At 29.6% G+C, this 144,179-nt stretch overlaps 6 protein-coding genes and 1 long non-coding RNA gene across 7 annotated transcripts in view; 5 read left to right on the top strand and 2 right to left on the bottom strand.

The window, feature by feature from the left end:
- LOC111633974 (endoplasmin-like) overlaps nucleotides 1–5,280 on the top strand; it is a 36,958-nt gene extending 31,678 nt beyond the window's left edge. Inside the window, exons 15-17 of the mRNA XM_023378633.1 lie at nucleotides 3,756–3,911; nucleotides 4,726–4,785; nucleotides 4,869–5,280. Of these exons, the coding sequence (XP_023234401.1) occupies nucleotides 3,756–3,911; nucleotides 4,726–4,785; nucleotides 4,869–4,898 (246 nt within the window). The 3' untranslated portion in view covers nucleotides 4,899–5,280. The remainder of the gene's footprint in view (nucleotides 1–3,755; nucleotides 3,912–4,725; nucleotides 4,786–4,868) is intronic.
- A 7,533-nt stretch (nucleotides 5,281–12,813) lies between these two features.
- On the top strand, nucleotides 12,814–13,368 carry LOC111633983. The gene is made up of 2 exons (XR_002758129.1): nucleotides 12,814–12,873; nucleotides 12,957–13,368. It is a non-coding gene; the product is annotated as an uncharacterized LOC111633983 (long non-coding RNA).
- Nucleotides 13,369–35,338: 21,970 nt separating this feature from the next.
- LOC111633978 (glutathione S-transferase 1-like) lies at nucleotides 35,339–36,400 on the top strand. The gene is made up of 5 exons (XM_023378643.1): nucleotides 35,339–35,536; nucleotides 35,604–35,662; nucleotides 35,731–35,872; nucleotides 35,938–36,102; nucleotides 36,177–36,400. The coding sequence occupies exons 1-5, from the start codon at nucleotides 35,396–35,398 to the stop codon at nucleotides 36,321–36,323; spliced, it is 654 nt and encodes a 217-aa protein (XP_023234411.1). The 5' UTR covers nucleotides 35,339–35,395; the 3' UTR covers nucleotides 36,324–36,400.
- A 16,577-nt stretch (nucleotides 36,401–52,977) lies between these two features.
- On the top strand, nucleotides 52,978–99,846 carry LOC111633973 (A disintegrin and metalloproteinase with thrombospondin motifs 9-like). Its single transcript, XM_023378631.1, has 51 exons — nucleotides 52,978–53,327; nucleotides 54,560–54,864; nucleotides 60,759–60,891; nucleotides 71,161–71,333; nucleotides 72,167–72,250; nucleotides 72,381–72,505; nucleotides 72,621–72,661; nucleotides 73,185–73,290; nucleotides 73,428–73,577; nucleotides 74,133–74,388; nucleotides 74,458–74,603; nucleotides 74,685–74,748; nucleotides 75,088–75,205; nucleotides 75,838–75,974; nucleotides 76,299–76,416; nucleotides 77,046–77,138; nucleotides 79,340–79,506; nucleotides 79,714–79,840; nucleotides 81,935–82,061; nucleotides 82,151–82,358; nucleotides 82,469–82,633; nucleotides 84,780–84,944; nucleotides 85,052–85,357; nucleotides 85,429–85,599; nucleotides 86,815–87,042; nucleotides 87,108–87,269; nucleotides 87,352–87,534; nucleotides 87,608–87,778; nucleotides 88,708–88,920; nucleotides 89,005–89,140; nucleotides 89,214–89,397; nucleotides 89,565–89,701; nucleotides 89,778–89,974; nucleotides 90,061–90,154; nucleotides 90,358–90,484; nucleotides 90,574–90,781; nucleotides 90,892–91,056; nucleotides 93,181–93,345; nucleotides 93,453–93,758; nucleotides 93,830–94,000; nucleotides 95,216–95,443; nucleotides 95,509–95,670; nucleotides 95,753–95,935; nucleotides 96,009–96,179; nucleotides 97,109–97,321; nucleotides 97,406–97,541; nucleotides 97,615–97,798; nucleotides 97,966–98,102; nucleotides 98,179–98,375; nucleotides 98,462–98,562; nucleotides 98,638–99,846. The coding sequence occupies exons 1-50, from the start codon at nucleotides 53,213–53,215 to the stop codon at nucleotides 98,555–98,557; spliced, it is 8,154 nt and encodes a 2,717-aa protein (XP_023234399.1). The 5' UTR covers nucleotides 52,978–53,212; the 3' UTR covers nucleotides 98,558–98,562; nucleotides 98,638–99,846.
- A 761-nt stretch (nucleotides 99,847–100,607) lies between these two features.
- Nucleotides 100,608–110,624, bottom strand: LOC111633968 (caveolin-1-like). The gene is made up of 4 exons (XM_023378627.1): nucleotides 110,401–110,624; nucleotides 105,355–105,665; nucleotides 102,427–102,669; nucleotides 100,608–100,708 (listed from the first exon to the last, which is right to left on the bottom strand). The coding sequence occupies exons 2-4, from the start codon at nucleotides 105,661–105,663 to the stop codon at nucleotides 100,610–100,612; spliced, it is 651 nt and encodes a 216-aa protein (XP_023234395.1). The 5' UTR covers nucleotides 105,664–105,665; nucleotides 110,401–110,624; the 3' UTR covers nucleotides 100,608–100,609.
- Nucleotides 110,625–122,519: 11,895 nt separating this feature from the next.
- Nucleotides 122,520–124,436, bottom strand: LOC111633972 (tigger transposable element-derived protein 1-like). Its single transcript, XM_023378630.1, has 2 exons — nucleotides 123,305–124,436; nucleotides 122,520–123,229 (listed from the first exon to the last, which is right to left on the bottom strand). Exons 1-2 carry the CDS (start codon nucleotides 124,434–124,436, stop codon nucleotides 122,520–122,522), a joined length of 1,842 nt encoding a protein of 613 aa, XP_023234398.1.
- Nucleotides 124,437–131,169: 6,733 nt separating this feature from the next.
- Nucleotides 131,170–144,179, top strand: part of LOC111633981 (ubiquitin-conjugating enzyme E2 N) — a 19,595-nt gene continuing 6,585 nt past the window's right edge. The window contains exon 1 of the mRNA XM_023378650.1: nucleotides 131,170–131,276. Within this exon, the coding sequence (XP_023234418.1) occupies nucleotides 131,247–131,276 (30 nt within the window). The 5' untranslated portion in view covers nucleotides 131,170–131,246. The remainder of the gene's footprint in view (nucleotides 131,277–144,179) is intronic.

Genomic DNA, 144,179 nt, shown 5'->3' with positions numbered 1-144,179 from the left:
CTATTATGTTCTGTCAGAATTGCCTAGACATAATACAATGTTTGCTTCTCTACTTGTAATTTTTTACCTATCTGCACCAAATTTTTTTATAATAATACTCTGAGACCCTGAGGAAAATATAGACTTTTGTGAAATCTGAATGTCCTACTCATCTCCTATTTGATCTCCTCCATACTTCGTGATAAACATAACAATGATATTAAAATTTGGTTATTTTAGCATATGGTTTTCATTTTAATGTTTAGCCTTCTCAGTGGGCAATGCTAGACATATCTGCTAGTTTCTAATAAAAACAAGTAATTATATTTTTATTATTAGAATTCATAAAGTTTTAAAATATCATTAGTTTTGAGTATTTTAAATTTATAATTTGATTCCTAAAATTTCATGGAATATTCTCATTTAGTTAGTTTAAATCCAGATACAGTTCACTATTCCATGAAAAGTTGTGTTCATAAAAGTACAAAATGAATAATGCACAGTGGAACCTCGGTATACGACCTTAATCCATTCCTGATGTTTGGACTTATACCGAATAGGACGTATATTGAACCAACCTTTCCCATAAGAAGTAATATAAAAATGATTAATCCGTTCTCATGTAAAAAAAAATGGCTGACTTTAAACACCTCACTTTCCTGGCTAGTTCCTGCTTGATTTTTCATGAGATCAGCATGTATCTTTTTAGCTTTCTTGCAACTAATTGCTTTTGATACTCTGTCTCTAGCACACTGTTTTTCAGTTATCCAAAGCAAAAGCAATTTCTTGACATGATCTAATGTCTTTGATCTCTGTTTAGAAATTGGTTTAACCCCTTTCGCAACGTTAGCAGATTCAATAATGTCTTTATTTTTCACAATTGTCTATCGTCGTTCTCAGAATACGGTATGCAGTTAAAATCTCGAACACACATGCCACCTTCATATTTCTCAACAATCTCTTTTATCAGTTCCATTGTGATTCTAGTAATTTTTTTTAGTTTTCTGTTGCTTTTCATTTGCCTTTTTGCAATTCATGATTAATAAAAACAATAAAATTTTACTTACAAATTAAAATCATAAGAAATTTAACAAAGTTATAAACTGTGGCACCGCGAGCATCTAGTCTGGTCAAGTACACCGATAGTGCTACTTGTTCATAGATGGTGCGTATAATTGAATTAAGTTGTATACCGAGCAAAATTTTTTTCATCCAAACAGGACTTATTCTAAAGCAGACGTATACCAAGATACCACTGTATTTCCAAATGAAACTGTCAACACTCAGTGTTGAACTGTTCTTAGTAGTACAGAATCCAGAACAGTTCTAATCTGGAACTACCCACATCTACTAAAAAACATTATCATTAAATGAATTTATGAATTTACCTTATATTTCTAATTCAGATATACTTGCTGCCACATTGCAGATTCCACTCATATAAAATAGGCTGATTTATTCTGATGATTAGTTTACTGTAAAATGTTTAATGGGCTGATTATTATTCATATATAATAATAACTTCCCATTGTAAATACTTATAACCATTCTCTAATTTACATTATGTCTTTTCATTTATCTTTATTTATTTATTTATTATTGTATTACCTGGAAACTGTGAAAATATTATTAAGTGTGAATATACAAAATTTAAACAAATGTATGTAAAAAAAAGTGTGCTTCCTTAGGTCACTAATTGCTTAAGTAGTTTCTACTGTGTAATCTTTTATTATAGTCCATTTGCTTTTATGGTCTTATTGTTTTATTCTTTTACAATACAATAAAGTACATACAACAACACAATATAAATATTAAAAAAAATATATAAAAGTATGTTATCATGTATAACTATTTTATTTACGTTTATAGTTATGTTTTTTATATTGATTCACTATTGTTCCTTTTTGCATTTTTAATATGAGCAGTTGTGGGTGAGATATTGTCATTGAGACATGGCCAATTGTAAATTAAAGGAATTTATTTTTAAACAATTGGCTTTAAGATTTGTACACCATGAGTTCTTATAAATGAGATTCATTGATTGCATTTTCTATTTGGATTGTTTCACTGTAGTTTATAATCAGGACAAGTGTATCAAATAGATGTAGTGGTTTTTATACTTTCTAAATGCTTCTTCATTCAAAAAAATGCAATAGTTATAGCCTAAATGTTACAATATGGTGATTACATTACTTTAGTGTTTTTATAAAATGAGAATTTACGGAACAAACATTTTGTAATTAATAATTAAATTATTAAGTATGACTCATTTTATTCAAAACTGCAGGAAAAAATGGTTTTAAATTTCATTCTGGATGTAATAAAATATTCCAGTTAAGATATGGAAAGTAGACATATACATCTCTTTTCACATCTTTTGTGAGAGTCCAATTCTGCAAGATTCAAGAGGACAAATACACCTTTTGAAGTTTATTATTGATTAAATTGAAAATGCCCTTTATGTATTGTTAAATATCTGTAAATTTATATTATATAAATTGTTTATTTTTTTATTATATACAGTAGAATGAACATGTATAGTTGTTCATTTTATTTAAATAACAATGTAAGTTTTTTCTAAACTAATGTTTTGTTAGTTTTGATTTTACAATAAAATCATAGTAATTTTGCTGCCTCCTATAACAAGATTTAAATCCTTATTTCAATGAAATGATGAATGACATAAAAATATTAATTTTACATTTTAAAACATAATCACATAAAATTGCAGCATTGCAAATTAAATGGCTTTGCTCCAAATTTATTGATTAATTATGTGTCATTGCTTTCTTGACAAATGAATGAATTCATGCTTGGTGTTTGATGCAAAAAATAAAAATGACATTTGGTTGTCAACTTTCGATACCTTAGAGTTTATTGACCTCCTGAATTATCCCTTTGGGAATCAATATCAACTGCTTTGGGGAACTTTCTACTGATGAATTATTAAGTAGCTCATAAATGTTCACAAAATTTGTACATTAAAGTAAAATAATTTTCTGTAAAAATCGCGAAATTCAATTGTAATTACTTTTCTTCACAAAGAAAATAATTTCAGTATTGATTAACAAAATATTCAATATAAATATGAATAATAAACATGAATTAGTATTAATTAGTTTGTGCATAATGAGTTTAGTTTTTAACATTTCTACAATTTACATATTTTGATAATTCAACACACTTTTTTAAAACATTTTTTCTTCTTCCATTTATTAACTGTTAATCAATAGTAAGAAAACAAATATATACTTTCCAAGAAATTTTGATACGAACAAGAACAGTTGAGCTGGTTTTTCAAAATACATAAATTAATTCTTGATAAATAAGTTGACTAAATAGCATGTTGAAACATTAATATGCATGTATATTAACAAGGTTATTAACAAATAGAAAAAATACACTAATCTGTCTTTATTTCAATATACTGTTGATAGATTCTTATTAAAATCACTAATTTATTTTATAAATTATTCATATTACTACTACTATTTCTAATTATTATAAAAATAGATTCTAACAAAATTGTTATTACTGCTATGCTAAGCTAAAATGTTTTATTAGTTTTTAATTAAAAGAAAAATTAAAAAGATTTACATAAAGTATAAATCATTTCCTAAACTATACTGAAATTACATAGTATGTTATTTAACTCAACACACTATGTAATTTTTCAAAATAATAATGTTCAAACAAAGCAAAGATCTTTAAAAATCGAACAATGTTTAAAAATTTATTTAAAATTTACATTAAACTATGTGTACGTACATTTACAGGCAGATAAGAGTGATCAGACAGCTCATCAGATGGCCAATATTATGTTTGAGACTGCTACATTAAGATCTGGTTACATGCTTCAGGATACCTCATCTTTTGCTGAAAGAGTAGAAACATTGTTAAAAAAGACACTTGGAGTACCAGAAGACTTGCAGGTAATTTTTCTTAAGCAATTATTTGCTCTATCTTAAATTAAAAAGTAATCGAATTTATCACATTACAAAAAGATTGTTATAAAAAGATTGTTTTTACTAAGATAACATAATAAAGAATGGAATCAATTTGCACTTCTTTTTGAAAATTTCTTAGCTGAATTTATATATATTTTTGAGACTACTAATAAGTAATTCTCAAACCCGATAAATTTGTGCCAAACAACTACTGGATTCCATCAGGCTATTTAACTGCATTAACCGAGGATGATTATATCATTAAATATACCTGGAAGAGGAGATCATACTGGAGTTTTGGGTAGTGTAACTCGCAACACAGCCTCATGGTAAGTGTGAGTTGCGGGTTTAACTCTTGCTCTAGGCCAATTTTTTTCTTCCAGAATATTCTAAAAATTATTTAATTTAATTATAATTATTAAATTTAATAAGAGATGGCACCTAACACCTCCCTCTAGAACAAATTATTTAGAAATTAATTAAATTTAAACGCAGATAAATAGCCTGGTGGAATCTGGTAGTTGTTTGGTGTGACTACTAACAGATGCACATTGTAATAATGTAAACAAGCAGATTCTTCTGCATTATTTATTATTTAATATTTTATGTATTCAGCAAATAAATTCAAAACGAACCCTTCAAATATAAAAGTTGACTAATAAAATAAAATTTCACTTGTAATTACACAGGCAGTTTTTTAAAATAAGTGTTGATTTTTCTTATTTCTAAATTATGAAAATGTTAATTTTTTTTATATATACTGAAAATTTTATTTAAAATTTTTCACAAACTTATTTAGGTTGAAGAACCTTCAGAAGAACCAGAAGATGAAGAAGACCAAAAAGAGGAAGATACAGAAGTAAGAAGAAAACTTTTTTTTTCTCTCCTCTTGTTATTGCTTTAATGCATTATTTAAAACAAAAATTTTCTTATTTTTTGTAGGAAGAGTCATCGGAACACGATGAATTATGAAAATCGAACATCATATAATTCCATAATTTTTGTATTTAATCATCAACATTCTTCAGTCAAGTGTTAAAACATCTGTTGACTAGATGTCATTTCAAGTTCCAGTTTGAATGTTTAGTGTTCAGGGCAGTTATTCTGTGAATGGCTTCCATAGAAATTCAAAATGTGAACTCTAATTATTTTTCTTTAGTACATTCAACCAATACATTTCCATGAACTGTTGAATTGACTTTTGTACAAATCTTTTCAGTATAATACTGTATTTTTTGTTTACTTAACTACCAAAAATTAGACAAAGGTACATTTTTATGTCTACTTCATTAACTGCACAATTTTTTTGTACATTGGTATGAAAATTAAAATAAAAAGTGAAAGTTGAAATTCATTTTTATTTGCCTTTTTTTTTTAAATTTTTAAGTATTGGAATGTAATTCAAATATTTAATTTTATATTATCAAAATATTTTGAGTTTAATTTTATATATAATTCATTTTTACATATAGGATAATTTAATAAGAATGCTTTAAAGTATTTTAAGATTCTGTGGATATTACCTTATGGAATTAGAATATTTTGTCATATCACTGATGTATTGTCAAACTACACTAACTTGTAAGTGTCAATTGTCTTGATAAAATCAGCGTTTGAAATATTATCAAATAAGTTTTGAAACAAATTCATATATTTTGAAATTAATAATAATTCAATTATCTAATTTTAACATATTTAAAAAAATATTTTTATCATTATATATTATATACAGGATTCCTACACACCTGGAATATCAGGGAATTTGCTTCCTTGGCTACCTTGTTGATTTTTTGTTGACAATATGCTTGACCAAGTGTCTGCAAGCAGCAAGAAGTAATGTATAATACAACTTCTGCACCCCTTTTCATAATACTTTCAGGACCCAAAGCTTACAAAGTACACAAAATGGTGATAAATGATAGTTTAAATGGTATTATTTTTCATTTTAATAATTTTGATTGTGTAACAAACAATATCTGCTTTTTTTCCAGCTTAATAAATTTCCCAAGCTTTATGAAATATTAATAAGAGATAAATTTAATAAATATATACTTTTGTACATGGATTATATAGAACTTGTTAATGAATAATAATAAATAAATAATTTTTTTTCTTTTAAAACCAATTAACAAACCAAAAATTAATAATAGAATTTTATATATTTTTTATAATTTCCAAATTATTAACTATTAATGAGAAAAAATAACTAATTAAAGCATTGGAGAAGCAAAACATATGTGCATAGTAAGTCAAATGCTGTTTTATTCTGTCAATGTGCCATACTGTGACGGACCTGACGGCCAGGGAATTTGTATGAAGTTGGTCATGGAAATTAAAACAAAAATTTGAGTAGGAACCATGTATATAAAAAATCCTCATTGTCCATAAACTTAGAAAATCATTTACTAAAAATCTTTTAAATTTATGCTGTACTTAATTTAATTTTAAATAATAATTTAAGGAAATTACTGCAACATGTAATTTTAGTTTTATCATAGTTTAATTTAAGGAATCTCAAAGTTACATAGAACTAGATTCTAAATATATTTGTCTTAATAAAAAAATTCAAAAAATAATTGCTGCTGTTATATATTTTAGTTCCTAGTTTAATAGACTTACATAATTTGTCATAAAACTATACAAAACTGAGGTGGCCACCCATGAATCTCCTATAAAACTGTATAAGTTTTAATTTAAACTCCATCTTGGTGGCCACTGGTCATCTCACTTTAGGATATCTTGACCATTTAAGTGATATTTAGCTCCGTTTGTGGTCAACAGAAAAGGAAAAACAACATTAAACAAGATGTTGTATATAGAAAAGTACTTAAAATGGAATTGAATTTTGTTCATGTAGTTTTGGAACAGTTTGCCAAGTTTCCTCCCACAGATGACATTCAAATAAAATATATTATTTGTCTAGTGTAAATACAGACAATTTAAATCAGCAGTGATTGGTCCATGTCACTGTTATGTCACTCACAACACTTTACAAAGAAGAATTTGAAAAGACTGATGTAAAAGTCAGTTTAATTATTAACACATTTTTTTTTTGACACATCTGCATATGTTTCTGTATGACTTCTGTTTAATAATTTTATTTCTGAATTCTGTTTAAATACATCATTTAAATGAAACCTTTTATTCCCATACTAATTGCACCTGCTGGTACTAAAAACTGTTTAGGGTTCATTCAAGTACAGTACTAACGCAAACAGAACTTCTACTATACATCAATATTATATTAAATATTAATACATCAAACTTTCGTACAGAGTAATTAAACTATTACATATTGTAAAGAATGTACAGTATTATGTGAGGTTTTTTTTTGTTTATTTTTATAATCTGTGAAACTTTTAGCAGGATTCATAAGGATACTCTAATTACAGTTCTGTATCAATATTTACAACCCAACCGAGATGACCACCACATTTATGAGGCCTGAAATTGTATACCCCAAAGATGGCCACATGAGATTTTTACTGTATACTACATCATATATCAATACATATCAGAATTTATTGATTTAATGTATAAAATTTATGAAATAAGGCAATTTTGGACATTTTAGGATAAAATTATAAGTAATTTTATACTTATTGAGAAAAGAAATATTTATTTTGTACAGAAAGGAACTCTTGGTCATCGATAGTTGGTCGCGGGTTCGTGCCTCACGTGGAGTTTTCCGGGTTTTCTACACCTAAATAGGGTCACAGAAAATTTTACCGGAAGAAAGGCAGATCAACCACGTGTCCCGCTGCCTTATGTTATCAAACAAACCTTGTACCAAAAAATTTGATAATGAAGACCAATAATCACACTGGTTATTCTTGATCCTTGCTTCTCACTTTATACTTAATTTAGAAACACCCGTTAAGTAAAAATGAATTATTTATAAATAACAAGCAGCAAGGAATATTTAATTATTATATTTTAAAATTCCATTTTGATTTTGTTAATTAATTAGATACGATTGTTTTTGGTGAGTTCTCCTGTAGGACACAGGAAAAAATATTGAGAACCAGCTAAAAATGATATTTAAAAAAAAATTAAATATAAAACAGATTACTTTTCGTTAACCATGTGGCCCAGGCAAATTTGAACTAGAGGGCCCCCATGTACTTGACTTCAGACATTTTTCTTCGAGGGAATTTGGGGCCCCTTTTTGCCCGTAGGATAACGCGCCACTGATAAAAATCATTACAATTTCCATTGACATATCTGAAACGAAAATAAAATCAGGCGTGCAAACTGGTATGACCTGTATCAATTGATCCAGTTATCAGGAAGGAAATCATCATTCATTAGAAATTCATTTGTCACATGCCGTCATCAAACGATTCTTACCTATAGTAACCACAAAAAAATAAAAAAAATTGCCCTAAGATATTACATAATAATGTTACACTATCCAGGAACCAGAATTTAAATACCGGTCAAGATAAATTAACCATTTTTCATGTTAAAAGAGTTCATATTGCCTTGAGATGATCCCTGTGACAACGTATTTCTTATTGATGCTCGCCTGACCTTGTAGTTATTTTTACAGCATTCAATTACAGAATTATAGTAGTACTCGAGAATGTTATCGTTAAAATTTACGAAGTGTAGATTAAATTTTAGTGTGAATTTATGCTTAAAATTTATTATTTTTTATGGAAGATTTCGTCTTTAATCTGGAGGAAATCGATCAGGGGCCGTAAATGAGTTGTACTGTTAAGATGCAGTGAATTTGTCACTCGTAAATTTGTCTTTTCTGCGGTCTTACCACTTCACTTTTGACTGTGGACGAAAATAGGACACCATTTTTAATACTGGAAGCGCTAACATTTGAGATTATTTCCGTATTGCTCGTTTTAAATGTTTATTTATTTAAATATTAAATTCATACATAAACACTGCAAGATTTGTTTCAGTTAAACAAGCTGTAGTTTAGGGCCTCGCATTTTTACGTGTATCATTATTTGGTAGAGGAGAAGGGCCTGTATGTGCTTTAGCTTAAGGGCTATCCATTATGTATTTGTACAGTTTAATGGGTGGAGAAAAGTACATTATTGTACACGGGTATTGTCTACTTGGTCTTTTTTTAATAGTATTAGTGGCGTACGAATTCATTCTTATGCCTACTCGAGTAATTTCTTTAATGTCAAGAATGTACTGTACACGTAAGGGGATAGGGATTTACCAAAAGTAGGCTACGTCATTGTACACAGAAGAGAGGGAGGAGGTCCAAAGTGGCTAAAAAACTGTACGTTTAATTAATGGACGGCTCCTTAGGACCACAGTAAGTCTAAGTTTAGCCCTGACTGTAAATTACTAGTATAAAAATTGAAATGATCCAAGTGATGCCCTTTCTTTCCTTGAATAAAAATAAATTTTAGTTTTTATTAGAAATTATTTCAATTGTGTCAATCATGTTCCTTTTAATATTTCTACATCTCAACAAAATGAAAAACGATGTTCCATTGTGCTCGTACTTCATGTAATAAAATTTATATTACTATAAAAATTTACCGATGAAAAATAAATTATTCTTGTAATTGACGTATTATTATTATTATCGAACCCATTCACAGGATTTAAACGAGAAATCTAGGTCCTAATTAAAATAGGGACATATGTCCCCATTTGTAACAGGATGTAACATAGAAAAAGGCACGAATTATTTTTTAATTTAAAAATAACTGCAGTCGAAATTTTTCTAACATTTTTTACTACCAGAAATAGAATTAAATTTACTAAGGGCTCAAAGATTTGTTAATTTACCCATTAATTACATGTACAGTTTTTGAATCACTTTTGACTCCTTCCTCCTTGCTATGTTCTACTGTATGTACTTTTGGCAGATCCCCACTTTACTTCATGTACTGTATCTCTCCAGAATTTAAGAAATTATTAAAAAGTTCTGCAAATATTTTCCAACCAATAGTTAATTCACACGACTAGTAAGTAAGCTTGTGAGAACAGATTTGTATACAATAATACCACAGAAATTCCAGGTAGACAATGCCTCTATCCTCTTCCTACAAATCGTGTACAATGCTGTACTTTTCGCCATTCTCTTCCTCTTAAACTGTTCCTTAGTAAATTTATGTATTTACTAAGCTCTTATATATATATAAGAGCTTAGTAAATACATAAATTTACTAAGGAACAGTTTAAGAGGAAGAGAATGGCGAAAAGTACAGCATTGTACACGATTTGTAGGAAGAGGATAGAGGCATTGTCTACCTGGAATTTCTGTGGTATTATTGTATACAAATCTGTTCTCACAAGCTTACTTACTAGTCGTGTGAATTAACTATTGGTTGGAAAATATTTGCAGAACTTTTTAATAATTTCTTAAATTCTGGAGAGATACAGTACATGAAGTAAAGTGGGGATCTGCCAAAAGTACATACAGTAGAACATAGCAAGGAGGAAGGAGTCAAAAGTGATTCAAAAACTGTACATGTAATTAATGGATAAATTAACAAATCTTTGAGCCCTTAGTAAATTTAATTCTGTTTCTGGTAGTAAAAAATGTTAGAAAAATTTCNAAATGTTAAATTTTTCTTTTAAATATATCATGTTGCTTTTATTCAATTCAAAATATTATTTATAGCGTCCTCAAGTTTATTATTACTTGCAAATCAGTAACATAAATAATAAAACATTCAATGCATTAACTCATTTGGTGAAAACAACTTTTTTTTTTCTTAAATTTCCTTGGAAATGAATAATATATCGCTTGTTTTGTTTCTCTTGCAATTTTATATTTATAAACAGTAGGGCCCGTGTTACCAGACCAATATTTCTAAGAAATGTCAAAGGGCCCTTAGCATTTCTAAGTGCTAAGAGCGTTGAGTATTTTTTAAAAAGTATTTGCAAGTACTGTATATTTTAATACTAAAGTTTGAAAAAAGTACGTTTTATATTCGAATAAATACAGTGTTATGAAGCGAAGAGGCATGTACAGGTATATGCAGAAGATGGAAATGTTATGTCACCTGTTTGAAAACTAGTTTTAAATGTATTGATAAATTTATTAATAAAGTAAAAAGATAAGAGCAATAAACATAAACAGAAATATATTCCAAGAACTTCGATATATTTTTGAATAATAAATTTGGCCTATAGGAAATTTGCCGGTATTTTATCATATTTTCGTGTTTAAAAAGTTATACAGACACATAATACTTTGTTAAGACAGGAAAGCCCAAATCTGATGATCGTATTGCTTTCATATTACACAGATTACAATGGTATAATACTCTTTCACAAATTGTTGAATTGCTTGCAAACCACACATTTAATTGGCTCATATTTTATTCTGCTAAAATACAGTAGAACCTCCAATTTTTGTGTTGCTATCAGTGGTCGTTGTTTAGAGGTTTCATTGTATTTATATTAATGGTTGGAACCAGATGTTATCCTGAACAAATTTACAACTAAACTAAACTAAACTTTAAAAATTGTCGAACGACGTTGCGTTTATTTGTCCGATAAACTGTTTAAAAACAATTAATTATAAATAGCATTTGAGTAAATACTGCGATTATCTTCTTTTGATGTAAAACAGATATTATACTAATAAATAACGATAAGGTAGACTATTAGTAAAATTAAACTATAAACAGATTACATAGGGTTTCTGAAAACTAGCCCCTCTCACAAGGGTCAGAAAGGCCTTTTGGCCTAAACCTGGCGCTTGTACTAATTATTTATTCTATTGCATTTCTTGTCTGTTAAGAAATAATTAATTTTTTATGAAATTTTAATGTTTTAATATTAATTTTGTTTTAATATATGATATATAAAATGCAAAGGTTGAAAAACTATAGTGATGCCCACTATAATGATTTTGTATAGAGGAAGTAGGTTAATCAAGGGCCCAGGTCCTATTACCTTTGTAAGTAGGATAAATAAGTGAAGAAAAATCAAATAAATCTATGAAAAATATTTGAATGTGACAAACTCATTTATACAAATGTATAATAAAGTCAGATAAGCAATAGAAGTCAAATATATAGATAAGCCCAAAAGTCAGTTAACCAATGTAAAAACTAATTAGCTAAATATTTTATTATTTACAGATTTAAAAAGTCGCTAAAAGTGAGATTATACTTGTTTAATAAACGAATTAAAATGTTTTGACACACTTTCACTAATTGCAGAAACACACAGTTAATTGACTTTTGAGCCAGGCTGTATAATTTAAAACAACTTTACTAAGAAATAAACTCGTTTCAGACTGTATTTCAACTATAATTATTATAAACAACTGTATTAAAAGCTTATTGAGCCTTGAATTAGTCATCAATAATATTCGAAAAAGTAAAGATTTATTGTAAGAATTATATAAATTGCACATTGCATATTGTTTTCTGCATTAATTTATTCTTGTCAAACAAACTATTATTGTCCATGCTAGAAGGTCGTGGTTACTTTTTTCAGTAATTTAAAATAATAATAATAAATTCACATAATACTGTACATTCTTTACAATATGTAATAGTTTNTATTATATTTAATAAGAGATGGCACCTAACACCTCCCTCTAGAACAAATTATTTAGAAATTAATTAAATTTAAACGCAGATAAATAGCCTGGTGGAATCTGGTAGTTGTTTGGTGTGACTACTAACAGATGCACATTGTAATAATGTAAACAAGCAGATTCTTCTGCATTATTTATTATTTAATATTTTATGTATTCAGCAAATAAATTCAAAACGAACCCTTCAAATATAAAAGTTGACTAATAAAATAAAATTTCACTTGTAATTACACAGGCAGTTTTTTAAAATAAGTGTTGATTTTTCTTATTTCTAAATTATGAAAATGTTAATTTTTTTTATATATACTGAAAATTTTATTTAAAATTTTTCACAAACTTATTTAGGTTGAAGAACCTTCAGAAGAACCAGAAGATGAAGAAGACCAAAAAGAGGAAGATACAGAAGTAAGAAGAAAACTTTTTTTTTCTCTCCTCTTGTTATTGCTTTAATGCATTATTTAAAACAAAAATTTTCTTATTTTTTGTAGGAAGAGTCATCGGAACACGATGAATTATGAAAATCGAACATCATATAATTCCATAATTTTTGTATTTAATCATCAACATTCTTCAGTCAAGTGTTAAAACATCTGTTGACTAGATGTCATTTCAAGTTCCAGTTTGAATGTTTAGTGTTCAGGGCAGTTATTCTGTGAATGGCTTCCATAGAAATTCAAAATGTGAACTCTAATTATTTTTCTTTAGTACATTCAACCAATACATTTCCATGAACTGTTGAATTGACTTTTGTACAAATCTTTTCAGTATAATACTGTATTTTTTGTTTACTTAACTACCAAAAATTAGACAAAGGTACATTTTTATGTCTACTTCATTAACTGCACAATTTTTTTGTACATTGGTATGAAAATTAAAATAAAAAGTGAAAGTTGAAATTCATTTTTATTTGCCTTTTTTTTTTAAATTTTTAAGTATTGGAATGTAATTCAAATATTTAATTTTATATTATCAAAATATTTTGAGTTTAATTTTATATATAATTCATTTTTACATATAGGATAATTTAATAAGAATGCTTTAAAGTATTTTAAGATTCTGTGGATATTACCTTATGGAATTAGAATATTTTGTCATATCACTGATGTATTGTCAAACTACACTAACTTGTAAGTGTCAATTGTCTTGATAAAATCAGCGTTTGAAATATTATCAAATAAGTTTTGAAACAAATTCATATATTTTGAAATTAATAATAATTCAATTATCTAATTTTAACATATTTAAAAAAATATTTTTATCATTATATATTATATACAGGATTCCTACACACCTGGAATATCAGGGAATTTGCTTCCTTGGCTACCTTGTTGATTTTTTGTTGACAATATGCTTGACCAAGTGTCTGCAAGCAGCAAGAAGTAATGTATAATACAACTTCTGCACCCCTTTTCATAATATTTTCAGGACCCAAAGCTTACAAAGTACACAAAATGGTGATAAATGATAGTTTAAATGGTATTATTTTTCATTTTAATAATTTTGATTGTGTAACAAACAATATCTGCTTTTTTTCCAGCTTAATAAATTTCCCAAGCTTTATGAAATATTAATAAGAGATAAATTTAATAAATATATACTTTTGTACATGGATTATATAGAACTTGTTAATGAATAATAATAAATAAATAATTTTTTTTCTTTTAAAACCAATTAACAAACCAAAAATTAATAATAGAATTTTATATATTTTTTATAATTTCCAAATTATTAACTATTAATGAGAAAAAATAACTAATTAAAGCATTGGAGAAGCAAAACATATGTGCATAGTAAGTCAAATGCTGTTTTATTCTGTCAATGTGCCATACTGTGACGGACCTGACGGCCAGGGAATTTGTATGAAGTTGGTCATGGAAATTAAAACAAAAATTTGAGTAGGAACCATGTATATAAAAAATCCTCATTGTCCATAAACTTAGAAAATCATTTACTAAAAATCTTTTAAATTTATGCTGTATTTAATTTAATTTTAAATAATAATTTAAGGAAATTACTGCAACATGTAATTTTAGTTTTATCATAGTTTAATTTAAGGAATCTCAAAGTTACATAGAACTAGATTCTAAATATATTTGTCTTAATAAAAAAATTCAAAAAATAATTGCTGCTGTTATATATTTTAGTTCCTAGTTTAATAGACTTACATAATTTGTCATAAAACTATACAAAACTGAGGTGGCCACCCATGAATCTCCTATAAAACTGTATAAGTTTTAATTTAAACTCCATCTTGGTGGCCACTGGTCATCTCACTTTAGGATATCTTGACCATTTAAGTGATATTTAGCTCCGTTTGTGGTCAACAGAAAAGGAAAAACAACATTAAACAAGATGTTGTATATAGAAAAGTACTTAAAATGGAATTGAATTTTGTTCATGTAGTTTTGGAACAGTTTGCCAAGTTTCCTCCCACAGATGACATTCAAATAAAATATATTATTTGTCTAGTGTAAATACAGACAATTTAAATCAGCAGTGATTGGTCCATGTCACTGTTATGTCACTCACAACACTTTACAAAGAAGAATTTGAAAAGACTGATGTAAAAGTCAGTTTAATTATTAACACATTTTTTTTTTGACACATCTGCATATGTTTCTGTATGACTTCTGTTTAATAATTTTATTTCTGAATTCTGTTTAAATACATCATTTAAATGAAACCTTTTATTCCCATACTAATTGCACCTGCTGGTACTAAAAACTGTTTAGGGTTCATTCAAGTACAGTACTAACGCAAACAGAACTTCTACTATACATCAATATTATATTAAATATTAATACATCAAACTTTCGTACAGAGTAATTAAACTATTACATATTGTAAAGAATGTACAGTATTATGTGAGGTTTTTTTTTGTTTATTTTTATAATCTGTGTTAAACTTTTAGCAGGATTCATAAGGATACTCTAATTACAGTTCTGTATCAATATTTACAACCCAACCGAGATGACCACCACATTTATGAGGCCTGAAATTGTATACCCCAAAGATGGCCACATGAGATTTTTACTGTATACTACATCATATATCAATACATATCAGAATTTATTGATTTAATGTATAAAATTTGTGAAATAAGGCAATTTTGGACATTTTAGGATAAAATTATAAGTAATTTTATACTTATTGAGAAAAGAAATATTTATTTTGTACAGAAAGGAACTCTTGGTCATCGATAGTTGGTCGCGGGTTCGTGCCTCACGTGGAGTTTTCCGGGTTTTCTACACCTAAATAGGGTCACAGAAAATTTTACCGGAAGAAAGGCAGATCAACCACGTGTCCCGCTGCCTTATGTTATCAAACAAACCTTGTACCAAAAAATTTGATAATGAAGACCAATAATCACACTGGTTATTCTTGATCCTTGCTTCTCACTTTATACTTAATTTAGAAACACCCGTTAAGTAAAAATGAATTATTTATAAATAACAAGCAGCAAGGAATATTTAATTATTATATTTTAAAATTCCATTTTGATTTTGTTAATTAATTAGATACGATTGTTTTTGGTGAGTTCTCCTGTAGGACACAGGAAAAAATATTGAGAACCAGCTAAAAATGATATTTAAAAAAAAAATTAAATATAAAACAGATTACTTTTCGTTAACCATGTGGCCCAGGCAAATTTGAACTAGAGGGCCCCCATGTACTTGACTTCAGACATTTTTCTTCGAGGGAATTTGGGGCCCCTTTTTGCCCGTAGGATAACGCGCCACTGATAAAAATCATTACAATTTCCATTGACATATCTGAAACGAAAATAAAATCAGGCGTGCAAACTGGTATGACCTGTATCAATTGATCCAGTTATCAGGAAGGAAATCATCATTCATTAGAAATTCATTTGTCACATGCCGTCATCAAACGATTCTTACCTATAGTAACCACAAAAAAATAAAAAAAATTGCCCTAAGATATTACATAATAATGTTACACTATCCAGGAACCAGAATTTAAATACCGGTCAAGATAAATTAACCATTTTTCATGTTAAAAGAGTTCATATTGCCTTGAGATGATCCCTGTGACAACGTATTTCTTATTGATGCTCGCCTGACCTTGTACTTATTTTTACAGCATTCAATTACAGAATTATAGTAGTACTCGAGAATGTTATCGTTAAAATTTACGAAGTGTAGATTAAATTTTAGTGTGAATTTATGCTTAAAATTTATTATTTTTTATGGAAGATTTCGTCTTTAATCTGGAGGAAATCGATCAGGGGCCGTAAATGAGTTGTACTGTTAAGATGCAGTGAATTTGTCACTCGTAAATTTGTCTTTTCTGCGGTCTTACCACTTCACTTTTGACTGTGGACGAAAATAGGACACCATTTTTAATACTGGAAGCGCTAACATTTGAGATTATTTCCGTATTGCTCGTTTTAAATGTTTATTTATTTAAATATTAAATTCATACATAAACACTGCAAGATTTGTTTCAGTTAAACAAGCTGTAGTTTAGGGCCTCGCATTTTTACGTGTATCATTATTTGGTAAAGGAGAAGGGCCTGTATGTGCTTTAGCTTAAGGGCTATCCATTATGTATTTGTACAGTTTAATGGGTGGAGAAAAGTATATTATTGTACACGGGTATTGTCTACTTGGTCTTTTTTTAATAGTATTAGTGGCGTACGAATTCATTCTTATGCCTACTCGAGTAATTTCTTTAATGTCAAGAATGTACTGTACACGTAAGGGGATAGGGATTTACCAAAAGTAGGCTACGTCATTGTACACAGAAGAGAGGGAGGAGGTCCAAAGTGGCTAAAAAACTGTACGTTTAATTAATGGACGGCTCCTTAGGACCACAGTAAGTCTAAGTTTAGCCCTGACTGTAAATTACTAGTATAAAAATTGAAATGATCCAAGTGATGCCCTTTCTTTCCTTGAATAAAAATAAATTTTAGTTTTTATTAGAAATTATTTCAATTGTGTCAATCATGTTCCTTTTAATATTTCTACATCTCAACAAAATGAAAAACGATGTTCCATTGTGCTCGTACTTCATGTAATAAAATTTATATTACTATAAAAATTTACCGATGAAAAATAAATTATTCTTGTAATTGACGTATTATTATTATTATCGAACCCATTCACAGGATTTAAACGAGAAATCTAGGTCCTAATTAAAATAGGGACATATGTCCCCATTTGTAACAGGATGTAACATAGAAAAAGGCACGAATTATTTTTTAATTTAAAAATAACTGCAGTCGAAATTTTTCTAACATTTTTTACTACCAGAAACAGAATTAAATTTACTAAGGGCTCAAAGATTTGTTAATTTATCCATTAATTACATGTACAGTTTTTGAATCACTTTTGACTCCTTCCTCCTTGCTATGTTCTACTGTATGTACTTTTGGCAGATCCCCACTTTACTTCATGTACTGTATCTCTCCAGAATTTAAGAAATTATTAAAAAGTTCTGCAAATATTTTCCAACCAATAGTTAATTCACACGACTAGTAAGTAAGCTTGTGAGAACAGATTTGTATACAATAATACCACAGAAATTCCAGGTAGACAATGCCTCTATCCTCTTCCTACAAATCGTGTACAATGCTGTACTTTTCGCCATTCTCTTCCTCTTAAACTGTTCCTTAGTAAATTTATGTATTTACTAAGCTCTTATATATATATAAGAGCTTAGTAAATACATAAATTTTATTTAATATCATTATATCATTTTTAATCCAGCTGCTCCTCACTGAAAGTAGCTCTGTATATTAATTACAAATTCCTTATCATTAAAAAAAGAAAATTATTTTACAGAAGTTAATCANTGACCAATCCATATATATATATATAATATACACTACTATAAACTAAGTTTTTAATATTTAAATACAAAAAATTGCTGTTAAAAACAGATTAAATAATAATATAAAAATAAGTTTTCCTGACTATCTTTTGTCATTTTTGAACAGATTCTAATTCAAATTTAATTTGATGAACTTAGATTAAAAAACTGATTAATTATATTTATTAATATTAATTTCTTAAAAATTTGCACATTATAATATGACTGAGTGTTAAAACAGTGTATAGGAAGATAGAAAATAAATGGATAATCTATTTTATCTAGACCTTGATATTACTTGCAGTTTTTTTTTTAATTAAAATAATAAATTATTATGGTAGTTATAAATTTTCTGGTTATTAAATTTATAAAATACAATCCTTACATAATTTGATATATATTGTAGAGTGTTTATAAATGTTTATAATTTTAAAGATAAATTTAGTATATAGTTATTAAACTGTTAACTTTAACCTAGTTAATTTTATTTATTTTAATCTGCTAAAATAAATACTATAATTTAAAAGTGATTAACTAAATACTGTTAATTAGATGATGTTTAGAACTTAAGTATAAAATTTTTTATTGATATATTTAACATGTTTATTTTATTAAAAAAAATTAATTTTGATTTTTATTTTTAATTTTTTCTATAAACTTCTAAGCAGACCAGATTTAGACTTGTAGCCTTCCTTAACCTGTAATATATAACAGGTCTTTCCCTTCTATCAAATAATAATGGACAATTTTTGTGAATAGAGTGAAGCCCTAAACTGTAGCTTATTTAGCTTATGTTTAAATCTTTATTTGTTTCTAAGCATCCAATGAATGATTAAAAAAATTAAATTTTCTTATATATTTTTTACTTTAAGAATAAAAAAAAGTTTTTAATTTATAATTTAAATTTTATTGGAATTTATGGTTAATTCTACAGCATTCAAATTGTTATTTAAACATCATTTACACTTAGAAGTAACTTGTATAAGAATGTTGTATTTATAAATGTAACAACACTTTAAATTATTTATCTTATACATTATGAATATTCAATTATGAATATTCAACACATTGGTAATATTTAGTTTATGAAAGAATATAAAAATAAATTATTCTTGCTGCTTTAATTCATAAATAGAAGAAAATTTTGTATAGTTAGTTTTTGTTTTGCTTGTACCTAACATTTTACATATTAACAGGTAGTTCAAGACCATATTTTATACAGTCCACTATTAAGAGCAGTCGTTTGAATTCACTTACAAGTGTTATAAATTTTATACTTGTTACAACTGGAATCCGTATTCTCACCATTATTACGATAAACAATAGCTTTAAAATACTAAAGTTCAAAGCAAATGACAACAATTCCGATATTACTTGATCTTTGCTGATTTGTGAGACAGTTTAATTAATACCTTACAATGCTTCGTCTTCAAGGCCCTTCTCTGCAACAGTTTTAAAGTTTTCCGGGTCCAGTCAGGATAAATCATGACAAAACTTTTTCTTGTTGTACAAAGCTTAAATCTAGTGACTGAATAATGCGGTCCATTATTGGGTTAAATACATTTACTCGAAAGTCAGCTAGAGATCTTAGGAATTTTCTTCATCATCTATGAGCACATCTGCCATATTTTTTTCTTTCTTCTACACCTGCAATGCTGTTTCCAAAGAGTCAGTTTATAATGTTTAATTTTCATTCGTAATCAACTTTGATATCTTGCCATTATATTTATTTATAAATTTTAATTCTGTTCTTGTCTGTTCTTTCAACTTTGTTGCAGGATCGTCTTAACAGTATTATTGGCCCTGGAAAACGTAATGCACTGGGTCCTACCTTCACAACCGGTGGGTGATCGGAAATTAGTGTTAAATTCTGGTCTGTGCATAAATTAGCATTAGGCTCCCGAACAAATGCCCAGCGTGACCATGCGTTAAGATGGCACGCTGGGCAGTTTAGAACTGCATGTAGTAAATATATATATAAATCATTTCAAATATATACAAATGCTGTCATTATTGTTTCAAACTCTAGAAGACTTGAAGTAAAACATTTGCTTCTTGCTTTGTTTTTCTGAATCTTATATCACTGATAAGTATTGACAGTGGAATCAAAACGTCCAAATACAGCTGTTGCTGCATTAGTTTTCCCGACTATCTAGTCTTGCCAATTAGCTTTAATCGTTTCCTAAATGTTTTCCAACAACAACACAACAATTCCTTTATATGATGCTTTCACAAAAGTTGCAAAATTATGAAACGAATTCAAAAAAGAAACTGCAGGCACGCAACGTTTTAATGTTTCAGTTTTCACCAAACTCAAGACATGGACGTAGCATTAATAAGCCACATCAGTAATTTTATTTTGTAAACCATTATACTGACCATGGTAGCTTGCAGCTCAATTTGTACTATCAGATAAACTTTATTGAGATCAATTTTAAGATGCTGCAATGTTTCAGTCAATAGATCAAAAACTATTTTTCCTGTACCATAGTTACTTGGCTTCAGACTTATTTATTATATTCTTAAATATAAAGTATCCTCGAGAAATGATTTTATNCAATTAACAAACCAAAAATTAATAATAGAATTTTATATATTTTTTATAATTTCCAAATTATTAACTATTAATGAGAAAAAATAACTAATTAAAGCATTGGAGAAGCAAAACATATGTGCATAGTAAGTCAAATGCTGTTTTATTCTGTCAATGTGCCATACTGTGACGGACCTGACGGCCAGGGAATTTGTATGAAGTTGGTCATGGAAATTAAAACAAAAATTTGAGTAGGAACCATGTATATAAAAAATCCTCATTGTCCATAAACTTAGAAAATCATTTACTAAAAATCTTTTAAATTTATGCTGTATTTAATTTAATTTTAAATAATAATTTAAGGAAATTACTGCAACATGTAATTTTAGTTTTATCATAGTTTAATTTAAGGAATCTCAAAGTTACATAGAACTAGATTCTAAATATATTTGTCTTAATAAAAAAATTCAAAAAATAATTGCTGCTGTTATATATTTTAGTTCCTAGTTTAATAGACTTACATAATTTGTCATAAAACTATACAAAACTGAGGTGGCCACCCATGAATCTCCTATAAAACTGTATAAGTTTTAATTTAAACTCCATCTTGGTGGCCACTGGTCATCTCACTTTAGGATATCTTGACCATTTAAGTGATATTTAGCTCCGTTTGTGGTCAACAGAAAAGGAAAAACAACATTAAACAAGATGTTGTATATAGAAAAGTACTTAAAATGGAATTGAATTTTGTTCATGTAGTTTTGGAACAGTTTGCCAAGTTTCCTCCCACAGATGACATTCAAATAAAATATATTATTTGTCTAGTGTAAATACAGACAATTTAAATCAGCAGTGATTGGTCCATGTCACTGTTATGTCACTCACAACACTTTACAAAGAAGAATTTGAAAAGACTGATGTAAAAGTCAGTTTAATTATTAACACATTTTTTTTTTGACACATCTGCATATGTTTCTGTATGACTTCTGTTTAATAATTTTATTTCTGAATTCTGTTTAAATACATCATTTAAATGAAACCTTTTATTCCCATACTAATTGCACCTGCTGGTACTAAAAACTGTTTAGGGTTCATTCAAGTACAGTACTAACGCAAACAGAACTTCTACTATACATCAATATTATATTAAATATTAATACATCAAACTTTCGTACAGAGTAATTAAACTATTACATATTGTAAAGAATGTACAGTATTATGTGAGGTTTTTTTTTGTTTATTTTTATAATCTGTGTTAAACTTTTAGCAGGATTCATAAGGATACTCTAATTACAGTTCTGTATCAATATTTACAACCCAACCGAGATGACCACCACATTTATGAGGCCTGAAATTGTATACCCCAAAGATGGCCACATGAGATTTTTACTGTATACTACATCATATATCAATACATATCAGAATTTATTGATTTAATGTATAAAATTTGTGAAATAAGGCAATTTTGGACATTTTAGGATAAAATTATAAGTAATTTTATACTTATTGAGAAAAGAAATATTTATTTTGTACAGAAAGGAACTCTTGGTCATCGATAGTTGGTCGCGGGTTCGTGCCTCACGTGGAGTTTTCCGGGTTTTCTACACCTAAATAGGGTCAGTTTCCCACAGAAAATCTTACCGGAAGAAAGGCAGATCAACCACGTGTCCCGCTGCCTTATGTTATCAAACAAACCTTGTACCAAAAAATTTGATAATGAAGACCAATAATCACACTGGTTATTCTTGATCCTTGCTTCTCACTTTATACTTAATTTAGAAACACCCGTTAAGTAAAAATGAATTATTTATAAATAACAAGCAGCAATGAATATTTAATTATTATATTTTAAAATTCCATTTTGATTTTGTTAATTAATTAGATACGATTGTTTTTGGTGAGTTCTCCTGTAGGACACAGGAAAAAATATTGAGAACCAGCTAAAAATGATATTTAAAAAAAAAATTAAATATAAAACAGATTACTTTTCGTTAACCATGTGGCCCAGGCAAATTTGAACTAGAGGGCCCCCATGTACTTGACTTCAGACATTTTTCTTCGAGGGAATTTGGGGCCCCTTTTTGCCCGTAGGATAACGCGCCACTGATAAAAATCATTACAATTTCCATTGACATATCTGAAACGAAAATAAAATCAGGCGTGCAAACTGGTATGACCTGTATCAATTGATCCAGTTATCAGGAAGGAAATCATCATTCATTAGAAATTCATTTGTCACATGCCGTCATCAAACGATTCTTACCTATAGTAACCACAAAAAAATAAAAAAAATTGCCCTAAGATATTACATAATAATGTTACACTATCCAGGAACCAGAATTTAAATACCGGTCAAGATAAATTAACCATTTTTCATGTTAAAAGAGTTCATATTGCCTTGAGATGATCCCTGTGACAACGTATTTCTTATTGATGCTCGCCTGACCTTGTACTTATTTTTACAGCATTCAATTACAGAATTATAGTAGTACTCGAGAATGTTATCGTTAAAATTTACGAAGTGTAGATTAAATTTTAGTGTGAATTTATGCTTAAAATTTATTATTTTTTATGGAAGATTTCGTCTTTAATCTGGAGGAAATCGATCAGGGGCCGTAAATGAGTTGTACTGTTAAGATGCAGTGAATTTGTCACTCGTAAATTTGTCTTTTCTGCGGTCTTACCACTTCACTTTTGACTGTGGACGAAAATAGGACACCATTTTTAATACTGGAAGCGCTAACATTTGAGATTATTTCCGTATTGCTCGTTTTAAATGTTTATTTATTTAAATATTAAATTCATACATAAACACTGCAAGATTTGTTTCAGTTAAACAAGCTGTAGTTTAGGGCCTCGCATTTTTACGTGTATCATTATTTGGTAAAGGAGAAGGGCCTGTATGTGCTTTAGCTTAAGGGCTATCCATTATGTATTTGTACAGTTTAATGGGTGGAGAAAAGTATATTATTGTACACGGGTATTGTCTACTTGGTCTTTTTTTAATAGTATTAGTGGCGTACGAATTCATTCTTATGCCTACTCGAGTAATTTCTTTAATGTCAAGAATGTACTGTACACGTAAGGGGATAGGGATTTACCAAAAGTAGGCTACGTCATTGTACACAGAAGAGAGGGAGGAGGTCCAAAGTGGCTAAAAAACTGTACGTTTAATTAATGGACGGCTCCTTAGGACCACAGTAAGTCTAAGTTTAGCCCTGACTGTAAATTACTAGTATAAAAATTGAAATGATCCAAGTGATGCCCTTTCTTTCCTTGAATAAAAATAAATTTTAGTTTTTATTAGAAATTATTTCAATTGTGTCAATCATGTTCCTTTTAATATTTCTACATCTCAACAAAATGAAAAACGATGTTCCATTGTGCTCGTACTTCATGTAATAAAATTTATATTACTATAAAAATTTACCGATGAAAAATAAATTATTCTTGTAATTGACGTATTATTATTATTATCGAACCCATTCACAGGATTTAAACGAGAAATCTAGGTCCTAATTAAAATAGGGACATATGTCCCCATTTGTAACAGGATGTAACATAGAAAAAGGCACGAATTATTTTTTAATTTAAAAATAACTGCAGTCGAAATTTTTCTAACATTTTTTACTACCAGAAACAGAATTAAATTTACTAAGGGCTCAAAGATTTGTTAATTTATCCATTAATTACATGTACAGTTTTTGAATCACTTTTGACTCCTTCCTCCTTGCTATGTTCTACTGTATGTACTTTTGGCAGATCCCCACTTTACTTCATGTACTGTATCTCTCCAGAATTTAAGAAATTATTAAAAAGTTCTGCAAATATTTTCCAACCAATAGTTAATTCACACGACTAGTAAGTAAGCTTGTGAGAACAGATTTGTATACAATAATACCACAGAAATTCCAGGTAGACAATGCCTCTATCCTCTTCCTACAAATCGTGTACAATGCTGTACTTTTCGCCATTCTCTTCCTCTTAAACTGTTCCTTAGTAAATTTATGTATTTACTAAGCTCTTATATATATATAAGAGCTTAGTAAATACATAAATTTTATTTAATATCATTATATCATTTTTAATCCAGCTGCTCCTCACTGAAAGTAGCTCTGTATATTAATTACAAATTCCTTATCATTAAAAAAAGAAAATTATTTTACAGAAGTTAATCATACTTTAAAATAATTAAATTGATAGAAGAAAATATTTCTAAATGTGTTTAAAATTTTTAAATGCATAAACATGGATAACAATACACATAAGAAGTCTGTTTTCGTGTCTTATACACATCATAGGAGTACACTTTAAGATATCAATGGCGATGATCTGTGATGTAAACAACTGAAAGTTTATCTTCTTTTGTTTATTAATATTATTTATTTATTATTATTATTATTTTTTATTTAAACACGAGCAAATGTTAAATTTTTCTTTTAAATATATCATGTTGCTTTTATTCAATTCAAAATATTATTTATAGCGTCCTCAAGTTTATTATTACTTGCAAATCAGTAACATAAATAATAAAACATTCAATGCATTAACTCATTTGGTGAAAACAACTTTTTTTTTTTCTTAAATTTCCTTGGAAATGAATAATATATCGCTTGTTTTGTTTCTCTTGCAATTTTATATTTATAAACAGTAGGGCCCGTGTTACCAGACCAATATTTCTAAGAAATGTCAAAGGGCCCTTAGCATTTCTAAGTGCTAAGAGCGTTGAGTATTTTTTAAAAAGTATTTGCAAGTACTGTATATTTTAATACTAAAGTTTGAAAAAAGTACGTTTTATATTCGAATAAATACAGTGTTATGAAGCGAAGAGGCATGTACAGGTATATGCAGAAGATGGAAATGTTATGTCACCTGTTTGAAAACTAGTTTTAAATGTATTGATAAATTTATTAATAAAGTAAAAAGATAAGAGCAATAAACATAAACAGAAATATATTCCAAGAACTTCGATATATTTTTGAATAATAAATTTGGCCTATAGGAAATTTGCCGGTATTTTATCATATTTTCGTGTTTAAAAAGTTATACAGACACATAATACTTTGTTAAGACAGGAAAGCCCAAATCTGATGATCGTATTGCTTTCATATTACACAGATTACAATGGTATAATACTCTTTCACAAATTGTTGAATTGCTTGCAAACCACACATTTAATTGGCTCATATTTTATTCTGCTAAAATACAGTAGAACCTCCAATTTTTGTGTTGCTATCAGTGGTCGTTGTTTAGAGGTTTCATTGTATTTATATTAATGGTTGGAACCAGATGTTATCCTGAACAAATTTACAACTAAACTAAACTAAACTTTAAAAATTGTCGAACGACGTTGCGTTTATTTGTCCGATAAACTGTTTAAAAACAATTAATTATAAATAGCATTTGAGTAAATACTGCGATTATCTTCTTTTGATGTAAAACAGATATTATACTAATAAATAACGATAAGGTAGACTATTAGTAAAATTAAACTATAAACAGATTACATAGGGTTTCTGAAAACTAGCCCCTCTCACAAGGGTCAGAAAGGCCTTTTGGCCTAAACCTGGCGCTTGTACTAATTATTTATTCTATTGCATTTCTTGTCTGTTAAGAAATAATTAATTTTTTATGAAATTTTAATGTTTTAATATTAATTTTGTTTTAATATATGATATATAAAATGCAAAGGTTGAAAAACTATAGTGATGCCCACTATAATGATTTTGTATAGAGGAAGTAGGTTAATCAAGGGCCCAGGTCCTATTACCTTTGTAAGTAGGATAAATAAGTGAAGAAAAATCAAATAAATCTATGAAAAATATTTGAATGTGACAAACTCATTTATACAAATGTATAATAAAGTCAGATAAGCAATAGAAGTCAAATATATAGATAAGCCCAAAAGTCAGTTAACCAATGTAAAAACTAATTAGCTAAATATTTTATTATTTACAGATTTAAAAAGTCGCTAAAAGTGAGATTATACTTGTTTAATAAACGAATTAAAATGTTTTGACACACTTTCACTAATTGCAGAAACACACAGTTAATTGACTTTTGAGCCAGGCTGTATAATTTAAAACAACTTTACTAAGAAATAAACTCGTTTCAGACTGTATTTCAACTATAATTATTATAAACAACTGTATTAAAAGCTTATTGAGCCTTGAATTAGTCATCATTAATATTCGAAAAAGTAAAGATTTATTGTAAGAATTATATAAATTGCACATTGCATATTGTTTTCTGCATTAATTTATTCTTGTCAAACAAACTATTATTGTCCATGCTAGAAGGTCGTGGTTACTTTTTTCAGTAATTTAAAATAATAATAATAAAATACAATTAAACATATTTCATTGTTAAATATCATTTATAAAATTCTAGCTTTCTAAATGCCATTGTTCATTGTTGATATTTAGAAAAATAAACAATAAAAATAATATATAAGTTATTAAAAATATTATATTTCAAGTTAAAAATAACTCATTTAGAGGAAAACACAATGGAAAATAATAATAATAATTATTATTATTATAGAAAATTATAATAGAAAATTTAGTGGGAAATATATAAGCAGATAAAAATATAATCTATACAAGTTTTATGAATAGGTATAATATATTAATAAACAATTTACGATAAGAGAATATGAGAATTTAATTCACATTAAATATTTTCTAAGTAAAAACTGATATAATAATTACATATTATCAAAATTGCAACATTAAAAATGTAGAAAAATAAATAATTAAATAATATAGAAAATGTGTAAGATGTAAAATGTGCCTGTGTTTATTGAAATTTTGTAATATTAATATGTTAAAAAATAATAATAGATATATGAAAAACATTTATTATTACATAAAATATTGTTAATTAAACTTCACATATTACATAACATAACATAACACACCTTTACAATATTTATAAAATAAACTTATAAATGTCAACTAAATACTGTTTATAATTTATTTTTAAATAATAACCATGTTATAGATTACACATTAAGTGAATGTGTGAAAATTTCTATATCTTTCTAAGCTAAATTTATCATGTCATTAATATATTTGGACTTATTTTAATTTTTAAAATTAATTTTTTACATGAAAGAGTATTTGTATTTCATGTGTTTAAATGAAATATAGACTAAGATTTTACTCTATTAAATCTATTCTATTTAGTTCTTAGCTGCCAACAATTCAATAAAGAGTTATTTCTTGTCTTTTACTATTTTATATAGTCTAATTAAAGCCTTATTAGCTTAATATTTGAACATCCTAATGAAAAGAAACATCAATATGACCTACAATTCTAAATGAAAATTTAATATTTAATAAATAATAATATTTCATGTTTTAAATAGTCTGTGCAATAAAAATTTTTGCTAAATAAACATATATTTTTTAGTAATTAGTGTACATATATTGTACAATACATATTACTGGCAATGCAGATTACTGAAATTGAATTTATAATTTTTTTATTTTATATAAATGGTAGATATTTTTAGATAGTTTGCTTGTACCTAACATTTTACATATTAACAGGTAGTTCAAGACCATATTTTATACAGTCCACTATTAAGAGCAGTCGTTTGAATTCACTTACAAGTGTTATAAATTTTATACTTGTTACAACTGGAATCCGTATTCTCACCATTATTACGATAAACAATAGCTTTAAAATACTAAAGTTCAAAGCAAATGACAACAATTCCGATATTACTTGATCTTTGCTGATTTGTGAGACAGTTTAATTAATACCTTACAATGCTTCGTCTTCAAGGCCCTTCTCTGCAACAGTTTTAAAGTTTTCCGGGTCCAGTCAGGATAAATCATGACAAAACTTTTTCTTGTTGTACAAAGCTTAAATCTAGTGACTGAATAATGCGGTCCATTATTGGGTTAAATACATTTACTCGAAAGTCAGCTAGAGATCTTAGGAATTTTCTTCATCATCTATGAGCACATCTGCCATATTTTTTTCTTTCTTCTACACCTGCAATGCTGTTTCCAAAGAGTCAGTTTATAATGTTTAATTTTCATTCGTAATCAACTTTGATATCTTGCCATTATATTTATTTATAAATTTTAATTCTGTTCTTGTCTGTTCTTTCAACTTTGTTGCAGGATCGTCTTAACAGTATTATTGGCCCTGGAAAACGTAATGCACTGGGTCCTACCTTCACAACCGGTGGGTGATCGGAAATTAGTGTTAAATTCTGGTCTGTGCATAAATTAGCATTAGGCTCCCGAACAAATGCCCAGCGTGACCATGCGTTAAGATGGCACGCTGGGCAGTTTAGAACTGCATGTAGTAAATATATATATAAATCATTTCAAATATATACAAATGCTGTCATTATTGTTTCAAACTCTAGAAGACTTGAAGTAAAACATTTGCTTCTTGCTTTGTTTTTCTGAATCTTATATCACTGATAAGTATTGACAGTGGAATCAAAACGTCCAAATACAGCTGTTGCTGCATTAGTTTTCCCGACTATCTAGTCTTGCCAATTAGCTTTAATCGTTTCCTAAATGTTTTCCAACAACAACACAACAATTCCTTTATATGATGCTTTCACAAAAGTTGCAAAATTATGAAACGAATTCAAAAAAGAAACTGCAGGCACGCAACGTTTTAATGTTTCAGTTTTCACCAAACTCAAGACATGGACGTAGCATTAATAAGCCACATCAGTAATTTTATTTTGTAAACCATTATACTGACCATGGTAGCTTGCAGCTCAATTTGTACTATCAGATAAACTTTATTGAGATCAATTTTAAGATGCTGCAATGTTTCAGTCAATAGATCAAAAACTATTTTTCCTGTACCATAGTTACTTGGCTTCAGACTTATTTATTATATTCTTAAATATAAAGTATCCTCGAGAAATGATTTTATTAAAAAATTTTGGAACTTTTATTATATTTTTAAGATAATAAAAAGTCATTAACATTTTTAACATATTGTCTACTGACCAATCCATATATATATATATAATATACACTACTATAAACTAAGTTTTTAATATTTAAATACAAAAAATTGCTGTTAAAAACAGATTAAATAATAATATAAAAATAAGTTTTCCTGACTATCTTTTGTCATTTTTGAACAGATTCTAATTCAAATTTAATTTGATGAACTTAGATTAAAAAACTGATTAATTATATTTATTAATATTAATTTCTTAAAAATTTGCACATTATAATATGACTGAGTGTTAAAACAGTGTATAGGAAGATAGAAAATAAATGGATAATCTATTTTATCTAGACCTTGATATTACTTGCAGTTTTTTTTTTAATTAAAATAATAAATTATTATGGTAGTTATAAATTTTCTGGTTATTAAATTTATAAAATACAATCCTTACATAATTTGATATATATTGTAGAGTGTTTATAAATGTTTATAATTTTAAAGATAAATTTAGTATATAGTTATTAAACTGTTAACTTTAACCTAGTTAATTTTATTTATTTTAATCTGCTAAAATAAATACTATAATTTAAAAGTGATTAACTAAATACTGTTAATTAGATGATGTTTAGAACTTAAGTATAAAATTTTTTATTGATATATTTAACATGTTTATTTTATTAAAAAAAATTAATTTTGATTTTTATTTTTAATTTTTTCTATAAACTTCTAAGCAGACCAGATTTAGACTTGTAGCCTTCCTTAACCTGTAATATATAACAGGTCTTTCCCTTCTATCAAATAATAATGGACAATTTTTGTGAATAGAGTGAAGCCCTAAACTGTAGCTTATTTAGCTTATGTTTAAATCTTTATTTGTTTCTAAGCATCCAATGAATGATTAAAAAAATTAAATTTTCTTATATATTTTTTACTTTAAGAATAAAAAAAAGTTTTTAATTTATAATTTAAATTTTATTGGAATTTATGGTTAATTCTACAGCATTCAAATTGTTATTTAAACATCATTTACACTTAGAAGTAACTTGTATAAGAATGTTGTATTTATAAATGTAACAACACTTTAAATTATTTATCTTATACATTATGAATATTCAATTATGAATATTCAACACATTGGTAATATTTAGTTTATGAAAGAATATAAAAATAAATTATTCTTGCTGCTTTAATTCATAAATAGAAGAAAATTTTGTATAGTTAGTTTTTGTTTTATTTAAATTGTTTAGTCGGCATAGGTCTGTAATTACTTATGCTTATTAATTATTACTACTACTATTATTATTATTAGGCATTTAATTATATATCCTTTATAATATTAAACCAGATTTATAATTTATTATAATATATGTATTTCACTTCTTTCCTTTTTGTCTATAGCATACCTGAAAGAGGCATTAGCTGGTATCCAATTGGCATGTATGTATGTATACATGCTCTATTAAAGACTTGTTTTTACATTCATAGAAATGGATTTCTATCAGAACTCCTAAAAAAGGAAAAAAAATATATTGTCAGTAATTAAGATAAAAAGAAAATTCTCAATTTATATGAATGAGTTGAGAATCCAAGAAATTCAGCATAAAAAGTTCTCAATTTGAATAAGATTCTGATTTTATAATGAAAGTAACATGTGTAGCTTGATCAAAAAGAGTTGTCTGAACATATCTATTTTCATCTTTATGAGTTCAGTCACATTTGTTTCTTTTTAAAATTTTTCAAAAATTTTTTGCATTCTAAAGAGTTGGCAATGAATCATAAAATTTATCTTAAATATCTAAAACAAAATATCACACATATAATCAGCTTTAAGATGTTTATTAATAACTCTGTGGTTTATTTTATTATTAAAACTTGCTTAAAAAATACATATAAAATTTAGTATATAAACCATATGTTTATTCAAAGATCCAGACTAAAAAATTAGTGTATGGTTTATAATTTTTCAAGTATATATTTATTACTTAAATTATTATATCTAAGTAAAATTGACTTTCTAAGTGTAGTTATAAGTCATGATTATAATTATATTGCAATTTCATTTTTATTGTTCTAGAATTATAATTATAAAGTATTTTTAGTGTATGCACTCATTCAATTTTGATTAATATGCAGCATGTATGTTGTATAATTGTAAGAAAATAGTCTAATAATCTACACACCCAAAATTATTCAGCATTAAATCAGACTTATAAACAAGAAATGTATTAAGTAAAATATAGTTAATTTAAAGTGATGTAATTACACAGACAACTTGTTGAAATATTGTAATTGTAATTGAAATATGTAAATGGAATGGGAAAAAATCATAAAAATTTAAATTTAGAAAATTAAACTTGTTTTGGATGAATATTTTTACAAAGATATTTTTAAAAATAATATAAATTTCATAAAAATATAAAAATTAGAACTGTAGAAAGTCAAACATGAAATGAAATTTAATATCCTGATTCCAACAACCTGATTCCAAAATTAATACCTTTTAAATCATTAGCCAATAAATCTTTTTTTCACAATACAAATTTGAAATCTTAATTATTTCATAATCAATTATAATTTCCATTAGCATAATTTAGTGACTAGCAAGAACCTTTTTTTTTTCCATAGTACTGACTAATATGATTCACGTTCATTTATAGTTCCGTTAAAGACCTTCGTACATTTATTAATCGCGGTTTTGACATTGATTTCTATCTAATATCTTTTTAAGCGTGAAATGAATAATAATAAACTGATTTGATAATCTAAATTTCTATGTCATTGTTTAATAATTCGGGGGCAAACGCCGATAACACGAAGCACAATTTTTAAATAGAAATTGGGAAATTTAGCGTTTAATGATAATATTTTCGTATTTACATTTAAGTAAATAAATATTTTTAACTCCGCCTAAGGGCACTAAGAGGGCCTTTAAAGCAAGCCCATTATGGGTTTGGCCAGGCCCACAATGGAGCGGTTTGGTGATGAGGAATGGAACTCAGAAAGACTAGCACTGTAAAATTTCTGGGGTTTTTTGACTCCTTCAAAAGCGATCCTGGGTTCTCCACAGCGGTAGGCTACCACCCTAACCGCTATTGTAAATGAGAGACACATCTCACTATATTGGACGACCAGTTAACGCCTGAGTGGTTCCAATAGCATGGTCCTCCTGCCCATTATGCCGCAACGGTAATAAACTGAATTGAGCGCATGGCACTGTAGAATGGATCCGTTGCTCTCCTGATCTTAACCCCCTCGTATATGCCTACTGGAGGTATGATAAAGAAGAGGAGTTTTGGTAAAGATCATCAACATCCATCATCTGAAGTAATCATTTCGAATAAATGTGCTAGAATTCACGAAGATACTACATTAGACGTACTATATATATTGAAAATGTCATTTATTAAAAATTTATCCGTGTTCTGTAGTTTTATCTGTTCTAAAATTTCTTTTGAATCATATTTTCTCTTAGAAAACTTATTGCCTTCTGTTGAAAATTAACTATGTACCTATTTTTCGCATCGATTAAACGATAAGACCACTATATGAAATTTTCAGGACAACATGAATCAGTCAGTTCATTTTCAAATTAGCTCCCAGTGGCCGAATGGATAAAACCACTGAACACTGCTACAGTACTTTACTTGTTCGCGGATTCGCGCTTCACTAACAGGCTGATCATTGGAGTTTTCCGGGTTCTCTTCACCTGTCTAAATAGGGCCAATTTCCCATAGAAAATTTTCCTGGAAGAAACTCCGCTTAGTAGATCTCATAAGTGTTGAATTGTCTTCTCCATTAATCCAATCATTTTCGAAGTATTTTATATACAGAGTATATCAGAATGACGTTTCAAAAATTTGTGGGATTGTAGAGGATGAAATTTGAACGTTTTGATATAAGGAACCCATAGCCGGAAATGTGGTATAAAGTTTCTACAGCGATAGGAAGTGCTTGACCGCCCTTCACTTTGGTAGCTACCCTTCCGTCCATTGACGTCATGTTATTGTTCTTGACTTCTCCTCTGAGCTTATGTAAAGTCCCTTGTGTACGCAACACCTGTAGGAACAGTTCATGAGCTTACGGAGCACATCTTTACAGCATTTAATATCATCAGAAGGGAGCGTGGCATCTTACAGAGAGTCGGACAAAACATGGTTCGTTGTTGCACATTATCTAACGAAGTTGGTGATCGCCACATTGAACATTTACTCTAAAGTAGTGCAGCCACCGATTCCATGTACAGTTTGATTGTACTCTACTGTTTTGTCAATAAAACTTGCCATAAAGACTATTCAGCTGTTTCATTCAGCATACTGACTGCAAAGTGCAAAGTGCTGAAGAAACTTTATATCACATTTCCGACTATGGGTTCCTTATATCAAAATGTTCAAAATTTCATCCTCTACAATCCCCCATATTTTTAAAACGTCATTCTGATACACCCTGTATATTGTTATAAGATGACAACAGACTTTAAATGTTTATTATCATCATCATCATCATTTTGTATCCACTGTGACAACATATTGCTCTATTAGTCATATCATCCTTAATTTACTTCTGCTATTCCAAATTTGGTGTTTCCTCAATATCCAAAAAGTTTATTCCTATTTTTTTCAACATCGTACATTGGTTTTATGCATTAATGAATTTACCATTATGCAAATAATAAATACAAAAAATATAATAATTTAAAATAATAATTAACATATTATTCGCCAATGTTTCATAGATCAAAATCTAAAAGTGAATATATAAATAATGAATTGAATATGCCTCTAAAGCACAAGAAAAAAAAAGGCCTGTGTTGAAAACGATCGTAAGCAAAAGAATTTACGACTATCCTTAACTTATTTTACGAGATACATTTCACGAACAGAAAGAAAACACGTAAAGTTTACTGTTTTGGTAAAAAAATTTATATTTGAATAGTTAGATATCTATATCCATAAATCAAATTTTAAAAATTATATAATTATATATAAAGATTCTACGTTATTTGCATAATACTATGTAGATGTGTTAGGTGAAGAAACGGCCCGACATATCCGAAACGTAAAAAATTTATGAAGAGTTGCTCCCAGATTCGTTCTCGAGCAGGGCTATCGAGAGATTGTATGAAGGTCCGGGGTAGACAGGCCCTTTAGCCCTTTTTCTTTTTTTTTTTTCTTTGAACAAATGAAAGGGGTAGAGCCATCGAGAGAAGGAACTAGAGAAAAATTCCTTGCTTCCCTCCCGATGGAGTCCCAGGTCTCTATAGCGTTAGAATGATGCCTTTCCTGCCTCGGCCCCTTTTATTACATTTTAAATAATTGTGAATTTATATTACAATTTTAAACTGAAATAGAGAAGACTAAAAAAAGAAGTGTATTAATCTGTAACGAAACTTAAAAGTCATTGTTTATCCACGTCATTTTAGATAAAACAGTATATTTCGGTTTATGAGTTAATCATTTATATCGATATCTCTGATAAGTCTAGACGTGTATCTAAGAGATAATCTTTGATTAGATAGTTCGGTCAAATGTAAATGCGTAACATAAAAAATTCTTCTATAAAAGCTCCAACAGCAGTTAGAATCCCATCACCGTTCTTCTAGAAACAAGAACACGAACAATACAAACAATGACCATCGATATCTACTACGCTCCAGTTAGTGGACCATGCCGCGCTGCCATGATGACAGCAAAGCACATTGGTTTGGAACTGAACGTTAAGAAGATTAACTTAATGGCAGGAGAGACCAGAAAACCTGAATATCTTGCTGTAAGTTTTGCTTTATTTAAGCCATTAAAATTAAGAAAAGTAGGCTTATGTATAATATTCTCTGTAGATGAATCCTCAACATTGCGTGCCAACCATTGACGACAATGGATTTATTTTATGGGAAAGGTTAGTATCATTTTGCAAAGGTCTTCATTTGCATAATTAATGTCTAATATTAAAATTATGTTCATTAGCCGAGCCGTTATGACTTATTTTGTCAACAAATATGCTCCCGAGAGCGATTTATATCCCAAAGATCCTCAGAAAAGAGCTTTAGTGGATAAAATGCTCTATTTCGATATTGGTCTTTTATATAAAACCTTGGCTGAGACTTTGGTAAGTTACAAGCATATAAATTATAAATAATTTTCAGATAATAATTTATGTACGTACTTTTATAGTTTGGACCCCTTTTCCGCGGGGAGAAACTTAATCCCGATAAAGAAAAAGCATTCAGAGATGCTTTAACTCTGTACGATGGATATCTTCAGAAGACTCCTTATGCAGCTGGATCTCATATTACTCTGGCAGATCTGTCATTATTAGCTTCACTCAGCTTTACAATAGTAAGTTTATTTTACAGTTAAAGAATTTTCTAAATAGGAAAAAACATTTTAAAATGTTTATTTTGCCTTTTCAGCTGGCAGATTACGACATTAGCGATTTCCCACACGTAAAAGCCTGGTATGAAAAAGTAAAAGATGAACTCCCTTATTACAAAGAAGTTAATGAAGAACCCATGAATGCTTTCAAGGCTATTTTGGAACAGAAACGGGCTAAAAAATAAATATTTCAATGTCAGTGTGTTTTAAATGATTTTTTGATATTGGTCAATTTTTGTAAAATTGTAAAAAAAACCATTGAATCTGTTAATTTTAAATTAATTTGTTATTTTTAATGATACAAATAAAGAGGTAATTTGCGCATAAATTGTTTATTTTGTGATTTCTTTTTTTAAATTTTACTTTCCTTCTTTATTTTTTATTGTACAGTCAAACCTCTGAACAAAGGGAACATAAATTTTGGAGGTTATTTTTGGTTATTATTTTGGATATTATTTAAAGGAATTTAAATAATAGTGGCACAAATCAAAATAGGATAATTATGCATCGAAGAATAGGCTAAAAAAGCAGATAAACATTTTTTAAATTTAAATAATTCGGATACAATAGAAAAACTATGATATCATCTGCCATAAGAAGCCAATACGTGACTGCTGGAAGCAATTCATAATCATAGATAAACAACTATGAAGACAATTAAATATAATTATAAAAATTGGCCTTCATGCTTCTCTATTTAATTCTTTTGAATATTTTATATACAATAATATATACTAATAATAAAGTATATTCATAAACACTACTGGTTAGGTTAGGAAACACAGAAAATGCTTTATTGTAGTCTTTAACACTTAGTTCTCATGAGGAATATGTATTATGTAATATAATAGTAATGAATAGGTAATTTCACACGTTTCTGACGTATTTTTAAAGTAAATTTATTAAAATACTTTTGTCTTTCATCTGAGTGCTATTTTTTTATGTTATACATTCCTGTAAAGTTTTCATGCTAAGCAGTATAGCAATTTGTCAGGCTGATACAGAACTTTTCAAATATAAATTCAGAATTATTTAAAAAAAAAAAAAAATAGTATTTACAGAATTTGCATTCATTTTTTATCTAGAAGAATCTCTTTAATCTATATCTCTATTATCAAGTGTAATTTAAATAGTAATTTTCGATGATGATTCAAAAATATTTGTTTATATTTGTACTTGTGTCTTCAAAGTATAATACTTTGTACTTGTGTCTTCATGTAATTCTTAGGAAATTCATAATATATTCGTATTATTTCTTATTGTACAGTAAGTAGTATTTTTCCAATTGTAAAATTACAAAATAGAAAAGCTTAGCGCATTTTTTATTTCTCAAATAAATAAGCGAGATTATGGTAATAAATAATATAAATTTCATCCTTGGATTTTAAAATCTTTACAAGAATCCGGTTCCAGATGTATTTTTAATCAATTTACATAATCGTAGGCAGGGAAAAGGTCGACTTTTGCCAGTGTTAATCGTGTTCTTGTGGTTAGAAGTTCAAAATTTCATCCTCTACAATCCCCCATATTTTTAAATTTAAATAATGATATAATACTAATTATTTTAAAAAAGTATTCCCTTATTCTTAGAAATATTATAAACAAAATAACACGAATTAATAATTACATAAAAACTGGAAAAACGTGTAAAGAATTAATTATTTCTATACAACTTTTCTGTATTGAGCTGAATACAGAAAAGTACTGATAAATAGAAAAAAAACATCTTCTTTTTTTCATGCATTTCTATTTATTACAATAAAAATTAACGTTTTAATTTTTAATTAATATAACCTTGACTTACCTATGTACTTTAAAAGACTTCAAAACTTACTTAAAAAATTAATTTTGCTAAAATTTTGTTTTAAAATTTAAGCGATTACATATAAGACCCGGCGGCATATCATATTTTTCCATTAAGGTTGCGTGTTTTACTCTTGTTTAAGGCTATTTCCACTCTTTTTCCTTATGGTTAGCTGTTTGGTTAGACAGGAAGTCAAGTGGAAAGAGTGGCTAGATATTTATATATAAACAAACAGCTAATTTAATATTATTATGGGATTAAAATATCATAATAAAAAATAAAATTAATTAGCCTATTTACTTTGAAACATAATCTGTTCTAAAGTTAAAATCAAAATGGCGATTGATAATTGATATTTTCTCGTGTGAATTAAAAGCTTAAAATTAATATTTACAAACAATTTTCCTATACATTTTCTTATTTAATTTAGTAAACGAGCACTTGAGCTTTCTCTTGTTTCATTTTCAGTTCTGCTTTTATGTAGAAAAGATGGTTGCTAAGCGGAAAGTGTTGCTATTACAGCAAAAATTACCTGTGATTAATTGTGCAGTGGATAAAGGTGAGAACCTTCAAACAACCTTCTGTTAAACTCGTGTTGTCAAATAAACGAAAATACAGTACTATAAATGCGAATTTTATTATCCCTGGCTTTGTATTATCCAGGCACACCTATCTCTATCATTATCCCGTTTAATGGAGTTTTCGCTGTACATCACTAACACATAAACATAACTTGTACTGTACTTAGAGGAATGCTTTGGTTACAATGCTCGAAGCGTTTGAGAAAATTATATTATTATTGTGTCTATGTCGTTTCAACTATTACAGTATAATATCAAATTTGTTATATGATTTTTGGGAGCATTTCGAGTAGAGATGGGCGAATTCTATTCACGAATACTAGTTTTTCTTTATTAATTTGTTAATATATTAAAATAAATAAGAAAAGCTAAATAATAAACATTAAATAAATTAATGTAAGTATTCGGAGTCTTCGAGATATAGTTAATAAAAGCTGGTAACGTTGTTGCTAGACTTTCCAGGCAATATTTGTTTTCATCCCTAATAATTGCTATCATTACCTTTATTAGTCTTCAGATTGGTTCCGAAGATATTAACGAAACTAATGGCCATATCTCCCAAACCAATGGTCTGATTTTCTTGAAAATTTCTATCAATTAATGCATTTGTTTGGGAATAAAACATTAGTATTACATAATTTCGTATAGTGCTCATAATAAATAAACTGTTATATAGACACTATTGTATTAAGTTATTATCTAAATAAAACATGTTTTACATGTATTTTATTACTATTTTACTATCAAAAATCAATTATCTTGAATGTTAAAAGTCATTTACTCGTCTGTGTATTTTATTTAATCGTCTACTCTTGGAGGAAAGTAAGCCATTTGTTTCTGATGTATCAGTTAGATTAAAATGTCATCATGACTGAACAGTGCCATTTCCTCTCAATTATTTACACTTATCTATAAGATATGTTACTTTTTTATCAAAATTTGATAAGCAGGTGATGATTCTAAAAGTCCATTTCAGGCATTTTTTCTCTTTTAATTTCAATATATCATTTAGAGTAGGGGTTCCTAGTATGGTCGCTAGCGATCTCTCAGGGGTCAATAGATTTATCTGGGTGTTATAAATTACTAGGGATCGTTTGAGGGTCAGTGAAGAAATTAATAATATAGTACAATGTTAATTGATATATTTTCAAATTATTGATATATTAAAGTAAAACACAGTTTTATTATTGCAATAATTACAGAATTACCATTATATTTAGTATAGACCTAAGCCTATATATATTTTATAATTTTATTTATAAATTAAAAAATTTAGTATGAAATATTTTATTTGATAACAGATAGCCTTCATGAGAAATTTTAATGGCATTTTAGGCATAAAATTTGAATTTAAAATATAAAAGATCATTGTCTCAAACCGTATCATAGCCCTCTCAGTACCGGTGGAATTCTCTGCATGCAATTTATATTCAATTCATCTTAGATAGTTATTTAAAATATCCAGTTAATAGTTTCAGTTCACACTTTTCACTCCCATCAACAATGTACCCTTTGGCATGTTCTCACATAGGCTCAAATATATGAATGGTGACATGGTAAAAACACTTCAAACTCAAAAATTTTCATCTATAAAAGTGCTGTTCGTATTTCACTAATGCAATTTACTGTATAGATACACTCCACAAGTAGTTAAGTAGTAGTTAATCCTTTGCATTCTGGAAAGCAGCATTGGCATTGACAAAAAGTAGCAGTGTTGGAATTGCTTATACATTTAGAAATGGAGAGCATAGGAACAACCTTTCTGCAAGTTGCTATGTACTGGTGCAAGTTATCTTCTGAGGAAGTCTCTTCCACATCTGTACTATTCTCTCCGTGGATTAATTGTTTAGCAAGGTATAAACGGAGTTGACAATATAATGCGGAGCACGTACTGTTCATTTTTATTGTTTCGCAGCAAAGTGGTAGTACGAGATCATTTGGTCGCAGCACTCCCCGTGTGTTGATTAGAATTCCCTATCACAGTAAAGCAATATATCTCCGGTGTTACCGTTTACAACATCGTTTATCGCAATAGAGGAGCACGCCCATTTATTAAAGAATAAAATAAACTGAAAGCCAGGAAAACATTAAAAGTAGAGAGCCTATGCCTTCTACAATGACACGCATTTATGACATAATTATAAGATCTAAAACACAAAAGTTTATCAAATTAATTATATAATCACATTCCCTAGAGTGATACAAATATAATCTACTTAAAAGTGTAAAGTAATTAATCATATATATTAATTTATTTTACGTCCAGATGAAGAAGCCACTCTACAGCGTGCGAGAACCGCCATTTTTGAAAAAGTTACAGCACTGTCAGATCATCAAAACATGTTTTTTTCCTTCTTTTCAAAATAGATCATACAACAGATCTCAATTTATATGATTCTAAAAAGAATGATAAAAAAAACTAAAAAATTAAATGTTTTCTATTGTGGACTGAAAGACTTTGATGCCTACTGGAGGAGCCTGGTAGAATCCTACTTCTTTAGGAGCTCTATGTTAGGGCCCACGCTCAAATTTACGAGGGCCTCGGTAAAATTTGTTACAAATTAGTCATTCCATTGTTTATTTTGTGTATTATATTTAATAAAGGTTTAAAAAAAAAAATAAATTGAGGATCTCAAAAAGTACATCGCTTGACTTCTGACAGGTCCTGAGTTGTTTAATTTGTAATTTTAAAGTAATTTAGACAAATTTTTTTGTTAGATTTCACACAGAAGAGAGTTGGAAATCTTAAACTTTTTCTTTTTTCCTGTAAAACATTTCAATATATTCTAACAGATTAAGGCTATCATACAAAACTTTCATTCGTGCTTTTTTTTAAACATCGATCTATCTGCACAGAACTGGAGGAAATCATATTAAATCTGTCAGAAACTATTTTCTTTTGTGTGAAAGAAATTTTTTATGGAAGTGATCAAGAAGAAAATTCCGTGAGAACGAAACAGGCATCTTCATATAATTTAAAATGGCTACTTAAAATCTCTTAATTTGCATAGTGAATGATAAAATGTACTCTTAACTTTTAAGTTAAAGTTGCATTCGTTTCGTCAGAGTAGTGTAAACCACTACGTCAATTCGACGTCATTTTACGCTTCCTCATTAAGAATGACGTCAAAATGACGTAAGAGGGTGCACTATTCTAACAAAACGAATGCTGTTTAAACATTTCTGGTGAAATATTTTCCCTTAAAGTTGGCAAATTGGCAAGCTTTAGGTGTTATTTATAGAAATATAATATATAATTTCCATTCGAAATGTGAAAATTTAATTGGAAAAATATATTAAATGTAATTTTCTACAATTGAATGAATATAAAAACTACATATTACATAAAATTAGTTCAATACACGAGGCCCTATCGCAAAGGAAGCCAGTATGACCATTTATTAAGGAAGAAGTTCACTAACGAAGGCCTCAAATACATTTATTAAAAATTATTCACTTAATTTATTATTTAAAAGTATAATGAATCTTTTAAACACTGTTCTTTTGTGTTTTTAATATACTGGAGTCTCAAAAATCTAAGTGAATCTAACCTATCGATCCATGGGAGTCCATAAAAGATTTTCCAAGGGGAAGGGCAAAGCTTGGAAACATAATTGCATCAATACATTTTTATTTAATTATTTAAATTTTACGGTTTTACACAAGTAGATTATAGTATTGCATCAATACAAAAAGACAGACAAAGTGTTCAGTGATGGAGGGTGTAAGGTTTCGTATCTCAATCACTTTTACTATTATAATTTATGGAATTTTTTACTCTATCCCAGGGAAGGGCAAGTGCTTCGTTTGCCTCCCTCTGCAGACGTCCATGTCTCGACCTGTGAGAGCTTAATTTAGTCATAATAAACACATAGACTTTCATCTTAGTCCTCGAAAAATGCACAAAAATCTTTATTATATAAAACTGCTCACAAAAAAACCTCCAAATTACGGCCACATCCAAACAATGGTAATTTTTTTTATAATGTTCCCGTCAGTGACCGTTGTTCGAAGGTTTGACTGTAATTACTTTATATCCTCTTACATAAAAAAAAAATACGATAAACAATCACTAATATTATTTAATTAAATAAAATTAAGAAAAATAAAATACAATTGAATTTCTACCTAAGTTAGTCTATATAAGCTTATTAAAGAATTGATTGAGTAACATATAAGCTAAATTTTTTATGATTCAATTAAATAAAAATGATTTCACTGAATCCACTTTCTTTGATATCACTTAATAACAACCCCTATTTCAACGTTAAGTGGTTATCAAGTACCGCGAAAGTACATGAAAATAGGAGTGTTTTGAAGCTATCTACAAGACTTTATAGAAATAAAACTACTGGATAATATAGTAAAAGAATTAAATATTAAAAATTTACAGCATATTCTACCCTATAATCATGTCTACTAATTAAAATAACAGTAATTTGATCCTCTAAAATTTATTTTTCCGTTTGAATTTCAGCTTTATATTCTTTTTGTTTTTATACCTCTTTTTTAAATTTGTTTACTTAATATGCTTATATATATTTTTTTAAATTTTACTCCAAAATGTGAATTATACGAAAAGTAATTAAATATAATTACAGACTAATAAATATAAGTTTGGCCATGAACTTTGAATGTCCTTAATTGATTTCAAGCATCCTTTGGGAAAGTATAAGGTTTGAGTTTTGTTTTCAGTTCTGTAGAATTGAATAGAAAAAATAGTTTCTTTTAAAATTATTTTCGTGTAAATAATATGATGCTATTTAAAAATATAATTAACGGAATATTAAGAAGACATTCCTAGATAATTAAGCTAAATAAGCTGCAGCTAGGGCCTAGCGTTAACTTAAAACCATATTTTTACACGTATCATAGAAGAGAAGGTTTGTTGTATGTTATAGTTTAGGGCCATATGTCCTGACTGATGGGCTTAGAGGGGCTCGAGGGGGCCTTTCTGAATTTCCGTAGAAGCCAATTGCTAGTAGAAAAACGACACGGTTAAGGTGTCGGCTATTAAATTCGAGAAATGAACTCCCCGAAAAAAATTCTGATTACGGACTTCATATATGATTAAAGCTCAATCTTAGGTCTATTAAAAAGGCCCCACGTTTACATTTTGTACCGGGTCCAGCAAAATACAAAGCAGATTTTGTAAAAAATATGAATAAACGTATGTTAATCCAATTTGGAAAACAAAACTTCCACACATAAATTTTATCATCAGACTAATTAATTATTATTAATTAAACGTAGCAGAGAGTAGGCGCCATTTACGCAAAAGATTTTTAATTAATTGTGTATTTAAAATTAATTATATCATAAATATTAATATAATAAAGTAGTATTAAAAAGTATTTTTATTTATTGAAATTAATAAATAATGATATGAGCAATCTGCCAAGAGCAATCTGCCTTCCGGGAGGATTTTTCTATGAGAAAACATGTGTTCTATCTTGGAAACTGTTCTATTCCCTATTTAGATGTTAGACACGTGAAGAATATTTAGAAAACTCCACGTGACCAGCTATCAAAATCACCATTCAGTAGTGTTATCCACTCGGGCACAGGTGGGTTTTTCATGGAAAATGATTTGGCACCGTAGGCCAGGATCCTGCGGGTCCATTAATATAAATCCATCATTGATCTTCACGAATGGATGGACACTATTAGAGAAGGGAATCGTAAAGAGTCGTAGGAAACGGTAAGAGCTTGTCTATAAAAATCTGTGAAAGTCGGATACGACTGAACAGTTAGAGAAAGAAAGAAGGGGGAGAGACAAAATAGAATTTTGCACGCATCACATAACACTTGTCAATCATCATTTTGAAAACAATATTTGGCAGTATTTCGAAAGTTATCACAATTTCATTCTTATCCTTGATGCGTATCAAGCGTAACTTTTTCTATCAATTTTCATAATGTAATATCAAAAAAATGATTTTGAACAATAAGTATTGTTCAGATCGATTTTCTTTTATTCTGTTCAACATCATTAAACACCATAGATAGATAGATAATAAATTATTATTATTATTATTCCACTTTTACATTTTAAAAATGCATTTAAAATGACGGAAATAAATATAGTCAAACCTCTCAACAACGGCCACTGATAGAAAATTTTTAAAAAAATGACCGCGGTTTAGAGGTGATTATCGTTGAGAAGTGATCGTTATTGCAGGTTTGACCTGTATATTTTATAATTATCGTATAGTAAAAGAAGCAATTTAATAATGTTTTCTCTAATTTAATTAAACTTTATCAAGGTTTAAATATAAATTTCCAAAGAAATGACTTGAAATGAAAGTCTGAAAAGTGAAAAAAAAAATCATTAAGGACATTAATTAAACTTGCTTTTAAAATATAGAATTTATCATCTTGCAATCTGTTATCCTTGTTCTTTGTGTGGAGATGACAATGTGATTTATCATCAATCAGCCACTAGAAGTGTGTGACTTTGATTTTCGCTTGGAGGAGACTTTGCATTTTTTAGTGCTGTCAGATTGTTTTTTGTTGGCATTCGAGATGAAAGAGTATCAAGTAAACAAAGTAATTTCTTACTAGCCCAATTTTTCTTATATTAACAATATGCAAAGATTAATAGATTATATCAGGACCGGATTTGCACGTGACTAAAACAGGCTTCAGCCTGGCGTTATGAGTCTATAACTTACATTTTTACATGTAATCATGGAGGGATTCAGAGCACTCGAGTTTCCCTTAAAGATATTTTTTTAAAATTAAATAAATACAGGAAAAATTTTAATGTGACAAACGCATTTATCTCCTGTACCACTGTGAATGAAGAGTTTATTCTTCATCCACAGTGAATGTGAGGTTATGTTCTAATTCGGGGCCCCCTTTAATATAGGTTCTAGTTACACTACTTCATGTATCACTATTTGATGGAGGAGAAAGGCCTGTAATATGTTATCGGCTAGAGTCCCAACAAGTTTAAGTCCATCTCTAGGAAATTCTTTAAAAATTCATATTAAATATGAATATTTAATGGATCTCCTCTGTTTTCTCTGTGAATGTTTATAAAATAATTTTTACTACTTTTATTTTTATTAAATTAACAAAACGTATAATTATTTGGTTTTGTATAGGAAGAGATTTGATGAATATTCATATTTTATATGGATATTCAGAGAATCTCTTTCGTAATTTTATTTTCTTCTTTCTTTTCTGTAAATATTCATAGAAGGTTAACTTTTTTACTTATTAAATTTCTCTTATATTTACAAAATTTAAATGTTATTAGACTATACAGGGAGGAGATTCTACGAAAATCCACAATTTCAATGGATATTCACGGAATATTCTTGGTATTTTCACTCCACCATTCTTTTCTGTGAAAATTCATACAAAGATTAGGCTACTTTTACTAATAAAAACCTTTCTTACATTCATAAAATGCAAAAATCGACAGACTTTACTAGTCAGAATATTCTATGAATGTCGATATTTTATATGGATATTCACAGAATCTCTTTCGTGTGTTGCGGTTTTCTATATGAATCGTCTACAATAAGAATGTCTGTGATTGCCACGAATAGATCGTTATCACATAACATAGTAGTTTATACGAAATTTACCACGAAAATTAATTATTTTATTCTTAAAGAGGACCACGTACAGTTTATGGGAGGGGTCGCCGAAAATTTCATCACTGCACACGACGGGAGGGAGGGAAATCGAGATGTTGTCTACGTGAACTTTGTCATGGATCTATTCTTATAAGCCTAGTAACTAGTCACGTGAATAAACTATCATTTAAGGTCATTTTTTTTTTAATTTTGTACTACTGTAAACGTAATTAAAAGGGAGAGTTTGCCAAAAAGTACAACATTGTATACAACAGGAAGGGAGGAGGTCAAAAGTGGCTCTAAAACCGTAATTTAATAGATGGCCACAGACATAAGAAAGTTGCAACGTATAAGCAATTAAAAGTTGTGAAATAATGTTAGATAAATTGGTAAAACTGTCGAAATTTTTCTAATGTTATTACTAACAAACAACCATAACTGAAATTATGTTTAAAAATTTAATAAGTCTGAATTAGTTTATATACGCAATTTCGCTTTATAACATCATACTTTTAAAAGTAATAATTCAAAATTTTATGCCGGTAAATTATAGTTTACAAGTAATTTAAATTTATTAACCATCCAGTTAAACCTGATTAAAATCATTTTATACTTTCAACACAAGATGGCGGCACGATTAAAACAAGAAATGCAATTTATTTTAATGACATCTATAAATAGCTACTTTTGCTATATAAACTACAATAAATGCCAGTTGCTTTAATGCACCAGACTTTGAAAAAAATAAAAAATAAATTTTAAAAAATTCACTTTTAAGTACTCTAATTTTAAAGCGAATATTCAACAACACACGAATAATTTCACGTGCAATCCATCAAGGGAGGTAAAGTAGAAGGTCTGTCACTAAATGAAAAGTATTTATAAAAAGTTATATTTAAATATCTAAACTTAAACAAACTAACTTTAAAAAATTCTTCTCCTTCTTTTTTTAAATAGAAAGTAACTGGAATGGTTTCATCTCGGTTTGCAATGTGTAATTTGTTACTCTTCGAGCGACATTTTATGGAAAAAAAAATCCTTGATTACCTTCTTTCTTTTACTTAAAAGAAAAAAAAAAAAAACAGGAAGAAACTCGGGATAATTTAGGAATTTCTTTATAAAATCCTTGCCGGAATCTAGTAATCTATGTTGATAGTAAGCAAAAACACTCTGAATGCCAGCAAAGATTACTATCTTCATATATTGCAGATGCCATGGACCAAGAAGGAAGGAATGGAAAAAAAAATCCATTTCAGTAGGACATCATTGGAATTTTTTCGGTGGCAAATACTTTCGAATAATCAATACTTACCCAGTTGTCCTTCGAGTTAAGATTGTGTTTTAATGGTTATGAAATATTACTTGTTATTTGCATAAGTTACAAGGTTAATAATTACTTAAGAGGTTCCAGAAACAAGGAAGTTGTCCCGAAACGTGTCAACATCCTTGTGCTTTATAAGTTCTAAGAAATATTTAAATTTTTCTTTTATGGATCTAAAAATGAAATCATAAAGTCGAAATATCGGCCGAGAGATTTATTATTTATATATTTAATCTATTGTTTCTTATAGGAAATAAGGATAAAAAGATATCTTGTTATTGATAACGAGAGTCAAAAAGTCATTCTTATCGCATTAAACTTGTAATGGGCTGCACAATTAGGACTAATGAAAGGAGGGATGAATAGTGTATACTGTACTCTAAACCCGGGAAGTTAATGTAAATCAAAAAAGGAAGGGAAAAAACTAGGAGTGATGACAGAAACGTTACACATCAACTCATCACTAGTTTGTTAAATTCACATATAAAGATAGTAAAAGGGAAAAAAAAGATAGAGAAATCATACGATGCATTTATTTCATATTTTGGGTAGTTATTTTGGCTCCCGATACTAAAAACTTGAACATTTAAAAGCTTAAAGGACCCCATATAGGAGGAGACTTCGTACATGTCCATATAGAGAGCCACAACAAGGGTGTGTTTTCTGAATGGCATGAGTAAATCATTATGTAATAGGGCAGTTTACGGGAAATCTACCGCAGAAAACGTGAAATGTATCATAAAATCTTGAGATGTAACGAAACTATGGCTTACTAACAATTAAAAGTTACGAATTATGTTAAACAAATTCATAAATTCTTCATAAAATAATAGAATTTATAATAAAATAGCGCAATGCTGTAAAAATAGGTAACATTAGAAAGTAAATAAAAGTATTACATCATTTCTATTCCTAGAAGAGCTAGATTTTAATAAATCAGGAAGGGTCAAGGAATGAATATTCCCGTATCTTCGGGAGATAGGAAGCGTATCTTCAATGGAAATTGGGACAAAGCGAGAAACTATTCTTGTCCTTGTTTAATCCATAGGAAATATGTTTTCCAGTGTCGTTAATAAATGGAAATATTCCAAAAGATTGTTATCACAGTCTTCCTTCATTAGATAATGATGAAAATTGAAGAAAAAAAACCAGCATAGAAATAAAACAGGAAACGAAATTGCAGAAGCGTTTCTATCTTGTCCGTGAAAAACGTAATTTCCTTATTATTTTATAAAGATTATACGTTAGAAAACTTATAATTAAAATGATTTTCCTCTTTCCCTTCGTGTTTGGATTGTGGAGGAGCATGGCTCCATCTCAAATTCTCAGAATAGAACCTTTGCAAACTCCGCCCAAACGTAGCACGTTATGGCCGTCCTTCGAGATATTTTAACAGTTTTATTTAGATTTGCAACGAGTGGTGTCGTGTGTCTAATATGGATGATGATGGAGACAGAAACTTAATGCTGAAGTCGGAAATTGATAAAAAGGAAATTGAAACTGGCGCCATATTTTTAAAAAATAATTAAAAATTATTTTATGTTCAGATTATCTTCGATTCTTTCAGCATTAACGATGCTATGTGATTTTCTGTTGATAGAAGCTTGACCGTAACGATGACGGAAATGCAGTCAAGTGGGTGTGCAACTCAATTTTCCTTGATAACTTACAGCTCTGGCACACGTTATTCTTTGTTTTCTGGTTCTGCAAACCTTGAAGATCGATTTAAAAAATATAATATATATATATATATTATACAAGTTATAATTATTATTTCGTTAAGCTGAGAGGTGGAGAAAAAATAGAATAATGCTTACTTTGCTGTTTTTCTGAAAGATGTGGGCAGAAAACTTTCTTTTTAAGGTAACCATGTAAACAAAAATTAACGTAACTCAAGCCAAAATTAAGACAATAAAGTTACACAAACACAATATATATATAAGTAAGGTCGTAGTTACATCAATAAAATTCACAACTCGACTTTAGTATTCTATACAAATACCGCTTTTGATAAAAGTAGGCGAGTCGTAAAGGCTACTTTACCATTACTTAGATTGAACGAGTCGTTTTAGAATTCTAAAATGGCTCCTTTGTTGAAATGAAACCGATATTTGAAGTTATGGAACTCCTATTAAGTTCGAGTGAATATATGAGATAAATGATAATAAATCTTGAATTTATACTTAAATAAACACTAAATCGGGTTAAATTATGCATTAAAAAATCTCTTAAAATAGCTGAATTAATACTGTTTTTACTCGAAAATAGTGAAGATAATACTAAAATTCACTAATAGATCCTAGTGTTCTACAAACATAGTTTTATTTTTAATGGCGTGTAAGTGGTTTTTTCGAAAGAAAATAGTACTTATTAGTTATTTAATTCAGAATTAGTACTGTTTTCTGTTGAAAACAATACTTAATACCTAATTAACAACTTTAATTTAGTACTTTTTACATCATTCATCAAGTTACCATCCGATACAAAACTTAGAAAAGGGGGTTTAATTTCGATTCGATTCGATTCGATTTAGAGGAGGAAAAAAAAGTTATAAAAAATATAAATCGCTATCGAAGAGTTTCGAGCATGTCCTCCACTTGTACATTTTTAAAATGCAAAACAAAATACATAAATACTCCTCTAACAAACTATCAAATTTCCTATATATTAGTCTCTTATATTAATGTCGTTAACCTGCATCGAAATCTATCATTTATGGCTTTCTAACTGTTTATTTATTAAATAACAATAATAAAACCGTGGCTTAATAGACCTATTTATATATATATATATTTATTTTTTTGTATGAAGGAACTTAGCAATTTTTTATTTATTCTTTCGTCTCCTTGATCTTGCGGACGAGAAAGGTTGCAGTTGGTATTTTTTGAGAGGCGATAAAGGGATATCTCTTCCTCATTAAGGCCTCATATCTGATTTTATCGAAATTTAAGCTTTCAAGTAACGATTAAATACCATTTAGGCGAGGCGTTTAATCGTTTCTAGTAGCGTTTAGGCCATTGGACTGTCCGGTGTCGGTTCAATTATTTGATTAAATGGTTTATTCCCATCAAACTTTAACCATAGATTAGTAATTTATTGCATGGTTTATATCTAAATTTTACCAAAGTAATTTGATTCGTTAGGTAAATATTTTTTAATTTTTATAGCTAAATAAGCGTTTACACGACACGGTTTTAAATTTAGTATACAGGTTAAATACTGTATTTGTAGGATCTGGGCTAAAGAACTAAATAACTCAATTTTGGGCCTCTCAAGAGGCCCTAAATTGAGTTTAAGACTTTATTGCCTTAAGAGTCTATTAGTTTAAGGCCTCATATTTTAACACATATCATTTATTTGGCGAAAGGAAGGGCCTGTTATATGTTATAGCTTAGGGTAACTCTGCTATGATATATTTAAATTAAGTAATTTTTTTATTAATTTTTATAGGGCCGGATAAACTAAACGAGCTGCATAAATCTAGAGCTCAGGGCCTCACATTTTTACGTTATTTGGTGGAGGGGAAGGCCTGTTACATGTTATAGCTTAAAGCGACAGCAAAACTTAGTCCAGCCTTGGTTTTATAGCTATAGATTATTTTTTGTAACACAAAATGTGTTAAGGACAATTAAAAATATACAAAAATTGCCTCGTTAAAAATCCCTTCCTTAACAATTACGTAAGTTTATAAAATTCCTCCATCTTGGAATACTTTTTATGTTATCTTTTCTTTCTAATTTTAAACGATCCGAACAAGAATAATGAATAAAGGTTTATATTTTCTTTTAAAAATAAAAATAAACACGATTTTTTAGAAAAATAAATAATAAATATAATCATTATTTTCAAATTTACGAAACCCATCTCGTCTTCCATAGTAAACCAGACATTAATTAAAAGTGAAGAAATAAAGTAGAAAGAAGAAGAAAAAAAGATTAGCTCCTCTTGTTTATCTTGAGTTTGATTTATCTCAATACTCTTGTGTTGCTCAGCTAAAACAGATCTAAACATTCATCTGTTTGTTCTTCCATCTTGTATGTCGCGACCCTTAGTAAACACTCGGACAAAGAAGCACCATTCTTAATCGGGAAATCTTAAAAATAAAATCTTCCCATTGGGAATATACATTAATGTCTACCACAAAAAAATCCGCATATATCATTCAAAATCCAATCTGTTCTACCAAACTTTATGAAATTCAACACCTTATCGGCCCTGCGGAACGAATTAAATAACCAACTTAAAAACCTTTTTATCTGGATAATTTTCTCATAAAACATGCAAACTACTCGACTTTTATACACGATAAAGTACTTAATATTCTTAAAAATAATTTTTATAACGCTCCACGCATTAAATTCCACCATAAAAGTGGCATAGAGCGTTTAAGATTCGATCTTAACAACTGTAGAATGCCACGCTTGATCGAACTCGTCGACCAATTAAAAAAAAAACAAAAAAGGTGTTTTACATCCACAGATTTCTGGTAAAACTGTTAAATAAATCAAAATATTTATTTGTTCTGAGAAAAAATTACATCATTTATTCATTATTACGTAATTTATACTCGCCCGTAGAAGTGCCGCATCATCACTTTTAACTGTATCGTTGGGTATCAGCATTAAAAATTGATTACGGGTACCCGAGCGACGTCACAGAACTCATAAATATCCAATCCCATCCGTAGAAGCGGCACAATTTTTAATTCATTTGCATAGTTATGGGATCGAATTTGATTTTCGTGGTATCCCCCTGCGGATTTTTTCTATGTATTAGCATAGGATTGCCATAGTTATACCGGATGCGCTACCACTCTTTAAAAATAACTGCGGGGGGTAGACTATCGAATGTTACTCTAACAGTGCTAATCTGCAAGAGAAATCCAGCAGTACTAAAGATAACCCCGAAGCTACTGTTAAATTAAATAAGGAAAAAATCCTCAAGTTGTTCCTCTATTAAGATAGCATTTTTTTTATTTTTTTTTAACTCCTTAACGATGTTACCACAATAATCATCTACACGCTTAAAGGTGTTACTCAGCCGTTAATGTATCCTTTAAGGAAAATTTTACAGTAGGATTTATGTATTTTATAAATAAAAAAAGACCCCGAAAGTGTCTGAAACATTATCGGAAGAGGCGAGGTGCTACAATATTGGGAGTGACCCATCAATCCTTATAAGGTGCCATAATCAAAGCGACCGGGTTATCACTCAAAAAAAAAAAGAAAAAAACGAAAAAAAACTATGTGTTGGCTCGATAAGCACCCCATTAAAATTTTTAATTGAAGAGATAAATAAAAAAAAATGAAATGAACACTTCTTCCGCACTTTTTTTCACCTGACGTATCGGGTTACGTTGGAAATTCCAGCGGAAGAGTGCGAAGAGATGAATTAAAAAAAAAAAAAAAGTGCGTAGAATTAGTAAAATGTCTATTACGTTTTTCCTTTGTGTTTTTAACAGAAAGAAGGCCTTATCTGTCGATTGTCGGCCAGCACTTAGTTACGAGAAATGCCGCTAGAGGGCCGCGGGCTGACCTCGGAAGCGCTGTAACGCTCGTAGTGTTGGGGCATGTGCCGACTGCACTTGCCTAGTGGCGTGAGTTCGGCAGCTATAGGCTGAGCGTCCCTCGCTCTAAGCCGGGGAGTGATAGGGAGGGCAAGTTAGAGGAGTTTAGCGGAAGAAAAAAAGAAAAAAATAATAATAATAAAAAAGGAAGAGCACACTGCCGCACGTGGAATATGATCGAGTCGAACAGTACCCAACCGTCCCTTTAAGTCCATGTTTACTGTCAGTGAAATCATGCTGTGGTATCGTTGTTTTTTGTTTTTTATACTGCATATATACTCATTAACGTCGGCAGATTGGGATAGATCACGTCTGAAGGATCCGCAAGGTGAGTGAAACCCTTTAAAAGCATTTTTTTCTTAACCTTGTCCTTTAGATAGACCGTCGCGCGGACAGTACATCAATTACACTGCTTGACTGATTTATGTCTGGTCTTGGATGCTAAACTGTTATGCGATCTCGATTGTTTGTGCGCGACATACACGACGATACATTTATAGATAAGCACGCGATATTGTTACGAATTAAAAGATATTGTGTGGTGTGATGTCGTGTACCTAATGCTAAGAGTGTGAATGGCCCATGGATGTCGGCCTGGAAGCATGCCACCTCATGCTGCCAGCTGGTATCGTCTTATTTTCTCGCACGTGTTTTAGGACGTCGACTTTTTTTTCTTTTTCTTTTTTAACGTTATAGATCGAGTGGTAGAGACTTTAGATGAAGTAAATAAGGAATATGGTCAGACCGAGCTCCTCCTCGAGGCCTTGGTTGCTGCAGGATACCGTATTAATTGTCGGTAGGGAAATGGGTCACTATATAGTATTCACAAGGACGGCTAGTAGTTTGTTTTCACACTTCACCACTCGCTATCACTTTTGTATGTCGGTTCTTCAGATCTTCGACTTATTTTCAAGGTGTTCGTCCTTGGAAGGGTAACGTTTTTGACCCTAAAACATCTGCTTAAAAGATAAAAGTGTGTTTTGAAAGTAGTTTGGATGTTAAAGGGTTACAAGATCTAAGTTGTGAATATGTCAAGTTCGCATTGTTTCTTCATCCGTTGTATTGTTTACAAGGATTTTGGGAGGATCATTCGGCCAAGTTTCGTGAGACACGCTGAATAATTAGATTTTGCAACGAGAGAGAGCGAGAGAGAGAAATTTTAAATAAATTAATAATAATAATAACATTTAAGTTTTGCCGGAAACGAAGTCCATAAAATAATTTAAACAATGATTACGTATCCGTTTAGGATACAAAATGTCTTTCAGTGCAAAGACCTCTTGATAAACAAACACAATTGAAGTGATTATGTTACATTAATAGATATATCAAATTATAGATGAACTTAAGGATATACACGATTTGCTTTTTCTCTTTTCATCTTCATTCATACTCGAGGGAAAACTTAATTGCATAAATGGGTCATTCATACTTAGTCTAAATTGTCTATTGAATTGATGCTTGACAATGATAGCTTTGCTCTTTCACTTGACTCTTTGACTGCGGAAGGTCTTTCCGGTTACATGAGACTATAAAAAAATGATTGTTTTTCTCCTTCAGATGCTGGTCTCCGTCAAGAAAAGGTGTTTCCCGTTCTGCTGGACTCTAACGGTAATCCTACAGATAAGTGGGACCTAGAAAACACAACGAAAAGGTTCAAGTTCAAGGCGTTCAATTTCCTTTTCTTCATTGAATTAGAACCAAGCAGCGAATTTCTTTCCCCACATTTTCATATGACTACGTTAGAATCTTGGGGAAAGAATGCCACTTGCAGGACTCATTATCCTAAAGACAATTGTTATTTTAAAGGAAAGTTTGTCGACGAAGACGATTCCATAGTTTCTCTTAGCCTGTGCCAAGGAATGGTAAGTCTGATTTAGTTAACTTTGGATCGTAGCAATGCCAACGTATATTATAAACTGGAAAGTAAGAAATTTCCATGTGCAAAGTGCTTTAAACCCGTCTAAACCGTTTCCTTAACATGTGCAACAGCTCTTTGTCGTATTCATTGAAAAATCCTACGCATTCTTCAACCGACGCAATTATCGGTGACTCAACAAATAAATTCGACTTAGAAACGACACTAACAATCTTGAGAAAATCCTTCCTTAGAACGATTTAGATTCTTCATGTTATATAAGACAGACTAATGAACAATGACAGCGCAGCTACCTGCTCTATTAAGTAGCGAGTTTACTGTCATTCTGTGAAGCTCCTAATTTTCATGCGACTCACCTAGTGAGTGCAGGTGTGTGCGATAACAGTGGGAGGTCGGCAGTATAGACCTCTCCTATCTTCCTATATAAATCTGCCTTCTGGCCTCAGTTATTACTACTTAATGGCTGCTTCAAGTGACAGGTTGTTCAGAGTTTTTATAGCTGTAATAGGAAGATCTCTCTTCTTCCATGTGAGCAGAAGATAGATGACAACCTTACGACCTTGCTTCTCCCCCCTAAAATACCGTTCACCTTTTGCTATTATCGCTAAACTTTAGAAATTAGGTCATTAGGAGCCTTTCCACTTTCAATATTCCCAATTAGAGTGGGTCCCCAGTTAAGGAGAAGCGAATTTCGTAACATTTGTTTGAGTACGTCTCATTTGTCAGTTCTACGACCTTGCACGGCATCTTATCCGAGAGGCAATAACACATTTTTGCAGTTTGTTTTGGCTCTTTAGCTTTAATCAGCATTGAAAAAGTAAACCAGTCGGGTAGTTAGACAGTGATTTTTCGTCTGTTCGCCGTCTGCTAGGTCATTATAGCTGTGCCTTTGTCCTCTTTGTTCTATGCCGACTACCGGCCTTACAATAGAAGAAATGAGCTTTTGCCACCAAGGACAAGGGCGACCATCCGGTGTCGGTAAGCGACACCAAAATGATTTATAGTTCTTCCCTCCCTACCTAGTTTTAAACCGCTCTTTCGACTTGTCTTCCAGACGGGTTTTTGACCCTTTTTTAAAGCCATTCGCTTAACATTTGACCCGCTTGTCGTTTGTAAGAGCCATGTGTTTGTAAACATTGACTATGAGGTGTTGCATCGCTTTGTTACGTAGTTCAACATCATAAAATATCATCAAGGTCTGGATGAAATAGGTCAGAAACGGACTAAATGGGGGATGTGTGGGAACACTAGTTAGGCCTTGAATATCTCTAGAAACGTGATGGGCGCGGTTTTGATCCCTCAACCCACACATGCACATTGGTGAAAGGGTGGAAAATTTGGGCGGATATTTACTAATTGAGCGTGACATCGAGAGGACACGTTTCTTAAATGTGCCTTAGGATGACGAAGTCGAAAACCCAGCCAAAGTTAAAGAAAAAAAACAAGAGCGATATATGACCTACAAACGAAGACAACTTTCGTTGTTAAAAGTGAAGCAGAAAATAAATTTCGCGCAGCCCAATTAGGTAATGAGATCATCATCATAAGTCTAGAAAGCAATCGAGGTCATCGCGACACTTTGTTTTATTTTTCGCCTAATGTTTTGCACCACTAATAACACTCGAGTATATTTACACGGCGCTCGCAACACCTGCCAAAATTCAGTCTCTGTAAAACCTCTGGCAGAGCGCTCTGAGCATTTCAAAAAATAAAAAAAAAAGTAGTTATGTAGATTGAACATCGCCCTGTTTTTTTACCAGAAGAAAAAATACAGAGTTTTTTCCCTCTTCACGTAGAAAGGGCGATGTTCAATCTGCTTAACTACACGGAGAGGCGTGTACTGATGAACAAAACGGACACAAGTGGTAACCATTGTATATTTATGTTCCGTGAATATGTTATTAATATGTAATTTCCGTTGGACAATTGGCTAGAAACTTCCTTGTCTTTCTATATCCGGTGTCAAACGTGCTTACCAAACGTAGCGCTCGAGGGAAGTAGAACTGGTCTTTTCATTTATACAGATGTTTGCATCTTTATTTTTGTAATTGAGATTTATTATAGAGCCACTAAAACGCGCGATCTCATCCTATTGTGATAGCCATCGTGTTTATGTTAGCAAACAAACCTTGACTCAAAATCAAGAGATAATTACACTTCCGCTAAATGATCCGATTACATTCACTCGAGTATGATGAAGGAACCTCTGACCTCCACCAACAGGCTCGATCTTATGATGGGAAGTTAAAAGAATCCGGTAGAAAGGGTGACATGTTTGGTACGTGACCGAAGAGGGATTTTACTTCGCCTCACCTTACTCCAGACAAGAAAAACTTGTCTGACATGCCTCCTTTTTTTATGCTACTCGGCTCTGATTGGATTTTTCTGTCGAGTCAGTTGGTCAGTCAGTGAAACTTGTTCGTCTTTCATTGATGACATTGCTCGCTTGACTCCTCTCCGTAATTTTATTCAGAAATTCCACAAGTGTAATATAAATCTTGCGAAAAATTCTTTCTCGACAGGGTTTTACATAAATCAAAACCCGCATCTCTGTCAAAATTGCCGAGGGATTAGGAGTAGAAGCCATTTTAAATACTGCGCGTAGACTCTGTTCCTGTTATCGCAGATTGAATGAGGTGATATAAATTTAGCACGAAAGCCTAACTCAATTGGTAATGCCATCTGCGAAACACACCCAGTAATTAGTAGAACGAACTCTTGCAGACTTTCTTCGCAGAAGCAGTTGACTAACTTTAGCTATAACAACCAGATGCTTGTGTCTTTGACCGAAGTATAAGGGCGGCACACAAATCGCTCCAAGATGGCATTTACGATTGAAATCGGGCTCTGTAAAACCAAAAATCTCTTTTCTATCCACTTTCTTTTGCTAGTTTTCCCCAACTTACACACGATGAATAGAGAAGATTACATCTTCCCTATTGTATTTTGGATTGGGGCGTCACCCCCTCCGCGATCCCCGTTCCCACGATCCCAATGGCAAAAATCCATTTTTTCGGGTTAAAATATCGAAGAGCCATGGATTTCTGACCATGAAACACTCATTTTTTTCCAAACTTTAAAGCGAAACAATGCTTATTATTTGTGTTCAAAACATTTTAAACAATAATCGGTGTCATGGATAATAAATGTAGGTTAAATATGGGTTCCGATAAGATAACGAAGATGACGCTTTAGAAGAGAGTGGACTTTCCCATTTTCAACGTTAGTCGTGTGTGTTAGCATTCCCGATTTTGGTTTACCTTCTAGCAAACATCGAAATTCACTTAAAATAATCTCTACAAGTTAAAAAAAAACACAAGAAAAAAGAAATGTAAGAGATACTTAACCAGACGAAAGCAGTCGGCTGTTGAAAGAGGACAAGAGAAAGGGAAAAATTCAGTTTTTGGGCCATCACGTAACCTGGCAAAGTGACATAACGTAAATAAAAGTCAAGGAAACTCGAACCCCCATTACACTGAAGGAAAGTTAGTGTTTTGACGACTTTCTTTCTTTTTTTTAACATCTTCAGTTATATCAAACGAGAACTTGGCCCACCTATAAATATACCCAGACGATTGTTAGTGTAGTAGAAGTCGTCGGGTTAAACTAGGCCAAAAGGAAACGCGATCACTAATAACCCCCTCTGATCACTTTTTTTATAGCTTTACCTCTGCGGTCCTTCATTTGATGTCCTAATTTCTCGGTTTCTAAGAAAGTTTAAACCCCGCAGGTGGCTAAATAAGGGTGTTTAAAAAAAAAAACTTGCGTGCCTTAATCACTTCGTTCGGGACACTCACCGATGACGTCAAAAGCGATGGGTGACGACTGGATACCTGTCTCCAGACCTTGAACTGTCTTTTCTGTTTGAAAAATCGGAAGAAAAAGCACCCCCGCCGGGATACGTGCTCAAAAAATAGAAGTAGAGTCTACAAAGAGGAGCCTTATTTTGTTTCCGTGTGAATACATTGTATATTCTACCCCCAGACAGATATATGGGTGGTGACATTAACCTCTTCCACTAGTAAACTAAGAAAGGAATGCTGACTTTAATACTCGAGCTTTTGTATTCAACATAAATGTTTGTTTATATATGAAATGTATTTTTTTTTTTTTCCTGTTGGGACGTAACGTTCGCTAACCCTTTTACTTCGAGAACGACACTTAAACTCGCTAAAAAGGAGGACAACTCCTTATCACTTTCAGTTATGAGCAGGGAATTCAGGAATTACGTAAGAAGCTAAGTTTTAATAAACACTTTCCCAGAAACGTGTTTTACAGGATCAGAATTATAATTTTTGGCTTTTTGCCATCTTTCCACAGCAAATATAACGCTTTGGGTGTGTTTACACGTGTTCACCTATCTCGAAAGGGAGCCGAATTCAACTTATTAATGTGCAAATCCCCATAAAATCTTACTTATCTCGTAAATATTTGTTTTTCGTACGGTTCACAGCAAACGAAAACTATTCAGTTTCCAATTTCTTCCGACGCCATTTTCTTTTTTTGGCTCCTCGGTAGAAGGAAAAGAATTAAAAAAAAAAAAATTATGAAACTCTTTAATATAATGTTTGTTGACTCGAGAGAATTTTATTACTGTCGAAGGTCACCGAATTGTGTAGGTTGGAGGTCATAACGCACCGAATGCTCTGTGCAGTATAAAATTACCGAGAGGCACGATGACTCTTGCTCCGGAAGGGAATTGACCCACCCAATACAAAAGTAAGATAGGGCTATATCGTGTTTTGTGTTACTATTTGAAGAGCTCCCTGACATGTATATGGCTCATTCGTTTTCCAATATAGACCAGATAAAGAATCACATGTTTGAAAGTAAAATATTGTTGTTATAGTAGAGTGACGCCCTACTCGGGTCAAACACATTAGAAAGTTCTTGACTTTACCTGTATATAATAGGTTTATCTCCAAGAAAAGGAGCCATGTAGTTTTATAGTGATCTTTTCCCTCGATAAATGTCTTTAAAAGTCATGTTTGCGATACATAATCCACGTCTCTGTGATTTGTTATTATAGTAACATGACGCACTCCGAGTTCCTCGGTCCTTTACTTTCCTAAACAATAGATTTTTCATCCAGAAAGAAGCCATTATTGCAACGATAGTATAGTTTTAGTAGCTTATCTATCTTTCGAGAGTAGCTATAAACTTCAGCATCCTTGCAATTGTTGTTGTAGTGGCGTAACGATCTTCGAGTTCGTATCACAGATTAAAAGACATAAAAAGTTTTTCGCATGGGCGATTTTATGGATTTCCACTCAAAAAAAGGGAAACTTTATTATTATTTTGATAATACAGTTCTGTGACCGATCTTCCTTCTCGATAATTTCTTACAAAACTCTAAACTGGTGTTGCATAGTCCAACATGTCGTCGATACCTGCCATAGGTACCCACTCCCTCATCTTGTGTGGTCCAAAACTATTATCCTCCTTGTCTCACGAATGAAATACGTTTCTCAATAGGGCCATCATTCGTTGTATTTGTCGTTTACGTTAACGTCGATCGGGACTCGCGTACAAAACTCGATAATAAATAATAACAATGCGGGGCACACGTTACAAGTGCTGTTGATACAGTTGTATTTTATGGCCTGTACTTGTCAGTCCGTACTAAGTTAGGACTAGTTCAATTGACCGCCCGGGGACCTCACCTAATCTCCTTGTCCCTCGAGGCTGCACTTTTCTAGTGGAGACCCCGATGTTGCCGATAAGAGTGGGGTGACAGATGAGTGCAATACGGTGGCGGCTCGAAAACAAGCTTCGAGTTTAAATGTATTGTTGCATTGAGTAGGGCAGCGGCGTTAATCACTGGTGTATTACTGGAAAGTCGACATTACAGTCTCGTTTTTTTAATATATATTTTTACAGTTAGGCTTCCTGCACGCTTCACATGGCGATTATGTCATCGAACCCATCGATCCATCATCGTCGAAACGGCCTCATCTAATCACCAACGTAGGAAGAGATTTAAGAAAATCCACTCGGAGTTGTGACGAGGATGGTAAGTACATGCTTCCTGTACAGTTTAGTGATAAGCTAAAATTGTTCGGGAGATATTTATGGAGGTTTTTTATATTTATGTTATTGAATAGATAAAATCCCTAACTGTAGTCTTTAACGCGAACATTTTTATGGGCACTTGTACTTATTGGAGAAGGCGAATTAGGCCAATTTTAAGCAATTTCCATGTGTAGAAATCCCCCGTTTGAATACCCGAATCAAACGTGATCAAAATACAAAACTCCGAAACTTCTTACTTAAACATTAAATACAGAAACTCATTAATTTCGTAATAAACCCACTTAAAATGTCTTTCCATTGCTGACGTGCAGCTGAACATATTAGGTTAATTTTAAACAGTTTAGTTATAAAGAAATTGCGCTGGAGACTAGAGCAACCCGCCCATAATGAAAACGATTACAGATAGGAATGAGATCTTGTAACTCGATTTTCTTTCTTTTTTTTTTGCGTGTAAAATGAATGCAGAAACTCTCATTTACTTTCGTAATAAGCCCAGTTAATATTTAGGTTCACGGATTTAGTCGTTATTTTGAGAGCAGACAACCGACCATGAACTATATAGCGTTTAGTTTTGTCAACGGTTGGGTGTTTGTTTACTCGATCAAATCCTGTAAGGCTTCTAAGAATTCGCGCGGCGATTTTTATAAACAAACAAATCCACGAATAAATAAATCCGAATTTTAACATTTAGTACTCGATTTTTCTCCGATTTTACACGCGAAATTGGCATCTGGGGAGAGTCGAAGTTCTCTCTCTCTCCTGGATTCTTGTTACACAGTGGGTTGTGTGGAGGTGGCTGCTGATAAATGACGCTATGGTGGTAGTTCAGGGACGAATCTGTTCGAGACGACTAAACTAGGAAGGAAAAAAAGACTCCACAAAAACTAACTTCTACAGTATCAGAACAAAAACAGAAGTTAACAGCTGTAACGCAGAATGGGCCGCTTCTTTTGACGTCTTTGATTTTCGGTTTTTAATCAATTTTCGCGTGTAACTCTTTTTTTAAAAAATGGCTGAGATCAAAGAGATGTTTGTGAAAACTGAGGTGATACCAGGCACGAATTTGTTCAGTTGCTTTACGCGTTTATACAGAACAGAGGCTTAATTGCCGATTTTCCAACCCCCCTTTCGACGTCTGCCGTTGCCACCTTCAAGTCAATGACCGCTGTTCGACTAGACGCTGTCTGTCTTCAGCGGTTTCGTAAGCATTAAGGTGGAACCCCATTTTCACCTCTGACTAGGGAACACTACAATGATGTAGAGAAAAAAGTGGCACATTAATATAAAAATTATCCTATTTAGCACTTCTATTAAAAATCCTTTCGGGATTAACATTAAAACATTTTTTTTTTTTAAAGTTCACTTACCTGATCGAGTCCGTCTTCCGCATTCCTATCAAAAGAAGACATTCTTCACACGACTACACGTTCTCTAGTGGGATAATTTAAGATTTATTATAAATGCGATTTATTAGACTACTCAAGGACACCCTCCCGCTATTAAGGATACTCTTTTACTTTGTAAACTTTCACACACACGAGCCTACTCTTGACTGGTTCCTCCTCAACCTTTGATCTTATTTTTTCGGTCTGGACAACGTCCGATGACATTTTTATGTGCTCGGGAATTGCCTCTACTGTGGTTTGTTTTATCAACACCTGACTGCGTCCATTTATGGAGTTTTCGTGTTGTGATTTCCCGCAGATGCTCCTTCTCCCCCTTTCCTGGCTCGTCTACCCCCCTTCGGAGTCTTCCTTCTCTATCGCGCATCGTATAAATGATTCATACGCTTCATTACCACGAACTTCTCTACATTGCAGCTTCCTGCAGCTTTCATTATGAACTACTCAAGGTCCCTAAACAAAAATTAATGAAGATGAATCGATGAATTTTTAAATAAATAGACAATTTATTCTGTAACGAGACGGGTAATTGGATTTTTCGACCGTTTCAAAACTCAGAAATGAAACTTTTTAATACACCCCGCTTAAGTAAGACGAAGAAAAAAAAAATTATTTAATATTTTAAATGCAATTTTACGAGGATCATAAACAGATTATGACCGCTGACATAGATACAAGTAATGAAATGGTGCCACTCGCTTTCATCAGGTGGATCTTCGTCNACTTAATGCTGAAGTCGGAAATTGATAAAAAGGAAATTGAAACTGGCGCCATATTTTTAAAAAATAATTAAAAATTATTTTATGTTCAGATTATCTTCGATTCTTTCAGCATTAACGATGCTATGTGATTTTCTGTTGATAGAAGCTTGACCGTAACGATGACGGAAATGCAGTCAAGTGGGTGTGCAACTCAATTTTCCTTGATAACTTACAGCTCTGGCACACGTTATTCTTTGTTTTCTGGTTCTGCAAACCTTGAAGATCGATTTAAAAAATATAATATATATATATATATATTATACAAGTTATAATTATTATTTCGTTAAGCTGAGAGGTGGAGAAAAAATAAAATAATGCTTACTTTGCTGTTTTTCTGAAAGATGTGGGCAGAAAACTTTCTTTTTAAGGTAACCATGTAAACAAAAATTAACGTAACTCAAGCCAAAATTAAGACAATAAAGTTACACAAACACAATATATATATAAGTAAGGTCGTAGTTACATCAATAAAATTCACAACTCGACTTTAGTATTCTATACAAATACCGCTTTTGATAAAAGTAGGCGAGTCGTAAAGGCTACTTTACCATTACTTAGATTGAACGAGTCGTTTTAGAATTCTAAAATGGCTCCTTTGTTGAAATGAAACCGATATTTGAAGTTATGGAACTCCTATTAAGTTCGAGTGAATATATGAGATAAATGATAATAAATCTTGAATTTATACTTAAATAAACACTAAATCGGGTTAAATTATGCATTAAAAAATCTCTTAAAATAGCTGAATTAATACTGTTTTTACTCGAAAATAGTGAAGATAATACTAAAATTCACTAATAGATCCTAGTGTTCTACAAACATAGTTTTATTTTTAATGGCGTGTAAGTGGTTTTTCCGAAAGAAAATAGTACTTATTAGTTATTTAATTCAGAATTAGTACTGTTTTCTGTTGAAAACAATACTTAATACCTAATTAACAACTTTAATTTAGTACTTTTTACATCATTCATCAAGTTACCATCCGATACAAAACTTAGAAAAGGGGGTTTAATTTCGATTCGATTCGATTCGATTTAGAGGAGGAAAAAAAAGTTATAAAAAATATAAATCGCTATCGAAGAGTTTCGAGCATGTCCTCCACTTGTACATTTTTAAAATGCAAAACAAAATACATAAATACTCCTCTAACAAACTATCAAATTTCCTATATATTAGTCTCTTATATTAATGTCGTTAACCTGCATCGAAATNCAAAACTCAGAAATGAAACTTTTTAATACACCCCGCTTAAGTAAGACGAAGAAAAAAAAAATTATTTAATATTTTAAATGCAATTTTACGAGGATCATAAACAGATTATGACCGCTGACATAGATACAAGTAATGAAATGGTGCCACTCGCTTTCATCAGGTGGATCTTCGTCCAACTCTGGTTAATTAGAGTACGGGAAGAAACTAGGTCGTGATAATGTTCTCACTAAACTAAATTGACAACAAATTGAGACAAAAAAAAAGGTAGGGGGGAAAATCTGGCAGCAGGTTGTTCTTCTGAAGTTACACAACAGAATGTGGCATGCCCCAATATTGTTCTTAATATCGCCACACATCTGTGGTTTGTTACCTAATCCGTTACATTATGATTCACTGACCTTGTTGAACATCTGTGGTCAAATGTAGGAAAGAAAAAAAAAGTGTTCTAGTAATAGTTTGCAACTGATATCCCAGAAAGTACAGATTAGATGATTATCGCTAATAAGCAATTCTTCCACGAGGAGTATCAAGTTTAAGCCATAAACGAGGCGATACTGGTAGCTGTAAAATGGTTTCATCGCTCGTAAATTACATCTAAAAAGTGGGAATGTGTAAGCTGTAGAGGTGAATGAATTGGTTTAGTTGGAAAATTAATAATTCAAATTGAAATTCGTTGCCGTTTTAAGTCGTAAAATTATATATTAAAATGCTCAATCTCGTCGCTTCATCGGTGTCGCCTCTCTCTCCTTTTATCTCGGCGATAAAATTCCACAGCTCACATGGTTTATATAATTTGCATCGGGGACGATGGCTCATTCGTTAATCCAAATTTGCAAAGTTGGTTAAACATTCAGACATCCCGGATTTAGAAATGACGTCAAAAGTTTCTGGTACCAGTCTGTCGGATTTAAAAATAGTCTCGCACCTTGTTTCTCCAGATATCACGATATTGTGTATCCTGTTTAGAAAACAGCGACTAACGGAGTTGATCTTCCCTTTTTAATCGCCAGTTTCCTTTTAACCGCGGGTCACGACCCCACTTCCACGACTGCAGGTGTCAAATTGTTGGACTCTCGAGCTCCACGGGAGGGCCCGAGGGATGTGTATCAACAAACAAGCCGAAAGCATACGTTTTCTACTCACTGCATTCGTATGGCCTAGAGCAAGTAGCACGCTTTCCTCCAATTTTTATAACTATGTTCCTCATAGGGGAACAGGTGCTGAAGAATAAATATTTGCCGAGCTTTTTGCTTATGTTTCCAGTCGTAAATTATGTTTATTGTCCGAGTTAAGTTTGTTTATTCTTGCGTGTTTTCCGAATTCCACCGCTTGACGTGACTCACACCCGAAAGGTGGCCATTCTGACTTCTCTGACGTGTAACGAGACAGTAATTGATTCGCTAGCGATTCTCGTACGACCCCTAAAGGTAAAATGGAAAAAGAGAAAACAGCTTCTATTGTTATTTCTCATGATATCTATGACCTCGACACATTTTAAACACGGTTTGAGCTTGACCGTTTCTCTCCTCTAATGAGTTTTTCGGAGGAGGAAGCGGCATCGTTTAAGGTCGCAGCGATTGGCGATTGCTGCAGCGATAAGCGATCCAGGACGTCCTTGGCGGGGGGTTGTTGGAAATTAAAAATTTTCCGATCAGATTAGATAATGGCGTTGATCAAACGCCAATGTTTAGATGCGGGAGATGTGAACAACCTTAGCGGAAATAAAAATTCTTGGAACTTTTTAAGAGGTGTGCGATGATACGATTCGCCATTGCGACATGCCAAATTTGGATTCCTATCTCAATAATTGATATAAACACGTGATGATTCAAGTCGTTAGAGTGCCCGAATCGTTACGTGTCGCATGAATTTTGGGAGAAGGACATCTAAAAGTAGCGAGCAACAAACTCGCGGCGATTTCTTAAAGCGATAGAAAAGGGTTGAAACAGGATACGATCATTGCCCGAAGAGATGGCCCCCTCGCTTAATGAACGAAGATTAATGAAGATTCCATCAAACGACTGACAGTCGCCACTCAAGAACGACTTTTAAATACAAAGTAAATAGATTGGACAAGACTGGGGCGAAAGGTCGTGCGTCTCGAGGTTAGCGATAACCATACACCTCGGATCTTTGCTGCAGAAGGGCAAGGCGCATAAATCGGATTTGTTTACACACGTGGTCCACATCAAATTTGGCAGTTGGTTAAAAGGAGCTTATTAGCAGCGTCTATCGATTAGTACAAGATGCCAGCGTCAGTTCCTGGTTTAGATCGCTGGCAGTTCGGAGTCGGTTATGAACTATGTGTGCCAAGGTCTCGGGATAAATTCATTAACCTCTTCTATTCTGCTTGATCAGGAAATTTATGCTGTCCCGCTTCGTACCCGCAGCGCAGATCGGATAAGAACCTCTTTGTCTTCACTCGGTTTGAGAAGCACACTGTTGGCTTTGTCGTATATATTACGAGCCTTACATCAAGCTGAAAGCACTTTGTTTCTACAGTAGCTAAGATGAACTGAAAGATATATCTAGTTTTAGATGCGACAGAAAGTTATTCTACACTTTCTTCCTCTTTCCATAGCCTTTTTTTTTACGCTTTCTAGAGAGCGATATAGGCGTAGATCGAATTTTAATGGGTGATATCCATGCAATCGACCTTCAGGATGGTGCGAAAGGAAACTGCTTTAGCCTTTTGTCGAGGTTGTGCAGGCGCTATCAAGCGCTTCTACGCGTTGCTGCTGCAGTAACAAATCGGCCTCTTTGACTCATTCTCCCCAATTCCCGTTTACGACTTAGGAGGGGCGAACTTGCAGCAGATGATTTCGTAATGATCGCCGCTTCGTAAATTATTTTTGGAGATGAATAAAAGAGTTTAAAATATTTTTCTAGAAATGTTTTTTTCGTTCTTCTTGTTTTTTCAAAGTGCCAGATTATCATCTGTGTAACGTTAAAACGAATTGGAAAAATTGTTTTTCTAGTTTTGCAGATGTGACGAGACACGTGTGCTGTGTCAACACGACTTATTTCAAATCCGAAACCGGAATTGGTATATCGAAAGACATTTTTACGGTTGTGTAATTTCAAAATAGCGAATTCCAATCTTTCTTCGGAGTTGCGGCACCTTCTATGGGAGGTGCCATCATGACTTAGATGTATCGCCCATACTTTCATCACATCATAGATTATTTCTGATCACGTAGGGAGGTGCGGTCGACGTAAATGTCTTTCCGATGAACTTACACTTTGTTTCAAGGTAACTTTACGCCAGATAACTCTTATCTACCAAATGGATAAAAGACTGTGGGGGCTATCGACGATTTGTAGCGGCCATCTTCGCATATGGTTCTTAAGCCAAGGTCGAGTTTTAGCAGTTCCTTGACACTCGGGGTCGGAAGTCTACAGACGAAGAGGTCAAGTGTAATGCGTAACGTACTCGGGCAGGTGACAAGCCGTATTAACCTGGGCCTCATCGATTTTTTTCGACTACCCGAGAGGGGCCTCTGTGCGTGCGATACGTGAGCGCTCGGGGTTAATTATTCTGGGAATCTCGACCTTGAAACATGGCGAAACGTGACTGTGAAGAGTCGCTTTCTTAGAACATCCCAAATTTTCGTTTCCTGGCACACCTCGTCCACACTCTCTTCCACCCAGGCCTCGCTATCCTCGGGCATGCTGCCAGAGAGAGTAAAGCTATCCAAGCTAAACTTTCTCGAAACGCGAATAAAATCAGTGGTTGCGGGTATGTCAGATTATAGTGACGCTATGAATAGGTGGTGGAAAAACAAACTGGAACAAGGGCATATTGTCCAAAAAAAGGCCTTGGGATATTTTAAATCCTATTCTGTCAATGTCAGTACTGTATGTTTGCCTTCAGGTAATGCCCATTGAAAAGTGCTTCCTTAATGCCATCTAGTATCAAAAAGTATCATAAAAATACAAAGTATAAATATATTAACCAATCTGTATATCTGATCTGTTCACCCAACTCCCCATATTTTTTATCTGTATCGACACAGTTACGAATTATACACTAGATTATTTTATAAGAGTGCGCTCTGTTATCGACAGTATCTATATATCATTATAGACACTCCATCGCTCACATTTTATAAATTATAAAGCGGTGAAGTAACAGGCAACGAAACAGTCTCATCTATGTGCCAAATCCTGACTGCTTAACCTTCTACACACCGTATTTAGCGAGCTGCAAACCTAGTTAACTATTTATTACACACTAATTAAAACGATACTGGCACAAAATCGATAAACTTGTAATCATTTATCAAATAACAAATATCGTAAATTAATTTTGTATCCATTATTAAGCCATAAACTGCAACAAACATTATTGACAAACACAATCAATACGGCAATAAATTTCACTTTAAAGTTTGCCCATGATAATAAACAGTAAACATCATTAATTTCTTCATTTGTTTGTTTTTTTAAAAGCTGTTTTGATGATTTTCTTCCAAGTTAGTTGTTATTATTTTTTTCCTCTCTATTTTTATTGATGTAGAAGTAAAATTGAGTTAATTGTTAGTTAAATTTATATAGAGTTGATGCACCCCACGCTGTCTCCAGAAAAGTTTGAAATCGGGAAAGCGTTACACAGTTATTTAACGCTAAATTTATCAAAATCTTGGCATTCACACCAACTAGGTACGAGTATAGAAAGGAAAAAAAGTGTGGAAGAGTCCACATGATTTGTGTGACATACCGTTGAAACTGTCCTTGAGCTTGAAACCATCCTGCTAAATTCAGTCGTCCTTCGTTGTACACTCGATCTGCTTTGCTCCACCCAAACACTCGGGTCCAAGGGTCACTAGCTGTCTGTACATTTTCAACTGGCGAGCTAATTTAATGGACAGATTAGCGAATCATTTAGCAATATAGTTGTTTTACGAACACTAACGGGATTATAAACTCTCGCTGCAACCTTGGAATGTTTGAAGATGCCGCATTTTAGAAGGTTCCTCAAGCGGTAAAGCTTATCTATAAGGAATCATCTGGGTCTTTAGAAAGAGCTTCCATGTTTGTCATGACCTGTGGAGAAACTAGAGACATACTTAAGCCCTTTGTTCCCTGTTAGAATGTTTAAAAATTCCTTTCGTGACTCTTCTCCTATAACTTATTCAATAATGTAAGCGATTCAGCACTAGTACTCTTAGAAAGTGGAATATTTGGCAGGTTTTTTTTTCCTGGTTATAAAATTATGTTCGTTATAAAAGCATTTGTTCTCTTACTTCTTGTAAACGTCCAAAGAGAACAATCCTATTTAGAACCACTATTGGGAGGTATTTAGTGAAAGGTGACGAATACAATTTATAGAGACGTACAGAGTTTCCTCGAGCTGTCAACTGAGAGATGGCTTCTGAATAGAGCTAATTACAGAGGAAAACACGACATCCCTGGGGGTTATGCGATTCTCACAGCTTGCTACTTGTCATTAGTTGTATTCTTTAGTAGGTGACAGTTCTACTCACGTGATTCTATAGTGTCGCCGTTCTTGACACAAAAGCCATACTGTTAAATAGAGTTATAGTTGGTGATAAATATTAATAAGTTATGTTAAATTTAATTTTGGAAAGATGACACATTGACTCCTTAGGAAAAAATAAAAAAGTTCGATCGAAAGGAGACCTCCCATAATCGCTGATTGATCGCCTTAACCTTTCTCCGTTTTTTTTTTTCGTTATCGTTTCTGATGAATGACATATTATCAGAAAGCTTACTGATTGTTAATTAAAATAGGCTAGTTTGGAGTTAAACATGTTTAACATCAATAAACGCCTTACAAAATAAATTTTTTGGAGTAATTCTTGATAATTTTGCAGAGGCTGGAGATGGAACGAAACGATTTCAGAATAGCGCGAATAACTTATGAAAAAACTTGATTATAATTAAGTAGAAAGGGTGATTATCAAATTAGATTGGCAAATGAACAGGTATTAGTAGTAATTATCGTCTAGGTTTAGAGGACTACTTAGCCACGACGTCGATAAATCGTGATTAAGGGGTGGATAGATTGAAGCCGGATTTTCTGGGGTCAAGAGTGAGCCAAGGTTGTGTCGTACTGGGAAGTAAAGAGGAACAGTAGGTATACGTCCTTGACACAGAGTAACCAGAACGAAAGAAACGCAATAATCTAGTTGATCGAGTGAAAGTTTATCATAATCGGCGAAACTCGGTGCAGTGACCGAGAGTGACACACAAGCAACCTTGCCCCCGGCATAATACAATTGTCCATCTAGTAGACGCAATGCTTAATAGTTCATTGTTTTCCTTAAACGTTCATTCCTCTTGACCGCTCAAAACAAGTTCGAGTTTTTTCAGAATTTTCTTACATTACTACGAAGTCTATTGAGGGAAAATCTCTTCCATATCCAAACCTTGACACAGTTCAGAATTAACAGGTGGTTTTCGACCTTGGCCCGTGCTGTCTTTGTTCTATAAACAGCTTTTTTGGCATGTATCGAAGTAAAGATTAGCCCACTACATGTGATTGCCAGGACCAGCGATGAGTGGTTTTTGACCTGTGCATTGAAATCCTGAGAAAGGATCGTGTGGAGAGTTTAAAAGAGGCTATTTATGTTGAAGTGTTTAGTGTTTACATACTACATCTGTCATTAAGTGTAGAGACTATCATTCACTTCCTTATTAAATTCCTAAACTTGCTATAGTGCTTTACTTGTACTTTAACACTTTGCCTGCCAATAATATATTTTCTAAAATCAAAATTAAAGTATGGAAAAAAACATTGTTTATCTTCTAGAATATTTAAATTTAAAACTAAGGTTTAACCTGTACTGTAAAACTAACATAAATATTCATTTTGTAAAATTTTAAACAGTTTTTTTTTTCCCTTTTTAGAATCATTTGACTTCACAAAATTAAATAGGACAAGGCAGAATAGACGTTTTCATAGAAGAAGAAGATCTGTATCTGTGGAAAGGCATTTAGAAGTTATGGTGGTGGCAGATAGTAAAATGGCAAATTATCACAAAAGCAATCTTAGGCATTATATTTTGACGCTGATGTCTACGGTAGGTTAAACAGAGTACAAGAAACATACAGTTTAGTTTATATAAATGTTTGTCTTGTGTAATTAAATAACAAAGAATAAATACACAACTATATATTGTTTAAATTAACTTTATTATTATGGGAAAATTCAATGCAGAATTATCACACAGAAATATTTTAAATAACCTATACACTATCATCTGATAAGATTATACATCTCTAATTTGGTTAGATATAGGCTATTAACAATTGCAATACAACAAGAACATCCTAAATATTTAAAAATATAAATTTGATAAATTGTATGGTTATGCCACTCTTCATTACTGAATGACAGTAATAACTGAGTGGAATGTTTATAATAACTTAAGTGGAGTAGATCTGTTTAGAGATGTGAATATTTTTTTCCCAAGTTTAAATAAATACATTTTTTTAAGTCAAAAAGAATTCTAATTCCATTTCTGAAATTATTGTTTAAAACATTTTCTTAAAATAAAGTTGTCTTGCTTCTTGAATTTTTTTTTTTTTTTTTATTGCAAACAAGATGACACATGACACATGATTAGTTCAAGCAGAGAAAATCCTGACACGGTGTCATTTTGTTTAAGATCAATGATGTCTTGTCTCGGTGGACAAGCTGTATATCAATCACGAATAACATCTTATTTGTATGTTAGTATCGTCGCTCTTTAAATAAAATTTAATATCAGATTTAGTTATGTCTGTTAAATTTTTCTGAAATTTATGTGGTATTCAGAGGAAAGTAGATTAAATTTGTCAACACTTTCAGTAGTCAATTAATTTAATAGTTTGTTTCAAGTTACTTAAACTCATTATCCAATTTAATTTAAAGGTTGCTCTCATTTACAAGCATCCAAGTATAGGAAATGACATTAATATTGCTGTAGTCAAGCTACTGATCATGAATGAATCTCAGGTATGCATTTTATGATATTTTTAGTAAATTTATATGGTTGTAAAAGATTAAAATTTAATATTTAAACAACTTAAGCATTCTAAACTGGTTCAAGATAACTTAAAGTAATAATTTTATGTCATTTTTTCAGGACAGAGAGATTATTTATCCAAGTGCATCAAAAACCTTGCGTAATTTTTGCAACTGGCAGCAGCTATATAATGATTATAATGATTCCAGCCCACGTCATCATGACACTGCCGTTTTGCTCACCAGGTAATATAATAATATAAATCAATGATTGCTTCCTAGTAATCAATATTCATTAATGTTAAAGATTTGAGTTTTATTAAAAATTTAGAAATATTTATTTTGTTTTTCATATTTAAAGAGAAGACTTGTGCAGGCTACCAAAAACATGTGAAACTTTAGGTAAATATTGAAATCATTAACTTTGTTTTTAAAGATAAGATACAATTTATCTTTTATAAATAAAATATGTTACTAAATTCCATTATCGTGAATGACAGACTTTGTTACTGCTTAATTTTTTGTTTAAAAAAAATGATCACTGAAAGTATTGATGCACATTTAATATTATTTATTAAAAAACAATAAAAAAAACTGTAATATTAAGTTTAGAATTTCAAATGTCAAAATCTTTAGCTACAGATAATGAAGTTTATAAGATTTAATCATATTAAATTTCATTATCCTAGTTTTTACAGATTTTTAGATAAGGAAGGATAATAATGTTTCATCCATAATATAAATTAAATTTATTTATTTAATGATAATCCTTAAGGCAAGAAAATCTAGTAGTAATACAAGGTTAACGTCAACATTATTAAGACACAACTAAGGAAATAAATAATTTGTAGAGTTGTCTCGCTGAAAAATATGTGAAATAAAATATGCCAACTTTATTTATCTATATTTTCTAATTATTATTCAGGTCTAGCTCAGTCTGGAATGGTATGCGATCCCTCCAGCAGTTGCGCTATTGTTGAAGATAATGGACTGAGTGCAGCTTTCACCATTGCTCATGAATTGGGACATGTGTATGCTGGTTTTTTACTTGTAAATAAATTAATTTAATAGAATAATTACAGATTTATACTTAATGGCAAAAATATAACATATATGATTACAAACTTTTTGGTATTTTGTAATTAATCTCAAAGCATTTTATATTTAGGTTAAGTATTCCTCACGATGACGATCATAAATGTGCTCGGTTTAATGATGAAGGACAGAGATTGCATGTGATGGCAAGGATGTTAGATTACAATAGTCATCCGTGGAGTTGGTCAATGTGCAGCCGTCATTATATTACAGCTTATTTAGAGTATGGTTTTATTAGTTTTTGTTTTTGTTTATAAAATCTATAAATTGTTATTAATTAATATTTAAAAATTATTAAAATTATATAAAGTATATATGTAATATAATTTATGTAATTTCTTTTAGAATTTTTAAAATATAAATATACTAACTAATTGTTAACAAATACATATTTCACTATTTTTATCAACATTATAGATATTACATTTATTTATTAAAGAATTTTAAATTGAATAATAATAAAAATGTTAAATGTACAATCAACAAATCACTGCTTTACTGAAGAATTCAGCCACATCAATATAAATTATAAAATGCCAAGTACTTTCAAACCTCCTAGTTCATCACAAGAGATGCTAAATACCCTAATGAGGAACCAAAAGGCTTAAAAATACTTGGTAGTCTTGTTATTTTTACTTATATAAGTCAGTTTTCTAGTAAAGCAGTGTTTTTTATTGATTTTAAAACTTGGAGATAAGTTTAAGTGCAGACGATTTATAATAAAATTTTTATAACAAAAAATATTAATAAACTTTAAATTTTTATTTGTAAAATACAGTGCTGGATTTGGACAATGTATGCTAGATAAACCTACTATTGACAAGCTTCAATCTGAAGAACATGCCAATAATCAGCCAGGACAATCATATGATATGGATAATCAGTGTGAATTAGTATTTGGTAAAGGGTCAAAAATATGTCCTTATATGCCTGTCTGTAAACGTTTATGGTGTACAATGGAAGATGTTACTCAGGGTGGTTGTAGAACACAGCATATGCCTTGGGCTGATGGCACAATATGTGGTAAAGAGAAGGTATGTATCATTCTTGTAGCTTACCATCATTGAAAATTCATTAAAATTAACCAATAGGATTATTTAAAGTGGTGTCAACAAGGTGAATGTGTGCGAATGGAATCTTCTCAATATCCAGTAGATGGACAGTGGGGTAAATGGCACAACTTCGGACCGTGTTCTCGTACCTGTGGTGGTGGTGTAAAGCGTGCCGAGAGATTTTGTGATAACCCAGCGTAAGAAATTAAATAATATGTTTATAAATTTAATATTTGGATTCTTAATAAGTCAATTTTAATTTATATTTTTATTTGTAGACCTGCTCGAGGAGGTAAATACTGTATGGGAAAGCGTGTAAAATATAGATCTTGTCACACTCAGGTCAGTATAATGTTATTAACTTGCTACTGAAATGAATGGATTGTGTAAATGAAATTTAGGCTAAATCATACAATACTATTGAAGAATTATGCATATGTTGAAATAAAATCATCTGGAAATAATTATAAACTATACTGTAAGTAGAAAAAATGATGTGAAAAATGAATACAAAATTTAATCTTGCCATATGCTGTCCTCTTTTGTATAAAATGTAATTAATTTATATATTAATCTTCAGAGAAAAATCAAATGATGCATTTTTGTAATTTTGTTTATATCTTCCTGTTTTCTATTTTTGTTTAATAACGAAAATTATAAAACTTTCTGTTTTATAATTAGCCTTGTCCACACGGATCTCAAGAATTTAGAGAAGAGCAGTGTGCCGCATTCAATGGAAAAACATTTAATCTTCCTGGTTTATATTCAAATGTAAAATGGGTACCACAGTATGCAGGAAGTAAGTTAAATTTATTATACAAGAAATTGATTATAATACTGTGATAATATATTTATTTTATTATTCATAAAACACATCTAAAGATTTCCAGGGTCATTATGACAGTAACAGACATTTAATATAAACAAACAATATATATGTAAATAAATAAAATACTGCATAAATTACAATAATATTTAAAATAAGATGAACTTGTAAAGTTAACTAAGTGCTTAGATATAATCCTCCAAGACATGATAATTTTCTAATAATCTATAAAAAAAAAGTTGCTAACTAAACAAATTAGGTAATAAACATAAATTCAGCAAATTTTATTTAGCAAGAAAATAAAAATTCTATATTTACATACAAATATAGTTAAGTGTAATAAGAATATCTATTTACTTACATAAAAAACAGATCATGTGATATATTTAAAAATAAATTTTTAAGAAAGATTGAAGAAAAACAAACACTTGATATATAATATTACATATTTAAATATAAATTTTACTTTTTAAGAACTCTTGTAAAGAATTAAAATGCTTATCAAATAATAATAATAACAATTATTATTATTTTAAATTGATGAATATTGATTAAAAAGTCTTTAACAAAAACAATTCAAAAATAACTTTTGATTTTACTTTTAGTTGATCCTCAAGAATCGTGTAAGTTATACTGTAGAGCTGTTGGTACATCTGCTTACTTTGTCTTGAAAGACAAAGTGATAGATGGTACACCATGCAGTCCAGATACATCAGATGTGTGTGTCAACGGTAAATGTTTAGTAAGTATTAGAAAAAAATAATTGATTAGACAGTGATGATAATTTAATTTCCTTATCTTTTAAGTGTTAAAATCAAAGTTTCATCTGTTAAAATAAAAAATATATTTAATCTACAAATTATATGATATTAACATTAAAAAGTGATACATAATGAACAGTGTAACAGACTGAATAAATGAACATTTTAATAACAAAATTATAATAATAGATAAATTCTATCATTATAACTTAAAACTTGAGTTGGCATTACTTATATATTTATAAATTATTAACGAAATAATAAATTTTAAACTTCATTATTTTAATTAATTTATTTTTTAACAGCCAGCTGGTTGTGATCATAGACTTGATTCCAATAAAAAATTTGACATGTGTGGAATATGTGGAGGTGATAATTCTACTTGTAGAGTTGTAGCCGGTCATTTCAATAATGTTGAATATGGTAAGAATTTCAAAGCTTTTTTTAAAGAATTTTAAACTGTATTAAGATTAATTTATTTTTACAAACTAGGCAGAAAATTTATTTTTGTGTATTGTATTAAACATATTCATCCAATTACCACTTGCAGTATCTGATCTTTGTTATCCTAGTAATATTGAAGTATATCATATTACAAAATACAAATTTGAAAATATTTCTTTATTAACTGTATAATTATTTTCATATAAAAAGATGTTATAATCTTTGTTTCATAAAATACAATAAGGAGTTTTTTGTTATTAGAATAATTAATGTTATTACAATTTGCCAAATTTTTTTTATTATCATAAATATCAACCACAAATATGATTTTATTGATAGAAGTTTGACCCTTGTAGCCAGTACATGGTACATTTTACTCTATGTAAAATGATAGTTTAAGATAATAATGAAGGTCACTTTTACTGATATACTATAAAGTTCTTTCACTACTGAAGAACCAGTTAAACTTTTTTTAAACTTTAATGGAAGCTAAAATGATAAATGAATTTTATATTAAAGTTTTGAGTTGTTTTAATAAATTTTTAAAAATATTTAGAGGATTTGTAATTAATAAAATGTTTAATAGATTTTTTTAATGGTATTTATAGGTTATAATCATATTGTATTAATTCCTGCTGGGGCCAGTAATCTAGACATTCGACAATTTGGTTATCAAAATTCTAATGATGATAATTATTTAGGTAAGAGAAAAGTGTGCTAATCAATTTATTAAATCTTAATTCCATTTTGTAATTTGCCACTTTTGATTGCATAAAAAAAATCATGTTAATATATTTATCTAAATATCTATAGAAAACTCATTTCTTTTTAATGCTAGAGAAAAAATTTTATTCTCATGTTAAGTGCTCTATAAATTTCAAAAATTTTTTGATTATTAGTAAATTTTAAAAATTTGAAATAATTTGAGATGGTAATGAATATTGAAAACTTATTTTCATATAAGTCAGGAACTAATCAAATACAGCAAGTCCTCATTCAATATTGCAATTTCCAAGAACTTATCAATGTTGTTAAGTGAAATAATGAATAACAAAACCAATTTTACCATAAGCTAAATGATATGAACAAGATATAATTTGGTTAAAACTATTCTAATTATCTCATGTTTGCAACCTTCAACATTTATTTCCCACCTCACAGAATCAATTTTACTGTTTATGAAAAAAATTTGATAATATTGTTGAATTTTGAATTATTTAAATTAATTTAAATGATCAAAAAATATACTTGTATTTTTCCTCAACAATGTTATAATGAAATGTTAAGTGAGGATTGCTGTACATTCATTTTCTCAAATGAAAAATATAAAGTACCATCATTATTTTATATAACAGGACTGTACATTTAAATAAAAATAAATCATATGGATAAAAATATATTTAGCCAGAAAATTACTTATGAATTAAAAAAAATATTATACACGAGAATCGAACCNCATTTCTTTTTAATGCTAGAGAAAAAATTTTATTCTCATGTTAAGTGCTCTATAAATTTCAAAAATTTTTTGATTATTAGTAAATTTTAAAAATCTGAAATAATTTGAGATCGTAATGAATATTGAAAACTTATTTTCATATAAGTCAGGAACTAATCAAATACAGCAAGTCCTCATTCAATATTGCAATTTCCAAGAACTTATCAATGTTGTTAAGTGAAATAATGAATAACAAAACCAATTTTACCATAAGCTAAATGATATGAACAAGATATAATTTGGTTAAAACTATTCTAATTATCTCATGTTTGCAACCTTCAACATTTATTTCCCACCTCACAGAATCAATTTTACTGTTTATGAAAAAAATTTGATAATATTGTTGAATTTTGAATTATTTAAATTAATTTAAATGATCAAAAAATATACTTGTATTTTTCCTCAACAATGTTATAATGAAATGTTAAGTGAGGATTGCTGTACATTCATTTTCTCAAATGAAAAATATAAAGTACCATCATTATTTTATATAACAGGACTGTACATTTAAATAAAAATAAATCATATGGATAAAAATATATTTAGCCAGAAAATTACTTATGAATTAAAAAAAATATACAGACATATTTTTCAATACTATTTTTTAATTACAGTATATATTTTATTACTTTTAACAATTTTTATAAACCCCAACTAGTTAAGGATATTTAATATATTATTATCCATTATTCAATTTCATTATTATTAATAAAATATTACTTTCAGAGTGAATAACTAATATTTATTCCAACTTTAATCATTTTCTTTTTTTATAAAATAAAATATCAACAACTTATCCTTTGAAAAGTTTTTAGATTTTATTCATAACTTTACATATTAATTATCATAAATATAACCTGTTATGGAAGCTTCTTGAACATAAATCTCATTCAAACTTTTTACCTAAGTGAAATCTATTCAGCAAACTTAAGCACTTTACAGCCAAAGGTTCATCACTAAACATTAACAAATAGATAGTAATATAGTTTATTTCTGCCCAAAAGTGCTTGAATATTCTAAAATTTAGTTTGAATTGAATTTAACATATTGAAAATTTAACAAACTTCTTGTTAAAAACCAACTATATTTTTATTTTAATAAATTCTTTATTTTCAAAGTAATTCTATAGTTATTGTAAACTACTTACTTCTTTATTAATCTAACAAAAGAAAAGAAAATAATAAGAAAAAGTTGTAATTTAATACATGTTATATTAAATGTTAAAAGAAACTAGAAATAGAATCATGTATTATTGAAATTTTAGTTTACCATCATTCTGATTTCAAATTACTTACTGTAGATTATTCAAAATCAAAGAAACATTTTAAAATTAATATTAAATAATTTGTAATTTATATTTACATAACATATATTTCCATTTATAATCTTTTAATATTTAAATTATAGCCTTAAGGGACAGTAATGGAAAATATATTTTAAATGGAGATTTTATGGTGAGCATGTTTCCAAAAACATTGCAATATGGTGGCACACTTTTAGAATATACTGGGTCTGATTCAATAATTGAAAGAATTAATACAACAAAGCAACTGAAGAAGGATCTTATTGTAATGGTTAGTAGAATTTTATTAGTTTAGATTTAGATAAAATGATTAATTTTTATAAAGACAGTAACTAACTGTTATGTTGCAAAGTTTAATGTATGTAACAACTTAGAAACAAATGTCAAGATATTAATTTGTTATCTAAATAATTACTGATTACTAATAAAGTATTTTAGATTTGATTTAATTTAAATCTGTTTAAAATTTAATATATAGGTTTTGACAGTTGGTAAACTTCATTCCCCTGATGTGAGATTCCAATATACAGTTTCTTTATCAGATGCTCAAAGATATGAATGGGATTTGGAAAAACAATGGTCACAGTGCAGTAGAGCTTGCCAAGGTGAGAATATTATATTGAATTTATATGAAAGTTATTTCATAAATAATGCCAATTAGAATCTAAAATGATTAACATTTATTATGACAAAAAATATTTTTGAGATAATGAGATGATGAATTGAAAATGAATATGAACTGATAATGAAGTGAGAACCTCCAACACTTTTTATCATAACAAATTTTGGACTCTTGTAATATAGTTGTTTACAAATGAAAGATACAAAAATTGTTTATCTTAACTAAAAAATAAACAACCTTTTTAAAATCAGCACTTTTTTATTTTGAATAAATGTTTTTAGATTCATTAAAAATCAGATTCAGAGTTAAAAAAGAACATGGAACAAAAACTGAAGAAGAAAATGGTTCAAAATATTTGGAAATAAATACTGAATGCATAGTATTTAAAATTTAAATGACTATAAAATAAAAATATACAGTAATTTATTAGTGTATATTTTTAATACATTAATATCAAAATATAGGTTATTGCTTGTAAGAAAAAACTGTTATGCTCCAGACAGTGATTTGGCATCACTTTATTTAAATAAATAAAAGGAAAAAAATTTTCACAGACATGAATTTGACATATTTCAAAAATTTGGCTAGATATAAACCTTTAATTTTTTCATATTTTTAGTCTTGTTCCATTCTACTTCACCTTCTTTTTTAAATATTTTGATGTTCCATGTTCTACTTCGTTTTAGAAATTAACCTGAGGATAGCATCTGATGAAATTAAAAATGTTTATTCAAATTAAAAACATGCTAGTTTTAAAAAGATTGTTTGTTTATTTCTTACAGAGATTCTTCCTTAATTAATGGAATAAACATAACAATTAATTATTCTAGTTTACAAATATAAATATTATTATTGAAAATTTAATAAATCAATGAAATAAAAAATTTGTAATAAATGAAAAACTGATACACAAAATTATTTGATGATAACTTCTTAATAATTAATCAATTTATTTTCTGTACAATAATTTATTTTACTTTTTGCTGAATATTTAGGACTTATCATTTTGGGTCAGTGTAAATGTATCCAAAGAAAAATACTTTTTCACAAATTTATATTTATTTATATAACATGACACAGAAACAGGAAACTACTTTATTTTCAATTTAATTGGAGATCATTATCACACATTTACTCATGATTCATGTCTTCTTCAGAAATAAATATAATTAAATTCACAGAAAATTATTGCTATAATGCTATAATTAAATCACCAAGTATAATTTTTAGCTGAATTATATAGAAACTGTATTTTATTGTATCAAGTTTATACTTAATATAATTAGAATTAAATGTTAAGAAACTATATATATGTTTTAGTCTCTAAAAAAGACAGTTTATATCAGAAAATCTAAAATAAAATTATTTGTTTGAATTCAAATCGCCTCATTGTCTCTAGGTTTAACTTTTTTAAATTTCTATAAAATGATATAGTCACAATTCACAGAATTGTATATAGTGTTATTAATGATTTCAATATTATATATCATCAGATCAAAACAGTAAAATTTTTTTTTAAGTTTTGTAATTTTAGCTTCATAATGATCTACTAGAATGATAATAACCAGAATTTAGAACAAATATCTTTTGTTGATATCTTTAGTTTATGTTTCTTGAAAAAAATAATAATAAAAATAAAATTACAGATTGAAGACATAATAAAATATATTTATTCTAAATTCTAGTTATTATATTTATTATTATAAACTATCAAGGAAAAAAATAACTTGAAAGCAAGCTCTCTTTTTATTTAAAAATAAAAAAAATAATATTATAAACCTCTTCTGTGCAAAATGCACAGACGAAGGTTTATAATTTTTGTTAATAAAGTTTGGAACGATATAATAATATATTTTATTATCCGTAATGAAGATATTAAGATGAAAGAACTGTTTATTAATAGCCATTTTTATAATAATTTTACTTATTTTAGTATTGATTTATGTAATAAATATTGATATAAACTATGCTATTTTATTTGAATTTTTATTATTTACATACTACAACAAATGCTGCTTATTAATTTTAATTTATGAAATTAGTAGTGACTAACCAGAATTTTGTTTTGAGATTATAGGTGAACAATATCGCCAACCAGTATGTGTTGAAATAAACAATCGTAGAATAGTGAACGATGCTCATTGCCTAGAAAATCGTAAACCTCCTCAACTTGCACAAGTTTGTAATTTACAATGTTCTCTAAGGTATAAAAAAATTGATTTATAATAATCTTATTTTATAATTTTTATTATATCGCTCAGTTTTATCTGAAAGAATGACACCATTATTTTAGATGGCAAGTGGTACAAAAGAGCGAATGTTCTACTAATTGTGGAAAGGGAACAAGGAAAAGAGTATTTAAATGTATACAACAGTCTGACGATGGCATTCAAATGCTTGAAGATAACTTATGTGATCATTTAGGACCAAAACCTGAAGACGATGAAGAATGTGAGGGACCATGTTCAAATACTCATTGGGAATTTGGAAAATGGTCTAGAGTAAGAAATTTCTTTTGTGATATTTACTATTATTAAAAAATAAGTATTGATTTGATAAACAGACATATATAAATATATAAATATTAAATTAATATTAATGAAAATTTCAGTGTTCTCAGACATGTGGTCAAGGAATGGAAACACGTTCTGCCAAATGTGTAGATGCACAGAATGAGACACAGTCTGAATCGTTATGTGATAGTAAAGCCAAACTCATTTCTAGGCCATGTAATTCTGGTCCTTGTCCATATTGGGAAGTAGGAGAATGGACACAGGTATTTAATTATATATATTAAATGACTATTAATATGTTCAACTTTGTTAATTGACTTAAATTAATTTATCTAGGCTATAAAAATGCAATTAACTGCATTTAATGCATGTCATTTGAATTATTTTCAAATTAGCTAATATTTTTAAAAGAAGCTAGTTTTAATAGCTAAATTTTGATAATTAAAATAATTATACAAAATTAAATGATAAAATCCTGCTGTGTAATTTAATTAGATATGTAAGACAAGAATGTCTATCAATCAAAAAATTTGAAAGTTTTAAATTGCAATTACTCTTTCATAAATAAGAATAACCTTGATTCATAAGAGATTAATTGTCCAAATAGATAATCATTGTAAATATAAATAAGTTTATTGAAATTATTTTTTTCAGAAAAGATTTTTTACCAGAATAAAATATTGAGCAAGTTTCTAATATCATACATTATTGATTTTACTAATAAACCATTTTCTCATTTAATTTCCCTAATTTGTGGAAAATGTTTTAAATTGATATAAAAATTGCTTATGGTATTTAAACAAATAGGGCCATTGAGATTGGAGGGAAGCTAGAAATTTTTTCTTAGGCTTGAAGAAAACATAGGGACTTATAGAGAATTCCATATAAAATTAATGTTATTTTTACTAACATAAAATAAAATACTTACAACTGCTTCTACTAATTAATAAACAAGCATTCTATGTATTTCATTTGTTCAAAAAATATATGCAGTGGATAAAGATCCTACTATCCACAAGCATAGCAGGTCCTTGACAGCCCTGGAAACAACTAAGAAAGTAATTCCCAAATATATGGAAAAAGTTCTTTATGAACTAAAATTACTATAATAATTTCTGTATATTTATAACTGAGATTATTATGTATGTGTATGTATATATTTATAATATATACAGTACTTTATGTATATGCTTCGTACATTAAAATAATTTTTAATATTTAATGTACCAGTATATATACTTTTTATGTTACTGAATTTATATGTGCTAAATAGTATATTTTAAATTAATAGTTTTATCTTATCAAATTATTTACATTACAATTCAAAGATACCAGTATTCAATGTATTTACATAGTTCTTTATAAATATTTTTTTAATTAGAATTTTCTTTCATATTTTAACATGGTCTTTAAAAAATTCCCTATTTTCCTGTTTAAGTGGATCCAACTTTGCTTATTTTTTTTTATTTGTCTCATTATAAATGCAAAATATAAACGGTTTAAAAGAGTAATAATACATTTAGAATAGATTAGTATAGCAGATTTAGTATAATTTTTCTTATATATGTATTACTGCAACTACAAAATAATTTTCTGTTAGTATATACTATCTGCTTAATACATAATCTACACTCTTATATTAATTTATAATGTATTGCATCAGGACAATAATTTGATTAATTGTATAATCTCACTGTTGAAGTTATTGATGCTTATATTGAATAATGATTTTATTACAATATAAGCATCAATTTACACAATTCAAAGAAATTTACTTTATATTTAAATATAACTTAGTAATTTTAATATAATCTTTATATTTAAATATAAAAATTAAATTTATTAAAATAATTTTCTGTTTTTTTTTAAGTTAATGTCCTTTATTGAAGTATTTAGTAATTATGACAATATGATGCAAATCATCATCATGCAAAAAATTAGATGAATTATTTATGAAAATTGAAGTATTTAGTAATTATGACAATATGATGCAAATCATCATCATGCAAAAAATTAGATGAATTTCACTATTTTAAATATTAATAGTCCTTGGTTAATGTACTTTTAATTAGCACATTAATGCAGTTTATTAATTATAGATAACTTTTATTCTACACCACTGTTTTTGTATAACACAGTTCCAAAGATCATTATTAAACACTGTATAGATAGTTTACTTACTTTACTATTAAGGATTGTATCTATTCCATTAATCAAGGACAATCTACATACAGTTCATGTAATCATAATCTTTGAAACTTTGTGCACAATAAATTTTCAGATAAATTAATTCTAAAAGGATTTTTTTTTAATTTTTATTAATATTTTTTTAAATTTTGATTTTCAAAAATGGCAATATAAAGTCTATTGTGTTGAGCCATTTCTAAAAATACAAAATATATTTTATAGTGTTCTGTGACGTGTGGCACAGGGGAACGACATAGACCATATTGGTGCCGTTATATAAATCAAGTAGTTAGTGGTTCATTTTGTGATTCAACCTCTGTGCCATCTCACAAGGAACAATGTCAAATGGCATCTTGTGCACAATGGAAATTTGGTAACTGGGGACCAGTAAGTTTGATATATTTGTTGAATTTCTGAATATTGTTTAAATCTTTCCATCTTTAAACAGCAATATGTAAAGAATCTATTTTATTTATGAAATTTTTTATTCTCAGTGTACTGCAAGTTGTGGTCAAGGATATTCTAAACGTGAAGTATATTGTGAATTGGATAGTCAAGTTGTTGATGACGACCAATGTGATACAAAACTTAAGCCGAGTTCCAATAAAGAATGCCGCCTTCCATCTTGTGTAACAACCACGACTACTAGCACCACTGTGGAACCAATTACTGATACCACAAGTAATAATTATTTGCCTCCTCTTCCTCTGCCATTAGTTCAAGAAGAAACAACTGAGAGGCACTTTACCACTACTGAAGCTCCAGAAAATGCTGAATGGAAACCTGGAGATTGGTCTGAAGTAAGCAGATATTAAATATCAGTATAAAAGTATTTTATATTCAATTAGTAATATCCTGTGTTATTCTATAGTGCTCTGTAACTTGTGGAAGAGGAATCAAAAAACGCCAAATTGTTTGTTATAATCCAATCAGAAAACAGGTACTCCATGACTCTAGGTGTGATATTTCATTGCAGCCACCTGTATTAGAAATATGTGAAGTCCAACCATGCGGGCAATGGATAATTGGAGAATGGAGTCAAGTAATTGAATTTCTTTGTCTATTTTTAAACAACATAACAAGTATAACACCTTGCTCTAACAATAAATATTAAAATGTAATAAAAATCTAATGTTTCTATTATATATGAAAGTATATAATTCAGAAAACTAACTTCTAAATAATTATTACAGTAATTTTATCACAAAGACTTTTATGCAGAAGTACTATTTGTAAAGAATATTTATGAAGATTTGTATGAAAATATTAAATAACTTTTTAGAAAAATATAATTATTTCCAATCAGATGCTTGGAATTTTAAGCAATATTTATTTGTGCATTATAACTTATATATATTAGGACTGATGACAACTTAAATCTGATTTTATATTCTAAGAAGAATGTGAAATATACCAATTACATGATTAATAAATTTGAAAAACTGTCAGTAGTAATAATGCCTTTAATAACAGTTTTTGGCTTTTATTCAAAATGTAATAAATATGATCAAATATTATAAAAATGTTTCTTTATTTACCACAAAATTTGCTTTAGATTTTGTCTTTTCATCATTTTTCAATTTCAAAATTAATAAACTAACAACATACAAATGATATTTTTTACATCATTTAAAATATAAATAACATTTATTCTTTGGATTGAATTACTACTGACACAGTAAATTCTATAATTAGGAACAGTAATAAATATCCTAATAGCTGACCTTGGTTATGTGGAACTTGAAATAAATTTTAACAGAACATGTGATATGTGATTTACATTCTTTGATAAAATAAGTCATATTTAAGTTGACCATCCTATAATTTATTAATTACTATTTTTAAATGTTTTTATTAAGAAATATGATCAAACTTGCTGTATTTCAATTGTTAATTTTAACTGTGTTAACTTCTGAATGTTCATACTGTAGTTGTTTATCTTCTTTTAATAACTTTTACATTCTAACCTTATCATTCTAAAAATTAAAATATGCAAAATTGTAACATTTTAAAGTAAATAAAATTTATAATATTGTTTTACAAGTTTTGAATATTTTTTTCCCTGACAAACTAACAGAATTCATATTAACAGTAATATAGAAAACTACATTAATCAAAACTAATCTTATCTTTCTACCATAAAATAATTACTAATTATGCAAAAATAAATTTTGTGAAAAATTAAAAAATATATATATGTAAACTTCAAAGGAATGTAGAATTCTGAATTTTTATTTATCAATATTCACCTCTACAGTGTCCCGTGACATGTGGTGAAGGGGTATCTGTTAGAACAGTAATGTGTATGAAAGATAATGAGAAAAAAGAAGATCAAGATTGTGATCAAACAAATCGCCCAGCAAGTGAAAGGCTATGTAGTATTTCACCATGTGATATTCTTCCTGTTCAAGCTCCTGAAATTCCACATATTTCCCATAATAGTGTAGAAGGTGTTTCTTACTGGAGAACTGGACATTGGGGAGAAGTATGTTTCTTATTTGATAATTAAATGTAAATAATAGTAGATTATAAAATACTTTTCTCTATTAGTGTTCAAAATCATGTGGAAAAGGACAAAAACGAAGACAAGTTGCTTGTTATGATGAGGCAGGTCATATTAGTAATCAATGTTCACTGCATCATAAACCCCCAACTGTTTCATCATGTAATAATGATCCTTGTCCAAGTTGGATTACTAGTGAATGGAGTATGGTAAGTTGATCGTTAGAAATTAGTTTTAAGTCTAATATCCAAAATTAACAAGGAAATTAAATGAAAAACTTTTGTTAAATAGTGCAGTCATAGTTGTGGGGGTGGAATCCAAATACGATCAGTTCACTGCCAAACTGCAGATAAAAATGATTTATCTGAAGACCGTTGCGATTTTGATAAGAAACCTTCCACTAGACAAGAATGTAACCAACACCATTGCACACATTCTCTTCATTATCGTTGGGAAGTAGAACAGTGGACTCAAGTAAGAATAACATATATTGTTAAGTGAGAGATTTGTTAATATTTGGTATATTAACATTTTTATAATTTCATAGTGTAATGTATCCTGTGGTACAGGACACAAATACAGACATGTGTATTGCCAGGATAGTAGACATTCTATCGTCTCTGATAAAAGATGCACTACTAAAAAACCTCGAACTGTTAGAAAATGTAAAGGAACAGAGTGTCCTTTTTATGTCTGGAAAACAGAAGATTGGTCTGAGGTATGTAGTCATAATATTAAAGAATTCATTATTAAGTCAGCTTTTTGTATAAGAATTAAGTCATTATTTGATCTGATTCACATTTCAGAATTTGTCACATTTTTTTCTTCAGAATCATAAAAGAAATCTATGCACAAAAAGATTTTGTTGGAATGTTCATAAGTTTTGTAAATTAGTTTCACATAATCGAGGATACACAAATTCAAAATAAAAATACAACATAAATAAAATATTTAGTATCAGTTACATGAAGTTAATATATGAAACTTACATAGCCCCAAAGAGTTTCAACACCAATATACTTATTTGAAATGTTCATTTAATAAATTTTAACATAACAGATTTTTAAATATATTAAGTTTAGTCTTTATTAAAAATCATTTACATTCAAATTTTTTCAATTCAACATTCTAATGAGGTAGATTATATTATAAACTTACATCTAAAGTAAGAATATAAAGAATTTCAAAATTATTAAATCCAAAACAAAATAATAATCTACATATATTTAGTGTAAAATAAAACTTTTAAGTTATTTTGATGAGTAAGATTTAAAAAATAAATGTTTTATCATAAAAGCATTTTAGTGTATCTTCAATTTATTTTTTTATATAGAAAATGATATTAAATATAATTTTTTTTAAATGTGAACAATATTGTTTTGAATGTTTTTGATAAAAAATAAATTAAATGTATTTAACACTTAAAATTAATCAAGATTTGTATATTTATTTCATGGCTACTTTTAAGAAGAAATATAAAATTAAAATTTGAAATTATATTGTGAATGATTACATGTATGGGTCCTATGTATTACTTTATGTAAAAGTAAATCATTTATTATTTATTTTTAGATTAATTTAAGAATTTTATCTAGTTATCTGTGTTTTACTTTTAGTTTAATTATATTCTATAAAATATAATTTCAGTGTTCTGAATCTTGTGGAAAGGGCTTACAGAAACGTAAAGTTACATGTCACCAACTGAATCACTATGGATGGATGAATCCCAATAGTGTCACTCAACCTTCTAAACATGGAGATCCATGGTGTGATTTAAAAAGCCGTCCAACAGATGTTAAAGCATGCAATCTAGGAAGATGTGATAGTAATACATATTGGAGGGTTGGATTATGGAATGAAGTAAGAATAAATCAAATAGATCAATCATTTCTAAAATACATTCAAGCAAAATTAGATAATTTTAAATTAAATCCATAAAAATAGTGTTCACATGAATGTGGAAAAGGAAAACAAAAAAGAAAAGTGCAGTGTATAAATTCACATGGAAAACGAATTCCCCAAAGGAGATGTGAAATGTCATTAAAACCAAAGCGAAGAAGAAATTGCAATAAACAACCATGTATGTGCTAAATTTATCTGTAACAAAAATTAGTCATATTTAAAATATAAAATTTAATTTATAAAATTATTAGGTACACCCACTAGTTGTAGTGATTTGCAAAGAAGAAATATTAGGGAAGATGGAGAATATCAAATACAAGTGAGAGGTCGTTCTGTGAGAGTTTATTGTTCTGGAATGAATACAAGTAGTCCACGAGAATATATCACCCTTATTAGTGGAGAAGGTGATAATTACTCAGAAATTTATGATAAAAGGTAAAGTATTTAACAATGATCTAACTAATAAAAAATAAATTTGTTTTATCTTTTGTTCACTATTTAAACTTGTAAAATGAAATGACTTAACATAATCAAAAGAAATAATCATGCAGACTCTCTTCATTTTACTATTGAGATCTGATTTGCATTTTTATTATGTTCAGGTTAGTGAAACCAGAAACATGTCCTCACAATGGTATGCGTCAGGATAATTGTGAATGCATAAATGATGACCGAGCTGGAGCAGGACTTTCTACATTTTTTCGAATTGGAATAAATATCACTTCATTGCAAATTATGAGTAAGAACTTTAAAAATTATCAAATATATATATTGGCAATTTTCAAAAATTTACAATTTTAAATTTAAATTTTTAGCTCACGATTTTACCTTCAGCCAAACGCATCATGGACATCAGGTACCCTATGGAGAATCTGGTGATTGTTACAGTATGAGACATTGTCCTCAGGGCAGATTTTCTATTAATTTAATGGGAACAGGATTTATAGTTTCTCCAAAGACAAGATGGGTAAAGCAAGGTAATCGACCAGCTTCCAAGATTCAAAAATTAGAGGTGATTAATATTAAGAAATCTGTACAAAATAAAAATATAATTAAAATTTATTTAAAATTAATATAAAATGTTTCAAAAATCAATAGAATGGACAAGTGGTTCAGGGAAAGTGTGGAGGATATTGTGGGAAATGTGGACCAGATTCCAATATAGGATTATTATTGGATGTTGCTCCTCCTTGACTCTGGTAATTATTTGATTTACATTTTATTTTGCATTATTTGACTATAGAATAATTGCTTAATTTTTTTTTTTTTTNATTGATATAAACTATGCTATTTTATTTGAATTTTTATTATTTACATACTACAACAAATGCTGCTTATTAATTTTAATTTAAGAAATTAGTAGTGACTAACCAGAATTTTGTTTTGAGATTATAGGTGAACAATATCGCCAACCAGTATGTGTTGAAATAAACAATCGTAGAATAGTGAACGATGCTCATTGCCTAGAAAATCGTAAACCTCCTCAACTTGCACAAGTTTGTAATTTACAATGTTCTCTAAGGTATAAAAAAATTGATTTATAATAATCTTATTTTATAATTTTTATTATATCGCTCAGTTTTATCTGAAAGAATGACACCATTATTTTAGATGGCAAGTGGTACAAAAGAGCGAATGTTCTACTAATTGTGGAAAGGGAACAAGGAAAAGAGTATTTAAATGTATACAACAGTCTGACGATGGCATTCAAATGCTTGAAGATAACTTATGTGATCATTTAGGACCAAAACCTGAAGACGATGAAGAATGTGAGGGACCATGTTCAAATACTCATTGGGAATTTGGAAAATGGTCTAGAGTAAGAAATTTCTTTTGTGATATTTACTATTATTAAAAAATAAGTATTGATTTGATAAACAGACATATATAAATATATAAATATTAAATTAATATTAATGAAAATTTCAGTGTTCTCAGACATGTGGTCAAGGAATGGAAACACGTTCTGCCAAATGTGTAGATGCACAGAATGAGACACAGTCTGAATCGTTATGTGATAGTAAAGCCAAACTCATTTCTAGGCCATGTAATTCTGGTCCTTGTCCATATTGGGAAGTAGGAGAATGGACACAGGTATTTAATTATATATATTAAATGACTATTAATATGTTCAACTTTGTTAATTGACTTAAATTAATTTATCTAGGCTATAAAAATGCAATTAACTGCATTTAATGCATGTCATTTGAATTATTTTCAAATTAGCTAATATTTTTAAAAGAAGCTAGTTTTAATAGCTAAATTTTGATAATTAAAATAATTATACAAAATTAAATGATAAAATCCTGCTGTGTAATTTAATTAGATATGTAAGACAAGAATGTCTATCAATCAAAAAATTTGAAAGTTTTAAATTGCAATTACTCTTTCATAAATAAGAATAACCTTGATTCATAAGAGATTAATTGTCCAAATAGATAATCATTGTAAATATAAATAAGTTTATTGAAATTATTTTTTTCAGAAAAGATTTTTTACCAGAATAAAATATTGAGCAAGTTTCTAATATCATACATTATTGATTTTACTAATAAACCATTTTCTCATTTAATTTCCCTAATTTGTGGAAAATGTTTTAAATTGATATAAAAATTGCTTATGGTATTTAAACAAATAGGGCCATTGAGATTGGAGGGAAGCTAGAAATTTTTTCTTAGGCTTGAAGAAAACATAGGGACTTATAGAGAATTCCATATAAAATTAATGTTATTTTTACTAACATAAAATAAAATACTTACAACTGCTTCTACTAATTAATAAACAAGCATTCTATGTATTTCATTTGTTCAAAAAATATATGCAGTGGATAAAGATCCTACTATCCACAAGCATAGCAGGTCCTTGACAGCCCTGGAAACAACTAAGAAAGTAATTCCCAAATATATGGAAAAAGTTCTTTATGAACTAAAATTACTATAATAATTTCTGTATATTTATAACTGAGATTATTATGTATGTGTATGTATATATTTATAATATATACAGTACTTTATGTATATGCTTCGTACATTAAAATAATTTTTAATATTTAATGTACCAGTATATATACTTTTTATGTTACTGAATTTATATGTGCTAAATAGTATATTTTAAATTAATAGTTTTATCTTATCAAATTATTTACATTACAATTCAAAGATACCAGTATTCAATGTATTTACATAGTTCTTTATAAATATTTTTTTAATTAGAATTTTCTTTCATATTTTAACATGGTCTTTAAAAAATTCCCTATTTTCCTGTTTAAGTGGATCCAACTTTGCTTATTTTTTTTTATTTGTCTCATTATAAATGCAAAATATAAACGGTTTAAAAGAGTAATAATACATTTAGAATAGATTAGTATAGCAGATTTAGTATAATTTTTCTTATATATGTATTACTGCAACTACAAAATAATTTTCTGTTAGTATATACTATCTGCTTAATACATAATCTACACTCTTATATTAATTTATAATGTATTGCATCAGGACAATAATTTGATTAATTGTATAATCTCACTGTTGAAGTTATTGATGCTTATATTGAATAATGATTTTATTACAATATAAGCATCAATTTACACAATTCAAAGAAATTTACAAATGTGTTTGATTATTCACTCGGTGTGATAAATCATTACATAAGATAATCTTTTCTTGTTATATAGATTACATACTGTAATATAATACGATACAAGAGTTAGTAGTACGAAATAAGCTAATAATCTTAATGTTTNAAAATTAGATGAATTATTTATGAAAATTGAAGTATTTAGTAATTATGACAATATGATGCAAATCATCATCATGCAAAAAATTAGATGAATTTCACTATTTTAAATATTAATAGTCCTTGGTTAATGTACTTTTAATTAGCACATTAATGCAGTTTATTAATTATAGATAACTTTTATTCTACACCACTGTTTTTGTATAACACAGTTCCAAAGATCATTATTAAACACTGTATAGATAGTTTACTTACTTTACTATTAAGGATTGTATCTATTCCATTAATCAAGGACAATCTACATACAGTTCATGTAATCATAATCTTTGAAACTTTGTGCACAATAAATTTTCAGATAAATTAATTCTAAAAGGATTTTTTTTTAATTTTTATTAATATTTTTTTAAATTTTGATTTTCAAAAATGGCAATATAAAGTCTATTGTGTTGAGCCATTTCTAAAAATACAAAATATATTTTATAGTGTTCTGTGACGTGTGGCACAGGGGAACGACATAGACCATATTGGTGCCGTTATATAAATCAAGTAGTTAGTGGTTCATTTTGTGATTCAACCTCTGTGCCATCTCACAAGGAACAATGTCAAATGGCATCTTGTGCACAATGGAAATTTGGTAACTGGGGACCAGTAAGTTTGATATATTTGTTGAATTTCTGAATATTGTTTAAATCTTTCCATCTTTAAACAGCAATATGTAAAGAATCTATTTTATTTATGAAATTTTTTATTCTCAGTGTACTGCAAGTTGTGGTCAAGGATATTCTAAACGTGAAGTATATTGTGAATTGGATAGTCAAGTTGTTGATGACGACCAATGTGATACAAAACTTAAGCCGAGTTCCAATAAAGAATGCCGCCTTCCATCTTGTGTAACAACCACGACTACTAGCACCACTGTGGAACCAATTACTGATACCACAAGTAATAATTATTTGCCTCCTCTTCCTCTGCCATTAGTTCAAGAAGAAACAACTGAGAGGCACTTTACCACTACTGAAGCTCCAGAAAATGCTGAATGGAAACCTGGAGATTGGTCTGAAGTAAGCAGATATTAAATATCAGTATAAAAGTATTTTATATTCAATTAGTAATATCCTGTGTTATTCTATAGTGCTCTGTAACTTGTGGAAGAGGAATCAAAAAACGCCAAATTGTTTGTTATAATCCAATCAGAAAACAGGTACTCCATGACTCTAGGTGTGATATTTCATTGCAGCCACCTGTATTAGAAATATGTGAAGTCCAACCATGCGGGCAATGGATAATTGGAGAATGGAGTCAAGTAATTGAATTTCTTTGTCTATTTTTAAACAACATAACAAGTATAACACCTTGCTCTAACAATAAATATTAAAATGTAATAAAAATCTAATGTTTCTATTATATATGAAAGTATATAATTCAGAAAACTAACTTCTAAATAATTATTACAGTAATTTTATCACAAAGACTTTTATGCAGAAGTACTATTTGTAAAGAATATTTATGAAGATTTGTATGAAAATATTAAATAACTTTTTAGAAAAATATAATTATTTCCAATCAGATGCTTGGAATTTTAAGCAATATTTATTTGTGCATTATAACTTATATATATTAGGACTGATGACAACTTAAATCTGATTTTATATTCTAAGAAGAATGTGAAATATACCAATTACATGATTAATAAATTTGAAAAACTGTCAGTAGTAATAATGCCTTTAATAACAGTTTTTGGCTTTTATTCAAAATGTAATAAATATGATCAAATATTATAAAAATGTTTCTTTATTTACCACAAAATTTGCTTTAGATTTTGTCTTTTCATCATTTTTCAATTTCAAAATTAATAAACTAACAACATACAAATGATATTTTTTACATCATTTAAAATATAAATAACATTTATTCTTTGGATTGAATTACTACTGACACAGTAAATTCTATAATTAGGAACAGTAATAAATATCCTAATAGCTGACCTTGGTTATGTGGAACTTGAAATAAATTTTAACAGAACATGTGATATGTGATTTACATTCTTTGATAAAATAAGTCATATTTAAGTTGACCATCCTATAATTTATTAATTACTATTTTTAAATGTTTTTATTAAGAAATATGATCAAACTTGCTGTATTTCAATTGTTAATTTTAACTGTGTTAACTTCTGAATGTTCATACTGTAGTTGTTTATCTTCTTTTAATAACTTTTACATTCTAACCTTATCATTCTAAAAATTAAAATATGCAAAATTGTAACATTTTAAAGTAAATAAAATTTATAATATTGTTTTACAAGTTTTGAATATTTTTTTCCCTGACAAACTAACAGAATTCATATTAACAGTAATATAGAAAACTACATTAATCAAAACTAATCTTATCTTTCTACCATAAAATAATTACTAATTATGCAAAAATAAATTTTGTGAAAAATTAAAAAATATATATATGTAAACTTCAAAGGAATGTAGAATTCTGAATTTTTATTTATCAATATTCACCTCTACAGTGTCCCGTGACATGTGGTGAAGGGGTATCTGTTAGAACAGTAATGTGTATGAAAGATAATGAGAAAAAAGAAGATCAAGATTGTGATCAAACAAATCGCCCAGCAAGTGAAAGGCTATGTAGTATTTCACCATGTGATATTCTTCCTGTTCAAGCTCCTGAAATTCCACATATTTCCCATAATAGTGTAGAAGGTGTTTCTTACTGGAGAACTGGACATTGGGGAGAAGTATGTTTCTTATTTGATAATTAAATGTAAATAATAGTAGATTATAAAATACTTTTCTCTATTAGTGTTCAAAATCATGTGGAAAAGGACAAAAACGAAGACAAGTTGCTTGTTATGATGAGGCAGGTCATATTAGTAATCAATGTTCACTGCATCATAAACCCCCAACTGTTTCATCATGTAATAATGATCCTTGTCCAAGTTGGATTACTAGTGAATGGAGTATGGTAAGTTGATCATTAGAAATTAGTTTTAAGTCTAATATCCAAAATTAACAAGGAAATTAAATGAAAAACTTTTGTTAAATAGTGCAGTCATAGTTGTGGGGGTGGAATCCAAATACGATCAGTTCACTGCCAAACTGCAGATAAAAATGATTTATCTGAAGACCGTTGCGATTTTGATAAGAAACCTTCCACTAGACAAGAATGTAACCAACACCATTGCACACATTCTCTTCATTATCGTTGGGAAGTAGAACAGTGGACTCAAGTAAGAATAACATATATTGTTAAGTGAGAGATTTGTTAATATTTGGTATATTAACATTTTTATAATTTCATAGTGTAATGTATCCTGTGGTACAGGACACAAATACAGACATGTGTATTGCCAGGATAGTAGACATTCTATCGTCTCTGATAAAAGATGCACTACTAAAAAACCTCGAACTGTTAGAAAATGTAAAGGAACAGAGTGTCCTTTTTATGTCTGGAAAACAGAAGATTGGTCTGAGGTATGTAGTCATAATATTAAAGAATTCATTATTAAGTCAGCTTTTTGTATAAGAATTAAGTCATTATTTGATCTGATTCACATTTCAGAATTTGTCACATTTTTTTCTTCAGAATCATAAAAGAAATCTATGCACAAAAAGATTTTGTTGGAATGTTCATAAGTTTTGTAAATTAGTTTCACATAATCGAGGATACACAAATTCAAAATAAAAATACAACATAAATAAAATATTTAGTATCAGTTATATGAAGTTAATATATGAAACTTACATAGCCCCAAAGAGTTTCAACACCAATATACTTATTTGAAATGTTCATTTAATAAATTTTAACATAACAGATTTTTAAATATATTAAGTTTAGTCTTTATTAAAAATCATTTACATTCAAATTTTTTCAATTCAACATTCTAATGAGGTAGATTATATTATAAACTTACATCTAAAGTAAGAATATAAAGAATTTCAAAATTATTAAATCCAAAACAAAATAATAATCTACATATATTTAGTGTAAAATAAAACTTTTAAGTTATTTTGATGAGTAAGATTTAAAAAATAAATGTTTTATCATAAAAGCATTTTAGTGTATCTTCAATTTATTTTTTTATATAGAAAATGATATTAAATATAATTTTTTTTAAATGTGAACAATATTGTTTTGAATGTTTTTGATAAAAAATAAATTAAATGTATTTAACACTTAAAATTAATCAAGATTTGTATATTTATTTCATGGCTACTTTTAAGAAGAAATATAAAATTAAAATTTGAAATTATATTGTGAATGATTACATGTATGGGTCCTATGTATTACTTTATGTAAAAGTAAATCATTTATTATTTATTTTTAGATTAATTTAAGAATTTTATCTAGTTATCTGTGTTTTACTTTTAGTTTAATTATATTCTATAAAATATAATTTCAGTGTTCTGAATCTTGTGGAAAGGGCTTACAGAAACGTAAAGTTACATGTCACCAACTGAATCACTATGGATGGATGAATCCCAATAGTGTCACTCAACCTTCTAAACATGGAGATCCATGGTGTGATTTAAAAAGCCGTCCAACAGATGTTAAAGCATGCAATCTAGGAAGATGTGATAGTAATACATATTGGAGGGTTGGATTATGGAATGAAGTAAGAATAAATCAAATAGATCAATCATTTCTAAAATACATTCAAGCAAAATTAGATAATTTTAAATTAAATCCATAAAAATAGTGTTCACATGAATGTGGAAAAGGAAAACAAAAAAGAAAAGTGCAGTGTATAAATTCACATGGAAAACGAATTCCCCAAAGGAGATGTGAAATGTCATTAAAACCAAAGCGAAGAAGAAATTGCAATAAACAACCATGTATGTGCTAAATTTATCTGTAACAAAAATTAGTCATATTTAAAATATAAAATTTAATTTATAAAATTATTAGGTACACCCACTAGTTGTAGTGATTTGCAAAGAAGAAATATTAGGGAAGATGGAGAATATCAAATACAAGTGAGAGGTCGTTCTGTGAGAGTTTATTGTTCTGGAATGAATACAAGTAGTCCACGAGAATATATCACCCTTATTAGTGGAGAAGGTGATAATTACTCAGAAATTTATGATAAAAGGTAAAGTATTTAACAATGATCTAACTAATAAAAAATAAATTTGTTTTATCTTTTGTTCACTATTTAAACTTGTAAAATGAAATGACTTAACATAATCAAAAGAAATAATCATGCAGACTCTCTTCATTTTACTATTGAGATCTGATTTGCATTTTTATTATGTTCAGGTTAGTGAAACCAGAAACATGTCCTCACAATGGTATGCGTCAGGATAATTGTGAATGCATAAATGATGACCGAGCTGGAGCAGGACTTTCTACATTTTTTCGAATTGGAATAAATATCACTTCATTGCAAATTATGAGTAAGAACTTTAAAAATTATCAAATATATATATTGGCAATTTTCAAAAATTTACAATTTTAAATTTAAATTTTTAGCTCACGATTTTACCTTCAGCCAAACGCATCATGGACATCAGGTACCCTATGGAGAATCTGGTGATTGTTACAGTATGAGACATTGTCCTCAGGGCAGATTTTCTATTAATTTAATGGGAACAGGATTTATAGTTTCTCCAAAGACAAGATGGGTAAAGCAAGGTAATCGACCAGCTTCCAAGATTCAAAAATTAGAGGTGATTAATATTAAGAAATCTGTACAAAATAAAAATATAATTAAAATTTATTTAAAATTAATATAAAATGTTTCAAAAATCAATAGAATGGACAAGTGGTTCAGGGAAAGTGTGGAGGATATTGTGGGAAATGTGGACCAGATTCCAATATAGGATTATTATTGGATGTTGCTCCTCCTTGACTCTGGTAATTATTTGATTTACATTTTATTTTGCATTATTTGACTATAGAATAATTGCTTAATTTTTTTTTTTTTTTCAGATTCATTTTAGGATCCAACAGTATATATATACATATATATATATATATAGTTCATTGAACTGAAAATCAGCATTTTGTTGTTCCATCTATGATCAGTCCATTTTTTTCAATGTGTTTGTATCTATATATATTTAAAACACACAGCATTGTGTTCATCCATACTGTCAGCTGACTGACACATTCTCGAAGCACAACTAGATCTGAAAGAAATATGCTGTTGTAAACAGCATCTTAAATGAAAGACAGTCAACAAGATGCACCAAGACAACAAAAGATACTGGTTTCTAATATCTATCTTAATATTGGCATCCTAGAACACTTTAAAATTATCATAGAAATATTGTAGGCTGTAAATAATATCTGGTTCTATAATCAATAGTCACGAATCTCATACCAAAGACAATAATACTTCCTCTGAAGCTTTTCAGTGCCGACTTATTAACAGACTGGATCTATACTATGTTAACTCTAATTTAATAGATTGGTGCTAAAAAAAAACCAAACAATTATTTGCCTGATATTGTTATAGATTATTAATATTTGTTATGAATGCAAAAATTGAAATGACCAGTATTACACCAAGAGTCTGTTAAATAACTACCTCTGGATGCCTGATTTGTTTATAAATATTAATTGCCATGAATCAGAAGATCTGCCTTATATTTATTTGTATGCTGTAAAATTACTTTTTGCATCTCTCAATTATATTCATTCTTTTGTACACTGCCATTTTTGTTTAGATTGTTCATCTATAAAAATCAAAGTCCTCGAGAGGCAGCTATCAATCAGAATACAGTGACGTCCACTCGACGAGCTCAAAAACACACTGCAGAGCAATATCAGCTGAATGGATGTCTTAAAAGATATATTTTTATTGTTTACCATTGTTGTCTCGTGCTTCAATGTGTGCTTTGTCATTTTGGAACATTGCTGATCACTGCCACTATTCGACAAGGGGAACTAACAGATGTCACATAAATCATGGGGAAGTTAAAAATTGGATTAACAAATTAAGCAGATTTGGTATTTAAAGAAATAGTACTTTTTTATGCTTTTAAATAAGATGACTAACTATCTGTAAAAGCAATGTAAAAACTATATAGTTTTTCATTTGTAAATATTATGTACAAAGCCTTGTGACTTAAACTACTATGTATTTATAATCTATGGACCAACTAAACTTTCTTACCCCTACTGTAGGGGCTTGTTATTGCTTATTTGTGCTTCTTTTTTTTTGTAAAGAAAACATAACTTTTTTTATTTTTAAACAGTAAAAGTGTGCAGTTAAATTAATTTAACTGTTTAAAAAAATACATATATATCAAAATATATGCTTTTATGCATTAAGTCTTAGTTAAAAATAGAATTAGTGTCTGTTTCTATATCAATGGAATCTTTTAATATTACAAATATATCTGTAAATTTGAAGAATTTGAGTTTTGTGAACTTTCTGAATCAAATAATTTATATGTTCCTTTCTTCCACACATCATGTACTGTACTTTAAAGATATATATATTTATATGGAAACAATGTTTCACATGCATGAAGAAAACATTTTTAATATAGAAATTTGCATTTTAATACTATTATTGAAAGATTGTTTTAGTTAAGGTACTGTGCATAGTAAAAATTATGTTGAATTTCAAAAATAATACTTACAGAAATCAAACAAAACAGGAATTATTTGTACAAGTATTTTATTGAATATCATTTTATAAAAACAAAATATTGTATGCACACTGAAACATATAGCTTACAATGGAGTATTATATTTCAGCCATTTAATGAAATTTCCCATTTCACCCTCCTGGTTGATATTTGAGGCTGAATATTGATTGTACAAAGTACAAATACTATTTAGCCTTAAATATAGAAAAAAGAATACTGTTGGTAGTATAAAAGATAATATTAGAAGCATATTTGAGCATAAAATTTTGTTGATCAATGACCAATGATGATTTCTGATGATTTTATGCTTCCACAGGATTATTTCTTTGAAAAGCTCCAAACATCAATCCCACTGATTGAAACAAGGGATCTAGTACACCACGTATTATTACACTCCACACCTAAGACAGATAAATTGGAAAAAATTTAGTTTCAAAATATAATATTTTTATTTAAAAATTGTTAAATTATCAAATTTTAAATACAGTGGTACATCATTACAAGAACAATTTCGGTATTTGAATGCATATTTGGAAAAATTTGCTTGGTACTTGGAGCTTAAAACCACATTTGACATATTTGAAGTTAGGTGCATCTTTCTCATTATGATTTTTTTTTTATTGTTTATATGGCATTATATCTTTTACAAAACTCATAAAGCATAATATGACGGATATGCATTTTATCAGCAGACATTTTGACTTTATTTTATTCAAACAAAATGCAAAAAGTTTAAGATAAACTTCTAAACAAATAATAGAATCTGGTACTAGCAAATGATGCGTTAAATTAGCAACTGTTAAAATTAAATTACACATTTGAGCTAAGTAACGACAGCTATTAAAAATATGCAAAAACTTCCCGTTTAATCCAGTAAAATTAATATTTTTTTTGTATTTTTTTTAATGATTTCTGCATGCTAGGTTTGTAGAATTCTTGTTAAAATGCTTTGTAAGTGTGTTTTTCTGGGTGGGGTCTGGAATAGATTAATCTAATTTATATTATTGTTTATGGGAAAAATTCATTCGATACTCGAACAGCCTTCTGGAATGAATTAAGTTCGAGTACCAAGGTAACACTGTATATGCACTGTTGTTTATAACTGATTTCATGCAATCATTATTTTGAAAAGTAAATTTCTATAGACCTACACTATTCACTTTATCATCCTATAAGAACATTTAATGCTATAAATTATCAATATATTAATAAATATAATTTATGGTATTGTTATTCAGTCAAGAACATTAATAATTATATGAAACTTAAACTGTGGAGAATTTTAGTATATTTACATTCTGTAAATTCAAAAAAAGTGATTTATATGTGCAGGTTTTGGTTAAACTTCAGCACTTCAGTACACTTTTAAAATAATTATTCCATAGTAAGTTAATGTTTAAAGATAGGCATCTGCAGAAAAGTTACCAGGGAGAGAAAAAGCTTGGAGACAAATAATTATATCAAAAATCTTTGATTGTTTAATTTTGTTTAAAGATATGATAAATTCATTTCATTGCACAATATGCAATACTAGAATATGTTTCTGGGAAATGTTGATTTTTTTATTTTGTGTTCACAAGCCTATTGTTTGGAATCACTATTGTTATTTTTTTAATAACTAAATGCCATGTTAAGAATTTAGTGTTCATTTATATTTCAAATACTACAGAATAAATTCAATGTACCTTAAATGTTCAGATAAATTGCCTTGCTGAAAATTAACATAAATTATAACAATAATATGATGCTAGCTTATTAATTTTAATTTATTCAATTATGAACACTGTTATTTTAATTCTTGTGCTTTGAAATATTTCTAGAATGTTAAAGGAATGATAGAGTATAAAAATTAGGCATTGTCAGGTCAGGAATGAGTTTAATTTTTTTTAGTGTTTCATTTTATGTAGGAAATTTATTACAATTCTGTTTATAAAGGGCTGTTTTTGGCTTATTAAAGCATTAATTTAAAAAAAAAAAAATTATCATAAATCTTTGGTATTTCTCCCTGAAAATCAATACAAAAAAACTGAAATTAAAAAAATAGTTGTATGTGGAATTAAAATCATGCTGTATTAGTATCAAATTATAATTTTTGTTTTTGTAATTTAAATATATTTACCTTTCTGACTGGGAAGAAGACCAGTTCAAGAACTTGGAGCATTGGTGTAATTAACCAAACGTGGATTAAAGTTAATATCGAAAAGATGAGACCCCAGACCAGAGCGAAGGGGATGCTTATCAATGCAGTCAACACTCGATATACCCAATGCTTTGTTCCTGTGAAGACGATATAAGATGATTTCCAGCTTCCATTAAAACTGTGAGCTGCATCGCTCTCGGCCAAGACGTCTTCAAACACCAACTATTAAAATTATATGTTATTTTAGCATACAAAACAGACAATTCCGGTTGAAGTGAATCAATTTAGAAGTGCGTTTAAGTTTCAGTGCTTTTCAGTTTTTTATCAAAGGTTTCGATTCATTAAATTTTATTCATGCATTTAGTTTAGACCCAAATCGTTAAGTTCTAGTCCATGTGCAATGACTATCGAAGGGAAAATTTCCAGAACTCTGTTCTTGGGATTCAAACTTTAATCTTAAATAACAATATGCAATAAAATACAAAAAGCAATATTCATACCGTACTGAAAAACGCTAAAATATGTGCATAATTTACGTTTATGTATTCGAATTTTATTGCCGGATACAGCAATTTATCTATACAAATTACATTGCTGAAGAAGGGATTATAAAAAAACGGATTTAAATATGCAAAAATGCAAATATTTTATAATTTAAAGAAACTTCCCTAGCGGCTCTGTTTCTCTAGTAATATAAAGAAACGAAACGTTTGTATAAACTTTGCAAGTGATTTCTAACCAAAACCAGTTGTGTAAAAGCCGTCTTCAATTTAAAATTGTTGCAAACCGTTTAAATTAACCGCACCATACTTAAATCGTATTCTAAGCACATAAAAATGATGTAGTTCTAACATTGCACAAAGGAAAAGATTCTACAACATTTGAAACCCATCTGAAAGGTGTTTTTATCCCATCAAAATGCTTTAATCTGGGTGGAGAGATCACGGGAAGAAACATCAAAAGAACTTGTATAGTATTATTTAACAAGGAATCCTGTCGGAGCTTTTACTTCATTCTTCTTCAAGTTGGCCTTTTGAATGGAAGTTGTTTGTCTGCAAACCAGCCTAGCCTCTAGTCTTGATTAGAAACCGTGATAGAAGGGAGTTACAAGCCATGGTATGCGATCTCAGCCCCGAGGGACGATCATTCAATATGACTCAACCAACAACATGAGTCATCTTTCTTAGATTTGGGTCATGTCTGGAGCTAATAGAAAAATTGCTTATTTTTTATATATATATATCTGGGGGCTAAATATCTTCCGGACGAAAGGAGGTTGAAGACAGGTTTTCTTCTACAGAGGGTCGTTCCAGGATGACGAATATCGTTCTCTTGAATTATTCATGGACTCGAGAAGAAATCGATTCTGTATTACAACCCTATACAGCATAATATATTTTTTTTTAAGCTATATAATTGAAGAGTTAAGAGAATTAAAATTCTTTTGGATTATTTACGACGACAAAATATGATGGATCAATCCTAATAACTAATTTTGCTTTGTGCGACAATAGCGCAAATTTGCGATGATATCTTATTTTTATAGCGCGCAATTTCTATAGTAGGAAGAAACAATATTACAATATTGTTCTTCAGATATAGATCGAATTGTGCAGCTTCGTCGATATTAAGACAATAGGCAAAATGCAATCGTTAACAAAGGATAAAATACATGCTTCCTATCTTTATTCGATCTGGCATGTTCTATTTTTATATAATTCCAGTTAGGAGCTTTTCCCAACACGTTTCTAATCCTGTTTTCGGGACCTAAACGCCTTTGCAACACTCACGAAAAGCAAGAGATTTAAAAGATTTACTCTCCCCACACTTCAGAAATTTCAAAATATATTCTTTTTATCTTTTTATTTTTCCAAGAAAGATTAGAAAGATCTTTAAGAAGTTACCTTACTTCAAGCAATTAAACTGCTTTTTTTAAATCTCACTTTCCAAGAAGACCCCTTCTACCGATCAAAGGGCCTCCCTACTCTTAAGCGATGCTCTTGAATTTTTTAAAATAAATTTCAGGATACACTTATGTCTTGTGATTTAAATAAATATATTGTTTATTTATATTCTAAGCTTATAAAATTGAAGAAAATTCTTCTATTCACCAAGAAACAAATGAAAAAATATTACATTTTTTGACTTCAAAAGTGAATCACCTTATAGCTGCTTATCAAGCCCGATATCTTCCATACTTTTAAGGCTTCATACATATCTCAGATAACAATTTCCCTCTTTTATCGAGACTTTTAATCTAATATTTTTTTCGACTCTCTTCCTGCTCGGAATATAATTAAGCGCCTCTATTATCCTTTCTTTTTTTTATTTTTTGATGGAGTTTTTCTACATTTAACAAGCAAAATTCCTAATTAAGACAGCATAGACTTTGTTATATACGAAAGCTCCTTGCAAAATTTGGAAAAACGGTTGATATTAAAAGAAGGAAAGTATAAATTAGGAGGGCGACATGGCTTCGTTCCCGCAACATTTCCCACTGTTCGACGGAAATTAATTATAGAGAAAATGATAAATGGCACAACTGTGACGTCTAATCTTCATTTAGTTAGAGTGCAATTAAGAAGATTCTTTACAAATTTAGTATGTAGGGTAGGGGGTTTCCGCTAGCTAATATCTCCTTGATTTAGATACACGTTTTTAAATTATTCGGCTTGGAAGTTTGGGTAAAATTTATAGAAATCGCCAGCCCTTCCTTTGGCAACGATGAGATTCATGCTTATTTACATATGCAGAAACATGAGACGACCTCTGTGGTTGCTACAAAATGCCAACAATTCAACACACGCGTCACTTATTAGCAATTAGCAGAGCGTCGCAAATATCGCGATAACCGAATGACCTCATTCTTGACAAGAGCTATGGACAAGCGCTAATGCTTCAACTTACATTAACATGGTCGTTGACTCTTTTTTCGTCTCGATCTAGCAAATTAAGGCCAGCTGTCATGGTCTCTGCGCAAGAAATGCTCCTCTTGTGTGATTTTTCCTTTCTTATTTTCTTCTCTCCATCCATCTCTTTGCCATCCACTTGTCCTGTTTCATCTTCACTCTTGTCTTTGGGTTCCTCTTTCTCCACAGACTTCAATTCGATGTCTTTTTCCTTACCTTCAACGCACTCCGAATCCTCCAGAAGAGGAAGAGTGGATTCGTTTAGCTTCGTTTTGGATTCCGATCTCTTTTCTTTGATGTCTTCCATGGCTGAAAAACAAAATAAATGAGTCGAGCAGGCGAACACACCTCTTATTAAGATCGTTTAACAGAGGACAATTTGATTCGATTCATTTAATAGAGAGATAAAGAATAAGAAACTTGAAGTCACAATAGACTGGGCGCCACCGGACACTCGTTGAAAAATCAACAAAGCGCCAGTTGTAGTTTCCTCCCGGGGTTCTGTTCAGTTATGGACCTACGATATGTGTTGAATTACACGTATACACACAGCATTGTGCGGTTTGATGCTAATTAAGATGGTTAAAGATAATAAGGGGGAGCTTATGTTGATAAAAGTCAGTCACCCTCTAACTTAAGAATAGTTTAACTAATTAATGGAGACGGGCAGGTGCGTGGTTTAATTCGTGCGTCAAATTGTTGATTTCTATAGCCGACATTATGATTTCCATCAACAATATATAAGGGATAAATAAAGATGTATCACGCTGTTGATCTGTTATACTAGTCACGTGCATGAAAATAAATAAAGATCCCTATCGAAAGTTTAATCTCTTTATTCCTTATATTTTGTGATATTATCTTGATCGGAAATGTAACTAAAATGATGAATTAGGAGATTAGTTCTTACAATTTTGAGGAGTAAAGATTTTTTAAAATCATTTTCAACTATACTGTTTGCTCCGTAATGCCTTCCACAGTCCAAGCAATGGATTAATTATTAAAATTTTATATTTAAACTGGCAACTATAAAAATATCTGACACATAGAAGTGTGAAATATGACCATAAAAACAACTGGCATAAAAAGTGGCTAGCGGCATTTTAAAGTGGGATACATCACATCTGGAATAGAGAAGAGGTTCAAAAACTCTTATCATAAACAAATCAGAAGATTAGGCAGTGTTTACGATGTATCAAAGTAATTCTAGCTATGCTTAACACATAGAAAAAAAATCAAATTTACTTCTTTATCAGTCAGAAATATCAGATTATCCTGGTGGCTTTGTAAGAGAGTTGGGAATGTGCTTTAGTGTATGAAACCTAACTCTATGTATGACAGCTGCTTTCAATACTAAACAGTAGCTGGAAAACAGAGAACAAAAAACAATGTAAGAAATAGCTTCCCCCTATCTACAGAATGTGCTCGGATTTCTTGTGCACATTCTTCCTTTCGTCATTGGAGGTTAGAGCGAGAACCAAACGTTACTTAAGCCCTTTAGAATGCGAAATATTCGCAAGAACACCACACTCTTCAAATTGCATAACTGTTGATCATAACTTATAAATCGAATGATTGATCGAGTGCGATCTTAAGAAGTTATTTAATGACGTATCAGTATACAATAAATAAATAAAAAAATTCACATTTTTAAAACTATGCGACCTTTAACGAGTCACGTGTCGCGAGCGAAAGTAACACACTTAACCAAGTTTATAGAGGAAGTTAAGAGATACAAAAGTTTTAAATGTGAAAAGACAGGAAGTAACCGGTGTAATGACCAAGAAACTCGAATATGACGCAGAAATTTAATTACTTCAATGCCTGTTAGGGTGCAAACAAGTGGTTGACCATGCATACACGTCACCAACCACATGCTCTACTACTTTTTTGCATCCTTCTACAGAGAAAGATATCATTAGCGGTTTGAAAGAATCATCTCTCTCACGAAGATACTGTTACGTGTAAAGTATCTATCACTCTACACTGCGATTTTCCCGATCGCCATTACTTAAAATGCGAATTCATAGGAAGGCGCACTCGTTGAAAACTTCACGTGATTGAAGAGCATCACGTCGAGGATACTCAATTGTACAGATACGAGAACCAGATAGCTTAAAACACTTAAGGAAACGCCCACGATTCTTGTTGTGTGCTAAATATAGTGATGCTGTACTCTAAACTGATAGTTATTTCGTGATTTGATAAGGATACGTGCAAGGCCACGTTTAAGAATTGCGCTGTTAATTCCTAGCAGTGATGCGTGAGTTTAAATGTAGGCAGGCTTGTGAACTGACTCTATTTTTTCTTTTTTTTTCTTTTTTTTCTTTCTTTCAAACACAGGTTCATTACGTACGGTCACGCGATTAAACAGAGCCGTATCAATTAACAATATTGATAAACAGTTTCTGAAGCAATCGGGTGATTTGGATTCGCTATTGTGTTTCTTACCCGCTTTTTCCCCCCTTCCTCCCCGGCCTGACCCTTTTTTTCTCGCGTGATTTGGAGCATTGTTTCGCTGCTTGCAGTCACGTGATGTTTAACGGATGCACAAATGATTTTTTACGGTTTTATGGGAGTTTTTAAAGTTTACTAGTTTATCTGGCATGGGAAAATTTTCTTCAAAAACTGTATATTTATATAATTATCCATTGACGAGTCACGCGATATTTATTGTACGTTCGTAGCTTTTCTACGTATTCTATTATTCTGATAATCGACCAAATTAATATGCGTACGCATATAAATAATATTTAGTAACGCATTGTTAGTAGCGCTTAGAATAACCTTAACAAAAATTGAAAGTCACGTGATAACATGTCCGAAATGCACTGAAGCTAAACACCTGAAGATGTCATCGCGCGATTAATCAAATAAATCGAATAGGTTCTTGGATCACGTGACGAATTCGACTCTTCTGATTTGCATGGGTCGAATTCGTCACGTGATTTTTCTAAGTTGCGTTCGAAGTAACAATTTACACGCATACAAGAGAATTTCGTGGATTATGCGAAGGTTTTTTAAGAGAGTAATTCGCGGGTGCTTCTTGGGGGTTTTTTTTTAAAGTATAAAAAAAAATAAACGAGAAAATCACGTGAACTAACGCTCTAAAAATACAAAAACCTACCGAAAATAAATTTTAGCGCGAAAAACTAATAAACAAAATCGAGTTATTTAAGGCCATTCCCGGTAATTAGTGCGAGTGGAATTTTTCTGAAAGAATAACTAACAAATTTATCTGTCCTTTAAAGATGTGCAAAGACTAATACCAGGTGTGAGTATTTGCAAAGTATTCGCGTGCTGCTGAAAGGATACTATTTTTGTCTCGTTTCCTCTGTAAGAGCCATGTTTATTTGTAGTCGAGACGTTCGATGAAAAGCCAAATAAATAAAATATAATTAAAGCAGATGTGCTTATCGGCAACCTCTTTTCTTAGCTCCTTGAATCTTGTACTGCATCATTAAATTCGGTACACGTGATCGACTCTCATAACGGAACCACTCCCGAATCGTTCGTTCGGTTGTGCTGGGAAACGGTTACAAAGTATTTCTTTCAGAGCAGAGTTTTTCTTCCTGAAATAAGTGAAACAGTAGAAGAAACCACATAGCCGATAATGGTAGTCACTCAGTTGAATGGGGGGAATTTTCAGACACGTGGAAAGGGGCCCTTTACGGGGTTATAACAGTGCGAGAAAGCTTTTCTTAAAGTAACACAGAGGTCTTTTTTAAAGTCTAGCAACATTTTAAAAGTTTTATTTGTTTCTAGTACACGTTTTCATTACGTTTCGGGCATCGATGAGATACGATAATTCGAGATTAATTTGAACATCTGCTACCAAATGAGTTATATCAGCATATTTTACAGATTACTAATCACTTGATTGATTTATTTGAGAGGATAGTCGCGTGGGCTACACAATCTAAAAGATGTGGGATGATATCAAAAGAGTCACGTGAACCGTAGAAGGGAAAAAATCGTAATAATAATAATAATAATAATAATAATAATCTCCTCACCCCGCTGGAGAGTCGATTAGCCGAATTGTACATTCCAAGCAGTTTAACTTAATCCACATTAATTGCCTTAATTGAGGCATTTCTTTATACGATTGGGTGTCTTTACAAGTGTTCATTCTTTCCTATCAAAACTTAAATTACACAATCCTCGAGTACCTTCTTTAAAATGATACTGACACTGCACTCCTTACAGACGTTTCACGTTTCTTCGTATGTTTCCAGAAAGTAACATTTAACTAACACAGAAAACTTCATTGTCCTTAACAATGAGGTCCTCTGTAAGGGGGGGGATAGTTGTCGAGTGTAAGGAGAGAAAGGCCAGAAACGCGCAGTTTAATCCTGAAATGACCTTTATTCAGACAAATGATGAAACGCACATGTCCTCCCGTGCAGACACAAATTTGTTCCGAAAGGGATTATATTTCCTCCCCTAGAAAACTTCTGCTCGGGGGAGAAGTTCAGGGACTTTGCAGAGGTCATTGACAAGTCCGAATGTAACTACGAGTAAATGACTCGATCCGGGTAATAAAACCGTAAAGAGGGAACAGTGAGTGGTTCGCAAGTTACGTTTTTTGCCGGTATCACGTGATTTTTTTTGTTAGTCCACCCGGTTCTCGTGCGACACGCATTACACACCAAGCGATGCGAACCGTTGGAGTAGCGAGAGGTAACTACTTTTGTAAAAATGAGGGAAGGCGTGGCGCTTCCAAGATCGCAGGACTCCCGAAAATAGCTTCTGTCCGCAACAATGAGATTCGACTTCCAAAGGGAGTTTTACACACCACAATTGCTTAAAATTACGTGACAGGAGCAGTATTTCGGGCGTGGCATTCGCGACCCCTTGTACGGTTTGAGGCCTTCTGTTACACGGCCCATCACCCTCGGGGGTTTGAAGCGGAAACTAAATACTAAATTAAAAAAAAAACACGCACTCAAGATAGCATTAGAAAATTTTGAAGGAAAATCAAAATTAATTTTAAAATAGCAATTTTTAATAAGTGTAAAATAGAAAAAAATATATAACTTACCTCAACGATTCAAACAGAAAGTTAAACTGACGCTTAGCAAGCCACAAACAGTCACCAAGCCAACCACAGCCAATAGATGAGCTTGTGTCTGCAATCCCGCTTATTGCACTAGAAGACCCCACCAATCCTCTCTCCTATTGGCTAAAGTAGCAATTGACGGGACGTGAGAAACCTGCTGATGTATGGCAAAAGACTTTCTCACAACTACTTTCTATTATACCATCCTCGGCGGGGGTTCCGAATGGGATAGCTGCAAAGAAGCCCCTTTTCTTGTTTACGCTTTCTCGCTAGAGAAATTTTAGAAAAATATTTCTTCAAAATTCTTCATCTTTTAGCAGAATTTACCACATTAACGCTAAAAATGTTTTCATATTTCCAACATGCAAATGATTACGGAAGTAATAAAATATATTATTCTAATAATAAAATAAATTTTTATTTATAAATTTAAATGGCGGATGTGACGCAATTTTAAATATTTAATTTATAATTTTATATCTTCTTTTTTTAAATTTTAATACTTATTTAAGTAAAAATGTAATATTTATAATTCGATTTCGTGAATTAAACGAATTTTTTTAAAATCCATATTAGCGTCATTTATACTTTAATATAACTGTAATAAGGTTAAAACGTTTAATAAAATAAAATTAATTTTTAATTAATTATTTTATAAATATTAATATAAATATAAAATCTTTAGATAATATATTTTAAGTAAAAATATTTTAAGTTTATTCACTGATTAATATTAAATACTCAGATTAACCCTAATCCGATCATAGACATTTAAAATAATTCAATATATATATTTTTAAAAATAATTACTGTATTTCCTATCGAAAGGGAAATATATTTTATTATTTAATGTAAAGGAAAGTTTGAGATAAAAGTTAGAATTTGTTCATGTTTAAGATCAACGATCTTTTGATTCTTGACATCATGGGAAAGGTCATACTTAGTATACGTCACTCCCCCTTTTTTCACCCTGGAGTTTACTCGAAATGTCACAAATTCTTTTTTATTGTTTCTACAAAATATACAAAACGCGAGGGAGTAAATTTATAATAAACCAACACGAAACCGGATTAAAGTAGAAACCGGTTTGAGCATCCATTGTTCGACTGTTTCCTCCCAGGAGATGTAATAATTATTAATTATTTTATTAATCTTAATGGAATTCAAAGAAGCCTCTTAACTCCATCAAGTGAAAAACTATTTTAGATTTAATAGGGGAGAGATGCGTATAGTAAGACACATCGGACAGTGTACTAATCGCCTCTTGTGTGACGTTCGGGGGTTGTGGTCGATGATGTCACCGGCACTTTACTGCTTTGAACCTCATTTTTTTTTCCACGCCTGAAATTCGCTCTGTGATGTATGGCGAATTAAAACTTTTCAGAATATTTTTTAAATTATTTTTTATAATAATTAATTGAATATAATAACTAGTAAATTTAATTATATTAACTTAATAACAACAGCAATTAAAACATGATCAATTTATAACAGCCTAACAATAAACTAAAATACTATATTACTCATCTAATTAAGACTTAAGGCTTTAAAATTCAATAGAGAAAAAAAAAATATGCAGGAAATAATTTCCAAACACATTCCTAAACTTATTTATAGCATTTAAAATAATTCACATTAATATCAAATCAAAATAGCATATTTTTTATTATTATTTATAACTTAAAAAAAAAACAGATCATAAAACTGTATTCTCAAGTATCAACCTGGCTTTACATACCATAATTAATGAATTGCAGTGCTAGAGTTTATCCAGATGGGCCAATTAAGTTGTGGAATGAAGTAAATGAACTTTAGAATGAGTTAATTATATTTAAGCATTTGCCATAAGTGCTATTGTAACAGCCTTGGAGTTAATGATCTGTTAAAGATTTTAACATTTTTACAAAACCTCAGTTTACTTTATAAATTATTAAAATATATTTAACCTTACAAGATTGGATTACTTCTTATAAGTTATATACATTTTTGTTTCATTGTAGATGCCTGAAGATATGTCAGATTAGATGATACCTGTTGAAAAATCATTCTATCACTAGCCACGGGCAAGGTATGTTAAGACATATTATATTTAACATGTAAACATATTCAGGAGAAATAATAAATAAAAATTAAAAAAAAACATTGATAGATTGTTGTATGTAAATTGTGAATTTCAAGTACTTAAGTATTAAATTTCTTCCCAAGTGAAAAATAACATGTTTAGGCCAGTGTGATGATTACAATTTTGTAATTGCGTATAGAAAATACAAATTTTTATAACTGTTTAACTCGTAAAACAATTTACGGATACAAATTTCAGTTCAACAGGATAATAAATAGGTTAGTCAACTGTTTGACAGTAGCCTTTACATTAGGGCGTTTGTATAATTTGTAAATAAAGTAGAGTAGTGTTTGCACAGCCGTAAAGCGTATCGAATACGTCTTGTTTATCCAATTTTGTTTATACAGAAGGAATGAAATTTAAGCAATTAAAACATTATGATATAAACAAATATCGGAAAAGAAAAAAAAACTTGTTTAAAATAGTTTAGTTCGGTTTCTTGTATGCTTAACATAAGTAGGTCTTTGCATATATGCTAATGTTATAACATAGTAGCCCTATTTAAAATAAGGCAAATTGTATACTACTGCAATTGACAGATATGTGTTGAAATATCCTGACACGATTAATGAATGAAAGTGTCAAAGAAGAGGACGAAATGTGAATAAGAAGCTAAATACAGGATGAATGGCGATTTTTTCTGTTAATTAATAGACGTTTTCGAGGAACTGAAGCTTGTTTCGTTTTATTTATAACTTAAGGTTTATTCAGTTAAGGATTTAAAGATGCGAAGGAGGACATTTTATAAGTACAGAATCCGTATTAAACGTACTTTGAGCGACGTATTTAATTAAATAACTCGTTTCTTCAAGTAAATCAGATTTAATATATACAGTTCTTTGAACTGATTCTATCAAACCGAAGTTTTTTTTTCCCATTAAAATTACATTATAACAAGTCGACTTCGCCCTAAAATATAAAATACGCACACAAAGCACTGTATGTTTTTGTTTTCCTTTACATTTAATAGTTTTATTTTAATTAAAAAAAATTTGGGCAAAATTTTAATTAAATGGAAATCCATTTATAACGAGTTTACATTATTAAGTACTGTCAATTATAATACATAAAATATTAAATCTCACTTTGACATCAATGGGAGTCTAAATGCTGCATGTTTATATTTAATTTTAAACAAAATTAATTATCATTTATTCAACATATAATGTTTTTATGATAAAAATAAAATATTTTAAATTTAATTTCATATTCATGAATATTAAAGCTGTTTTTTTATGTACTTTTATACACTATATACTAATTATAGTTGAATATATTGTTAAAATTTGTCAGAAATTAAAAGGCATTTAATTTTTTATAATGTTAATGATGATGAATATATGCAGGCCCTTTATAATTAAGAAATGCCTAGAATGATAAAAGGAAATTAAGATTTAATAATAAACTGGGACTGGAATGCAGTGGTTAAGGAAGGACAGGAAGAAGTGTAGGAAAATGTAAATTAGGAAAAAGATCTGAGAGAAGATAGCGATTAGTGGAATTTTCGGAGCATGCTTTGGTTATATATAATAGAATTTTTTTAAAAAGAACACAAAGAGAAGACATGCAAAGCAAAGAAGATAAAAGTAAAACAAAGCAAAAGCTAAGTTAGTATAGTTATTATGGCAATTATTATAGTATACAGACAATAATTATCGATGTTTGCGCCAACAGGATAGAATGGATAGAAAAAAAAATACTGGCAAATATTATAAAATTTTAAATCTAATTATTTAAATAAAGTGGATGTTTTGGAAGAATCAGATATTTTAATCTATAAAAAATTGGTTTATAAAAGTATATAGTCAAAGTAATGTTAATATTCTACATCTGTATACTGACGAGTTCATCAAGGTTGAACTCACAATGCATTTTGAGATGATTTATAGATGTAACAAGACTCTTCTTGTGAACTTTGTCATGCTGTATAAACTTCTGATTTTATGGATAATTTTTAATCCTATATTTATGAATTCAGATTTTATCGTATAAAAAACAGAAGAGAGTTCAAATATCAAATGTTTTCCTGTTTTATGTAAAGAGAACACCTCATTTTTCCGAATGAATAAATGTGTAACTTAACACAATACAGTAGAATCCGCTTATTGTAATCACTTTAACATTTGTCTGTGCTAATTTTATTAACTGAATAGATAAGCCTACAGTTTACTGGAAATTCTAATTTTATTGACTCTGACAGTAAAAGGAAACGTTAAAACAATTAAAAATATATTTAACTTAAAGATTTCTTAATTAATTAATAACTTAATAATTCCTCCAGTGCTGCTTGCACTCTGTTTTTACATTACTCTGTTTATCTAATAGCTAGAGTATTATAGAGTAAGAAATGCCAGCAATTTAGATTACTATACTGTGAGAAAATAACGATTAAAATGATTTAGCATCGGTTAAGACTGATAACTGATTATATTATCAGACATATAATGAAGCAGAGAGCGCGAAAAAACTTTTTTTTCATATTTATCTGAAGATAATGATAACTGTACCCGAAACTCTGCTTATAATAAACGAAGTTTTATCAGTATTATGTCAGTTAGTTAGCAATGATTAATTCTTGCTAATTCTGATAACAATATCCATGGTTACTATAAGAAGATTCTACTGTATAGCCCCAGCACTTAATTAACATACTATGCCAATGATTCCTTCAGTTTGCAATCTACTTTCCATTAGCTGAGCGCGTAAATGATTGTTGTATAAGTGTAAACCGTGAATTAGTAGTTGAGATTGAACTATCTCTATGAAAGAAGCGACTTGTAGGCCTATATATTAATCGTATTGAAAATAAGTAACGTTCTATTTTCTGATTTTCAAATATACTCCTCATAAATATTTATATTAAAGCGATTTAAGCTTATGTAGAATAAATTCATCACACTGGTCAGTGAACAATCGAAGATTCTGTTGTTAATTTGGTGCCTTCGCCGCTATACTTATTTCTTAAAACAGGGTGGCTCCAAAAACAAATATTAGGTAGTGATTTAACGTAACAAAATTGAAAATAATGATAAAAACATTAATATTCATGCATATTATTTTAAAAAAATAATAATGAAGCACGTGTTATCAATAAAAAATAGTAGGGGTGATCGCCCTCATCTTTCCTCTTCTGGTTCCCTCCGTCTTAAAATAACTAAAGAATGCCATTTTCTGGTATAACTTTAACATGTAACTACAAATACAAATACAGGAAGCCCGAGTTTCCATTAGGATTGCTAATTTCTGAAAAGTTGACTCCTAACGTTCTTCAGAAGTAAAAATTTCGAACGATTACCTTAATAACTCCTAAATAGGGCCAAGTTTCCCATAAGAAGTTCTTCTAGGGGGCATTCTTCCTTAGCAGATCGCCCATGTGTAGAGTTGCCTTATTCCATCAATCCCGAATCATACCTAGAGTGTGTTCGGCCAGGACCACAATGGAAGCTAATGGTTAGTTAGGGACAGGCCCAGATATGTATGATATGTACTAAATATATTCATTTGTTTTCTTACAAATATTTAAAGTTCTTTACATTCAATAAACTACGGTTGAAACTTAAGTAACTAATACTTAACGTGTTTCTTTCCTAATTAATATTTCATTAGTGGCTAATAACTATCCGACAATGTAGATTTTTCCCTGCAATGCGTTGCAGTACTGTGATTTAGATTAACAAACTTAAACTTTAAAGAACAATTTTAATCTTTAATATAAAATTTTCTTTTATTGTTTATAAGTATGGAGATTTGCAAGATAAAATTTCTGAAAAAGAATAATGTTATAAATGTGTTTGATTTATTTATTATTAAATTATTATTATTTTTATTTTATTTTTACTACAAGCATTTATTTAATCTATTATTACAAAAACAATCAATAATTGTATTATCAGTTACTTAATTCTGATACTCATTCTTGGTCTGTTTTTAAATAGAAGGTGGACAGTTTTTAAAATGAAAAACATGTCCTCCATATGGTATCTAAAAATAGGACATGCCCTCCTTTTGGATAGCTTATTGTAAACCTTCTCTTAGTGTGGCAAACAGATAACACTTATTTACTAACATAGACTGTTTCTCTAGTGAGATGTACACACGTTTCTCTAGTACACACGGTCGTATAATTTGATTTTTTTTTTGTTTGGTAATCTCAGCAACGTCAAAGCTCTTTCTTTTATTCTATAGATTTTGTAATATATCATTCATAAGTTGATTGATCCTATTGAGCAAAAACGGAAAAGAATATATCTCAATTTAGGAGTCGGGAGAATTTCATATTTGGGGGTCTCTCGGTTGGTTCAGAATTCTGAAATGTAAGTTAATAGAGGAATTAAATAGGATTCTAAAGCAAGAAATTGCTTGGTTCTATCTATTTCCGTTTTCGAGAAGCTTTGGAAAAGAATCTTCCCATAGAAAAAGCATTACATTGTTAACGCCATCTACTGGAGATCGCGTGCATAACTAAAGGAGTTACAATCAGCCTTAAGCAAAATATGTTAAAGGACCCTCCAATGCTTATTTGTTAGAGGCCAAGTCCTCCACATTCGTGATGATACAAGAGTTTAAACAAAATTTTTAAGTTGTCAGAAAATATTATAATTAGGTACAGTACATTAAAAATTTCTTTTGTTGTAAGAAAATTTAATATCGAAGAAAAAAAAATCCAAAGTAATCTACAAAAAGATTTACCAACATAATAAGAAAGATTTACCAACATAATAAAAAAGTAAGAAAGTTAAAATTACAGCCAGTATTTTGGTTAAATAACGTAAATATTCTCACACGAACACCAAATTAACATTTCAAATCTACTATTTTTTGTAAAATATGTCTGGTATGAGTGATGCTACTGGACAACATATCTTCCTCGTCATAGTATTGTTTAAGCACAATCCGACCACCATAATTTTAAAAATTCTCATATTTATACTGTTCCGTAAAAAACAGTGCCCATGAGACTCTGGGCTCTCTTGTGTCATTCTGCACTTGCGTTGTTTAATGCGCTTAATAGTTAAGCCACTGACTATATCAGAAGACTGCAATCAGAATTCTGTAATTTATAGCGCTATCCTAACCATTTGTTTAAAGATGTAGTACGAAACCATCAACTCCAATAACAATTCATACCGGTAACGATAATCTTTATTCGTTGGAAAATCCTAGCAGAAAAAAAGTTGAAGTATTTTCTGCTGTAAGTTGCTGTTCGAATTCTGAAGAGAAATTTATAGACATGAAGTGATGTTATTTTTTCTATTTCTTTTTCCACATTACGTTTCCTCAAATGGGAACAGAAGACCGCAATTTATAAGTAGCTCACTGTTTTAACATATGAATTTACCAGATTAATTAGTCAAGACTCGGGAGACGATCACATCTAAAAGTTTCACTAATCTTCATTATTGTGAAGACCATAAAAATTGTTTTTCACTAAAATAAAGAAGAATTTAAACGTAAAACGAGTAAATAGGAGATTGAGACGACCTCATACGACCTAGAAAACTTACAAAATTGAAATGAAAAAGAAACTCCACGTTGATCAAGCTCGAACCCAGAACAAAGACTAGTAGTGTTCGATGTGTTATCCATTCAGATGTTGACATCACACTTCTAAACTGAAAAAAATAATTAAAACCATCGCAGATTTGGATATTGAAAATAAGGATATCAATTAAAAATAAGCTAAAAACAGAGACGGTAAGAAAAAATTATGAAATTAACAAATTAAAGAAGAAAATTGAGATACCATAAATAAAGAAAGGGGAAAAAATTATAGACACTTGAGAAAAATAAAAATTTATAGAGAAGCAAACAAGAAAAATGGATGGAGAGTATGCTGTATATAAAGAAATAAATGAAGTCAGTTCAAGGGAAATGTGATCAAGCCCATAAAATTCTAAGAAAGATTAAGAATAGTGTAATTAAAAATAAGAAAGATAATATCTAATAAACGATAATGACATTAAATCGCGTAGAAAGAATACCAGAAGACTTTTATGAAGAACAGAACTTGAATGAAAATGTTTGAGAATCTGAAGAATTTCTCGATTAACAGGAACAGGGCATTGACGTGTTTAATGACATAATGATAAGAAAATGATATTAGGCCTACCTGCCAAACTTTTCAAGAATCTTATAAAAAGGCCAAATTTCAGTTATTTAACCAAATTAACATGAAATACGAGTTTTTTAATACAGAAAAACTTAATACAGTAAGTGCTGCTTATTGTGATTACGGATAATATTATAGTTGTGTAATATCAGAATTAACATGTCATAAAATATATAAATTAAACATTACAAAACTTTCGCTATTGTAATCAAATATTTGATTATATTAATAATTATGTTTTTTTTTCCATTTTTAACTCCGTCCTGAGGGCATTAAGATTTTTTATAACCATCGTGGGTCTCCCCATGAGGAGTCCGATAATATATGTAGCACTAACTGAAAATTTCCTGAGGATTCGGGATCGAACCGGGAAAGGACCTTTTCATCACTCGGTAGCACCAATTGTGGGCAGAGTGCCATTGGGGCCTGCTGAGCCCGCAACGGATGTAAAAAAAGACCGTCTTACTGCCCAGAGCGAAAAAAAACAAACAAAAATTTAATGCATTAATTAAATTAATTAATTAAGAAGCCAGAACCTTGTAATAAAGTGCAACCGATGAAAACGAGAGAACATTGCAAAACGATGCAAAACAAGAGAGCATTAGTTATAGACATTATCACTAAGAGATAAGTTCTGATTCGAGTCAGCTGAATTGTAGATAAAGACAAATGACCAAAAATTATTGCTGAATATTTACCAAGGAATATCTACAATCAGGGGCGCCCGTACATTGGGGTACTTCCCCCTTTTCGTCTCGGTTGCACTTTTCCTAATCCCCAAACAACAGACAATTCGTGACCTCTAGCTTATTCTGCAAATAAAAAGAAACTAATGAACGATATTTGTCCATTGACCCATGCAACTTCGTCGTATGTTGACCAAAATTCCATTCCTTGTTTTTAAGATCAAGTTAGCCCGAGTGCAACCGACGTTGAATCGTAGTTTGAAACTCCTTGCGTAATGTACGATGCCATTTTTTATAGCTTGTACCCCTCTTCATAGTCTGCGGACGCCGATGTCTACAGGGCAAACGAAATCTTCCTTACTTTTAACAGCATTTTACTTTCGTGCATTGTCTGATCATACTTCAGCCCAGGGTTGTATAAAACAGTTTTGGCAGCTGTGACAAACTTCTACTGGCACTCTTGATTCAAAGTTAACTACATAAAATACCGTATACAATTAAACATTATTTAGGTAGCTTTCAAACAGATTAAACCTCATAAATGTCTAGAAATACAATAAACCCCAATAAATTTCTTGACAATAGAAAAATTATAAATAACGAGTAATTATAATTTTAATAAATGATTTTCTTCGATATCGGAAGTCTTTACGATACTGCCCATTATATTACTGCAGTCGATAAGTTACTAAAGACAATAGAGTATACAACAGAACGATCCAATTCCCAGGTCTTGAAGATCTTCAGTGGCTCCAATCTATCCACCTTTTTCTGGGACGGCCTCTTCCCTTTTCCCTCATAGTGGAGCCCTCGTGATGCTGTTGCCATTGTAGGTAGCCTTACGACATGGCCTAGCCACTGTAATCTTCTGGCTGTGTGATCATGGGCTTGTCATAGGTTGTCTGCAGTTCCTGGTTTGTTCTTTTCCTCCATATTAGTTCTCCATTGACCACGACTGAAGTCTAAATGTTTCAGATTAAAAATATCATAAAAAGTTAAAAATTCTGCGATATTCATTAAAATTTCAAATGTTAATTTGAGGTTGGGCTGGGGCTACTAGTGTGTCACAGCCTTAAGTTCTGTCGCCTGAGGTGGTTGCCTCTTTACTTCACCTATCAGCACGACCTACTTAGGTCTGCATGTTTAAACGTAAAAGTGCCAAAGGATCTAAATCACTGAGAAAAAAAAAACATATTGCAGTTCTTTGCTATGCAAAGGAGAGAAAAAAATAACTTTTAGTGATTGAAAAAATAAACATTCTAGATATAAAATATATACCGGTAAATATATTGAAGCTACAGTACAAAGTACCATCGGCCAAATTTTAAATTAATATTCTAGATGTTTTAAGGGTATGAAATATTTACTAATGGATTACTATTCAAGTGCAAATGCTTGAATGATCACTCAGTTATTGTTATCAGTATACAGTAGTCCCAAAATGATTACAATAAGCGGCATCTACTGTAATAAAAATGCCAAAAACAAAGATGCAAGAAAACATGTAGCATCCATCACATCAGTCACAACCACCAGCTTGACATCACATGCTTCTAAAATCCTAATAGAAATAATTACAAAAAGAAATGAAAATTTATCTGGTTAATGTTAGCTTTACTGTAGTCTTTACTGTTAACTTCCTAAGAAAGTAATAATCAAAGTAAAAGAACGTTGCAAACACCCATTATATAATGATCATCATAGAGCTCAATAAAGACAGAATAAGTGGAATAAGTTTTAGGTATGAGATCAAGTCAGATGGAAGAAACAAACAAATAAGAATGACAAAGCAATGATTCCTTGGACAAAGTAATTTCTCATATACTGTAATAAATTATACATGAGATTTCAAATAAGAAAGTTATCAAGAGTAATATTTAGAAAGGAAGATAAGAAAAAATTTAAATCTATTAATATAAATAGAAAGGTGAGAACTGTTTCAGATTAATTCTATAGGCAGTTTTAATGAGCTCAGAGAAAGTCAGTGGAAGAAAACAATATGAAAATCTTTTAAAGAAAAACAGAGATTAATTAAATATATAGAGATATGAAGGCATATTACAAGTAATTACTGAAGGAAGGATTAAAAGATGCAAGATTTTCATACATAATTATGCAATACAACAATTGAATTTAATGTATAATTTGGATATTATATAAATTATCATTTTCAATTCAACAAAACATGAAATATTCTCTTATTTTTTCATGCTACTTTTCATAATTGTGTTAGAAAAATTTCTAATAATCATTTTCAAGTCTTTCTTATTCCTTTACAAATGAAAGACAAGAGAACAGACAATTTAGCTTTCACATCTTCCATCAATAGTACAGAATAATAATAATATCTTTCTAAAAAATACATAATTTATAAATTTACCTGTCTTGAAAACCTCTGATAAATATATGAGCTTTTATATTATTTCTTATACTTATGAAATTTTTACCTCCTTCCAACATAATTCAGTCATTATAATTATGTTCTACAAACAAAATGCTACAAAATATCTATTTACCCATCATTTAGCCTAATATCAAGATTCTACAGGATATAAAAGTTTTTATTAGGTTATTCACTAATGTAAAAGTAACTCATGAAATGAAAGATGTAAATGCATGTAAAGAAGCAAATGTAAAAGTAACAAGCATTTATTTATTGTGACATCATAACAATGTCAGGCTGCAATTTTTAATTTATTCAATTTAAAATATATGCTCTCCATTTTAAATTACTAGTAGTGGCTTGCCCCTGTACATCATACTTTTCCTTTAATAATAGAGTCATGCCAGTCATCTATTAACTGCTTTCAGGGGTAAGGTTTTGAATTGAAATAACATAACTTCCAGTTTGCATCAGAAGTTCTTATATAGCTAATCGTGGCTTCCTGACCCTAAGTTTTCTATATTTGGTCTCAGATTTTACCTACCTATCTCCATTCTCAAGATTAAGGAAAAACAGATGGTTGACAATAGTGGGAGTTTATAGGTCTACAATTTTTTTCAAATTGCAGCCCAATCAGACATTTCTGTAATGGTAAGAAAACAATAGTTGAGACAATAAGGAAGCATAAAACAACTAAAATAGATTATAAGTTTGTGTTATTTTTTTATTAATGAAATTGTAATCATCAATAGAAGAAATGATTGATTGGGGAAGTGAAGATGAGTGATGGCATCTATTGTTCTACTGGAGGTGGCGATGATTGAATAGCTGCTGATGACGATGAAGGCATAATTGGAGGAGGGATTTTGGAGAAAAACACTTCTCAAGTGGAACAACATTATTTACTCCTGAGCCTGAGGATGAACATGATAATTGTTTTGTTTTTAGAGAAGATAAAGACTCTGATAGTTTTCTCTTTTTTGTAGCTTGAATGCCAGAAGTTGAAGGCTTTGATATATCATCTTTAAAAGACCTCACTGATTTTGGATTAAAACAAGTTGAAATAGGCACTTGCTTACAGGCTTGAACCTTACACCTATATAGTTTCCTATAGCATTCACATGCATTCATGATGGCATTCTTAAATGTTATGCTTCTTGTCATATCACGATCACACTCAACAGCAATATTAGTCAATTTATCTGCTGTATCCAAAAGTTCTTTTAAAGATCTGTCATCCAAAATTTTTTCTTTACTTTTCATTTCTTCTTCATCCTCCTTCTCATCTTGGTCTTCAGACTTAAAATGTCTTTGCAGCTCAATCATTTCATCAAGTGTAAGTTCCTCAGAGTGAGATGATAATAATTCATCTATATCTCCCACTTCAACTTCTTCCATGCCAGCCATTTTAGCCAGAGCAACAATATTTGTTTTTATTTCAACAACCTCATCAATGTCTAAGTTGGCTACATATTGTGGAAGAAGTTTCTTCCAAATTGCATTCATTGTTTCTTTAGAAATATTTTTTACTGCTTGATCAATAAATTCAATACAGTCCTTTATATTGAATTTCTTCCATAAGTCACTTATGGAAATATTTTCATCTTCAACGGAGGAATAAGTAAGATATTGCATAAGGAGCTGTAAGTAATGTGATTTGAAAGCACGGATACCGCCCTGATCCATGGGTTGTAAAAGAGGTGTTGAATTGAGAGGGAGAAATACAACTTGAATGTTATCACATAGATTACCGATATCTGAAGAATGGGCTGGAGCATTGTCTATTATTAGGAGAGCCTTATTGGCAAGATTTCTTTCCTCAGTATAATTCTTGATAAATGGTGACATATAACCATGTATATATTCATTGAATAAATCCTGTGTCACCCATGCTTTCTGATTTGACCTCCACATCACTGGTAATGAACTCTTGGCTATCCTCTTAAGAGCTCTAGGTGTTTCTGAATGGTACACAAGAAGAGGCTTTAGCTTTATATCACCTGCACAGTTTCCACCTAGCAATAATGTAAGTCTATCCATAGAGGCTTTATACCCCTTACTCCTGGCATCTTCTTTCGAGATGGAGGTACAAGATGGCATTCGCTTCCAGAAGAGACCCGTCTCATCAATATTAAATATTTGATGTGGAGTATAGCCACCTTTGTCAATAATTTTTTTCAATTCTTTAGGAAATGCCGAAGCTGCATCGGTAGAATCCGATGCAACTTCTCTATACAATTTTAAGTTCTTTATTTGTGATCGAGTACAGAATCGGTCAAACCATCCAGAACTTGCTTTAAATTCAATATCTTTCACTGTAGTATCCCCCTCTGCAGTCTTTTTTTCCTTCAGTTCACTAAACAATTGAATGGCCCTCTCTTTTATGAGGGACGAACTTAGTGGTAATCCAAGATAATCATGGGTATCGATCCACTGAACCAAAAACTTCTCAAACTCAATAAATATTGAATGTCGAGACTTTGTTAGCCGATGCAACTTGCCAGCACCAATGGCACTCTCGTATTGTTTTTTAATCTGCTCACTCATCTTAAGAATGGTGCATACGGTAGACGATTTCATGTTCATGGCCAAGCATATGTTCTTTGTTCTTTCTCCTCTTTCCCATTTCCTAATAACTTCCATTTTCTCTTCTATTGTGTAAACTTTTCGTGTCTTCTTGATATTTTCCACAGGCTTATGTATTTTTCTTCGATTCATAACGAAGGGTAGATTTTCAATACAGAAGTAAAATTCACAAATTGCACAATCGCATTAAAACGATGACACAATGTGAACGAAACAATGAAATGGATTGCAACATATGAGCTATCTAAACTAAGCATGGAATTTCAATCTCATTTCACTCGTGATTCTCGTAAATATCGGTCGAGGCCGGTTTTATCAAATATTTTGTCTTGCAAATGGGAAAAGCACATAAAAGAAAACAGCTCGTTCTATGAAATTCTCGTAGATCGAACACTCGTAAACAGAAGCCACGTTGTAAAACGTATAACATACACTTGCGCCCTCTCGCGTTAAGAATCATTATTAATTATTTCACAATTTTATTCATATTTTCTATAATATTTATAAACTGTTAATATATTAATATTAATAATTGTGTAAATTATGAACGCTGAATATCAAAAGAAATTTTAATAATTTAGATGAATTTTATAATTTAAAAATTATACGTAACAAGTAAAACTATGGGTGCATATACTTTTCGTTTTGTATAGATCGATCTGTAAAATCGGATCAGTCCTTGTCACGTGATACAGATAGCTTCTGTCATGGCTACAGTGGCTAGAAAATATAGTGTCGAAATCGAGCTTATTTTCTGTCCCTATATTGGAGGTTGCCGCAAGAGGCGCTGCTGTCAATCGTTGTGCTACACTGGCTGTATCATCCTATGTTTATATTGGTTTTAAGTGGGATTTTTAAGCATAGTAAATGTGCTGTAGCCAAGTAAAAGAATTTAGATCGATAATAAATCATATCACTAGCAATCAATTATTATATAGTATTACTTTNCCATCGCTGAGAAATGTTTATTTAATAAAACACTAACATTTTCAGCCTCATGGAATAAACCATCCTCGGGTGTAAATGACTTCGAACGTACTTTTTTAAATAAACATTTCTCAGCGATGGAAGGTGTTTAATGTTTTATTAAGTGTTTAAAAAACGCTGAGTTTGATATTTAAGTAAATAAATGACAAGGAACAAAACTGACATACCGTAATAATACAATTATTAAATTGTGCTATTATGTCAATTTATTATAGGCCTACATACAAACAAATTATATTATACATAATAATAATAACAATTATTATTATTTGCGCTATTAAAATTTACTTTAAGTGAAAAATTTTTCTATGTTTTTTACTTTCAACTGATGAAATAAATGATTGATAAATCGTTCACGTGAAAAAATGCAATCGACAGGTAACAAAAAAGTGCAAAAATCTGGAGGTCAAGTAGGACTTGTGACCAGCATTGACGCATCCTATCATCAATGTAACAGAACACTGATTTAATATAATATCCATTATTGAAAAATAAACATCCATGTTTGAGTTTGTTAATTTTTCACATACTTTGCTTTCTGCCCAGTACATCAATTGGCGAAGCTTATAGCTTGGATATAACAAACCTCCTCGAGATTTGATGAATGTAAATGTCTTCTCTGGTGCAGCATCTTCAGGTTTTGCTGTTAATATATTTTTGCATTCATCAAAACTGAGTGATGGTAGTAGATGATAAACAATGTAATCTCCTAAATAATGTAGAATAAACTTAAATGTTTCTGGTGCACAATAACCGTGATCTAATAATTCAATATCACTAGTATCTCCATAGGACAGGCTTGGATTAGAAAGCAAATTTTATAAATGTTCTTCCAGTTGTTCTTGAACTTCCTTAAATGGTTTTTTGTGACTATGAAGAAGATTTTTTAAAGTAATAAGGGAAGATCCAGGATCAGTTTGAACTGATGCTCGTTTGGGAGGACGAACCAAACTGTACACAGTCATCAGTCTGTACAGGTACAAGAACTGCACTGTTGTGGGATGAGAATTGCTTCTACTTCCTTGTCTTATCATTCCAAAGAAACGCTAATTGAAAACATAAGTTAAGAGTTTAATACAAGATTATATAATCATTACACTAAGTCAGTTTTGATTGATAAAAAAAATATCAGACGATTAAACTTAAAGTATTTACAAGAAACGGTGAGCCACGGAGAGATAGCCCACAGTGAATCACAGTGGGTCTCACAAACCCAGCTCAATCTTTAGTTAACATTTTTTTAAATATAAAAATACTGAAAAAATTTATATTCTTCCAACTTTTCAGTCCGATCAACATGCGGTCAGAACGTTTTTTTATTTGACTTTACTTGGACTAGATGTCATATCAAAAGCTTCCAGTCGAAAAATTTACCGTGGAAACTCATTATTTCTATATATTGCGTAATAGCGGGAAATAATTAAACCAAAAGTATTTTAGTTTTGCGGGCAATTTTACCTCGAAATGTTTCTATCAAAATACTTATTCGTTTAAATAACGTCAACAAATATGTAAATTAGAGCTAAATTGGAGCTGTAAAAGGACGAAAATAGCGATTATCTAACATTTGTTTACAGTTTTACCTTGATTTACGTAGAGGGAACGATTTTCTTATTGTAGAATTGTCCACCAGAATTGTCTGGTGGAAAATGCGAATTTTCCACCAGACAATTCTGAGAAAATGTTTACTCGTTCAAACAGAATCAAACAACTAGAAGTTAGCTAATTAGACCCTAAACGTTATGGAATAATGTAAATAAAAGAATGATAGCTACGTGACAATCGTGTCGCGTAGCTATCAAATTATATAAAAATAAACATTAAAAACGCAATTTTGTCATCAATACAGCAAGAAAGAAAGAGAGAAAACAAAGCGCAGAATTTAACGGTGAAATTATAGTTTTTTACGCGACAGATAAAATTTAATAATTTTATATTAAAACACAGGGTCCGAGAGACCCACTGCGACTCAGCAAGGGCAAAAATTTACATGGCTCACTAAGGATTAAGATTACATAAAAAACACATAAATATTTACCTCTGATATTGTCTTTTCGGGATCTCTTCCTAGATGGTTCATTATTTCTTGTGAGACATCGCGTTGATCGTTTTTGAGGTACAGACTTATTAATGTACTTAGGACAATTAGGGAAGTTTGATGGATATGCATCCGACGTTAATGCCCAGCGATCTCGTGGAATTTCTACTTTCTCTCCATTTATAACATGGGAGAAGGTTTTTAAAATAAATCTACTCGCAAAATGTACGTCACAAACGTAACATTTACTTGTTAGCATCTTGTCGTCTCGTGGAATGTATCGCATCCACTCCTCAATGTTATTGCTAGGAACACGGAAAAAATGTCTCTTCTCGTTCGATGACTTATATCCTGCCTTGCATCCTGGCAGAAAGCACGTTAGTATTTTTATGTAACTAAAACACAATTATTATAAGTCGAAATCACCGACTTCAGTATATACCTAGCAAGAACCAAGGTCTTAGATTGCAAGAACAACGCTCTTCGCCAACTAGGGGCAAATATTGTCTCTAGCTAAGTTGAACTATTAGTCGAAAGACCAGTTAATCTACCGACTCTGGTATATCTCAAAGGACGCGACAGGGCTGTTGTAGATTTTAAACGTTTCTCACCATAGATGTAAAAATCTAAATATGTTAAACTTAATAGTCATTTGTTTTCTAACTAATTCGTTTTCGGACCAAGTGTCCTCAGAAATTTACAAAATTTACAACTTTTCGGTCACTCTCATTGAACTGGAAAAATTTCTGTCTTTATTACATTTAATATTATGATGAAATCAGGGTCATGTTCAGTAACGCAGGACACCTAAGTTAGAATTCTGAGTGGCTTAGTGGGCGGAGCTAAGAATACATAAAAGAAGCTAGCGGTGGGAGGAGTCAAGCAGTAGTTAGAAACGAGTTCAGCATTGCAGCATAACTAGACTTAGCAAGAATTCTGCGTTACTGAACACGGCCCAGTTCACGCTATACTCGGTTAAGCTTTTAAGTAAAACTTCGGCTCTTTTATCAGGGTTTTGTTTATGTCCCCAATTCCCTAATCCTTAATCATTTAACTACTTCTTAAGTAGAAATAACCAGTTACTTTGTACTTGAATATTTGTAGTCTCGGGAAAAAAGTGGAAAGACAAATTTTTATGACAAACGGATACATAAATCGTAAATTTAAGGAAAATAAATTATACAGCTTTTTCTGTACCTGGTGCATCTCCCTCATTCATTAAATTTAGTTGTAAATGACGCTACCAAAGTAACAGTTAATTTTTTAACATTGTACAAGAATTGTACACGTTTTTTCTACATTCCCTTATAGATGGGACATACGAAATCGTAATATCAGTGGTTTAACATTGAAATCCGTGAGTAATATAAAATCGGAGAGCGGAATAAAAATATCAAATATTTTAATGGATTTTTTTAAAACTCCTGTCAACTATACAGAACTATCATAAAAACGTACAGGTAAATTCTTATCGGTTGGGTTAAGTTATAAATCTACTCGTAATTCGCGTAATAGGGCGAGGGCGGCCAAATATCTAGCGGGCGGGCGGCTAACAGCCCGGAACCGGTCCTGGATAGAATTGGATGCGTATATGTATAGCATCCACCCGAAATTCTAGGCTTCCACCGGCTAAACCGGGTGAGGTTGGTGTTCCATAAAGCGCGTGCGCGAATCTGGCTTTTTGGATGCTGACGATACAGCGCTTCCACTCCGCCACTAATATTCTAATATACAATAGCGATCTTATCTTTTTTTTCACGTGTAGTATAGAAATTTGTAATAAGATACATAATGCGGTTATAATAAAATATAATACGTATTTATTTTTTAGAAAATATAAGGGAAGCGGCGCATCCACCGCTTCCAATGACTGCACACCACTGGTTTACTATTACTTAATTACTTAACGATGCATTTATACGGTACAGTATGTAAGGAACTGCCGTACGTATTAAATACAATAACTTATGCAGAGCATTTTCGAAATTCCAGATAAACGTTTCAAGATTTTAGGATATTGATGCTAAGCAAGAGATAGAATATTCACTTCTTTAATAATTTGCATTTATTGAAAAAATGTAAAATAGAAGACAAGAAAACAATGATTTCTTTTTTCTCTGACTCTTTCTGCCCCGTGGGCTCTAAGCAGACATTTTATCAAGCCAGTTATGGTCCATAAAGGTGAGGAATAAAGACCGACAAATTCGGGACAGACCTTCACAAAAAAATTCCTGGGGTTGCTCTTCCGGATTCGATTCCGACCGGAATCGAATCCCCATAGCGATAGAAAACGCTCGGATATCCGGCCGTATAATAGAAAACAATGATTTACAAAAATAATAGATATTGTTATTTTAAGAATTGTTTAATTACCCAAATTTTAACTAATTTAAAACAATCTAACAATAATACTTAATAAACAATAACTTTATTGCTAACAAAATTGAATTTGAAGAAAAACATAACAGCTTTCATGAAAATGTCCTGGTATTATCGTTTTGTAGATTATGTTTTGGGAAATAGTATCTTTTTTTTATTCCAAATTGCAGAAAATCAAACCCAAATCTCTCGAGTGGCTTGGTTTACAGCGTTTCTGTTATTTTTAATTATCTGGTGTGTAAATGGAATCTCTCAACAGATATTGGGTTTATGTTTCGTCGTCACATATACCGCCTTTCAAACACTAAATCAAGTAAGAAAGGCCAGTTACACCTCTGTCGGCACCGATCATAGAAAGATATTAACATATTGGATAGTTTTCTCTCTTTTCGTATTTTTGGAAGAAGGATCTCGTATAAAATTTTTACTTTTATACGTACCATATTACAATTATATAAAATATTTCCTATTGATCTGGTCATATTTTGATCCTTCCGGTTTTTTTACTCATTATACTTGGAAGAATTTGTTTACTCCACTTCTTCAATATGTCAATGATACAGAAGAATTTTCGAAACTAGAAATATACGACGCAAATGATAAAGAAAGAGAGGAAGAATTATTACTAAAAAATACTGAAATGAACGAGAGTGAAAAACGAAGTTTAGTTAAAGAAACAGTAACATTTAATTTTGATGAAGCAGGCAAATCAGTCGAAGATGAAGATGTCAAAATGGACGAAGAAAAACAATTCTCACAAATATATGATACAAGCAAATGGCAAGAAAAATCATCAGAAGAGCAGTTTTTGCCATCAGATGATAAGGTACCATCCGAGGAATATGAAATCATAGAAGACGTATATCTAATATCTGAGGAACCATCAATGCCGAAAGATCAAGAAACCTCACACAAAGAACTGATGACACGTAAGGTATCTGAGGAATACAATGCTTTAGAAGATGTATATTTAACGTCCGAGGTATCATCAACGAAGAAAAATCAAGAAACACTAGAAGAAGAATTTGTGCCACGTAAGGAATACGTCCTATCAGAAAAAAAGGTAACACCCGAAGGACATGTGACACCAGAAAACGGAATAGTGACACCCGAGATAAGTGTAACATCATCAGATGAACACGATACGCAAGTGTCGGAGTTGAAAATGGAAAGTACGAAAAATACTGAACTTGTAGAGTCTACCGAAGAACATCCCTACTTCGAAGAAACGGAAGAGGAAGCTTATAAATCTGACATTCACGAAGAAGAATCGGATAAACAATGGCCGGTTTGATTTACATCTACTAATCATTTCAAGAACGATTTAAAATTATGTATATATATTTTTTTACAAAATTTCTTTCGAATAAATAAAATATTTGAACTAGTTTAATATATTATGATAAAAATAATTTTACATTAAAAATCTAAAATACCCGCGAGGAGGCGATATACCTTTGATTGGTCGTCGGCCATTAACGTTGTTGATCAGCGTTGGTCTTCTTTGTTGGCTCGGAATTACGTCAGTTTGCAACAGAATGACCGGATTACCGAGGAGAATTATCAAAGTAAGATGGCAAACGACTTTAACGTAAATTTACACGCGATAATACGGTAATTTTTTTAAAAACACAGTTAATGATAGGTGTATGCCGCATGATTTAAGCCTAATTCGTAACCAACAGGAAATAACCGTGTACGATAGGAAAAATTATAATAGTCATTCGGTCTCGTTTGCTCTCCAGAATCTCATTTCGTACTATAAATTAAACGAGATCCGACTACAGATTCTACACTCTTAACAAAGCGTCATAATCCCGAGCTTTTATTCATCGACCCAAAGGAAAAATCACATATTCCGAATATTACACACGTTTTAACCTCTAACTTAATTTAGTACAAATCAAATTAGAGAAAACTCCATTAATTAAATGTAATTTAAGTGTACTTTAACAGTTTCCAATTAGTTATAAAATAAATTTTTAATACTTGCTTTAAAACACTTGCATATAAATTTAGAATTTTAGTTGTTTGTGTAAAAATTACACGAACAATTAAAACTGGACAAAAATAATTGAAGAATGTAAGCGTAAAGGTTTACATTCTTCAGTTATTTTTCTGACAAAAGAATTGTTTTGATATAATTAAAAATGCAAAATTTAATTACCGAATCCGGTAATTTTAAATGCCTGTTATGAAACGGATTTATTTGCCACAATACATTTTTAGCGTAAAATTGATCTGAAATATAATTTTTCATGGGTCATTAATTATTAATTTTAATTTCTAAAACTTGGCAAGCTGATATGTTCGTTTAAAAAACTGAAAAATTGGCAGTGGTATTTTAGCATTTTATATGTACACACGCATACACAAGAAATATAAATGAGCTTTTTATTACTGGTACAAATTATTGTAAAATCCCATAAAAAGCTGGTGAAACCAGGTCGTAAAAGTAAGCTTGGCAAAAATATCTAAATGAAGGAAACTTTTGAAAGTTGTGGCATAAGAATAGTTTAAGCAGGTTTGACAGTAAGACTCAATGTGTGAATAAAGCATCTCTACAGGAAGTTTTGGATGATGCAATGTTGTTATGAAGATAAATCGGAAAGATAAACATTGTCACAGAAAAAGGCTTCCAGCTTTACTTTGTACCTAAAACTTTCTTCGCTGATACTGCTCGAAGATGTTAACGTTTGGCCAAATTAATGTAGGTTCAACGACTTTAATGCACAAAGTAAAGCGCGAAGTCTTTTTCTGTGACGATGTTTATTTTTCTGATTTATCATCATGATGATGCTTCATCCAAAACTTCTTGCAGTTCTGGTTTATGTAATGTGCACTTTATTCACATGTTGAGTCTTACTGTCAAATCTGCTTACACTATTCTTATGCCAAAAGTTTCCTTCGTTTAGATATTTTTGCTGAGCTCTACCTTTTCAACCTGGTTTCACCAGTTTTTTAATGAGTTTGCAAGGATTTTTCAGTCATCAATAACTTTGTAAGTGAATAGTTTTCATGGTAACCCATCAGATTAATATAAATCTGATGGGTCATGTGATAGCCTGCAGATTTTTCTCAGTGTCAGAATAAGTATGAAAAATCTGGTGCAGATCAGGTAAAGAGTTTTATAAGGGAGTGAAATCACAGTGGAAGTATTAATTAATGGATTGAAAGTAATTGCAATGAAATCTTAATATTTAAAAAATGGGCTATAATATTATAAGTACTTAATATTTTTAATAGAACCTTCAAAAGGACCACAAAAGAGGTGATCATCTCTCTCGAGAGCTATTAAGCATATGTAGACTCTAGATTTTCTGGTAGCTTGGTGTCACTAAAATCTCTCACATAAATCTAGTGGAAAAAATGCTGAATTTGGTATTGTGTAAGTCCAGAACAATCCAATGAATTTTTTCAAAATTGAAGACTTCCATAGTTCTCATTACAAACACTGAATATTTTAAATTTCTTTCAAATTGATTCATTAGTGTTGGAGATATTAACAATTAAATTTGGTACTTTAACATTATATGTGTGGCTGATATGAGCTCTGATATTTTAACAGAATAAAATGATAATTTCTACAAATTTTATATTTATTATGGACTAGTGAATTTTTTCAAAACTAGAAAAAATTTTATCATATACCAACTTAAATTATCTAATGCAGTAAAACATTCTTTACTCAAATGTTTTCAATTGTCTTAAATGATCATCATTGAGAAAAATTACATTCTACAATAATGAACTAAACAGTTTTTCTAGAATTACAGAACAGTAATTCAAATACAGTATATTCTAGAAAGATGATTCTATCATTCAAGATGATTGAAAACATTTGAATAAAGTTTTACTGCATTAGATGGTTTTAGAGTTGGTATTTGTACTAGTATAGTTCATTTTATCATAACATGAAATAAAGTAAATCTGTTAAATTTTATTTCACATATATAAATTATCATCAATAGAGCATTTTTTACTGTTTTTATTCTAACTTTTCTTTAACTTTCACAAATAACTTATAGACTACACAATAAAGGCATGACTGTCTTTATATTTCGCTTGCTGTTTTACTCTACAGTAATTTATATAATTGATTTTATAGATGACATTTTGCTTCTGTGTTTTACTTAATTGCAAATGAATTTTACTGTAAATCAGATTTACAATTGTCCATTAATCATTATTTGGATTTAATAATAATAATTCAGAGTGAGAATTCATGACATATATGTTTTATTAAATATCAGCTTTAAAAAGATTTTAAAATAAAATGAAAATAGATATTTAGAAGTTTTAAAGAAAAATCTATTGAAAAAAATATTTATTATACAAAATATACTTTGAAGATTATAAAGTAAATATTGATTCTAGATTGAACTTTTTAATACATATAATATAGTGGGAAATAAATCATGTTAAAGTGGAAAAACATTTTTTATTGTCATTGTTATTCCAATCAGTGATTTTGTTTGTACTTTGATCTTCATATAAATTCTTAGAAGAAAATAAACTGCAAGCTGATGCCAATGGACTTATTAAAAACATTATAACACAAAGCATTGATGATGTTTTGATCTTGAAGAATTGAATCTTATATAAGTAATAAGAGAAATAAAATTTTTTTAGAATTAATAAACAATATTAAGAAGTAAATTTATGAGAAATAAAGAAAAATAATTTTTTAATTGCACACCATTGCAAAAAGATGCAGTATAATGGTAGAATGTATTATTTGTAAATTTTGAAATATTTTTATCATTTGATATGGAAAGTATCATCTGATAAGTTTTATTAGTTTGTCATTTTGTAATATTTTATAATAATAAGTTTATAATAAATTTTATGCATGCTGATGTAAATTATGTAAAATAGTTAATTGAAAAATTATACATTGAAATTAATACCATCAAATTATTTAGCTATTTTTGATATTGATTTAATAGTTCTTATACAAATTTTATATAGGAAAAAAACTTACCTAAAATATTGTTTATTAATTTAAATTATATTATTAAAACTATCTAATAATTATCTGACAAAGTTTAAATTTGATAATTATTTATTTCAGAAAGATAAATTAAACTTTTTGAATTTGAGTACATTTTAGATCAGGGTCTCCAAAATGGTATCAACTCCCAAGGTTCAAAAAGGCTGTTTTTGGAATCAGTTGAAAGTGGTTCATTATAAAGTTATTAATCAAATGGGTTATTTATATAACAGTTTAGAATGCTGTAAATATGCTCACTAAGTAGATTTTTTGTATGAGAAAGGTTTGTGAATTAATACTGGTTCACTATGTTTATTTACTGTTATTATTATTATTAATACTGTAGTATTAACAAAAAAGAAAGTGCCAATAAAGATCAACAGTCAAAACAATTTGGTGACTCCTACTTTAGATCAAAGATAGAAAAGTTATAATTTTAATGTATGTGTGCATTTCCTGGAAACAAAATGATATATAAAGGTTGAAATTTATAGGAATTGCAGTAAAGATAATCTGAAAACACTTTTTCTGATTTGAACTAGTCTCTATAGTTCATTACAATTTTTTAATATGTAATGTTATCAAAAATAACAAGATTGTGTGACAGCATCATTGACATTATCAAAAAGTAAAAGTAGTGAATACATTTATTACCTTATAAAATTCCAAACACTTTTATAGAAATATAACTATATGTACAAATAATTCTTTTTTATATATTTAGAATAATTTTATTATTATTATTTAGATGCAATGTAATATACTGGTTTGACTATAGTACAATCTTTTTGCTAAACATTCTTTGCCAGAAAATATTTCTGGTCATTTATTTATAACTTTATTTTATCAAGATCTATACATACCATGTAAAAATAATAAATAACCTATATATGAATGTGTCTTCAGATTTAAAATGTTTATGATAAAATTTGAACAAATGCATAACAGTAATAGTTCTGTTATTTTATCTTGAACAGTTTTTATCAAAATTGTTTGAGATCACTTTTTATGCTCATTATAAATTGAAGTTGAATTCAAAGAATTATGATAAACATCAATGTTTCATTATCATTATAGTAGAAGCATAACAAACTATAACAGTATCTTGTCTTATAAACATAAGAAGCAGAGATGCAGTGAAAATATGGTTAATGTGATCCCATATATAGGTATCAATTAATTTAAGTTATCAATATTATTTTATTTATTAAATCAATAATAACTGCATATATTTTCAGAAAATTAACTTAGGCTTTGACTATGCTTACACTTTTTAATATACTTTTAACCACACATTCCCAATTTTGTTACTATACCACTGATAAGCATTTTTTATTTATAAATCTTTGTTTGATTACATCTTAATAAACATCCATCAATATAATTTTTCTTTGCAGTAACTTATGCATTACAAAGGAACCCTACCTAATTACTATTTCAATTTTAAAGCTTCTTTTTTCAATCTTGGATTTGCCTTGATTCATTTTTCTGAACTCTTTTATACTGTTATGATTTACTGAAGTTTAAATCCATTATGAACTCAATAATTTTTTGTTACTATTATTCTTTGCTTTATAGATTGCAAAATTAAATTTTAATCTGATAGCTATATTTATTTAATTTGATATGTCAATAAATATATATCTCAGGAATATCAAAGCAAAATGGTAAAGATAAGTGCTTGATAAATAGTTTCAAACAGCAAATCGTTAGCTTAATTCTGCATGAAAAATATAATTCAATACTTAATGATCATGAGGATAGGAAAATTCTTATTAACGTGTCTTGAAATATGAGATCTTATATGGAAATTGAATGTGTAACTTGTATTTCTTTATTGCTTTGGGATTGCTTTTAAAGAGTATATATTACCATTATATTACTCTTTTATATGCAACAAAATAATTATCAGATATTTTCCTATGAGATATGTATTTGATGATGATATTATAGATTGTCAAATTGGAATATTTTCTGTATGCAATATTTTTCACAGAAAAAATATATGATGATACAATTCAAGTCAAAAATTGTTAATATGTAAATAGAAATATTGTAAATATGAAAATTCTTTATAATTATTGTAACTTTCACTAGATTAAATAGTTTCTGCCTATAGGATTTGAATATTGCCAGTTTTTCATTTATTTTTTAATATTTACAGCTCTTTTCTTGTTTATTTCATTGTACTATAGTTCTTGAAGGACCTTACTATCTCATTTATTTACATCATCTGCACTTTATGAGAAGTTTACTAAACCTTTTTCACAGAAAGTGATTGTTAGATCTTTGTTCAACCCTTTCTTTTCTCTGGACTTGGGACCAATTAGAAGTGCATAAATGAAATTTAGATGACATTTTTACAACTATATGTAAATAGTAAAAAGCTCATTGTAATAAAATTCTAAGTGATGTCTAAAAAGTTGACATTGATGTGTATCTAGTGTATTTGCTACATACTGTAGAGCTAACATTTGTCTTACTGGATATAAACACATTCAGATTAATAATATTGAATGACATATCAGCAAACAAAATTACTTGTAATAGAATAGATTTTTATAATAAAAACTATACTCTGAAGAGTAGAAAAGATAGAACTTCATAGAATATAACATAGAAACAAACTGATACAGTAATATACTATTGTTAAATTGCTAATAATTAAACTGTTAGTGAAATTGCAAGTGTTGAAATATTACAATGTTATAAAATTGAATCATATTTAATTGATTCAATTTTATAACAATATATCAATTAAATATTCAGCAGTTGGGGGATTAGTTTGCCTGATGATGCCTGTTCAACATGGACGAAAATGTTAGCACCTCTGAACTTCTCTTCTGGATATTAGGTTTTTTTAGTGGCTTAGTTATTAAAATTTGGTTTTTTAATGGTTATACAAATATTTGCCCATATTATTATTCACAAATTTATTGTGATATGTTTTTATTCATAGCTAGTTTTTCATATTTATAATTTTTATTATTAAAAATATAAAGTATAATATGTAGAGAATTCAAATATTTTATATGTTTACCAAAAATTTCCTACATTCAATTTCAATTTCTTACATTTCCTGCATTCAGAAATTTAAAGGCTTTCAAGTAAAACTATGATATCCTTAATACTAAAATTATGCTGTATAATTATGAACAGGTGATTAGTTTCAAAACAAGCAAACAGCTGCATTGAAAAGAGGTTTCTAGGATAGCTCAAAATAATAGTAATAGTGATGTGAACTTCATAAATAAAACAAGTAACTAAAACAATTGACAGGTCTTTAATTGATACCAACATAAATTTGAATACAAAAGATGGCCAGTTTAACACAATGGACTTACTTGTATCACATTTCGATATACATTTTTATGACTTACTTACTTGATGTTGCATTAAGGATAACTGTCAATTTGTCTGTGAATTACTCATTATGATTCTTCTGTTTTCTTCAATATACATTTTCTATCTGATATTCTTTGCTGCTTCTTCCATTCTGATAAAAGCAACTCACACACTTGACTATTACTTCAACCATGTTAATCCTAGTAACTTCCACAAATATCAAAGGGGGTAATCAACCAAAAAGGACAAAGGTGCATAAAATAAATATATATGGTCACTAGGCTATAAATATAAACAAAAAATAAAAAATAAAAATACACAAGATCTCTTGTATTTTTTCTCATTACTAAATCTTAAAACTCTTGACCCATATTTTTATTAATGTGGTAAACTTGATGAGCTCCTAAAGATATTAGATAATTCTGTAAATTTCCTACATGAAATAGTTAGTATTCTCAATTTGCTTACTATTAGCCAATCTCTTTAACCTCAATTATGTGTTAACTGCTTGTCTATATGCATTAAAATAATTTATGGCCTACATTTTTATTTGTTTAAGAACTATAAAGACCTTTTGAATTATTTATATCATTTAATTAGTTTGCCCAATAGTTTGTTGCATAAGATACAACACAACCGTATAATAAGTTTAAACATTTCAAAATTAAAATCTGGTATATTCAAGAATATTTTTTCGTTCTAAGTTCTTGATACAGTTTAGTTAGTTTAGATGGGGGTGCTTTTGTATGTTGCTTGTATTAAAAATGTTGACTGTTTAACATTGCAAGTGGAATTTTATTAATTTATTTTAATATAAAAAACAATAAATAAGAATAAATCATTTATATGAAAAGTCAAAAAAAAGAAAGAAGAAAATATAGGGAATATAATTATGTAAGTTTTAATAGGAATGAAAATTTCAATAGAATTTTCTGGAGTATCTGTTAAATTACATGTATAAAATCACTCAATATGAATTTTGTATGTACTGCAATAGAAATATATTGAAACAAAGAAAAGTATGAAAACACTACATAACATACAGGAGTTGAATTTCATTTAATCATTCAAATGAATCTTTTCATTATTCTTGCTCAGTTCGGATGCATGAAGGATCTGATGAGACGAGAAAGTCCTCAAAAACATTTTATCCATTAATAAATGTTGATTTCTGTACATTATATAGCATTTTTGCAATTTTCTTTGATTTCAAGTAGTCTGTAAACTAGGAAAATTAATTGTGCTTTACACAATTAATTTTCCTAATATTAACACCAACATTTAATTCAAAAATTGCAAGTACTTTTGATAGTTTAAGACTATCCTCTTCAGATTGATTTGATTAGACTCAAATTGAGTCAGCCTAAAGTGGATAGTTGTAAACTATGAAAAGTATTTGCAATTTTTTGAATGAAATATTGGTTTTAATGCTGTAAGAGAGAATATATTACATTGTAACATTACACTAGAGTCTGTTAACTTGAAAACATACTGAAATTTACATATAATATAAAAAATAATATATGTAAAATAATTCAGTTCTGAAAATTTCATATGCTCAGAATTTACTATTTGTCTATAATAATTTCTATTCATAATTATCTTTATATAGGTAAATAATTATTATTGGTATATTTTAATTGATTCTTAATGTTAATTCTCAAAATCATTTCTACCTATTAAGACACATATATGTGACACAATTTATTTTTTTATAAATCATTATTTATTCTGTTTTTAGTGAAGAACAAAGTAAAATATGATTATGATTATAACTAATAGTTTATCATTTTTGTAATTTTTGCACTGTTTATTAAATTAAATTTTACAATTTACCAATATTTAAATTCAGTAATAAATATATACTTAATAGCTTCTTTCAGTAGAACTCACTGCTGTATAAAAATTTTTAAGACTAATTGCACCTTATATTTAAATCTCTAAGTTTTTAAGACTAATTGCTACCTTATATTTAAATCTCTTGCATAAGAAGTTTAAACTGAAGATTTGATCCAGAATTTTCTCTACAGAGGTTATTGAATACCATCTTTAGTTAAAATAGGCAGAGGAATTTCTTGGAGTAAATTTGACAGTAAATACATTGAATTGAAACTGCTTATTAACTATTTTATTGTTTAATTTTAATAAACTATTTGAATGATATTTTGTATTCATTGTATACATTATTGTAGATGTAATTTTACTTTTAAATTCTGATTTATATTCTATTTGAAGGTTGGCATTAAAAGATTTGTATTTTACTGACTAGTTTTACAATCAATTTATTGATTCAGGTTGCTATAGGAATTTATTTTTGATTATAAAAGCATTGAATAATATGATAATAAACATAAATGAATTCATAAATATCTAACCTGACTACAAATTATAATTTCATTTATATATTTGTAATCAAATATAAAAAAATAAATTAAAATATTACGTATAGCTTGAAGCTTTATAAAATTATATAACCAAAACTAGATAAATGTCAAACATTCTTATTTTGGCATGTTAGATTTTACAGCAGATATTGATTTTTAAAGTCAAATAATGCATGTCTCAGAATCTAAAAGACAATAATGATTTAGTCGCTCAATGCAACTTTCAAATATGTTATATAAATTCTGATTTTTGATGATGATTTGTAGAAAAGAATGTCTATTAACTTATTTAAATTATATTTAAATTCCAAGAATAAACTAAATTTCTGATGAAGAAAAATTAGTTCTGTAGTACAGTTGAATAAAGCTTTATTGGTAGCAGATGTGCTAATTTATCTTGTTATCTGCTACTATTGTCTGTGTAGTGAGAGTAGACACCAGTCAGCCTGAGCTGGAAGGGTCTATGTCTGGATGAAAGGAGATGTGATTAATTGATTAATGTGTGAATANTTTTTTTTTTTGGTTCTATTTTTTTCATAAATTAATATTAGAACTTTTATTTTTTATTTATATAAATAATAATTATATATTTGAGACATTTAATTATTAATAAAATAAACTTTAAAGTCATTTCTTATAATTTATTTAGATTAAAATAGAAAAATATATATAGCAAAACAGTTGTGTATTGTAAAAATTAGAAACAGTTTATAGAATAGTAAACATTATTATATAAAGTTTATATAGAAATCTGACACCTGCAGTTAAATGATTGGGATTCTAAAGCATTAAAATTTTGCAATGCAATTGTTCCAGCAGACAGTTTTCAATCTTATTTTTAAATTACAGTCAGTTTTTATCCCAAGGAAGGGCATTTAAAATGACTGAAAATGTTAGGAAAAGCAAAATTTGCACTGCATTTAAAGGTATGAGTGGTTGTTTTTGTAGTTCATAGTTTTTTTTTATTTTCTTAAAATAAATTTTTAAAATATTCTTTCTTCTGTCATTAGTTTTAATTTTGCTGTTTTATTTCGTTTTTATCAATTTAAATTTTATACCCTGAAACTTTATCTAAACCATTATTATGACTTACCATGATTATAATCAATGACATTAAAGTAAATAATTTTATTTTTTGATTTTATTATATAAACTTGCTCATACACAAAGTTATTACAATTTGAAATGTTGGATTTTACATAATGGAAAAACTGAATTAGAGAAGTCATCAGTTTCAAAAGATTCTGTTTTATCTTCAGGTTTTAAATCTTATTTATATAACAGAGAGAAAGTATGGTGACCAGTTAAAAACATGACCTTTCAAGATTTTTACACTTTTGGACTGCAAAAAAAAAACTCACTTTATAATAACTAATAGTATAATACATAACGTGTTTTTAAATATCATAACAGATGATGTTACAATTTTAATATTTAATATTGAATATTAATTTGATTATATAATAAATTACTTTGCTGAGAAAGTTATACAACTTACTGCTGGCTTTTTTTAAATTGCAGTTGATCTGAAATAAAAACTGGTAACTTCTCTAATTCAGATTTTCCATTCTATAGAATGCATCATTCCAAATCATAATAATCACTTTCTGTATGAGCAAGTTTATTTAATGAAATTAAAGAAATAAATTTAGTTTAATGCCATTGATTGTAATTATGATAAATTTTGATAATGGTTAAGATAAAGTTTTAGCGTATGAAATTTAAATTGATAACTTATCAAAAACTAAATAAAATGACTAAATTATAACTAATGACATCCATAATTCAGTCTACTTTGTTGTTTGTTTTGATAATGGAGCCTTTATTTCTGAATTTAAATTATTATGACTAAACATTTATATAAGATATTTAGAGAAAAATGCAGTAAAGTTAATTTTAATGAGCAAGCTTTGAAAATAAAATTTTAGTTTGCTCTATCTTAAAAATCATACTGAAAATTAAATTTTAATCTTATTTTAACCATTATTAAAATATTTAAAAACAATTAATTAATTTAACTGGTGAAGTTAAAGGGTGACATAAACCCATTAAAAGAAATAAAAGTTGTGAGTGCCATACATTAAAAAGAGTCTGAGTGTAAATTTTATTATATTTTTGATTACTTTTATAATCTGTGTTAAACTTTTAGCAGAATTCAGTACAGTACTCAAATTACAGTTCTGTATATCAATTTTCTTACAACCCCACCAAGGTGACCATCTCACTTATGTGGTTAGAAATTGTATACCTGAAGGCAACCACATGAGTGAGATTTTACTGTATACACCAGTAAAATGTGTGTATCAAGTAGACAAATATGCAAATAAAATTCCTGTTAAAATGTAATTTTTATTTTTAAAAATTTGGATTTATTAAAATATTATTTTAATGCAACATATTTTCTTGTAAAAATGTTTTTATATGTTCATATGAAAGAGATTAATCTTCTTGTACATAGATTATAAAAGAAAAAACTTATTGTATAAAATTTTAATAGTATTTGATGTATAAAATAAGTAAGAATTATTAAAATTTAAATCTTGTTAATGTAGGTTGAATATTTGTAAAATTAAAGTACTGTTTGATGTGAAATATTGAAATTTACATGCATGTAGCTTGTATGAATAAGTATAAAATAATCATGATACAATTGTTTGTAGAAGAAATTTGAATAGTAAAAATTGTCTAGGTAAAAAAAGAAGTTATCTGGCATTTTGCCACGACTTAAAATCTAGTAAAATATATAATTACTGAAACTTCAGTTAGGTGAATATAAGCTAAGAAAATATTGATTATAAATAGTTCTGTAAAGGCTGGAAATGAAAAATAACAGCTGCGTAAAAAGAATGTCACTACTTTTAAATATTTTTTTACTTATTGTTAAATTTTTTTTTTAAATACAAATATTTATAGAAACTATTTAAATTATTTGTTCAAAAGAATTTTTATGGAAAAAAATTGAAAAATGTGTCAGTAGCAATTTATAAATTCATCAGAAAAAATCATTAGCATATGAATTATATTTTAATTTTAAAATTAACAAATGAAAATGATTTACACAAATGTTTGTCGATGCAAATACATTTTAAATTGTGTTAAGTACAGATTTTTAATATTTTTGAATTAATTAAAAAGCACTTTATGGATGGCTTAGGTAGGCAGATTCTAGACCGATACTAGTAAAATTGTTTTTAAACCATATTGATATGTTATCTATTATATAAACTGACTGTAGTAAAAGTATAATTAGAAATTGTAAATATTAGATAAATTTAAAGTAAAAAAAATTCACTATAGTCTAGTAAAAATATCATAGTAATTGTTTATGAAATGTGAATTTTAATTGGGTGATAAATCATTTAAAACTATTATTACTTTATTGTAAAACATGAAAAAATAATTTTTTTATTTTGTGTTTAAATGAAACATTATATATCTTTTCACATTTATTTTAAATAATTATGGTTTTTTCTGATTATCTGTGAGTTCGTTATTTAAATATTGCAAAATTAATAGTTGCAGATTTGATGGTGTTTCAGGTATATAATCTCATAAAATAATTATAATTTATAAGTTCTAAAAATGAATATAATTCTCTGAAAATATTTAATTAGATTTCTAGAAAGCCAATTATATTTTTTATTAGATATTTCATGCTATACTTGGATAAAGAACAAATAAAGTTTAAATTTGTTTTGACAAGAATGAAGGTTTTGGTTAAATATAATAAACTATAACATATGTAGTTT

This window comes from Centruroides sculpturatus, unplaced genomic scaffold, assembly GCF_000671375.1.
Source record: "Centruroides sculpturatus isolate CEXI.00-Female unplaced genomic scaffold, Cexi_2.0 scaffold833, whole genome shotgun sequence".
Lineage (NCBI taxonomy): Eukaryota > Metazoa > Arthropoda > Arachnida > Scorpiones > Buthidae > Centruroides > Centruroides sculpturatus.
This window is presented reverse-complemented; position numbering and strand designations above follow the sequence as displayed.

Bases quoted from the DNA above. Each gene is read 5' to 3' on its own strand.
- LOC111633978 (XM_023378643.1), top strand. From the start codon at position 35,396: ATGACCATCGATATCTACTACGCTCCAGTTAGTGGACCATGCCGCGCT. The intron at 35,663-35,730 runs GTTAGTATCATT...TATGTTCATTAG, and splicing joins GGATTTATTTTATGGGAAAG to CCGAGCCGTTATGACTTATT. The intron at 36,103-36,176 runs GTAAGTTTATTT...TTGCCTTTTCAG, and splicing joins CTTCACTCAGCTTTACAATA to CTGGCAGATTACGACATTAG.
- LOC111633973 (XM_023378631.1), top strand. From the start codon at position 53,213: ATGTTTACTGTCAGTGAAATCATGCTGTGGTATCGTTGTTTTTTGTTT. The intron at 84,945-85,051 runs GTAAGTTTGATA...TTTTATTCTCAG, and splicing joins AATTTGGTAACTGGGGACCA to TGTACTGCAAGTTGTGGTCA. The intron at 89,141-89,213 runs GTATGTGCTAAA...TAAAATTATTAG, and splicing joins AAATTGCAATAAACAACCAT to GTACACCCACTAGTTGTAGT.
- LOC111633968 (XM_023378627.1), bottom strand. From the start codon at position 105,663: ATGGAAGACATCAAAGAAAAGAGATCGGAATCCAAAACGAAGCTAAAC. The intron at 102,670-105,354 runs GTAAGTTGAAGC...TAATTTTAATAG, and splicing joins GAGTCAACGACCATGTTAAT to TTGGTGTTTGAAGACGTCTT. The intron at 100,709-102,426 runs GTAAATATATTT...TATCTGTCTTAG, and splicing joins TCTTCTTCCCAGTCAGAAAG to GTGTGGAGTGTAATAATACG.
- LOC111633972 (XM_023378630.1), bottom strand. From the start codon at position 124,436: ATGAATCGAAGAAAAATACATAAGCCTGTGGAAAATATCAAGAAGACA. The intron at 123,230-123,304 runs GTGACTTATGGA...ATATTTCTAAAG, and splicing joins AGATGAAAATATTTCCATAA to AAACAATGAATGCAATTTGG.